A 133,558-nucleotide genomic window follows, 5' to 3' on the forward strand; every position below is an offset into this window, starting at 1 on the left:
ACACTGTAACTGGGGAAAATAAGAAGTATAACTAAGTTCAGTTGCAGGTTAGGTGGAATGGCCCAGAACACCAGAGGTTGCAAAGCTGGGGAACATGACAAAACCCAAGACGTGCTTAGAACATTTACAATAGGCGATTTCATCCAGATACTTTTCTATAATCGCTAAAAGCAGTTATTTTTATACATCTGTGCAATTACTCTATAGAACATTAAATTTAAATATACAACAGTAAAGCAATTTGTCCTGGGATGATTTCTATCTGAATCCCCTTTTAAAAAGATGAAAATAATGAGATAATAATGATCACTCATTAAATTTGAGAATAATATTTTAATAGATATCACCATAATGAATATGTAGAATGAAAAGCTCTCTAGAGACCTAGCAGAAGAAATAAAACTCATGTAGAAACAAGATGAAGTACATCTCATTTCATCATCCAGTCTGCTACTGGATTTGTACCAAAGACAGTTTCAGTGAGTCTACAGAAGATGAGCTTACATGACAATACCTTAATTCAATAACCAAGAAAAAAATCATTTTCCCACCTGTGTAACAGGTTGCTGAATATCAAACATAAAAGTTGGATAATAACTTGTCCAAGAAATGCTTCAATATGAAGTCTATCAATATAAGATGAGAATAAGAAAAATTATGATAGATGATATATATCTTTTTAAAGTTCACAAAGTATTTTGTATGCATTATCTCATTTAAGTCCCAGAAAACACTGTAATGCCAGTATTATAGTTATTATTATCCCAATTTTATAGATGAGGAAATTGAGTTAAAGTGAATTCTCCATGATCATATAACTATTTAGTGTCAGAAGTAGGATTGAACCAAGGTCTTCCTCAAATCAAGCCAACAAGAACTATGTGCCAGGTACTATGCTAAGCAGTAGGTATACAAAAAACAGTCCCCAATCTCAAGGAGCATACAGGCTACTGGTGAAGACAAAATAAAAACAACTATGTACAAACAAGAAATATATGGAACAAATTTGAGATAATTTCAGAGTAGGAGGTAAGGTTAAGGAAACTGAGAAAGCTAGATATTGTACAGTTATAATGACCATTTTTGGCTTCAGAAAAGGGATGGGAAAATGCATATCCCTCCTTTCAAGGAAGAGGGGAGGACTCTATTGGCATGAAATTTACATATGCTTTCAGAAAGGCATTTCTGAATGCTTTTGGTCAATTTTGCTGAACTTAAAAAAATCCTTGTTACAAAAGAAGGCTTACCAGATGGGGAATATTTGGAATTAAATGATATATAAAATCAAAGGACCTCAATAAAATTTTAAATACACACACACACACACACACACACACACACACACACATATATATATATATATATAGATGATCTAGAGCTAGATATATTGAATATTTCTATACCTATATCTAGCTTCAAAATTGATCTCATGATATCTATACAGGTATGAGGTTGTTGTGTAGCCTAGAAGTCTCTCACCTTTTTCATTTTTTTAAACCTAAGAGACATTTTATAATATATTTTTCCTCCTCTTCCTCTTCCTCCTCCCCCTTCTCCATGCTCAGCTTTGCTTTAATGTCACTAAGGATGAGAGTATGTGTTGATTCAGTTTGGATGGTTTTATCTAGTTCACAGAATTTCTCTATTTCTTCATCCTCTGCAACAGATGTTGGCACAAAAACTCTTTTTACAAATGCTCATCCTAAACACTGCTATGCAAGATGATCTAAAGTCTCATGAAGTGCTATGTCTTGTTGGTTGGGCATATGATAAAACCAACTCCATTAACTTGGGGTAATGAGATCATAGATGAATCATAGGATCTCAGATTTTGAGCTTGAAAGGATCATCTAAGTCCAACTTCTTCATTTTACAGACAAGAAAACTAAGACCCAGAAAATATATTACTTGCCCAATGTCACACAAATTGTCAGTGACAGAGATTGGGCTTGAATTTGGGTTCTCTGACCTTAAATCCAACACTCTTTACCTTTATTTTCCTATCCCAAGAGAAAATATGAGTTCTATTTCCATTTAGCTATAATTTCCTTCTCTTATCACAAGAAAAACTTCAATATTTAGTAAAATAGAGCAGAGGTTTGTGGAAAATAATAGCTTGTAAAACTTTCTGGGTTTATTCTTGATAACAAAGGCTGTCAGTGGCCCCTTAGCTCAGATTCTTCCCATCTGCCTTAGTGTTTGGGGACTTATATTAATATTTAGGGGAAGCTAGGTGGTGAAGTAGGTAGAGTACTGGGTCTAGAGGAAGGCTCATCTTCATAGGTTCAAATCCAACCTCAGACACTAGCTGTGTGACCTCAGGCAAGTCACTTAATGCTGTTTGCCTCAGTTCTTTATCTATAAAATGACTTGGAGAAGGAAACAGCAAAATACTCCACTATCTCTGCCAAGGAACCTCCAAAATGGACTCATGAAGAGACAGACACAACTGAAACAACTAAACAACAATGCTAGTATTCCCTCACTGCTTAATAAGAAGTCCCTGCTTCCATACTCTTCCTTGTGATCTAACTAAACTGTTATTTATTGACCAGCAGATGCAATCTCCAATATCATTTATGGGCTTTTTTCTTTTTCTTAATCTTATAGAAAGAGTTTAAATATTCTGGTTTGTATCTAGTTGGTTTTTGGCAGAAACTGAGACCTGATTCAAAGCTAAATCTGGAACCAATGAGTAGCCAGAATGAGAGTAAATCCAGGAAAGCCTCAGAGAATTCAGGATACTTGGTCACCTTAAAATGTTCTTTCTTCATTTACTTGAATATTATACTGAAAATGGAAGCTGTAGATATGGGTTTCTCCCAGTCATGGGTTCTGATTACCAAAGTAAAGCCCAAGAGTTGAGTATCAAAAGAATATGGTCACAGAATCACAAAATTATATAGTTTTTTCAACCAAAAAGGGACTCCAGAATCATCTAGTCTAATTCCCACACTTTTTCAGATAAGGAAACTGAATCTCAAAGAGGTAAAGTAACTGATTCAATTCAGCAATTATTTATTAGTTGTCTACAATGAACTAGTTTGATGCTCTTTGCATGAAGCTAGTATTTAGAAATGAAGCAGAATTTGGAATTTGACTGTCAAAAAAGGACATAGTTTACCAGTCTAATCCTTATAATGGCCAGTGATAACACTACTACCAACTCCTTCTGGCTTCTTCTAGATATTAGAGAGGAATGTCTAAAATGTCTCCATGCTCGAATAGAGTTCCTCCATCTCTGCCTCTCCAATTATATGACTTCCAATGGAGAGTAGTGGAAAACAGTTAGAAAGAAAAGATTCTTGTGTTTGATTGCCATTTGATTCTGGTTGTGTACAACTGTTTCCTCTTTCCTGAAACCCAGATAGGTTAAAGGGTCCTAAGATGTAGAGTTTAGTTAAAAAGGACTTCAGGGGGGCAGCTAGGTGGCACAGTGGGTAAAGCACCAGCCCTGGATTCAGGAATACCTGAGTTCAAATCCAGCCTCAGACACTTAACATTTACTAGCTGTGTGACCCTGGGCAAGTCACTTAAACCCCATTGCCCCGCCAAAAACAAAAACAAAAACAAAAAAGGACTTCAGGGAGCTGTCAACACTTATCCAAGCTAGGGCAACAGGCTCAGAATGGGAAGAGTATATGAATGGACACATTTGCGTGTTTCCCTGTGTGTCTCTGATTATATTACAGAGTGGAATAGAAATGATTTGGAGTTTACTGATTGAGTTGCAGAACTGTGATTTAGAGATGAATTAGATCTGAAAGATGATTTAGTTGAAATCCCTCATTTTTCAGATGAGGAAACTGAGGATTAAAGGGTAACTTGCCACAGAACATAGAGCAAGAGATAAAGACTTCAACCTACTTTTTTTTTTTTTTTTAGTGAGGCAATTAGGGTCAAGTGACTTGCCTAAGGTCACACAGCTAGTAAGTGTTAAGTGTCTGAGGCCGGATTTGAACTCAGGTACTCCTGACTCCAGGGCCAGTGCTCTATCCACTGCACCACCTAGCTGCCCCTTCAACCTACTTTTATTGCTAATACTCCAACCTCTTCTATTTGCCCGAATAACCAAAATTTGACCATGTATCAATGTGTGTCAAATTGTGTTTAATTCCTGATCCTACTGGGAAAGCTGCAAGTTTATCCCCAGGACAAATAATGTTTGCTCTTTGTTTTGGAGTGCTTAGAGCTTGGTCACACAGCCAAGTTGCCAAGGCCATCCACTTCATCCTGGGCCATTGCCAGTCATCTTGAATTTTGTCTTGTCACTGGACTTTGATGACTCAGGAAGAGAGAGTGAGGCTGACAACCTTATGCAACTCTGCCTCACTTAAATCCAATTCCCTTGCGAATGAAGACATCCCCTGTGGTGTCACTGGCCCGCTTTGAAAATGAAGGACAATCAGGGCAGCTAGATGGCGCAGTAGATAAAACACTAGCCCTGGATTCAGGAGAACCTGAGTTCAAATGTGGCCTCAGACACTTGACACATACTAGCTGTGTGGCCCTGGGCAAGTCACTTAATCCTCATTGCCCTGCAAAAAAGAAAGAAAGAAAGAAAGAAAGAAAGAAAGAAAGAAAGAAAGAAAGAAAGAAAGAAAGAAAGAAAGAAAGAAAGAAAGAAAGAAAGAAAGAAAGAAAGAAAGAAAGAAAAAAAGAAAGAAAGAAAACGAAGGACAATCAACAACATTTATTAAGTGTCTATGATAGGGCAGCTAGGTGGCACAGTAGATAGAGCACCAGCCCTGGATTCAGGAGGACCTGAATTCAAATTCGACTTCAGACACTTAACAATTACTAGCTGTGTGACCCTGGGCAAATCACTTAACCCCAATTGCCTCACCAAAAAAAAAAAAACAAAAGTGTCTATGATATATCAATCTTTGTGATAAATGTTGAAATTACAAATGAAAAAGTAACTGCCAAACAGGAGTCTACAGTCTAACATAGGAAAACAATATGGATATTTTAAAGTATAAACAAAATAGATAAAATGTAGGCAGCAGGCTGCTGCAGTTTAGAAGATCAGTAATAATGACAATAACAATCATAACTATATTTATATGGCACTTGCTATGTGCCAGGCATTGTACTTAGTACTTTACAAATATTAACCCATTTGATCTTTGCAATAACCATGGGAGGGAGGTGCCACCTAGCTGCCCAATAAGTGCACCATATTTGCTGGACTATAGTGTGTGTAAGGTCAAGTAATACAAAATAAGTCTGGAAAGAAAGGTAGGATGGGGCCAGGTCATGGAGGGCCTTAGAAGCCAACTAGAAATTTATAACTAAACCTAGAGGGAATGGGTAGTCACTGAAATAACTGAGTAGGGGGATGACCCAATCAGATCTGCACTTCAGAAAAACAACTTTGGCAGCTATGGGGAATATATATTATAGACAGGAACCCTCAGAATCATTTAGTCTAATCAGCCAATAAATATTTTTAAGTGCCTACTATGTGCCAGACACTCCCCTTACTTTATCAGATAAGGAAAGTGAAGTCCTAAGAGGCAAAATGACTTCAACAATTATTTGCGTTTTCAGCCCAAGCAAATTTTTTTTAAGGTTTTGCCTGACTGAATCCCCCATTGTAAATAAACCCCTTCACCACAATAGAGGTGATTCTAAGGAGGTCTGAGGAGATAAAAATCAACAATGTGGCAAAGTCAGAAAACGGTTACATCATCTGAGTCACAGGAAGACTCTGATTCATACCTGAAGAGAAACCACATTTTGCCCTATTAGATATATGGTCATCCAGTGTTTCCTCAAAGTTCTTCATTTGGAGGAATGCACCATCTACAGCAACTACCCATTCTACTTTGGGGCAATTCTAATCATTAAGAAGTTTGGTGGTTTTTTTGGTTTGTTTGTTTTTTCCCTAAAATCAAGCTTAAATTTGTCACTGTCACTTTTGTAGTTATTATTGGTTCTGTTCTTTGGAGAGCTGTTTCTTTGTGAAATATTCCAAGCACAGGTATGGTTTTAATTCAATACGACACCCTAAATTTGTATAATGCTATCCAATTTTCAAAGCCATCACATCTCATATAATCTTCTTTGATGATACCTTCTTTGCCTACCTCAGCTCCCACTGTTTTCTTTTATGAAAACCCAATACATTTACAATCAATCACTACCACAAAGTCAGGTACCAATAACTCCCTAACCATTCTACATGTGTTTGCTTTTTCCCACGAAAAGGATTGTAAGCTCCTTGGGGGCAGAGCCCAGATCTTAGACTTCTTCGTATCTCCCATAGTCCCCAGCACAGTAGGGGCTCAATAAATATTTGTGAACTGACTCAGCTTCCATGATGTCCCTTCCCCTTCAGGGCAGCCTATCACCCTGAATGCATGGCTGGATTTTAAGGCAACTGATGGATTTCTGCTTTTTTTGCCCATATAAAAAGCCAGATTGAGCCTTCACTCACTCACTTCAAACCCGCTCTCCTTCCATAGGCCACTGGGAAATTGTTTTTCATTGTTCATAAATTCCAAGCTTGTTTACACTGGAACACAGGAAAAGCAAAAATAGCCCGGGCGCTGGAAACCACCAGCCCTATGCTGGGACGCTGCTGTGGAGTGATAAATGATTCTCGGTCCCCCGTGGGTTAGAGGGCACCAAACTTCAAATAACTACAACATCCGATAACAAAGTTTTTCTCCATCATTTGCAATCCAAACACTAAGAACGCAACCCTCTGGACCCCTCATCCTTCATGTTCAATTGTAAATCCTGATTAAATAGCTTGCAGGTGTCAGGATTAAAGTGTATGCAGTGGGAGCCTAAACACAAGGCCAGCTGGGTTCCTCATTTGCCAGTTGTAGTTTCTGCTCTGTTTGGAAACTGTTGACAGTACAACTAAAAATGTTCCTCTGGGTACTGACTGAGTTAAATAACAAGCAGGATGAGTAAGAGAACAGCTGTAGATATTTTTCTGTGTTTAACATACCTGCCTTGTTGATTTATAGTAAGCCCCCCATATAATGTACATTCTGTAATCCAAAACATTTAACCTTTGGAGCCAAGGCTCTGATAAAGCGATCAGACACAGGAAAGGGTCTTGACAAGTTTTGTATTCCCAATGTTTTTTCCTCAAAGGAAAAGAAATATGTGGTGATACCTCACTTGGATTGTTCAAATGACTGTGGTAATACCTTATCTAATGCTAATGCCTAATCATCCCCGAGGGTGGGTAGGGAGAGCTTGAAATCTACCAATAAGGGGAATCTGCTTGTTCAAAAGCAAAGCATTTTGGGAAAATAGTCCTCTCCTGAAGCTGGATTGGTGAAGGGAGACTGTATGCAAATCACCTTTCTGACTTGGTTTGGGAGCGGAAGGAGAGGGAGAGGGTTGTTGTTTGTCCTTCATTCTCAAAGAGGACCATGACATGGGGTGATGTCATGACTTGCAGTAAATTGGATTTAAGTGAGGGAGGGCTGTGCAAGGTCACCAACCTCACTCTCTCCTCCAGAGTCATCTGGGTCCAGTGGCAAGATACACGTCAGGATGACTGGAGATGGACCCGAATGTTCAAAGCAATTGGGGTTAAGTGACTTGCCCAGGGTCACATAGCCAGTAAGTGTCTGGGGTGAAATTTTAACTCAGGTCTTCCCAACTTCAGGACCAGTGCTCTATTCACTGTCCCACCTAGCTGCCCCCAAAGAGTGGGGAAGGAAGGAGGAGGAGGAAAAACTAAAGGAAAGGAAGGAGAGGAAAGGAGAAAACATAGACAGTTGCAACAGGCTTTTTCATTGAGTCAGTATATTTGTTAATATAGTTTATACCTAGACATGCTCTTAATCTATCCATTGACTTTTAAAGACACCAGCAGGCAGTTGTCCAAAGTGTTCTCTCAATCTCTTCCCCTGGATAGTGATTATATAATAATCTTAAAAGACATTCATTCACATAGAAGATTACAAAGCACTTTAAATATATCATCTCTGTGAGCTCTCACAACAACCCTGTGATAGAAGTTCTGTAGTTATCTGCTTTTTTGCCTTTTTTTTAAAGAATAAGAAATTGTGTCTGAAAGATGTTAAGTGACTTGCCAATGGTCATACAAGGAGTAAGGGTCAGAAGTAGGCAAGATTTGAACCCAGGTTGTCCTGATGTCATACCCAGCATGCCATTCACTATACCAAATTGCCCCTACAGTAAGTGGACCAAGACCAGGGGGCTTATTCCTAATGGCCGCTTTGTTAAGTTTCCAAATTATTTTTAAGACTCATTCATTGAGGGGCAGCTAGGTGACACAGTGGATAAAGTACCAGCCCTGGATTCAGGATGTCCTGAGTTCAAATCCGGCCTCAGACACTTGACACTTACTAACTGTGTGACCCTGGGCAAGTCACTTTACCCTCATTGCCTGCCCACAAAAAAAAAAAACCCCATAAATTTTAAGACTCATTCATTGTCAATCTAGTAAAGTAAAATTCTTATCATATGCTCATCATTAGGAGTCATTTTCTCTATCCCATGTTCCCTAGCCAGGTTGTGTTCTTGTTGTTCTTGTTCTTGAACTTTTTCAGTCACAACTGACTTTTTATCAATTCATTTGGGGTTTTCTAGGCAATGATACTGGAGTAGTTTCCTATTTCCTTCTCCAACTCATATTACAGATGAGGAAACTGGGGTAAACAGCGTGAAATGACTCATCCAAGGTCACACAGCTAGTGTCTGAAGCCAGATTTGAACCCAAGAAGATGAACCTTCCTGACTACAGGTCTAGCACTCTATCTGCTGTGCCACCTAGCTGCTTCCTTCTTCTGCTTAGTCTGTCCTAAAAATTAGAGATGAAAGGGACTTTAAAGAAGACAGAAGTTAACCCTTCCTCTTGGCAGAACTGGAGTGAAGACCATGATTGTCATTAGAATTTGCAAACCTTAAAGAATTATGTCAGTGTTACCAGTGATGACCATCATCATGATGAGATTTAGGCCTGGAAGAGACCTCAGAGGCCATGTAATCCCACCACCTCCTTTAACCATTGAGAAAACTAATAAGCCAAAGAAGCTAAAGTGACTTGCCCATGGTCGCATAAATGATGATGATTGAGAAAAGTCAATAGGTATGGAAGGAAGGGTAGGACACAGAGCATGAAGCATAGAACATTAGAGCTGGCCGGGATCCTAGAGATCATAGCTTAGCAGAGCACAGATCATAGCACAGAGTTAAGAGCCGGAAGGAAACTCAGAAACCTTTATTTAATTTCCTTGTTTTACAGTTGAGGAAATTAAGACTTAAGGAGGAGAAGGGGGTTTCCCAAGGTTACCTAGGTAGTTAGTGGAAGATCCAGGATTCACTAAGAAAACAACATGTTAACATTATCTACGCTGGATTGTATTTTTATTTATTCTATTAAGCAGTTCCCAAAGACATTTTAATCTGGTTCAGATCACACTAAGCAATTTATATCTTGACCCACTGGTTCTAACACCTCTTCATTTTACTACTCTAAACAGTGATGGGAAAATCTCTAAAGGCCATGTCTTTCATGCCATCATCAGCCCTCCACTAATAGTAACAGCTTTCCTTTTATGCAGAATTTAACCATCTGTTACTTCATTTGTTCTTCATGATAACCCTGTGAGAGAAACAGAACAGGTATTTCTTTATCTCTAGTTTTCAGATAGGAACTGATGCCAGGGATAGTGAAGTGATTTGCCAAGATACATATAAGCTTGAACTAAAACCTAAATCTTCTGACTCCATAGTCCAACATCCTGCCTACTACATCATGTTATATTACATCAACTAAAGTGTATTGAATATGCCACATATAAAACTATATTATAAAGCATTAATCATCAAAACTATTTGATACTGACTAAGAAATTAAGTGGTGGATCAGTGGAATAGGTTAGATACACAAGACACCATAGGAAACGACTATAGTAATCTACTGTTTGATTAACCCAAAGACTCTAGCTTCTGAGATAAGAACTCACTATTTGACAAAGACTGCTGGGAAAACTGGAAAATAGTATGGCAGAAACTAGGCATAGACCAACATCTCACACCGTATACCAAAATAAAGTCAAAATAAGTACATGATGAAGACATAAAGGGTGATACCATAGGCAAATTACAAGAGGAAGAAATAGTTTACTTGTCAGATGTATGGAGAGGGGAAGAATTTATGACCAAACAAGAGACAGAGAATATTACAAAATACCAAATGGATCATTTTGATTACATTAAATTAAAAAGGTTTTGCACAAACAAAACCAATGTAACCAAGATTAGAAGGAAAGCAGAAAGCTGGGAAATAATTTTTACAGCCAATGTTTCTGATAAAACCTCATTTCTAAAATATAGAGAGAACTGAGTCAAATTTATAAGAATACAAGTCATTCCTCAATTGAAAATTGGTTAAAGGATAAGGACAGTTTTCAGCTGAAGTAATTAAAGCTATCTATAGTCATATGAAAAAAAATGTTGAAAATCACTTGATTAGAGAAAAGTAAATTAAAATAACTCTGACATACCTATCACACCTATCAGACTGGCACATATGACAAAAACAGAAAATGATAAATTTTGGAGAAGATGTGGGAAAATTGGAACACTAATGCATTGCTGGTGGAGTTGTGAACTGATTCAACCATTCTGGAGAACAATTTGGAAGTATACCCAAAGGGCTATAAAACTGTGTATACCCTTTGACCCAGCAATACCACTACTAGGTCTATATCTCAAAGAGATCATAAAAAAGGGAAAAGGGCCCACATGTACAAAAATATTTATAGCTGCTCTTTTTGTGGTGACAAAGAATTAGAATTTAAGGGAATGCCATCAATTGGTGAATGGCTAAACAAGTTGTGGTATATGAATGTAATGGAATACTATTGTGCTGTAGATTTCAGAAAAACGTGGAGAGACTTACATGAACTGATGCTGACTGAAGTGAGCAGAAACAGGAGACCATTGTACACAGCAACAGTAATATTGTGCAATGATCAGTTATAATAGAATTAACTCTTCTCAGCAAAACAATGATCCAAGGCAATGCCAAAGGACTCATGATGGAAAATGCTCTCCACATCTGGAGATAGAACTATGGAGTCTGAATGCAGATTGAAGCATACTAGTTTCACTTTTTTTGGCTTTTTTTCTTTCTCATGGCTTTTCCCTTTTTTCTGATTCTTCTTTCATAATATGACTAATGTGGAAATGTTTAACATGATTGTACATATATAAACTAGATCAGATTGCTTGCTTCCTTGGGGAGGGAAGGGAGAGAAGGAGGGAGAAAAATCTGAAACTCAAAATCTTACAAAAATGATTGTTGAAAACTATCTTTACATATAATTGGAAAAAATACTATTAAGGGGAAAAACAGAAGGTATTGACTGCATTTCAGGTCCATGACAATGAACCTGATACAGTACAAAAATTTTCACTTGTACAGTACTTATCTCTGCCCTGTAGAACAGCCATTCTCAAAATTTTTGGTTTCAAAATCCTTTTGCCCTCTTAAAACTATTGAGGAACCCCTAGATTTATGTGAATTATATCGATAGTAACTGTTATTAGAAATTCAAACACTTTAGTATTATTATGAAGGGTGGCAAGGTGGTGCAATGTATAGAGCGCTGAGTCTGGAGTCACGAAGCCTGAGTTCAAATGTGACCTCAAATACTTACCAGTTGTGTGACCCTGGGGAAGTCACTTAACCCTGTTTGCCTCAGTTTCCTTATCTGTAAAATGAACTGGAGAATGAAATGGCAAATCACTCTAGTATCTTGACCAAGAAAACCCTAAATGGGATCACAGAGAGTTGGAAACAACTGAACAACAACAAAATAATTACAGTTTTGACCTTGTAAACCCCCAAGGCTCCATAGACTACACTTTGAGAAATCACAGCTCTGAAAAATCGGAATGTTGGGATTGTAATCAGAAGATCTGGGTAAAAATTATAGTCCTTCCACTTGCTGCTTGTAGGACCATACAAAAACCACTTAACCTCTATGGCCCTCTTTTTCGTCATTTGAAAAAATAATGAGGTTAGACTTGATGGCCTCTGAGGTCTCTTCCAGTTCTGCATCTATAATCCTATGAGCCTATAAATAATCAAGTGGGGCAGTGCAGATGGAGGAAGTTTGTACTAATACATCCTCAGAAATATTTATGGGTCATGTAAAAATATAAGTAACTGGGGCCTGGGGGGGATGGGAGGGGAGAGAATTCCAGCTGGGTTCAGGTACCCCAATTGCCCCAGTGTGGTCATAGCCTAGAGGGGATATACTAGAGGAGGCAAAGGATCATTTCTTAAAAGTTTCACCTCTGCCCACTTTCTTAAATTAAGAACAATTGCTCTAATGTATTTGAGTTACATTTCTGGTTTTAATTCTTTAAAAAAAAAAAAAAACACTGGTTCCCTCCATGGTCTTCCATGGATGAGAAAAGAGAGTAATAACGCTGGGATCTCTTTAGTCATTTCTACGGTATCCTCTATCCTCGCACACACATTTCAGAAGGAATTTGGAAATGAAGAGCCAACAGAGAGCAGAACTTGTTTGGAGGAATTCCTAAAGTCAACATCTGCAAGGACCCATTTGGAGTCAGGATGTTGGAGCTATGCTTGGAAGTATGTTTGACAGTCCTGGCACTCAGTGGGATCTGACTGAGGATAAACTTATGACTAATGAGTCAAACGTTCGCCATACTGGCCTAGTAGATTGAACTTGACAAACATGCATTAAGCACCTGCTATGTGGGAGGCCCTGAACAAAGGCCTGACAAATACAAAGGCCAAGACAAGAGCTCTTGCCTTCAAGGAACTTATGTCCTAATAGGTGTATGTAGCACTTAACACATACTAGCTGCATGACCCTGGACAAGTCACTTAAGAAGAAGAAGAAGAATGGGGGGAGGGTGGCAGGGTGAGTTCACAGAAGGCCTCAGACAGAAGGTGTATGGTACCTGAGCTGTGCTTCCAATGAAGCTGGGAGATTGTAGTCAGTGAAGGTAAGGAGGTGATGCATTCTAAATTACTGACATGCCCCACTGGTAGTATAATGGATGGAAAATAACAATGGCATTTTTTAAAGGACATTTCTGTCCAGGAGCTTACCTTTGGCCCAGGAATATCATAGCTGTTTTCTTTTCTTTTTTTCTTTTTTCTTTTTTCTTTTTTTTTGCGGGGCAATGGGAGTTAAGTGACTTGCCCAGGGTCACACAGCTAGTAAGTATTAAGTGTCAGAGGCCGGATTTGAACTCAGGTACTCCTGAATTCAGGGCCGGTGCTTTATCCACTGCACCACCTAGTTGCCCCTCCAGGAATATCATAGCAAAGGAGAGAAAGGAATTTGTGGTACCAGCGAGGTTCTATATTGCCCTGTATTCTATCACTTCCTCCTAATCATTTATTTATTAATTTGCACATACCATTCTGCCAGGCACTATAAAATGCAAATTAAATAGTCCTAATGCTCACCTTTGAGGGTGCTAAAAATTTTTATGAGAAAAATATATAGAAGCTTGTTAAAGTCTTTAGTTCTTGATGGCTAGTGCCTAAACTAAACATTCACACCACAGCGTCATTACTAAGCTATTGACAAAAAAAAAAAAATGGTGACTTCCTTGGTCCAGAATTGGCATAGAATCAAGACCTAATCCCTCCTGACTAATAGGGGTCACCTGGCCTCCTTGACAACCTGACCCCAAATCACCCCAAAACTTCTATCCTTACATACACACACACACACAGAGGCCCTTTTTTGTGAGGTGCTAAGAACTGCAGGGGCTACAAGGAAAATTGTTAAGCTTATACTGGTGGGCAATTCAAGGATAATTTTAAAATGTTTAAAATGAGATGACCTTATCTATATACATATATCTAACATATGTAATTAATGATTACATCATTTAATTAATTATATAATAATTTATTACGTATGATAGTATTTTACCATTTAATTCAGGATGAAGCTGCCATTTCTTTTTTACTTCAAACCTGCTGAAAATTAAAGGTGTATTAGTCTACTTTTAAACAATTGGTGACGAGCTTTATTTAGCATCTACTATGACTGATGGACAGGCAACTATTGAGGACTCTCCCTGTGTGGAGCAGTGTGCTTTATAAAAGCCCAATGGCTGATACAAAGATGAGAATTAGTCCTTCCCCTCAAGAATGCAACATTCTAGTTGGGGAGATAAGATGTACAGATGAAATAACCAGAGAACAAAATTGTGTGTAATGAAGTGCTACATTCCCTGCCTTAGTAAATAGAATGTAAGGAATCCATCTGAATAACTCTTTGATGACTGAGGAAATTTGGTGCCTCGAGGTCGTGAATCTGAACACAAGTTCTTATTTTACAGGATTTTTGATGTTGAAAGTTTAGAAAAATGTGTTGAATACATCACTGCCCCTATATCCTGAAATCTCTTGTGCACTTTCTCACCTGACTTTGCATCCTATTATAATTATTTGTATATGTGTCATGTTTCCCCCTAAACTCCCTTAGGGACACGTTTTTGCCCTTCTCTCTCCTAGGAGTCAATTGCAAGAAGAAAAAAAAAATCCTATTCGAGTGTTACATTTAGCTGGATTGTGATTAAGTTAGTATTTACTACAATAGTTTATAATCATGATTAGAAAATAACATAATAGAATAAAGGCAGTTTTCTAAACTTCCAGTAAAAAAAAAAAGAAAATAACATAACACAATTCTATGTTCCTTTTAGGTACTGTTTATTTAACTTTCTGCCAAAGACCTTGGTTGATATCCAACTTAATTTTTCTTCCTTCATGATCTGGAAGAAAAATGACTCCAATTCCTTGTCCCCTTCCTAACTAGTAATTTTCATCTCTTTCTTGTACATCCTACCATTAATTTACCACTCTGCTTTTGACCACACCTTCTAGATGGAAATCTCACAATCCAGATACAATGGACCTTGACCTAGGAAATGCTGGATGTAAGCTATTCTTTTCTCCTCTAATAAGTAACCAGTAGATTTAAGCTATGTCTGGCCTGGCAGGTGGTACAGAGATAATCTGTAGCTACACTTTAACTAATATGAAGCATGATGCCCTGCTATTGAAGGTAAATCTGGGCCAACCTGGTCCATAGCCTGCCCAAACTTTCCAAGACACAATAACAAAGATGCTTCGTGGAGATGAGAGTAGTATTCCTTGTCCAGTAATCACCTGGACAAAAGGAGGGAAAAAATCCAAGTGGAAAAAAATGGAAATTAACCTTGGCCACCAAATGGGCAAACCCAGAAGGAATAAGCAAGGCAGACATTCAGGGAATAAATTCAACTTCATGAAAATAATCAGATCCTTTCAAATTCTGGAGCTCTCTGTAGACTGTACCCTACATGGCCAACTTAGAATCATAGCATCACTAATCTGTAAAGGACCGTATTCTAACCTCCCCAATTATATATACAAAAAGAGAGAGAGAGAGAGAGATGGAAAGAAATAAAAATGACTTACCTAAGGTCATGGGATAATAGTTTTAGACTGAAAAGGACCTATGAAGCCATCTAGTCCAACTCCTCTTCATTTTACAGATAAGGAAACTGAGGTTAAGTGACTTGCCCCAAAGTCACACAGGTAACAGCTGAGATTTGAACCCAGATTTGCTGAATCCAAAGCCAGTGTCACATTTCAGGCTCATGACAGAGCTAGAACCAGAATAAAGATTTCCCGGCCCTAGGCCAGTGTACTTTCTCTTATGCCTTAATTCCTGGACTTCTCTAGGTCATCTTTACAAAATCTGAAATGGAGGATAGAGCCAATTTGAATAACTTAGGCTAAAGGAAATACACTTTGCAGAGAAGGAGAATGAAACATTCACAATGAATCAACTACAGAAATGGACCCACACAAGCATGGCTATATTTACATAATCGTGGTCTTCTCCCCAACTTCAGGGATAATTCCTTAGGATTTGGAGTCTGAGAACCTGGGTTCAAATCCCTACTCTGCTATTTACTAGTTATACATACATACATACACATACATAGATATAATTAATGTTTATATTATTATAAGTTATTTTAAATCATAGTATCTTATGTTATATTATTAATATAATATTAATATATATTTACTGGTCACATACATAAACACATATATTGTATATAAACATAAATGTATATATACACACGCATAATAAACATATACACATGTAGAATATACATATATGCGTATGTATACATATACACATATATACACACATATGTGTGTGTATATATCTCTATCTAAAACCTTAAACAAGTCTAACTCTCCATTTCTTCATGTGTAAAATGGTTGGGTTGCACTAGATGTTCTTCAGGGTTTCTTTCAGCTCTAAGTCTGTGATGCTATGATTATTTGTCCTCCCGTTTCCAAATGAATCTTTGGAAATTATGGGTAACATAAGATGATGTAGACATCAGTGACTTGAATTTCGAAGACTTCAATTTCAGGTTAGAGGGAAGGAGACAGCTGCTATGGTAGGATAGGATGGCAAAGAAATTCATATAGATTGAAATTACGGGAAACTCCAGCTCAATCTTAGACAGTTCTTACAACCAACAGACATTCCCAGAATCAATTTACAGCAGGGGCCAAAGATCAAAAATTTTAGGGGAGCTTGGGGAATTATTCCTCCCTAACTCATCCATCCTTTCATCTGCACACCCACTGCAACAGAATAGCAAACAGCTCCTGGTTCCTGAGTTGTCTCTGGGAAGCCTTCACAGCAGGCAGAAGGAGCCTAGAATGGTTTCAAAAGCCCGTCCCCAGCTGTCTGCAGAGGCCCATTTGGAAGCCATCCTGTAAGAAGCTACACTCTCTCCTCTAAAGCTCCAGTCATCCACAAAAATAACAGGAACCAGCAGCCCTCGTGGGAGGCAGATCTGGAAAATGGGGTTAATAATAAATGTTTTTGCTCTCGTATGGGGTGTTGTAAGGATCAAATGGGAGAAGGGATAACAATATTGCTATATGCATGTGAGTTATTAGTATTGTAGGATGCCAGGATGCTTGTTGTTTTTTGTTTTTTGTCTTTGGGGATATCAGATTTCTAGGTCTGTGACCAAGGCTACATAGATCACAAAATCATTGATTTAAAATAGAAAGGGGACTTCAAAGCCACCTAATACAACCTCCTCGTTGGCCAATCTCTGTCTTTTACACATTTCATGACTGGAGGAGGTTGGGGGTCTACGACTAAAACTTTTCTATGGATTACATATGCACATTCAGTTCTGGCTCAGTGGCCAATCAAAAGGCTTTTCTTCACCAGGAAACAGTCATAGAATACCTGGGCATGTTTTGAGCCAGGGAGCAGGGATTGTATATTATGTGGCATCACACAGAAAAAGGTTCACCAAACTATTTATGTGGGTTGGTAGCAGGCAGAGCTCCCTGTGCATGTTCCCAGGACTGAGCATTTAATCCTCTCCCCTTTATGTACAGATGAGGAAACTCAAACTCATGAAGGTTAATTGACTGAATAGCAACACATAACTAGTAAGTATGGGAATCAGGAGTTGAGCTCAGATCTTCCAGATTGTGTTGTTGTTGTTCTTGACATTCAGTTGTGTCCAACTCTCCATGACCCCATGGACCTTGTCCATGGAGTTTTCTTGGCAAAGATACTGGAGTAGTTTGCCATTTCCTTTTCCAGTGGATTAAGGCAAACAGAGGTTAAGTGACTTGCCCTGGGTCACACAGCCAGTAAGTGTCTGGAGCTGGATTTGAATTTAGGTCTTCCTGACTCCAAGCCCTAGCTTCTTAAATGGTGGGTTGTGACCTCAGATGTGGTCACAGAACTGAATGTAGGGGTCAAGAAGAATTTCTTAACAGCAAAAGGTTGTGTATACCTATTTTATGTGCCTATATACCTGAGGTCGTGTAAACATTTCTCAGGCAAAAAGGGGTTGCGAGTGGAAAAAGTTTAAGAAGCCCTGCACTAAGCCGTCTATCTGCCTCTCCTGATGGCAAGACCAGCTCTATTCACTATACCTGGCTGCCTCTCGACATAGGCCTTGGAAAATCCACATGGAAACTCTGGTAGGGGCATGTTTTTTTCTGCCATGATCTTTTTCCTTGATCTATGGCCTGCCACCAATCCAGGTTTTCAGTCACTCTTGAAAGAAAATGAAATCTGAGCCTGAGAAAGATTTTTAATGTTTTAAAAACCAATTTCCTTGTGTCTGGCTCTTTCTGCGCTGGCAAAGTGACAGGTATTTGCAAAACTCCAGAGATTATAGCACTTCCTTGATAGGCTGAATTTTGACAAATAATCCCCTGAACCTGTGTGGAAAGCACAATGTTCTTTGGCATCCACTCTCCCTGCCACCATTTATACATTCCATCAGAATGGGAGTCAATAGCCCATTTACTCCAATGCTTTCTCTCACCACTCTGTTCACTTGATCTCCCTATTAGGAAAGTTTGCAAAGCTTGTGAGAGAAGTTGGGGTTCACCTCAAAGTAAATAGGACTCTAATGGCTTTAATAATTGTCCAGAAAACATATGGCAGCCAACCTAGTGACAGAGGCTTATGATAAAGATCATTCTTAGCTGCCCCATACCAATCTTAGCTGCCCCATACCAAAGAAAGAAAGATATTCATGACATCTGTGTCAATCCTTCAATCAAGCAAGTAAGAATTTATTAAGGTCTTGAATGGGTGCCGAGAGAATTCATCATCAGGTTTATGTTGGCCAGAAACAGGAGATCCTACCTGGTAGCTTCTTGGTCTTTTGTTAATGGTGCCAAACTATATGTTAGGAATAATTATTCACATTTATTGAATCCTCTATGGTTGATAAAGCACTACCTTTATAATAGCCCTGAGAGGTAGGTATTGTAAATAACCCTTGGCTCCTATTTGACAGATTAGGAATATGAGGCCCAGAGAGGTTAAGACGCTTCTCAATGGTCTAGCTGCTCATAACCTTGAACCCAGTTCTTCTGACTCCAGGATCAATGCTTTTCCTGTTCCCTGACTTCCTGTCAACTGTCTTTCCAACAATAGCAATACCATCTCCCCCTTTTGCACAATGCTTTACAATTTACAAAGTGTATCTGTGATATGTGATTCAATCATTTTTATTCCCATTTCACAGATGACAAAACCGAGGCTCAGAGAGGGTCAGTCACTTGCCTATGGTTATATGGCTAGCAAGCAGCAGAGCCAGGATTCAAACCCAGCTTGTGAGTGTGAATCCAATGCCCTTGCCACTACATGGTGCTTCCTCTTTTCTCTGTGGCTATCACAAAGGCAATTATATGGAATTCTATAAAATCATCTCCCCACCTCTGATTGAGCCCTGTTGTTCTTTCTACCCCTCTGCTCTGTCAAAGAGACTGCTGAAACAGCTAATATGCTGCTGCTCATACTAGGTTTTCAGGGAACTTTTGAATCTGTAAAGGTTCCCATAGCTCTATTTTATAATTGAGGAAACTGAGGCAAACAGGGCTAAGTGACTTGACCAGGGTCACACAACTAGGAAGTGTCTGAGGCCAGATTTGAACTCAGGAAGATGAGTCTTCCTGTCTTCAGGCCCAGCACTTTATCCACTGTACCACCTATCAATCTCCAGATAAAGAACTGAGATTCAGAGTGCAGCTCAAAGCATTTTTCTTTTATTTTTCTTGTCCCACACCCCCCAAAACATGGTTAAAGCAGAAATATGATTTTCAAGACTTCATATGTATAATGGGCATATTTTCTTTTGCCTTTTCAATGGGTGGGAGAAGGGATGTGGATGAGGAGAATTTGGAACTGAAAATAAAAATAAAATTTAAAATAAAAGAGAGAGAGCACAAGAAATTTGGGGAAGTAGTGACTAATCAGAAAACAGATGTAGGGGGTGACATGAGCTATTCTTTGAAGGAAGAAAGAAATTCTAAGAAGTGGCAATGAGGAGGGAGTACATGACAGAGAGGTAGGACCACCTATACAAAGGCAAAGTGGCTGGATATGGAACCTGGATTTAAATCCTAGCTCTATTACTGTGTGAACTTGGGCAAATCATTTCATCTATCTAGGCCTCAATTTTCTCAGTTGTAAAATAGGGGGTGGGGGTGGGAACTAAATAACCTTTAAGGTGTCTTCCAACTCTGAATTCTAAGCATGGTTGCATAAAATTAGAAAATATTACCTGTTTTGGCATGAGCTTTTTTTTTTTTTAATATCAAACTGCTCTAACTCCATTTCAGGCACTACATCCATATTAAATAATAAAAAAAACTACAAGTTTATAGTTCCTGAAAGAAACATTAGGGGAAATGTATGTATCTTATAACTTCTAAAATATATTGACTATATTTTTTCCATATGGGCAACAGGAATAGTTTATGGAAGGTCACGGACTCAGCTCACTCACTATGTAAACTCATTTAGCAGCTCTAGAGATACTTTCCCCAGATTCTACAGGGTAACTTCCTCCATAGTATTCATATTGGTTGGGAGCTTCAGCATAATATTTCTCTCCCACACCTGTAAACATTTCTTGAAAGTACAGTACTCACAGTCACAATTTAGGTAGTTGCGGTTGTCCTGGGATTTGGAGATGACAGAACAGGGGTGAATCCTTAACCATTAGGAGACAAATTCAGCACAGAGAGCTGTTTTTCTAGGCATTTATGTCTTTGGGTGATGTGTGACAGTCCCATATCCCTTGATCTAGCATATTACTGTCCCTGGAGATAAATAGGCATGCCACTTCTTTCTAACATAGAAGCTGGACTCAGAGGTAAGGTATCTCATCAAAAGGGGAAAATATCCCTCCCTAAGTCTAACTTTCCCCTTTCTCTTCACAAAAGCCCTGCTGGCATTCTACACAGTTGGGGGAAGAACTTCTTAGCAGTCAATCTTCAGCTCCAACATCCTTTCTCTTTTGCAGTCAAGAAATCAATAGAACAAGGGTACTTAGTTTTTTATTCATGTCATGAATCTCTTTGACTATCTGGTGAATCCAATAGTGAATCCTTTCTTGGAATAAAAGTAATTGAAGGGAATGCTATGTTTCAGTTTTCACTAAAAACAAAGATGTAATTTTTCCCCCATCCACAGAGCCCAGGTTAAGAACATATGAAACAGAGCCAGATATGAAATTCTCCAATTGGCAAAGTATAATGTATCAAACAAGACAAAATATAATGGGGGGAAACCTTAAAGTCTTACATGCAGGTTCAAAAAATCAATAGCATATGGATAAGATTGGCAAGCTAGATAGCAATTTATGCTTTAATAGGCTGCCAATTTCAATATGTTTCAAAAGTGAGATGTGGCTACCCAAAACAAAATTTAACTTGGTCTTATGCAGTATTAATAGAAATATGGTATCATATCTAGAGTAGAATAATAGAACCTTAGAATTAGAAGGAACTGCAGAGGTAATCTAGTCCAACCTTCTGCCTAAAGCAGATACTGAGTCTTTGGCAAATATGTTTTAAAAGAACATTGATTGGAGGCAGCTAGGTGGCGCAGTGGATAAAGCATTGGCCCTGGATTCAGGAGGACCTGAGTCCAAATCTAGCCTCTGACACTTAACACTTACTAGCTGTGTGACCCTGGGCAAGGCACTTAACCCTCATTGCCCCGTGCAAAAAAAATTAATAATAAATAAATAAAAGAACACTGATGAAATAGCACACCTTCATAATAGGATGGTGAAGGGACTCAAAACAAGGTCATTTTTTCAAAAAGATGACTCATGAAGGCATGAAGATGGTCCTGGGTTCTCAAAGACTATAGCAGCAGAGTATAGATTCTGGCAAATTCTACTAAGGTAGGAAGGAGTTTTGACCTGCTCAGTTTCTGACTTGGGCTGGTTAGTGGTTTCTTAGGCAAGCTGATGGCCCGCTGCTTGGAGGGGGTTAGGGAGATGGAGCAGGAAGATCATCATATTAATACAAAATATTGCAGCCAACTGTCCTGCATTGTCCACTGCATCTCAGTACCCCCAAGCTCAAAAGAAATGCCAGCCTCAAGTGCAATCCCAAGTCTAAGGCATAGATAGAGTTGCTGTTATGTAATGCTGTATACTTTAATTATTTGTCTGTGTATATAGTACCCCTACTGGATTATGGATGCCACGAGGGTACTTTTTATTCCCTCTAAAGCATAACACAGAGCTCGGCACACAGGCATTTAAAAATATTTGCGTATGAATGTAATGAATTCTTACTGTACTTTGAAAAACAATGCTGATGGATACAGAGAAATGTGAGAGACTTACATTTACTCATGCAAACTGAATAAAACTAGAAAAATATCATATGCAAAAACTATGATTGGAAAGAACAACACAAACAAAATCGTCAAACTGAATGCTGCAAAATTATAATGACCAAATATGGCCCTAAAGAAGAAATATGGGCCAAGTGTGGTGGCACACATCTATAATTCCAGTTACTGAGGAGGCTGAGGCTGACATGTGTTTTGCGCTTGGGAGCTTTCTTTGTTATAAGGGATTACTCTCTGGGCTGTGGAAAGGAAAAGATACATTAGGAAATGAAGGTAATGTAAAAATAAGAGATAAATACTAATTTATTTTTAATAAAAATATAGGAAAATAAAAATGTAAAAACTTATTGAATGAGTGAATCAATAGTAAAAGAAATCTCTCTGGAGATCTTCAAGAGAAACATGCAGGTCCATAACTAGCTGCCTTCAGGTAGATGTTTGATGAGTACTTGTGAAAAAAGGCATAAAGCAATTCCTGGGGGCAGCTAGGTAGAGCAGTGGATAAAGCACCAGCCCTGGATTCAGGAGGACCTGAGTTCAAATCTGACCTCAGACACTTGGCACTTACTAGCTGTGTGAGCCTGGGCAAGTCACTTAACCCTCATTGCCCTGAAAAAAAAAAAAAAAGCAATTCCCAACAGAGAGACTAGATGACCCCTGAGGTACCTTCTAATTCTGAGATTTTGTGATCTATGGCATATGGAGAGGGTCACCTCTAGAATCAGTGGCTATATAAAAATCTTAAGGAGTAAAGGGGCCCATGAAATAGTTGTTCAGTTGTGTCCAACTCTTCATGACCCCTTTTTGTGGGCTTTTCTTGGAAAAGATATTGGAGTGGTTTGCCATTTCCTTCTCCAGCTTATTTAACAGATGAGGACACTGAGGCAAGCAGGGTTAAGTGACTTGCTCAGAGTCACACAACTAGTAAGTTTCAAAGTCTGGATTTGAATTTAGGTCTTCCTGACTCCAGGCCAAGCACTCAATCCACTGTGCCTTTTGAAACTATATATTAGGCCAAGAAAGTCTTAGGATTTGTGTGACTACAGGAAGATGTATTGTAAAAGTATATGGTTTGTTAAAAAAAAAAAATTCTAGTCACTGTTTTGGGGAAGATTAAGTCATGTGATTAAGGCATATGATTACATTGACAAACACAGGCATTCTTTTCCTGGTGCCCTTGATTGAGAGAACCTTGAAGCTTATCCAAACATGAGATAAAATAGAAACATTTCAGGAGTAAATGTAGTAATTTTGCATTAGCAAGCTGTTCCTCTTTTGGCCACAGCTTCTATCTCTCCCTCCCTGCTCCCCAGTACACAGACAATGCCTTTCCTCAAAGTTATTATTGTTAGTATCATTCTGCATACATGAGTGAAGAGCTTCTTGGAAAATGCTCACCAGCCCCACAACTCTTCTCTGCTTCAGTCATTCACTAGAGTCAAATTTTAAGGTCTCCTATTGAGAAAGTATAATCAACCAAAATAGGGGAAAAATGTAAAGTCTTACCTACAGGCCCAAAAAACCAACAATATGTAGTGTTGGCAAGCTAGGTTACTGTTCGTGTGGGAAAGACTTATGGGTTTTGACAAGTTTAATATATTTAATGGATTTTGGCAGCATGACATAGCTACCAAAATCTAGAAGAACCAACAAATTTTATCCTAGGCAGTATGAATAGAAGTGTAGAGCCCAAATCAAAGATGGCTAATAGTCACACTCTTCTGTATACTGGCCAGATCATATCTGAGTAATTGGAATGGTGAAGGAATTGAAATCAGGTCATAGTTAACAATAGTTCACTTTTATACAGTGATTTATGATTTTAAAAAGAAATTTGCTCACAATTACCCTATGAGTTGGATAGTATGAGCATCTTTATTCCCATTTTATAGATGCGGAAATAAAGGTCAGAAAAAACAAGTGAATTTGCCATGCTTTCACAGTTACTAAAATATCAGAACCCAAATATGAACACAGGGCTTCTGATTCTAGGCCCAATGTTCTTTCTACTACAACAAAGGACCGGGTCAAGAAATTGGTGATATTTCACCCAAGAAACCATGAATGAGAGGAAAATCTCAAAATCCTCTCAAAGATCACTGTACCTAAAACTCAATCACTTTTCTATTAATCTGACTTCAGTTAAATTGGAGCTTACTCCAAAAGGTAGGGATGATAGTTTTGCCACATCCCTAAAATAGGATCTGCCATCTTTTATTCTTAGAAAATGTGATATGGTAATTGTTTCTCTTTGTGCTTTTAGAATATGTCATGGTTCCAGCCCAACTTGAGAGTGAGGCAATCCTGGGAAGTATGGCCTGATTTCTATGGAGAGTCATTTTCTATTTCAAACAGGACCTCCTCAAAGCTCATTCAGACCCTTAAGCTAGCCCCTTAATTGACTCATTCTCCCCAGAATTCTTCAGGTTAGGCCCACACTAGACATCTTGAGGCATCTTGTCTGCTGCCCTGATCCCCACCTGGAATAACACTGTCTGAACCAGAAACCATGCCTTCTACCCTGATTGGGTTAGTCCACTCAGCTTGGAACTCTGCCTTGGGAATAAGCTTGATTGGTCAGACAGTACAAATTCACCTGAAGGAATACATCAAGCTGACCCTTAACCAAGGTTCTCATCCATCCACCCTGCACATCTTGGGACATATTGCTATTTGCCATGCCATAAAACATTCCATCCCTTCCCTTACCATACATGTTGCTCTGGGAACAGTAATCAAATCAATAGTACCCTAATTTCTGGAAGAGGGGGTGATATTTGACTGCCCTAGGGTTCAATTTACTATTCTTATGACTTCTCAGACCAAAATGTCTTTTCCTTGGCAATACTCCCAAAATATCTGTTACTTCTCTCTATTTAAATGTAAGAGTTTTTGATAGAGAGAATTGTTTCACTTTTTCCTTTTATCCCCAACCCAGCATATAATAGCAGATTAATAAATGCTTTTTTCATTCATGAGGACTTACCTTCAGCTGCTGCTTCCTACCCAAACCCTTTCTTTAACCAGCTACACCCTTCACCCCCAAATAACAGCCTTAGATCTTGAGATTATATACTACCAGCCAAGAAATTATAGCTAAAAGAGGTTGTAGAGGTTTAAGATCAAGGCCACTTGGGTATATTCTGCAAGTTTGTGCCCTATCCATAAAAAATACAACCTATTGGACATTTTGTCATTCTTGCCAGATTCTGGTTCCTCCCTTCTTCTTTCTTGCCTTTCCTTGATCTCTGGGCCTCAAGATCTTTGTCAAGATATCAAGATCAAACCCTTGACATTTATCCTGTTCAGATCCCCCAATTTGATAAGCCTGGCAAAATTGCCATGTGGACCATTGAGTGCTAAACTCCAGCTCTGAACCAAAGTGGATTTTCTGGACCTGCCTCAGCTACCTATTATAAATCAAAGTTTGTAGATGAGGGTTTTTTTTGTTCTAGCCCTGGCAAAGCCATGAATTAGCTGTATAACCTTGGTCAAGTCACCCAACCTTTTGAGTCAGTTTCCTTATATCTAGATGTTTTATTACCTAACCTACCTTCCTCCTAGTGTTTTTGTGTGGATAAGATGGTATAATATTAAAATTCCATTAAGAGCATGAAATACTATATAAATATTATTATTTTTCCTATTGCTATCAATGAAAACTTACCCCCCCCTAAAAATATGCCCAAGAGTTCTAAATATCTTAACAACTCTCTTAGCTACCAGAAAAAAATACAGTATACTCTGATACTATCACAAGATGATTCAAAGACCTTCAAGTTTAGGAGACATATATGATGAAATAAAGGTAAAAGCATGAGTCATTTTCCATATCCTGTGGGAATTCTAGGTCTGCTAAGAATAATTTTTCTATCAATAGAGGTGACAGTTAAAGGATATAGGAACACAACTTACAAAGTATGGAGGGCAAAATTCAGACTATTTGATTATCCTTTCCTTAAAGCACTAGAAAGGCAAGAACTTTATAAAAAAATGCACTGAGACTGACATTGCTTTGAAATGAAAAGCTTCAGAGAGAGTACAAGAAGAGAAAATATCTAAATTTAAACCCTAGAAATTTTCCACTGTGCTTCCACATTGTATAACAGGACCTCATCTTTATGAATAACTTAATTTCATATCTCTACTAAGCTAAGCCTAATTTAGCGTTTCAAGTCCATAGGAATGAAAGAAACGTGGGAATGTTTTCTTCCCAACACACACACACACACACACACACACACACAACTCTTGCATTCCCAGTGGCTGTTCCCAAGCTCAATTATCATAGCACCCCCTCCAAGAATAAGTGAGCCTGCTTGTATATAGGGGGGAGGCTTCCTGCTGCTCCTCTGCATGCTACCTTGATGAATGACTATTTTTCTTGTTGGTGACAACCTCTGTGCTTTTCCTATTACTGTTAGTGCCATCACACAAACATGTGAAATTGCTAAGCAACATCTAAGAACCTGCCTCCCACATTCTGCCCTCTTAGCTTTGCACCTCTAGCTTGCACTTTCCTTCTGATATCTGAGCAACAGTGAGGACAGGTTAAATATCCTGTCAGTATATTCACATCAATCAAAAAGCATTTGCCCCAAATCAAAGGTTGCCTGAAATTCATTGATGCTTCCTAGAACTTCCCTGTATTATCTAAAGTTTGTTGTGCTAACTGTATTAAGGGAAGGGGAAAGTGGCTACAGAGGGGTAAACAGAACCCCTCTCTTCCCAAAGAGAGACTTAATATCTCTTAGAGAATCCAAGAGTAATGTCTTTTTAAACAGAACTAAATGCAACTCCAAGTTCCATATTGGAAATATCATGTGTTAAAAAGAACTAATTTTAAAAGTTGGGCAACATGGAAAGGGATGATCTGGAGGCTGGCCTATGAGAGCTCCCTGAATCTCTTAGCATAATAGATTGAACATAATAAGTGATCAGCAAAAGTTGGTGGATTTGGTGAATACTAAAAAAAAAATTAAGCTAAGTTTAGAATCTAAATTAAGGAGTTCAGGTCTATTCCTTTATCCATGTATGCAGGCTAAATGTGTTGCTTTTTCACAAATCAGTAGATGTGGTATTCTGCTGAAAAATCATCAACTAGTAAAATTATTTGGGGCTTCCCTTTATCTATTTTTCTTGGTAAAGGTGAATCCTGAATACTTAGCAGCTTAGCTAAGGGTTAAAGAACAGGCAACATTTATCTAATAGACACCAGTAGAGCTCAACATTTTTGACAGATGAAGCTTTTTTCCAGATCTGCCATTAAGTCCTGCTCTCAAAGGGAACAGTGGAAACCAATTTCATTTCAGGCACTAAGGGCTTCTCTATCTAGCATCCTTTGGAGAAACCACATTCTGCAGTAAGTGAAATGACAGATGCTGTCAATGAAACTGAGGAACCCTCTGGAGTATTGTTGTGGTTTGGCTAAATGATGATCAGATGAAATATTAGTTGGTTAAGCCTTACCGAAGTTGTCTTCACATTAGTTGTTTGCCCTATGCTGCTAAATGAGCACTGCCTTACTTTTTTTTTTCATAACTGTTTTTCATTTTGATATTCTATCATGAACAGATGTAAGGATAATGTTAATAGTCCCTTTTGGAAACATTAATCAAAAGGGCTTATTTATTATTTGGTGCAAGTATTTAAAAGTTTAAACATTTCCAGCACCATTACTGGTGAAAGACCCCTATCATGAAGTTAACCTACAAAATAGCATTTCCTTTTGAGAACCAAAATGAACCCTTCCTTAAGGTTTCCACTGGTTAAAGGAAAAGGCAATGAAAATGAGTTATTTTACTGGTGCTACCAATTTAGAGGTTATAGAGAGATTTGGAGAAGATAGAAACATAATACCCAAATATACAAAGATTTTGTCAGTGCAGAGGACTCACTATGTGGGAATTACCTTGGAGTATGTAGATTTTTTTGTGATAGTCAGTTGTTTGTCCATTGTTCTCTCTCTCTCTCTCTCTCTCTCTCTCTCTCTCTCTCTCTCTCTCTCTCTCTCTCTCCTTTTTTTTTTTTTTTTGGTGAGGCAATTGGGGTTAAGTGACTTGCCCAGGGTCACACAGCTAGTAAGTGTCAAGTATCTGAGGCCAGATTTGAACTCAGGTCCTTCTGAATTCAGGGCCGGTGCTCTATCCACTGTGCCACCTAGCTGCCCCTGTCCTTTGTTCTCAAAGAGGACCATGACATCAGGGGGTGATGTCATAACTTGCAGTGAATTGGATTTAAGTGAGGGAAGACTGTACAAAGTTACCAACCTCACTCTCTCCTCCATAGCCATCTGGGTGGCAAGATGTATATATAAGGACACCTGGAGATGGCCCCGGATGTTTAAGGCAATTAAGTTAAATGACTTGCCCAGAGTCACACAGCTAGTAAGTATCTGATATTGGATTTGAACTGTACCACCTAAGGTGCTGGATTTAGGCTCCAGTGTCCTTAGAGATATGGATTCGAACCCCACTATTGATGGGTTAGATACAATCGTGATGGTCTATAACTAAGAAAAGTCCCAGAGAAATTGCTCTAGTCACATAGAAATCAAATAATTTCTCCATGGCCACTTAATCCAATTCCATTCAACAAACATTTCATAAGCCTTTCCCATTAGAATGTAAACAACATGAAGAACTTGACTGTTTTTGCTTCTGCCTCTTTGCTTAGTGCTTAGCACAGTGCCAAGCATATAGTTAATCCTTTAAAAGTGCCTGTCGAGGGGGCAGCTAGGTGGCACAATGGATAAAGCACCCACCCTGGATTCAGGAGGACCTGAGTGCAAATCTGGCTTCAGACACTTGACACTTACTAGCTATATGACCCTAGGCAAGTCACTTGACCCTCATTGCCCTGCAAAAAAAAATAAATAAATAAGAAAGAAAAAGAAAAAGGAAAAAGAAAAAGAAAAAAAAGTGCTTGTTGATTGACTGCCTGCCAGAAAATGGGTTGCTCATGTGTGGAGGCCAAGGACAGTCAGAGAATTCCATTGGTATCCTCATTATGTCAGAAGGCCCTTTGTCAGAAGGGTGTGGAAGGCCATTAGAACATTGAGTGGACCCCCTTAGAGAAACTCATGGCAGGGCACAGACAAGAGTCCCATAGGTTTTTACTCTGCTCACTGACACCCAATTGAAATCTCAAGCTCATTTGAAGACTGATCTCAGGTTCTATCTCATTCAAGAGTCCTTTATTTCCCCAGTTGTTAGTGTCCTCCTCCGCCAAAGTATTGTGTCTATTTGTTTGTATGTGACAAACATATCTTTATATTGCATTTGTCCATCTGCAAACATGTTGTTCCTTTCTTCCTCCCCTATTGGGACATAAGGTCTTTTTAGGGTAGCTCCTTAGTGCTTTGAAATAGGTAAAGCCTTAGCATTTCTAAAAGAAATGTATCATCAGTAGTAAGATACACACTTTAAAGACTCAGAAAATCTAGAAGAAACTTCCCCTTCACTTTCATTTAGACATAAAATGAAATGGTTGAACCTAAACCCTGAGGGAAATATTTGGCAAAATGGCTAATTGTAAAATTAAACATTCTATTACAAAGAGAGAGAGAGAGACAGAGAGACAGAGACAGAGAAAGAAAGAGACAGAGACAGACAGAGACAGGGAGAAAGAGAGAGAGAGAGAAAAAGAAAGAGAGAAAATAGTTTGTAAAAGAACAATCTGTAAAAGGATAATTTGGATGGAGGTTTCAGGATCTTTCTGAAAGGAGTGTCTTTGGGAATGAGACCCTTGGGTGTTGAGAGGAGGTTGGGCTTTTCCCTGGAGGCCAAAATAATAAGGAAATGTAAGAAAGTTGAAGGAATTCAAAGTATGGAACTGAGGAAATTGCCTTGAGATCATCTCAAAGCAACAATAATGGATGTTCTGTTCCCTGGGTGACTAACTCTGCTTCTTAACGTTTGTGTTTGTGATTTTTTTTCTCCTTGAAGAGACAAATGGAGAGCTGTCCTTGGCAGTAGTCGCTTGTAGATGCTATTTGGCATCCCCTCAGAACCCAAAGACCTGCCTGTTTGAGCTCTCACTCATCATCTTGGCAAGAAAAGAGCCCCACTTCACAGGCTTCCATTTGGCCTTCTCTTTGTAAAACATGGCAGTGTCAGAGGTTTGTTGGGCTGAGTGTTATATGTGAGGTTGTGAACAGGGCTCCTCATCTGAAGTAAACCATTGCTCAATGGGAGTATCCATCAATTTCAAGACTAAGAACTCAAGGGAAAAACAATTTCAAGATCTGTAGTGCCAGAAGTGGAAGTCAAGGAGTACTTTAGTACCCAGTGATTGTATAGTAACAGATTTAGGGTCACTTTGATAAAGTTAGCTCCTATGGACCTAAAATATCTGGAATCTGGTGCCTGAGTGGATGACAATAAGATAATCAAGCATAATCAGAACCTGGAACACAGGTGATGAGGGAAAAAATTGCCATACTTCTTAGGTCCTGACTTGGGTAATGTGGGAGATCATTTTACCCTTTCTCTCTGTGCTCTTTTACTCAATTCAAGCATTAAGGTTTTTGTTTGTTTGTTTGTTTTTCCCCCTTTCTTTACCCCACAGCTTATTTTATATTTTAATAGTGTTCCTTTTTCTTCTTTCCCTGGGGCAAGAAAATCCCATTCAACATTGACTCCCCCTCCCCTCTGCCCCAACTTCCACGGGAGGTTGATTCCTCAGGAAACATACATGATGTCATTTGCGAGTGGCCTATCATGTCCTCTCTACTGCTGCAAGCACAAGCACAGATCAGCTGCCACTCTGGTTGCTTGCTATGTGCTCCACTCTATGTCTTTTCTTTTGATCTATCTGTCATTTCATCATAGCATCTTTTTACATGAGGTACTGTGTGACTCAGTTGCATCTATGCTCCCATAGGGACTCACTAACATGTATTATTAGGATGATAAAAGTGAACAATATAAATTGTTAGTTACTATTAGGTCAAAAGTGGTTCTAGCAGCAGCAACAATATCACAGTTTATATTCATACAGTGTTTGAGCTCTGCAAAGCATTTGACATACTTTATTTTATTTTATTTTGGTGAGGCAATTGGGGTTAAGTGACTTGCCCAGGGTCACACAGCTAGTAATTGTTAAGTGTCTGAGGTCTGATTTGAATTCAGGTCCTCCTCAATCCAAGGCTGGTGCTCTATCCACTATACCACCTACCTGCCTCTTGGCATACTTTAGATCATTTGAGGCTCACAACAACCCTATGAGGTAGGTGCTATCATTAGAGAGAGGGAGGGAGGGAAGAAGGGGAAAAGGAAGGAAAGGAAAGGGAAAGGAAAGGGAAAGGGAAAGGGAAAGGGAAAGGGAAAGGGAAAGGGAAAGGGAAAGGGAAAGGGAAAGGGAAAGGGAAAGGGAAAGGGAAAGGGAAAGGGAAAGGGAAAGGGAAAGGGAAAGGGAAAGGGAAAGGGAAGGGAAAGGGAAGGGAAAGGGAAGGGAAAGGGAAAGGGAAAGGGAAAGGGAAAGGGAAAGGGAAAGGGAAAGGGAAAGGGAAAGGGAAAGGGAAAGGGAAAGGGAAAGGGAAAGGGAAAGGGAAAGGGAAAGGGAAAGGGAAAGGGAAAGGGAAAGGGAAAGGGAAAGGGAAAGGGAAAGGGAAAGGGAAAGGGAAAGGGAAAGGGAAAGGGAAAGGGAAAGGGAAAGGGAAAGGGAAAGGGAAAGGGAAAGGGAAAGGGAAAGGGAAAGGAAAGGAAAGGAAAGGAAAGGAAAGGAAAGGAAAGGAAAGGAAAGGAAAGGAAAGGAAAGGAAAGGAAAGGAAAGGAAAGGAAAGGAAAGGAAAGGAAAGGAAAAAGTAATTATTAGAAAGAAAAGGGGGGCGGCTAGGTGGTACAGTGGATAGAGCACCAGCCCTGGAGTCAGGAGTACCTGAGTTCAAATCCGGCCTCAGACACTTAACACTTACTAGCTGTGTGACCCTGGGCAAGTCACAACCCCAATTGCCTCACTAAAAAAAAAAAAAAGAAAGAAAAAAAAGAAAGAAAAGGAAAGAAAAAAGATTAAGAGATAGAACAAGAGTAAATGATAAAATCTATGAAACCACTGAGATCCAAACGTGAACTCAAAATGTGCTCCATGGACAACAGTCACATGAACTCAACCAATAATATGTTGACAAAAAAGTATGAAACAAATGGCTAATTCATCTAGATTTGTCTATAGAAATGGGTGGGCTTATATAAGCTAGCAATTCAGGAACAAGTTACGACCATCAGAAATTATAGAATTTATCTTTAAGAAACTCATTTATTAATAAATGCAAATAATGTCAAAGAATGGTGGAAATTGTGCAATCTATCACTGAAGTTTATAAAACTTAAACATAGAAAAAGGGCACATAGAAAACGACAATATAGTGGCAAAAATTATATACCAGGAGTGTGCTATCTTTTGTAAATTGACAGACTAGAAGGCAATTAGGTGGTGCAGTGTATAGAGTGCCAGTCCTGGAGTCAGGAATACTCAGCTTCCTGAGTTCAAATCTAGCCTCAGATACTTCCTAGCTGTATGACCTTGGGCAAGTCACTTGACAGCATTTTCTTCAGTTTCCTCATCTATAAAGTAAGTTGGAGAAGGAAATGGCAAACCACTTCAGCATTTTTACCAAAAAACCCCAAAAAAACCAAAACCTAAATGCAGTCATGAAGAGTCGGATATTACTGAAATGACTAAACAACAACAACAAAATCCCCAGACTACAAATATTAACTCCCAATTTATCTTTGAGAATTAAAAAACCCACAAACTATACTAGAATCATATAGAACACTTTACAGACACAACCACCTAGACGTAAGAAGGACCCTTAAACTATTTCTTTCTTTCTTTCTTTCTTTCTTTCTTTCTTTCTTTCTTTCTTTCTTTCTTTCTTTCTTTCTTTCTTTCTTTCTTTCTTTCTTTCTTTCTTTTGTGGGGCACTGGGGGTTAAGTGACTTGCCCAGGATCACACAGCTAGTAAGTGTCAAGTGTCTGAGGCTGAATTTGAACTCAGGTCCTTCTGAATCCAGGGCTGGTGCTTTATCCACTGTGCCACCTAGCTGCCCCAGGACCCTTAAATTTTTTTTCTTTTCTTTTTTTTTTTAGTGAGGCAATTAGGGTTAAGTGACTTGCCCAGGGTCACACAGCTAGTAAGTGTTAAGTGTCTGAGGCCGGATTTGAACTCAGGTACTCCTGACTCCAGGGCCGGTGCTCTATCTACTGCGCCACCTAGCTGCCCCTAGGACCCTTAAATTTTAAGAAAAAATGTTTTTAATAAATGTCATAGTGAATACTTATAATCTCCAAACTATATAGATTGAAAAAGCTTTTGAAATTGAGATCAAGAGGAGAAAATTTAAACCATATGGAAATGAGAAAAGGTACATGTCATCCCTGTTGTCTTGATAGCTACTGAAGTGGTCCTGAAGTTGCTTTTAGTAAGTCTACAAAAGATGAACTCATATCCCAATACTTGTTTTTAGTTACAAAAAGTTGTCATTTTGTCCACCTGTGTAATAGCCCACAGAACATTCACTATAAAGGAATGACAAGATAGCCCCTTGTCCTCTGTGCTTTTCTATTTGAACCCTCTCAAGGGATCTAGGAGGAATGATTATAATAATGATTTGTTGTTGTTCAGTCATGGCCAAACTCTTTGTGACCCTATATGGAGTTTTCTTAGCAAAGATCTGGAGTGGTTTGCCCTTGCCTTCTTCAGCTCATTTTACAGATAAGGAAACTGAGGCAAACAATGTTAAGTGACTTGCCCAGGGTCACACAGCTATTAAGTGTCTGAGGTTTGATTTGAATTCAGGTCTTCCTGACTCTAGGCCCAGCGCTCTCTCCAATTGAGCCACCTAATGCTCATTGTATTATGGCTGAATCATGTAGATTTATTGATAGAAATGGAGGGGAAGTTAATGATGACAATTAAGGATCAAGTTACTGCTACCAGAAACTATAGAAGAGTTTTCTTTAGGAGCTTTTTCTTTTCTAAGTTCTCTTGTCTTAAATCTATGATCCTAAGAACATGGAATCCTACTGCAATTATACTTTATTAAGAGGCAGAATAGTATAGTGGAAAGAGTACTGGAAGCACGAAAAACTTGAGTTTGAATCCTACCCTTGATACTTAATGTGCAAACATGGAAAAGTTTGAACCTCTCTGATCCTTAGTTTCTTCATCCTTAGTATCTTAGTGATAACAAAGCCTACCTCATAGGGTTGTTATATGGTCTATGGTAGCCAAGGAGTTAAAAAAAATACTTGTAGGGGCTCCCTAAAGGAAAGAACCTTGCAGAGTAGTTGGCCTTAACCCAAGGATGGGCCTCTATCATTTTCATGGTAACCTATTAGTTTCAATGTTATCATTTAGGAATGTAGCACCTCAGTATTTTTCCCAAGCATTTTATCTCAAGAAATACAGGGAGAGACAGGACGGAGAGGCAGACCCAACAGACATCAAAGAGGGGGCCCATAAGGTTAGAGGAATATAGAATTAACAGAGTCCAGCTCAGAATTACACCACGGACAATTGAGGCAAGCTCAGTGAGAACATTACTAGAATGACAAAGGAGTTTACAAATAACTGACTGACACCCAGAGGTTTAAACTGGGAACGTGCAGGAGAACTGTGCCAATGATATTATAATGAGAGTGAAGAACAACAAGGACTGGACATCCTGGATGATTGTTTGGGAAGTATTTGAGAGGGAGGGCTAGGAAGGCAGAATCTACCATGGGAATAGGAAGGGGGAAATTAGGAACCTTAGTGATTGTAAAGTGATTTGCAAAAGAGACTGGAAAATTAAACTATAATGTAGGCTACAAGCCTGTACCCCATTGTTGTTGACTAGTGACAATGGCCAAGAAAACATTCAGGTCTCCTCTATGTTCTTCTCAACCCTGAAAAGGTGCATGTAAGGAAGGGCTGAGAGTAACAGAAGATTAAATTAGACAATGTCTATAAAACACTTTGCTAATCATAAAATGTTATGTAAATCTTAGCTCTTCTTGTGATTTCAAGAAAGCATTTGGAAAGAAAAAAAGGAAGGAAGGAAGGAAGGAAGGAGGGAGGGAAGGGAGGAAGGAAGGAGGGAGGGAGGGAAGGAAGGAAGGAAGGAAGGAAGGGAGGAAGGAAGGAAGAAGGGAGGAAGAAGGGAGGGAGGAGGGAGGAAGGAAGGAAGGAAGGAGGGAGGGAGGGAAGGAAGGAAGGAAGGATTGAAGGATGTGACTTGATAGAACAAAATACAGTCATGATTGTTCTCCAAACACTCTCATGGGGGCATAAATAGATATTTGCATAACACTTAATGTTTGCAAAATTCTTTACATACACTATCTCATTTGATCACCCAACAAACTTCTGAGGTGGGTATTGTTATTCCTACTTTAAGGGTGAGGAAACTGAGTTTCATGAAGGTAAAAGTGATTGGATTTCAATCAAAGCATAAAGCAATGAGTTATATTTTTACCCAAGATATTCACCACTGTCATGGAAGATCATAGAATCATAGCTATAGACCTAGGAAAAAACATGAAGGATATTTAGTTTAACTCCCTCATTTTATACAGGAGGACAAGAAAGGTGAAGGGAGTTACTCAAAGTCACACAGATAATAAATGGAAGAATCAAAATTAGGATCCAGGTCTTAGTTTTACTCCAAACTAACTCTATAATGGACCTGCAGAGTCCAAACAAAAGAAAGACTCCATGTTGATGGTGAAGTTCTTCAAATACCCCTATCTTTGCAGCAAATTTCTCCAATAAAAGTATCATATTCAAGATATATATATATATGTATATATATATATATATATAAAATTCAAATTTATAAGACTAAGAGCTATTCCTCAGGAGATAAATGGTCAAAGGATATGAACAGGCAGTGTTTAGAGGAGAAAATCCAAGCTATCAACAATTATATCTTTTAATACTCTAAATCACTAATAATTAAAGAAATGTACATTAAAGCAGCTCTAAGGTTTCACCTCACATCTAGCAGACTAGCAAAGATGACTGAAGAAGAAAATGACAAATGTTGGAGGGTCTTTGGGAAAACAGGTATATTAGTGTGCTCTTGGAAGAGTTACATATTGGTCTAACCTTTCTGGAGAGCAATCAGCATCTATGCCCCAAAAGTTATGCATACCCCTTGAACCAGGTATAACCATTACTGGGCCTATATACCCAAAGAAATTAAAGAAAGAGGAAAAGGATCTGTTTGTATAAAAATATTTATAATAGAGTTTTTCAAAGCAGTCTCTTCTTAAAGGCTAATCCTTGTTCTGACACTCACTAGCTATGTACGAACTCTGGATAACATTCTTAACCTCTTTGAATGTCAATTTTCTCATTTGTAAAGTGGGATCAATGATTCAGAGCTGGAAGGGACTTCAGAAGTCATTCAATCCAATCAATCATTTTACAGAGAGGGAAACAAACACAGAAAGGGTAAAATAAATGACTTGTCCAGGATCACACAGGCAGTAAGTAGAAGAGGAGGGATTTGAATCTAGGCCTTTGACTCCATTTCTATCACCCTTACAACTATACCATAATGCCTCTATAGGGTTACTGGAAAAGAAGAGGGCTATGGAAATGTCATTTTTTAATTTTATTGTTGTTCAGTCTTTTTTCAGTCATGTCCAACTCTTTGGGGTTTTCTTGGCAAAGATACTGGAGTGGCTTGCTGTTTCCTTATCCAGTTCATTTACAGATGAGGAAACTGAGGCAAATAGAGTTAAGTGACTTGCTCAGGGTTACACAGCCAGTGTCTGAGGCCATATTTAAACTCAGGAAAATGAGTCTTCCTGACTCCAAGCTGGGTACTCTATCTACTGCACCACCTAGCTGCCCTGTTTTTGAATTGCCCTAGATAAAACAATTATTCTACCCAACTTGAGTGGGGATCTATTAATTCCAAAGTCTTTCTCTAATGTACCAATCCACTCACTGTGCTAGTTCTTACTATCTGTGTAACTTTGTACAAGTTAGTTAATCTCTCTCGTTTTCGTCATCTGTAAAGTAAGGGGGGATAGTTAACTCAAAGACCTCTAAGGTCCCTTCCAACTCTAAATCTATAAGGTCAGTTGTTCAGTTGTTCTTCAGTCGTGTCTGACTCTTCATAACTCCGAATGGGTTTTTCGTGGTAAAGATGCTGGTATGTTCTGCCATTTCTTTCCCCAGCCCATTTTACAGAAGAGGAAACTGAGGCAAAAAGGGTTCAGTGACTTTCCCAGGGTCACATGGCTAGTAAGTGTCTGAGGCCATATTTGCACCTAGGAAGATGTTTTCCTGACTTCAGACCCAGAGTTTTATCCACTGCACCACCCTATTCAGTCAGACCTTTCTTCATTTCTCGCCTGGCTACATTTACGGAATTTCTGTGGCTGACTTCTCTGTCATTCCCCATGAGGTTGTACCACCTACTGCTACTTTGGCTTTTCAAATTCCTTTTGGGTATTGCCCTCCTTCATTGGATTGTAAATTCCTTGAGGTCAGGAACTGTTTTTCTTCTTTCACATTGGTATCCTTAGTGCTTAGCACAGTGCCTAGCACAGTGTTTACTGACTCTTGACCTATGATTTAGGTAAAAAAGAACAAGTCTTTGAAATGAGGCTTTAAATTTTTGATGTCTTTTGTTTTATTAATAATTAGAATTATCCCAGGAATCCTTCCCTCCCTTCCATAGAGAGATCCCATATAACAAATAGTATTTTTAAAGACAAATAAAGAAATAAAAAAGAAAGGAAAAAACAGGACAACATATTAATGCACTGAAAAAAATTCAATATAGGTACGATGTGTAAAAAAACCAACAACCTGTGAACAACTCACCTCCATGGAGGAGTGGTTTGGAGATGTCCTCTTATATCTCTTCATTCAAGTCATGCTTCGCCTTTAGAATCTGTTAAATTTGATTTCTTCTTTTAGGGTTGCTCTTTCCATTTGTATTGTTACTGGGTTCTGTTTTAGGTTTGGTCATTGTTTTTTTTTTTTTTTAGCTCTGCTTACTATACTCTCTATCAATTCAAAGATTCTTTACCATGCTTCTCTGTTTTCATCATATAGACCATTTCTTGAAGCACAGTAATATTTTATTACATTCATGTACCAAAGTGTGTTTATCCATTCTTCATTCGATGGGTATTTGCTTTGCTTTCAATTCTTTGCTATCACAAAAAATGCTGCTGTAAATATTTTGGCTCATATGGGGAGTTTCTTCTTATCAATGGCAGCTTTCTCAGGGCATAAACCCAATAATAGAATCTCTGGTTCAAAGAGTATGGACATTTTAGTCACTTTATTTGCATAATTCCAAAATGCTTTCCAAAATTATTGTACAATTTCACAGCTTCAACAATGTATTAGTGTGACAGTCATTCCACTACCCCTCCAACATTGACTATTGTCATTTTCATCATTTTTGCTAATTTATAGAATGTGAGGTGAAACCTCAAGGTTGTTTTGATTTGCATTTTTCTTATTAATGATTTGGAGCATTGTTTCACATTGCTATGAATACTTTGCAATTCTTTTGAGAACTGACCATCTATCTCATAAACTAATCTTTTAGTCTTATAGACCAAAAGACATTAGGCTTTTATTAAGCAATGGCCTTGCTGTCCCTTAAGCAATGGAAAAAAATTGTGATGATTTATATAAATGAGTAATTTTTTCCTACTCCTTAAAAAGATAATTTTACATCACAAAGATGTCAGTTCTTCCCAAAGCATTACCATTTTGACTTAATTGTGGCCCTGGCTAGTCTGTCCCTACATCAGCAACTAGGGTAGAGCAATCAAGGTTTTGTTCTAATGCACTAAAATTTAAGAAATGCTCACAATAGTTATCCTTCAGGAATGTGGAAGCAATTGATAATACTTAGAAAGACTAATGATCCATACTTAGCATATGCCAAGTAAGCATCTCTCGAATAGAACCTTTTTATGTCACTTGCCTGGGGTTATGGATGCTTGCCCCAGGCACACACACAAAAAAATGCTAGCTATGGCTCTGCACCCTGACACCAAACGGATAGGTTAGAGGCTGAAAGCAGAGCTATTAAAAAGCCTGGATCCAAGCCTGAGCGATAAGATGTATTTCTTTTCTCCTCTCTTTTGGTCTTTACTCCCATATATTATACCTTCACCTTCTTTGACTTTCTCCCTCCTAGCTCTTTCCCATTCTCTTTCTCCATCTTCCCTCTTTCTTTATCTAGGTTTTTATCACTGTCTTTCCCCAAGTTCTCTTTTCTATGGCTTACCAAGACTTTTCTCTGCTTCTCACTTGCTCTATCCCATCCTTTACTGCTTCATTTATATTTATGATTACATCCTTTGCCTGCCTCCTACCCTCATCTTGTTTTGTTTGATCCGAAATGGAGTCATTTAAGGAGGGACTCCAGAGAGCCAGAGAAGCGAGGTGATCAAGTCCAAGAATGGACCAATACACTCAAAATAGGGCTTTAGCTCTAGATTTTCTGCCAAACCCTCAGCACTATTAGTTAAGAACCTTGCTGGGTTAAATACCACTGCTCACAGTGCAAAATTTTCTTTAACTGGAAATCATTAACATTTTTTCTTTTAATAAATCATTGTCTAAATAACCAAATTATGAATCCCTCACTAAACAGCACAATCAATCTTCATAACCCATGGAAATATGTTCTGGAAAAATTGCATTTTACTGCTGTTGAAAACCTCAGTTTCATCAAATAAGGCAACAAATTGCCATTCAGGAAATTATTCTTGGGCTAAAATATGCAATCAACACTTAGCTTCCCACCTGCACAGTCCTAGCAGGCACACAGAGTAATGACATTTGACATGGTGCTTGTTACCTTCCTGACCCAAGAGAAGAGTTTTCATATTTTCAATTTGTAATGTCTGGCAAGCCTCCCAAAGTAATTTTCAATTAAAGTCCCTGGTACATGTCAAACATGAAGACTTCGCGTAACGAGATGAAATAACTTCATTACGGCCGGTGACTGCCTCACTCATTTCATCAAACATTTCCGCAGCTTGCAAATGGTCTTCACATACATACCTCTTGACTTAGTCCCAGACCTAAATGAAGAACCATTTTCCTAGTTATCACTTTGTGCTCTGCATCTCAAATGAAGTGATAGTGAGTCTTCTTGGCTAAGGCATTGGGAAAATGACTTGAGTGTTTCCTGGACATTTGTTCTCGTGTGAGTTTGTTACACATTAAGGAAGCACCATATAAACGATGCTCATTAGAGGACCTCAACAGACTCATCTGGTTTGCTTTTCGAAAGCTATTTTAAGGTGATATTTCTACCTGAATTATTTTTTAATAATTCAGGACCTATGAAGGAGGTGCCTATCAATTGGGGAATGACCAAACAAATTGTGACACCTGAATGTGATGGAATATTAATGGGCTGTAATAAGCAATGAACATGATGAATGCAGACAAGATGGAAAGAATTCTATGAACTGATACAGAATGAATAAGACAAGTGGATAGTGTGGTGAACTTAGAAACAGGAGGACCTAAACTCAAATCCTGCTTCAGACACTTACTATCTGTGTGACCCTGAGCAAGTCACTTCTCTCAAGCTTCAGTTTCTTCTTCTTTAAAATGGGGATAAAAACAGCACCTACCTTACAAGGTTATTGTAGACATATAGCACTTTGTAAACATTAAAGTGCTACAGAAGTGTTAGCTATTATACAAAATGAATACAACATTTGAATGGAAAGAATAACCACCAAACAACCAAAATAAAACATGAACTTATAGAGAATAGGTTAGTTCCCCCAAAAGATATGTGGGAAGATAACTCCCTTGCTCCTTTGAAGAGGTTAGGGTCCACAGATATGGAACATTGAATATAATGTTATGTTTTATTTTTGGTGAGCTTATCAATTTTGCTGAATGGTTTTCTCTTCTTCCTTTTGTCATTATTTTTAAAAATTCTTTGTTATGAGGGATAACTCTCTGGACCAAAGAAGGAAGAGGGATACAAGAAGAAATTCAGGCAATAAGTACAAAATTGAATTTTTAAAATTATTTTAAAAATAATAATTCTAGCCCTATTCAAAAAGAGAACCAACCCTCCTCCCCCAACACATAAATGAACACAGAAACATACCAACACATGTAATAATAGCCCTGAATATTTCCCCCTTCAATACTCACTATAATTAGTCTTAGCAAATCTTCCCCAAACTTAAATCTTCTAGAATCTTCCAGGAAGCTGTTTACTCAAAGTTGCAAGTATAATTCTCCTTAAATACTTTGGAATCTGGCAAGTACCCCCTCCCTTCTCCCCCAACACTTGGGTGAGTCTTGTTCTAACCAATGGATCTACCAAATCTCACCTTTGGCCCTGACCAACCTCTTGGTAAAAAGCCTAATCTAATTTCCCTTCCCAGGTTCCCAACACATACTCATAAAGATCAAGCTTTAATTAATACTTTTTGTTAATGGAAAGTAACATGAAATGTATTCAATTAATTTGGGAAAGGGTGGTAGAAGTGGAGACTTTAAGACAGATATCTTGAAGTCACCACTGAGGAGGGGGTTGTGAAAAATGAAACATAACTGGTCCCAATTTTAACTACTGAGAGTGGGAAGAGAATGCATAAACATGCACAATCAGGTAACTTGCTATTTTAGCAAGTTATTCTTGCTAACTAGGTGCTAAAAAATCATTTTTCAGTGTTGATTCAAGATTACAAATGATGATTGCAAGTGCCTTCTGAATTTCAGGACCTTGGAAAAAAGCCCTATTGCCCCACCCTAGCTGCACTAAATTCTACTTAGTGCACCCAACTACAAATCAGTAATGCTCCAGATACAGGAGAAAAGAGTTTGAGTAGCAAGTAACCTTTCCGTATTACCTACATACTCATGACCTAGTAACCAATATAAAAGAAGAGATTCTCTGGATGTCAAAGAGGAGTTGAAGCTAAAGAAGTGGTTTCTAAGCAAAGCCTCATTCCCACTAGAGTGTTTGAAAAATAAGCCTATGGTTTCTTGGGAACTGAATCCAGCCATACCTCTCCAAATCCCTCTCCCAATTCACAGGTTATGGGAAGATGTGAAATATTAAGTCAAAGTCTGTGTAAAAGGTGAAATTACCAGGCATGACCACATGTGTAGATAACATAGCAATACATTACCTGAATGGGTAGTCAGAAGACCCAGGTTAAATAGATAGTCCTATCTCTGCAAGTTTCTAGGTATGTGGCCTTACACAAGTCACTTCACCTCATCAGGCCTCAGTTTTCTTATCTGTAAAATGAGAAAGTTGAATTAAGTATTTTAAGGTCCCTTTCAACCCTAACAAGATGGTGGACATTATGGTATAACAGAAAGAACATTTGCCCTGGAATTGGAAGAGCTGGGTTCAAATCCTGTCTCTGATGCATATTATCTTTATGAATTAAGGTGGATCATTAACACTCCTGGGCCTCAGTTCCTCACCTGGAAAGTGCAGGGGCTGAACCTGATGGTCTCTAAGGTCTCTCCCAGATCTACATTTATGACATGTTGGCACACAGAAGGCACTTAATAAATGTTTGTTGACTGACTGACAGATTCTAAAAGCAGGAGGAGAAAAGTCAAGGATATATCTCATGGTTTGGGTATGTGACTGTTTTATATTTTAATGCTCACATATTGTTGTTCAGTTGTTTTTCAGTCATGTCTGTTTCTTTGTGACCCCATTTGGTTTGTTTTTATTTTTGGTAAAGATACTGGAGTGGTGTATCATTTTCTTCTCCAGCTCATTTTACAGATGAGGAAACTGAAGCAAACAGGGTCAAGTGACTTGCCCAGGGTCACATAGCTAGTAAGTGTCTGAGGCCAGATTTGAAATAAAGACAATGACTCCAGGATTGGAACTCTTTCCACTGCACCACCTAACTGCCCAGTGCTACCATAGTTTCCATTTTAAAAGACATTCATTTAATCAACTAATAAATATATCAGTCATTCCTCCTTGGACAATTTCCATATGGAAGGAAGTTGAATCTAATGGAAAAGAGTATAGGATCTGGAGGCAGGAGATCCAGGTTCAAATCCTTTATTAGCATTTTACTGGTTGAATTAACCTCTCTGAGCCTCAATTTCCTTATCCATAAAAGAGAGATAATAATATTTGTAGTAGGGTTGTCAAAAGCATCAACAAGGCACTTCTAAACTTTAAAGCTCACCTATTTTTATTATTCCATAGTAGTATGAGGTAAAAAAAAAATTAGAAACATAACATCAGAGGGGGCAGCTAGGTGGCGCAGTGGATAGAGCACCGGCCCTGGAGTCAGGAGTACCTGAGTTCAAATCTGGCCTCAGACACTTAACACTTACTAGCTGTATGACCCTGGGCAAGTCACTTAACCCCAATTGCCTCACTAAAAAAAAAAAAAAAAAAGAAACATAACAGCAAACAAATATACAGGAAAGCATTATATCCAGTCTCAGCTGATGAATGAAAGTGAGTGGTGGGAGTCAAGAAAGGGGTGATGGAAGTAAATCCCAGAAGAGCAAAAATTGAGAACTCTTGTGAGGTGTTTATAGGATTCCTACTTTGTCCAAGACACTTCACCTCCACAGTCCCTAGCATCCTTGTCCATAAAATGAGGAGGTAGGACTAAATAGTCCCTCCCACTTCTAGACCCACAAACCTGTGACCTCTAACAAATCTTTAATTTTCAACAAAATAATGGTAGTTGATATTTATACCTACTGTAAGATTTACAGGCAACTAGGTGGTGCCCCTAATAGAGTGCCGGTCCTGGAGTCAGGAAGACCTGAGTTCAGATCTGGCCTCAGATACTTACTAGCTGTGTCAACCTGGGCAAGTCACTTAACCCAATTTGCCTCAATTTCCTCATCTGTAAAATGAGCCAGGGAAAGAAATGGCAAAAGACTCCATTATCTTTACCAAGAGAACCCCAAATAGGGCGAGGAAGACTCAGACACAACTGAAATGACTGAATGACAAAATAAGATTTACAGTGAGAGCCAGCCTGGCACAATGGATCAAGATCTGGTCTCTGAGTCAGGAATAACTGGATTTAAGTCCTGTCTCAGACCATACCAGCTGTGTGACTTGACCTCTAATTGACTCAACTGACTTTAAGTCTTTAGGCATTGGTGGAAGGATTTTCCTCATTGGGAGTTCCCTATGTCACATATCCAGAAAAAAAAATTGATTACCAAGCAGTTTACATGCATAGGAAGGCAGTATGGTATAGTGATTGGAGAGTTGGGCATGAAGTTATGTTCAAATCTTGCCTATGAAACTTATTGTATAACCCTGGGCAACTTCTATGTCTCAAGCAACTGCATAAGACTTAAGCTAGATTCTGATTAATGTGAATAATGAGTCCCCTGAAGTGCTTGCATGTAGTCAAATTCTCACTATTTGAAGTTATAATTATGTTAAATATGATAATAGGTTCCAGCCCAAAGGAAATATGCAGTACAAATTTAAATAAAACCACCACTTCAGGGTATTCGTTATTCTCATTCATCAGGACACAGCTCTATCTACTGTAGGGATCTGTATTGGCTGAGCAAGTTGACAGAATCCATTTGTTTGTGACATATATATGTCATCTAATTTGATCTCTAAAAGATCAAATAGTAAAAGATCTAAAAGATCAAAAAGTAAGTACTACAGGTATTATTATTTTTATTGTTCCCATTTTAGATATGAAGGAACTCACTCAGACAGGTGAAGGGACTTGCCAAAGGTTACACAGGTAGTGTCAGAGATGGGATTCAAGCCCTGGTTGCTCCTAACCCTGAATACTCTTTTCCATCATTCTAGTGTCCATCAAAATAAACCAGAATATGGAAAAGTTTTTTTTTAGTTGTGTTTCAAAGAACATGATGTGAGCATGTGTGGAACAGGAGCCTCTACATAAGGTAGCCTGATGAATTGGCCTGTCTGAAAAGGAGCCTGGGAGGGTCTAATTGATGTAAAATAAACATGCGGCTCCATGCATCGGCAAGACTGGCCTTTGTCAGGCTACAGAACAAATTCAACCACATCTCACTTACCTCAGCAAAATGAACCAGCAATTGCAAAGAATGAAAAACTGTCCTGGGCTCCACCAGCAAAACAAAATGAAAAGTTGAAGCCCTTGCCCAGAGGCAACTTTGAATACAATGCAGAGACACCCAGTGAGGTGAAGTTTAACTGATTTTCTTCATCTTTAAAGTACAATAATTTATGTACTGTAATCTCTTTACTTTTAATTAATGCATTATAATATGAATATGCCAAAATCGTAGTTTCTGCAATATAAAATCAACGATGCTTTTGTTCCTTGTTTCTGAAGCATTTGGAAATTGTACTTGAATTTAATTCTTTACTCCCCTAATTCAATTCAATTCAATAAATATTCATTAAATACTTCTTTTGTGCATGCCTTGTGCTGGGACTTAGGATCCAAAGACAAAAATGAAACATTCCCTGGCCTCTAGGAATTTACATTCTCTTGGAGAGAAACAGTATTCATATATATCATAGGATCAAAGACCCAGGGAGAGCCCCCTCAGTGATATGCTACTCAATACTATAATGTTATACTATGGAATTATTATGGTAATTTATTATATAATATGCTCATTGTTATATTAACTACATATGCATATACATGTATGTATACATGTACATTTGTTTATATGTATAAACACATATATGCACATATTTGCATATATACTAATTTTAGCAGAGGGAGGAATGGAAAAAAATCAACTGGAGGGATCAAGAAAGGTGGTATATGAGAAACCTGGAAGGACTCACATGAACTGATGCTGAGTGAGAGAAGCAGAACCAGGAGAACATTGTACACAGTATCAACAACATTGTGTTTTGATCAACTGTGATAGACTTGGCTCTTCTCAGCAGTGCAATGATCCAAAACAATTTCAAAGAACTCATGATAGAAAATGTTCTCCACATCCAGAAAAAAGAACCACAGTGATTGAACCATAATTCTTCTACTTTGGGGCTGGTTTTTTTCCTTCTTTTTCGAGGTTTTTCCCTTGTGCTCTGATTCTTCTTTCACAATATGACTAATGCAGAAATATGTTTAATGTGATTGTACATATATAACTCATATCAGATTGCTTTCCATCTTGGGGAGGAGGGAGGGAAGGGAGGGTGGGAGAAAAAAATTTGGAACTAAAAATCCTGTGAAAACAAATGTTGAAAACTATCCTTACATGTAACTGCAAAATAATAAAATACTTTTATAATAATAAAAAATTAAAAATAAGAAAGGTGTTATACACCAAATTTTGTTGTCATTGTCATTGTCATTGTTGTTCAGTCATTCAGTTGTGTCCAACTCTTCATGACCCCATGGAACATATACTCCAGGCCCTTCTACCTCCACTATCTCTTGGAATCTGTCCAAGGTCATGTTCATTGTTTCCATGTGTAACAATCAGAATGACGCCACCTGCTAGAGACTTACTGTGGAAAAGCTCCAACATGAGGAGAGGACCTCTGAGGGCAGGACCATGCGGCTTTTCTTTGTCATCAGGAAGTGACGTTGAATGGTGGGAGGAAGAAGGGGGAGGCTGGTGCTTTGACTTGCTCTCTTTCCTGAGGACTCTGGTGGAGAAGGCAGCCAGAAATGGGCTCTCCCTTTAATAGTGTGATGAAATAATGGGATTTAGCAGATACTCAAAGACCCACCTGGAGATTAATCTAGACTGATTGAATCAAGTGAGAGTGATTAACTGCTGATTAGCCTACTTCAAGTTAACTGGATTGTAATCACACTGGCTAGCCCTTAAGAACGTATTGTTCTCAGAAGCTAGACTATGAACTCAACTTGAGAACACCTTCAAAACCAATGGATTTGGATGACGCCAACCAATCAGCTTGAAGCAGTGTGTAAGGACCGCCTCTGTTCCAGATCTGTAAAAAGCTTCCGGGGCAGCTAGATGGCGCAGTGGATAGAGCACCGGCCCTGGATTCAGGAGTACCTGAGTTCAAATTCGGCCTCAGACACTTAACACTTACTAGCTGTGTGACCCTGGGCAAGTCACCTAACCCCAATTGCCTCACTAAAAAAAAAAAAAAAAAAGCTTCCACAATCAGCTTGCTGGAGAGTTCCTGATTAAAACAGGCTCATGGTGGAGGACTTGAGGAAGAACCCAAACAGGCTGGAACTCTAGGTTAGATAGGCCTTTTCTTAACTTTCTGAACTCCATGTGAATACCTGTATGCTTTAATAAATGTTTAATGTCCAAAGACTGGTGCTAAAGCTTCTAATTTAAGGCAATCACACAATATAGATTTTAAACAACACAATAGATAGATGAATCTAGGCCTTTCTCTCTCTCTTTACCAAATTCTTATTCTCCTTAATAAATGCTTAAAAGTCTAACTCTTGCTAAATCTCATAATTTATTGGTGACCACTCATTAGATATTTTAGACAGTATCCCTAGAATTTTAACCCTTACACATGACACTATCTATCCATAGCATTTTCTCCTGTCTCCTTTTTGCCTTCAATCTTTCCCAGCATCAGAACTTTCTCCACTGAGTCTTCTCTTCTCATTATGTGGCCTAAGTATTTAAGCTTCAGCTTCAGTATTTGACCTTCCAGTAAATAGCCTAATTAATTTCTTTAAGATTGACTAATTTCATCTCTTTGCTGTCCAAGAGATTCCTTTTAATCCAACTATCACAGCCATACATTGCTACTGGAAAAACCATAGCTTTAATTATGTGGAGCTTTGTCAGCAAGGTGATATCTTGCTTTTTAGTATGTTGTCCAGATTTGCCACAGCTTTCCTTTCAAGGAGCAAGTGTCTTTTAATTACATGGTTACATGCAATGATCTTTAAGCCCAAGAATATAAAATTTGACACTGCTTCCATTTCTTCTCCCCCTATTTGCCAGGAAGTGATGGAACCAGTTGCCAAGATCTTCGTTTGTTTTTTTTTATGTTGAGTTTCAATGCAGTTTTTACACTTTCTTCTTTCACTCTCATCAAGAAGCTTCTTAATTCCTCTTCAGTTTCTGCCATCAGAGTGGTATCATCTACATATCTGAGATTGTTGATATTTTTCCTTAGTTCTGGCCTTTGATTCATCCAGCCTGACATTTCAGAATTATGTACTTTGCAAGTAAGTTAAATAAACAAGATGACAATATACAGACTTGTTGCACTTCTTTTCCAATCTTAAACCAATCAGTTGTTCCATGTTTGGTTCTAAGTGTTACTTCTTATCCCACATACAGGTTCCTCAGGAAACAAGTCAGATTATCTGGTGGGCAGCTAGGTGGTGCAATGGATAAAGCACTGGCCCTGAAGTTGGGAGAATCTGAGTTCAAATCTCACCTCAGACTTACTGTGTGACCTTAGACAAGTCACTTAACCCCAATTGTCTTAAAAATCCAGGGCCATCTCCAGTCATCCTGATATATATATTATATCTTGCCACTGAACCCAGATGGCTCTGGAGGGGAGAGTGCACAGATCTCCCTCACTTAAATCCAATTCACTACAAGTCATGATATCACCCAGATGTCATGGTTCTCTTTGAGAATGAAGGACAAACAACCCTAAGATGATCTGTTACTCCTATCTCTTTGACAATTTGCCACATTGTGTTGTGATCCACACATTCAAAGGCTTTAGTGTAGTCAATGAAGCAGAAGTAGATGGTTTTTTTCTGGAACTCTCTTGCTTTCTCCATAAACCAGGGGATGCTGGCAATTGGTCCCTAGTTCTTCTGCCTCTTTTAAAACCAGCCTGCTCTTTTGGTAATTCTCTGTTCACATATTGCTGAAGCCTACCTTGCAAAATCTATTTTTAGGTCTTTATTGAATTTTATTTTCCCCCCCAGGGGGCAGCTAGGTGGCGCAGTGGGCAGAGCACCGGCCCTGGATTCAGGAGGAACTGAGTTCAAATCCGGCCTCAGACACGTAACACTTACTAGCTGTGTGACTCTGGACAAGTCACTTAACCCCAATTGCCTCACACAAAAAAAATAATAAAATAAAAAATTATTTCCCCCCAATTACATGTAAAAACAATTTTAACATCCATTTTAAAAAACTGTGTTCCAAATGCTCTTCCTCCCTCCCTGCCCTCCCCATACCTTGCAAAATCTCAAACATAACCTTATTGGTGTATGAAATGAGCACAATCATTTGGTAATTTGAACATTCATCAACATTGTCCTTCTTTAGGACTGAATCAGAAACTGATCTTTTCCAATCCAGTCACCACTGTTTAGTTTTCCAAATCTGCTGGCATATTGAGTGTGGCACTTGAACAGCATCGTTTTTAGGGTTTTAAATAGCTCAGCTGGAATTCCATCACCTCCACTAACCCTCTTGTTAGCTAGGCTTCCTAAGGCCCACTTGACTTCATCCTCCAAGATGTCTGACTCTAGATCAATAACCACACCATCATAGTTTATAGGGTTATCGGTGATGTTTAGATCTTTCATATATAGTTCTTTTATATATTCTTGCCACTTCTTCTTAATCTCTTCTGCTTCTGTTAAAGTCTTACCATTTTTGTCTTTTATCATGTCCCTTTTTGCATGAAATGTTCCTTTGATATCTCTAATTTTCCTAAAGAGACCTCATCTTTCCCATTCTATTGTCTTCTATTTCTTTGCATTGATCATTTAAGAAAACCTTCTTCTCTCCTTGCTATTCTCTGGAATTCTACATTCAGTTAGGCATATCTTTCTGTTTCTTCTTTACCTTTCACTTCCTTCTTTCCTCAGGTATTTGTAAAGTTTTATCAGACATACATTTTGGTTCCTTGCTCTTCTTTTTCTTTGGAATGTTTTTTGTTGCTGCCTCCTTCATAATATTGCAAACCTCTGTCCATAGTTTTAGGTACTCTACCAGATCTAATCCCTTAAATCTTTTCATGACCTCTATGTCATATTTATAAGGGATGTTGTTTGGGTCATACCTATATGGTCTGTTGGTTTTCCCTATTCTCTTGAATTTAGGTTTGAATTTTTTAACAAGAAGCCACAGGTAGCTCCAGGTCTTGTTTTAATTGACTGTACAGAGCTTTTCTACCTTTAGCTACAAAGTATATAATCAGTCTGATTTCTACAGTGACTATCAGGTTATGTCCATGTGTAGAGTGACATTTTGGGTTGTTAAAAAAGAGTATTTGTTATGACCAGTAAGTTATCTTGACCATACATCAAATATGTGTCCTCAACTGTATTAGGAACCCTGGGGATATCAATGGGGATATCCCTTCCCAAGAGCTACTCCCCCAAATGATACTCAGAGACTATGTCCTCTAGGGGGTACCCAGGGTCAGATACTCTATGTATACATACTCCTAAAATTATAGCTGGCACTTTCTCTTAATAGTTAGCCACTTCTCCCCGTCTCGAGGGTCTTCATGCTGTTCCCCTGAGCCCAGTGTCTCTGTTGGGCAGGTCACTTAGTGGAGTTCCCTGAGCCTGTTCCTCTCTGTAACCCAAGTCCCAATGGCCAAGGTCTCCTCTTCTAAACTCACAGAAATAGTACTCCTCAAAGCTGTCTCCTGCTTTGATGACTGAGTCTGTTGTCTGTTGGGTATGTTATCTCCTCCTAGGCATGCAGCTCTCCTGTAAGACACCATGACTGATGGGGCATTGCCATTCTTCCCTTCCCTCTCCCTAAGCAAAGAATGATTACCTTTACAGGAGCTATAGATAGCTCTTTTCTTTAATGGCACAGGTTATCCTCCTAAATGTGTTTTTCTTCCTCATCTAATTTCCTAGACAGCATTTTGGCTTTTAGAGGGTCACCAGGAACACAGCCAATCCTGAAGCCAGTCAATGACCTCTAATTCCATCAAGCTTGATTGAAGAAATGTCATATCTCATAAGAGCATTTAGGTAGTACAGTGGATAGAGTGCCGGACCTGAAGTAAGACTCATGTTCCTGTGTTCAAATCTGGCCTTATTTAGTAGCAGTATGACCTTAAGTAAGTCACTTTTTGCCTCAGTTTTTCATCTGTAAAATGAGCTAAAGAAGGAAATGGCAAACCACTTCAATATCTTGGTCAAGAAAATGCCAAAAGAATTGGACGCAACTGAAATGACTAAACAACAACAATCACATCTCATAAAGAGATGAGTATAGACAATTCTTCCCTTTCTGTTTAAAGCCTTAATAACTATTCAACCCTTACCTTCTAAAATTTCATCAACTGTAGTGGGGGGAAAAAACACTGAGGGGGTAGAGTGGGTCTCCTGAACACCTCCTCCTCCTCCTTGATAACATAAGAGAAGCATAAGAAACAATCTTTGTCCTTCAGGAGCTCAAAAGAGGAGAGAAGGAATTTCACACATTAAGCAAATACCAACACAGGACTACTATTGCATAAAGAGTCATAATGAGTGATATAGATTGCTATACAAGTTCACGGTGCTGAGTGAAGCGAGCAGAATCAAAAGGATGTTGTACACAGTAACAAAAACATTGTGCAATGATCAGCTATGATAGGCTCTTCTCAGCAATCTAATGATCCGAGACAATTCCAAAAGACTTGTGATGAAAAATGCTCTCCATATCCAGAGAGAAAACTGATGGAGTCAGAATGCAGACCAAAACATCCGGCTTTCACTTTCTTTGTGGGTTTTTTTGGGGTTTTGTTTTTTAAGTATTTATTTTATTCTGAACTTAAATGAAACAAACATTTCCATAATACATTAGAATAGTATTAGAGAATAATCCCTCCCTGAGGTAGCAAACAATCGGATCTGGGCCATACATGTAAGATCATGTAAAACATCACCATACTTCTCACTTTGTACAAGCAAACCTAATCATTAAAAAAAAGTAAGAAGGTGAAAAATAGCATGCTTCAGTCTGTTCCATCAATATCAGTTATTTCTTTGGAGGTGGATAGTATGTTTTATCAATAGTCCTTTGAGATTATCTAGGATCATTGCATTGTTGAGAATAGTCAAGTCATTCACAGTTCTTCATCAAACAATATCACTATCTCTGTGTACAATGTTCTCTTGATTCTGCTCACTTCCCAAAACATCATTTCATACATGTCTTTCCAAGCTTTTCTAAAGTTATCCTGCTTGTCATTTCTTATTGCACAATAATATTCCATCACCATCATATACCAGTTTGTTTAGCCATTTTGTGTTTTTTTTCCTTTTGTTCTGTTTCTTCTTTCATAACATGACTAATGTAGAAATATGTGTTACACAATTGTACATGTATAGACTTTATCAGATTGCTTGCCATTTTGGGGATTGGGTAAGGAGGAAGGGTGGGAAAACATTTGGAATTCAAAATCTTATAAAACTGAATGTTGAAAATTGTCTTTACATGTAATTGGAACAAATAAAATATTATTTACATTTTTAAAAAGAAACCGGTTTCTATAGAAATTCAGAAGGGAGTAATCCTGGGGGCGGTGTTGACCTTTGAAGGAGAGATGGCATTTGGATAGGTGGAAATGATGAGTAAAAAACAAACCATCAGATAGAGCACCAGCTCTGGAGTCAGGAGGACCTGAGTTCAAATCCGGCCTCAGACACTTAACACTTACTAGCTGTGTGATCCTAGGCAAGTCACTTAACCCCAATTGCCTCACCAAAAAAACAAACAAAAAAACCCAAACCATCAAAAGGAAACTGCTTAGTCATCAATGGCAATACCCTGAATTCCCTTAATTTTCTTCAATTGTTTACTTCATTCTACATATGTAACTATGATCTTTTTCTGCCTGCCACCCCAAGCATGTCTCTTTCCTGGGCCTTCAAATGAGCCAGTATGAGCCTGAGGAAGAAAGGGGCAGAAGACATGCAGTAGGGACTCCGCTCAGTATATGGACTATCCAAACTGTGGAAGCCTGGGCAAGGGAGAATAGATAGACAACTTTCCTTATCCTTCACTGTAGTCCCTTTATCTTTCTGGCACAGAGTTTTTATTTCTCACTTCCCTCTGATGTGGCTGAAATGTAATTAGGAGAAGGGAACTTCCCATTGATGATGACACTAGGGTTGATAACAGCTGTGAAGCTTGCAGCTGTGTGGGTCAGCTATGGATAAAGAGGAAAGAGTTAGGAATCTCCTAAAACTTGGCCCATGTGGGCCTATATATTGCATGGGCTTGGATAAGCAATCTTGGCTGCCTACAGTACTCCAATTCACTGGAAAAATACAATGAACTCTCTCTTATGTTTTGGATACATAGATTTGAAAAGAAATTCCCTTGCGCTTAGAAGGGCTCATCACTGGGAATCGAGTGACAGTAAATTAGGGGTTTTTTTTATTTGCCCCAAAGAAAATTATATTTATCAAATCACAGAACCTTATGCAGAGGTCCTCTGAGGAAGCTCAGAGAACATCTGAGCATACACTCTTCTTTTGGGTAGCTCTGTTAGGGAGAAAAGTGTCAGCGTTACCCACTGCCATCCAGTTCTGCCCTCTGGGCCAAGCAAAACAAGCCTAATCCCTTTTCCTTCCAAATATTTGAAAAAAAATGTCTCTCTAAGTCCTCTGTTGGCAGCCAGGTGGTAAAGTGGAGAGAGGGACGGTGGAACTAGAATCAGGAAGATCTGAATTTAAATCTGACCTCAGAAACTTGCTATCTGTGTGATCCTGAGCAAATCACTTAACCTCTGTCTGCCTCAGTTTCTTCATCTGTAAAACTTGGATAATAATCGCACCTACCTCCCAGGGTTGTTGTGAGAATCAAACGAGATAAGAACTATAAAGTGTTTAGTGCTTTATTTGTGGTTATTTGTCCTTTGTTTTTGAAGAGGACCAACAACATCATCAGGAGATGTCTTGACTTGCGTGTGAATTGCATTTAAGTGAGTCAGAGCTGCATAGTCTCAGCCCATACTCTCTCAGTGTCATCAAAGTCCAGCAGCAAGACAAACGCCAAGATGACTGGTGATGGCCCAGTGTCTGACCAAACTCTAAGGGCTCCACAGCACCTGCTTCAGCTGCTTTCATGCCCATTTCACCAGAGGAAGTCTTCACATGGTCGGGGTAGACATCCCCCTGACTCACCAATAGGTTTGAGGCCTGCAGGCCAATCTCATCTTGCTTTAGCCCTTCTGCCAAAATAGTTTTACTGGGGTGTGACTGCTGCACATACTACAGCTTCTTGGAGCTACAGGTGAAAGTTGGATGAATCAGGTGGATACCAAAGGTGGATGAGCAGCCCTGAAAAGGGCTTGTCAAGCCTTCACACCAGAGGTCCTGGTCCTCCTGAACACCCTATTTACACAGCATAGTAAGAGCTATATAAAAGTTATCTATTATTATTAGCTGTTATTCTACAGGCCAAATAACCTCAGGCCCCTCAAATGATCCTTACACAGCATGATGTCAAATGCAATTGAAAAATCTATCTCAGAAGAGTTGAACCTAAGTCGCAATGTAAACCAGTCAGCTATTTTTATCTTCAGTGTCCTCTCAACTTTCTTTTTTGTGACTTTCTCCTCTCTCTCTCTCTCTCTATGTGAGAGGAAGAGAGACAAAGCAATAATAATCTCACAGGACAGGGCAGCTAGGTGGTGCAGTGGATAGAGCATCAGCCCTGGAGTCAGGAGTACCTGAGTTCAAGTCTGGCCTCAGACACTTAACACTTACTAGCTGTGTGACCCTGGGCAAGTCACTTAACCCTAATTGCCCCACTAAAAAAAAAATCTCACAGGAGTGTTTTTTTTTAATTTGCAAATATTTTCTTTATATGTATGTGTGGAAGGATAATTTAAAATACATGCAATTTATTTTTTAAATTATTGATTTTTTTTTTGTTTTGGATCACCTTCATTTCAAAATATATTTCTCACTCCTCTCTTCCACAGAATGGAAATGGATGAAGCAGAGAAATTCTGAGATGAAAGAGACACATAAAAAATCCTAAATCTAAAGCCAGAGGAATTTATTAACAAAGAATAAAAAGAGAGGAGGAAAACCAGCAATTGAGAAAATCTAACCTACATATCTGCTGGATCTGACAGTACATGCATATTTTGCCCATCTTAAACCATTGTATAAATGTGAATTATTAGTAGACTGTCAGGATTGTGAAAAAGGAAGTAAAAGATGCCAACAATCACAGTGTTCCTCAGTGGCCTATAAACATTAATTCAACTGTTGGTATTCTTAACAATATGTGCTTTGTCCAATGACCAGTGAGTTGAGATACCACTGGAGGGACTCAACCACATCCGTATTAACATTGATGAAGTCAAAGAAGATAAAGAAATGACAGTCCAATGGGAAGATGACTCACAGATTCTCTTGGAAAGGCAAATAAAGGAGTTGGTGAAGTTGATTTCTTGTGCACTCAGGGCAAAATGGATCATCATCTCTTATGATCACAGGATTTTGAGTTAGAAGGGGTTTGAGAGATATTGTTGTTGCTAAGTCATTTTTCAGTCATGTCTGACTCTCAATGACCCCAATTGGAGTTTTCTTGCCAAAGATACTAGAGTGGTATGCCGTTTCCTTCTCCAGCTCATTTTACAGATAAGGAAACTGAAGCAAACAGGGTCAAGTAACTTGTTCAGGGTCACATAGCTAGTAAATATCTGAGGCCAGATTTGAAATAAAGACAATGACTCCAGGACTGGAACTCTATCCACTGAAACACCTAGCTGCCCAGTGCTACCATAGTTTCCATTTTAAAAGACAGATCATAATCATCATCATCATTATTATTAAGAAGAATCTATTTTAGGGGCAGCTAGATGGCACAGTGGATAGAGCACCGGCCCTGGAGTCAGGAGTACCTGAGTTCAAATCCGGCCTCAGACACTTAACACTTACTAGCTGTGTGACCCTGGGCAAGTCACTTAACCCCAATTGCCTCACTAAAAAAAAAAAAGTAATCTATTTTATTGTGTGCTCAAGCAAGAAAGAATTAGAGAAATTCTAAGATGAGACTCCTAGAGATTGACAAGAGTTGACAAGAGTTTCCAAACTAAGGCAATACTTGCCCTGATTCTTGTTGACATCAATGTGAAAGGGAGCACAGAAGATGACAAAAATATGTTTTGGGATCAAGAGATGAAAGAGACCACAGGCTTGTCAATTACTCAGAAGTTTTACCCTGAACATTCTCCAGGGAGGTATTAAATATAACAAGCACTGGATGACATTTTAAAGAATGGAATTGACTATCTTAAAAGATGGGAAAATAACCAGCTGTCAGTTGAGAATCTGTGTGCAGTCAGATGTTAGGCTGCTTAGAACAAAAATCAAAATAGTCAAAAAATAAAAGAAGAGATAAATATGAAAAGACAATAATTGTGATTTTACACATCTCAAGTTATGTGCTAACTAGAGCAACTCCAAAGTGACCTATTTAAACAAGCTGTCCAGTCTGGAAAAAAGGGAAATATACAAAGATTAAGACATTGATTCTAATTCTGTGTCCTGGTGTTTAACTGATTCAAAAGTCACAATGAGAAAGGGGATGAAAGTGCCCAGAAATGGTCTCAGCCAACAAATAGAAAGTCTTGGCCAAATGAAGAAACATGGTAACCCTGGACATCTGTTTGGGTCTCTTTAGATATAAAGCTCATTTTGTAACATGATAGAGAATAATAGAGGACAATTAACAATACTACCTTTGAAAAAAGTGACAGAGAGGGAAAAGAACATAAAGAGAACAGAAAATAACAAAAGTATCTATAGATGAAATAATAATGAGGACAACAAATAAATGAGAATTGGAACAAATCTTCTAGTACTTTACAATGATCTGTTCTTTCAGAAACAAGAATAAAAGTACCAAAATTGGACTCTACCACTTCAGTATCTGATGTATGATGTGAGGAAATGGTAAAAACATCAATAACTACCTAAGTATACACCTGATTTATACCTCTATGAGACCTTTGTTAAATGGCCTAAAGCATGAATTGATGGTATCCTTGATGAAAACAAAAAAATTAAACATAGATTTTTGCAGATAATTTTCCATAGGTCCATAAAAATTATATAAACTGCATTTTTATAGTCACACATATTAGGAGATACAAAAAAAAAACATAAAATTCTGCTATGTTTACGATTTATTGACTTCAAATATGTATTGACTAAGTAAAACAAAAGACAGTCTCTGAAGCATTCCTTAAGCTTTTCCTATACATGCACTAAAATTATGTAAGATCCAATTATAAATGTAACTACAAAGCTAAATTTGTTCACTGTTTAACAATAGCGATAACAGTATTTACATTTATGTAGCACTTTAAGGTTTATAAAAGTAGAGATGGTACAAAGATATATGTTAACCTAAAGTATTTACCAGTATTATGAAAGATGTCCTAAACAAAGAATTCTACATCAATAACAAATTTTCCACAGAATCATATAAGGGAATTTCAAAAACAGTCTCTTTCTTCATGAGAATCCTCTTTATTACATGCCCAAAATGTGGTCATTCTTCCTTTGCTTAGCAGACCTCCAGTGAGAGGGGAAACACTACTACTCAAGGCAACCTATTCCACTTGGGGATAGCTCTATTGCAAAAATAGAAATTGTTAGAATAAAATAGTTAGAAAGGTTTTTTCCTTCTATCAAGCCTAGGTGGCACAATGGAAAGATTCATCTTCCTAATTTCAAATCTGGCCTCAGAGACTTATTAGCTGTGTGACCCTGGACCAGTTATTTAATCCCGTCTGCCTCAGTTTCCTCATCTGTAAAATGAGCTGGAGAAGGGGCAGCTAGGTGACGCAGTGGATAAAGCACCAGCCCTGGATTCAGGAGGACCTGAGTTCAAATCCGACCTCAGACACTTGATGCTTACAAGCTGTGTGACCCTGAGCAAGTCACTTAACCCCAAATTGCCTCACCAAACGACTCCAGTATTTTTGCAATAGGTCACGGAGAGTCTAACATGACTGAAAAACAACTGACCAGATATGCCTTTTTGCAAACTGCCCTATTACAGCATAGACTCATGGAGCTTGAAGTCCAATAAAGGCCCAGATCTTTTTTTTTTTTTTTGGAGATGAACTGATATCTAACTATGCCTCCAACTATGCCTACTAATTATGAAGTTGTATTGGGTGGAGTTTTTTTGTTAACCCACCTGTAAGATTTAACATTAACTCTGTTAAATTTCATCTTATTCAATTTGGTCCAATATTTCAGCTAGTCAAGATCTTTTTGAATTCTAAATCTGTTACCCAGTATGTTTGTCATATATGCCTTCCAACTTCATTTCATCTGAACTTATAATAAGCATACCATCTAGTTGTTATTGTTCAGTTGTTTCAGTTGTGTCTGACTCTTAACGACTCCATTTGGGATTATCTTGGCAGAGATACTAGTTTGCTATTTCCTTCTCCAACTCATCTTACAGATGAGGAAACTGAGGTAAATAGGCTTAAATGACTTTCCTGGGGTCACACAGCTAATAAGTGCCTGGGGATGGATTTGAATTCAAGTCTTCCTAACTTCAGGCCTGTAACTCTATCCACTGTGCCACCTGGCTGCCCTATACCATATAGGCCTTTATCTAAGTCATTGATTAAAAATATTTAAACAGGGGCAGCTAGGTGGCGCAGTTGATAAAGCACCAGCCCTGGATTCAGGAGGACCTGAGTTCAAATTCGACCTCAGACACTTGATGCTTACTAGCTGTGTGACCCTGGACAAGTCAATTAACCCCAATCGCCTCACCAAATAACTCCAGTATTTTTGCAATAGGTCACGGAGAGTCTGACATGACTGAAAAACAACTGACCAGATATGCCTTTTTGCAAACTGCTCTATTACAGCATAGACTCATGGAGGACTCATAGATTCAGGAGGACCTGAGTTCAAATCTGGCCTCAGACACTTGACACTTACTAGCTGTATGACTCTGGGCAAGTCACTTAACCCTCATTGCCCTGAAAAAAAAAATATATATATATATATAAACAGCACAAGGCCTCCCTCATACAGATCATCCCTGCTGGAACACTCAACCAGAGAGTGTCTACAAAACTGACATTAACCCATAGATGAAAATTTTATGGTTGTGGCCATTCCATCAGTTACATACCCACTAAATTGTACTGTTTTCTATTCTCCACAAGGAGAGCATGGGAGAATCTGTCAAATACTTTGCCAAAATCTTGGTAGACTTTATCAATAGCATTCACCTGATCTATAGATCAGTCTAGTAAGCCTGTTTAAAAAAAAAGGGAAATGAGTTTAGTCTCGCCTGATTTGTTCTTGATGAAAGCATGCAGGCTTTTTTTTTTTTACATCGGTGCTTCATACAGGTGTCAGAATAGGACCTAGAGTCAGAAAGAAATTAGATGAAGAGCAAATTATTGTCAGTCAACAAGCTTAAGGTGATAGGGATAAAAAGTCAATAATGTTCCTGTACTCAAAGAGTTTATTTACTACAGGGAGAGAATGAAAACATGTATAAATATTCACAAGATATATACAAGCTAATTTTTTTCAGGAAGACACTAAATTGTACTTATCTTCAACTTGGAGATCTTACTACAGGGATTATAACTCAAGAAGGTTATTAGAAAAAAAAGAAGGTTATTGGAGCAAGGAAAGATATATGTAGATATAGATACAGATATGGACATGGAAATAGACATAGTCATAGACAAAGATATAGATATATAGATTTACATACATATATACACATATAGATATACAAATATGTAAAATGTATATGTGTATAAGTATACATAATAAACTTATTTATGATATGTTTAATGGAAATAAAATGTGGCCAATGATTTAAGCAGTGAGCAAAATGTGACACATGGACAGAAATGGAATATAACAACACCATGAACAATGATAAATTCAAATAAATATAAAAATGTATTACTAGTGATGCAGAGCAAAGAAAGCAGGAAGAATAATAAGCACAATAGTTGTAGCAATTTGAAGACAGTGCTGAGCTAATAAATCTGAAGTCAAATTCAGTGAGCAATGTTGGCACCATAGCATCAGAGTTAAATTACTTTCCTTTACACTAACAATCTATAAACTTAACATTGGAAAAGGGTATGTACTAAAAGTGCTGCACTATGTAGTTTTACTTAACTGTTTTTGAAAAATATGCTTTGTATAGTAGTTTGTTGAGGGGAGGGTGTGATTTAGTGTCTATTATGTCAAAACTCCATGTATCAGTTTAAAAAAAAAAGGTTTTGGGGATATTATCAAATGCTGAATAAGGAAATGGCAAACCATTCCAGTAACTTTGCCAAGAAAAAACCCATGTGGGGTCACAAAGAGTAGGACCTGACTAAACCACAAAAATCAAAGGCTTATATGCTCAAAAAACGGGGGAGACAGGCTAGAAAAAAGGTAGAATCAGAATAAACAGAAGAACAGTTCAGGTATTATATGTGAACTTTCAAGATAGAAAAAAAGATGTATGCAATGGGCATTTTATGAAGAATTTATAGCAAGACATAGACCAGTACCACATCAGATGAAAAGGCATAGAGAAATTGTGATATGACCAGTGAAACCATTGGTATTCCAAAATACTAAAATGAGAATTACAAGGAACCTTAAAGGTCTGTCTTTTTTTTTTTTTTTTGATGCAATGGGGGTTAAGTAATTTGTACAGGGTCACAAAGCTAGTAAGTGTCTAAGGCCAGATTTGAACTCAGGAAGAAGAGTCTTGCTGACTCCAGGTCTGACACTCCATCTACTACACCACCTATCTGCCCCCCTTGATGGGCTTTTAATCCAACCTCCAAACCATTCTCAATGTATGGGTTCCTGAAAACCCTTGTGTGTAGCAAACTTTTTTTTTGTTTTTTGTTTTTTGTTTTTTTGTTTTTTAGTGAGGCAGTTGGGGTTAAGTGACTTGCCCAGGGTCACACAGCTAGTAAGTGTTATATGTCTGAGGCCGGATCCGAACCCAGGTACTCCTAACTCCAGGGCCGGTGCTCTATCCACTGCGCCATCTAGCTGCCCCGTGTGTAGCAAACTTATGTAACTCTTGTCCCAAAGACTCTTTCCTTATTGATGGAGATGAATGTTTTGCTCCATGTGAAAGTTCGTGAGAGGTGAGAGAGCTCACCAATCCCTGGTGGGGACTCTCCAAGTGAGACTCTTCATCAAAGGAAGAATTGACTTCCAGGTCCAAGAGAGAAGATGAAACAGGCCAAGCTCTTCAGATTGCTGAAGGAAAAGACTCCAGAAAGATATGAGAGGGGCAGCTAGGTGGCGCAGTGGATAGAGCACCAGCCCTGGAGTCAGGAGGACCTGAGTTCAAATCCAGACTCAGTCACTTGACACTTACTAGCTGTGTGACCCTGGGCAAGTCACTTAACCCCAATTGCCTCACCAAAAAAAGAAAGGAAGGAAGGAAGGAAGGAAGGAAGGAAGGAAGGAAGGAAGGAAGGAAGGAAGGAAGGAAGGAAGGAAGGAAGGAAGGAAGGAAGGAAGGAAGGAAGGAAGGAAGGAAGGAAGGAAGGAAGGAAGGAAGGAAGAAGGAAGGAAGGAAGGAAGGAAGAAGGAAGGAAGGAAGGAAGGAAAGAAAGAAAGAAAGAAAGAAAGAAAGAAAGAAAGAAAGAAAGAAAGAAAGAAAGAAAGAAAGAAAGAAAGAAAGAAAGAAAGAAAGAAAGAAAGAAAGATATGAGAAGAGTGGGTAGTCTTCATCATTGCTCTATCTCTAACTTGCTGCTCCAGAGATTTCAGGGAGTTTCCCTCTTGGTTGAGCTAAGTTACCTAACTGCCCACTCTCTATTGTCTTATATATATTCTCCTATGTATACCTTCTCTTATTTCAGTTTTGCAATGATTTGGATAAATGGACTTCTTTGCTATTTGCTATGTGTTCATCATGGAACTGGTATTAGGTAGAAAAAAGGTCAAGCCTTGGATATAGAGCGTGGGGTTCTCCTTTGCCCTCAAATGACAAAGCAGTCAGAAGTTAGAGTGAGCTCAATCATATCCCCCAGACTCACAGTATTTAAGGGAGCAGAGATATACCTCTAGGCCAATACCCTCTCTCTCTGAGGAAAGCAGAGTAGCCTCTGGCCCCCATCTCTTGCCTCACTTCCTGGCAGGAACAAAAATCTCCCTTGGAGAAGGGTGGAGAGGGAAGAGGCTAGAATGCCTATTCTGTCTCCCTTCAAGTTACTTGATGACAGATCTTTCCTTACATTTATATAAAGAATCATCTTTCTCTCATTTATTTCCACTATAATTTCCAAAATTCATTTCCACAGAAAAATAATTTTGATCCAAATTCATAATAAAAATCACATTTAAGGCACTTCCTTTCTCAATGTACAGTCTATGCCTGGTTAATTTCTTCTTGAACTCCTACAAAGCAATTATGATTCATGCAGGTAATGAAAAGCATGCATATATTTTAAAAACACAACACAATTAATTATTATCTCACAGAATTCCCCAAAGGGCTTAAATGGTCATGCAATCACAATACCACTGTTCCAGTCCTTTCACCAAACTTGTAAACAGTAAAAATAATATAGCAATATCTTTTCTACTACAACTCATACACGTCTCACTGTTACATGAAGTCACTAGTAATATATGTCCAGACACACCATATTTTATACACTGTAAATACACAATAAGTGTTAGTAGCTGTTGACTTGTAATCAGTGTACCATCAGCATAAGTATCAATACCAGCCCTCAAATTGTGGTACAAATTCTAGAAGTCTTGGAAAGGTTTGGGGTTTTTAATAAAAAAATTTATTATTTTTCTTCCCAACTTCACCAGGCAAGGAATCCCAATTCCTGCAGTTCCTTAGCCACTTAGAAAGAATTATAAAGTGTTAGGGAGGAAAGGAACCTTAGGCAACATGTAGACTAACTCTCTGTTTCCATAGGCCAGAAAGGCTAAGAGAAGGTGATGGTAGTTAGTGGAGGATCCGGGAGTAGAAAGAACATGGGTCCCCTGACTCCAGGTGCATGACTCTTTCTACTTGCAAAGCCAGATTTCCTGAAGTTTTATATCTCCCTTCAGAAGACAAAGCAACACTCATGATGAATTCATCGTGCCTATGTTGAAAGACATTGAAGTAGATTGAGCAAATGGGTGAAACTGAAAATGTGCTCTGTGTGCCTGATCTAGTACAATAGCCTACTGGTTGGCCTCCCTGCCTCAAGCCTCTCCCCACTCCAGTCCATCATCCATTCAGCTGTCCAAGTGATTTTCCTAAAGCACAGCTATGAGTAAGTCATCCCCCTCCCATCCTACTTAATAAACTTTAATACCTCCCTATTGCCAAAATATAAAATCCTCTGTTCATCATTCAAAGCCCTTCATCTCCTGCCCACTCTCCTGCTTTCCAGTCTTCTTACATCTTTCACCCCATCATGTTCCCTATGATCCAGTGACTCTAGCCTCCTTTGCTGTTCCTCGAACAAGACATGGTGGGGTCTCCCTCCTGCCTCCTCTGGCTTCTTTCAAATCCCAGATAAAACCCCTCCTTCAATAGGAAGCCTTTCCCAATGTCCTTTATGCCAGTGTCTTCTTCTGTTGATTATTTCCAATTTATCCTGTGTGTAGCTTGTTTGTACGTTTGCAGGTTGTCACCCTCATCAGACTGTGAGTTCTTGGATATCAGGGCCTATCTTTCATGTTTTCTTTTTATCCATAGCACTTTGCACAGTGCCTGGGTGCATAGTAGTCACTTAATAAATGTTTACTTACTGGGTATAACATGGATGAACTCTTCTGGATAGTGTGAATTATCAGGAATATCAGGCACAGCTGAAGCCCATCATTCCTGTGTAGATAAGGCAGGTTGAAAAAAGAAATGGGTGCCAGTAATCCTTTGCCTCTCTGCAAATCCTCTGGTGGGTTTCCGGTGGTTCCTTGGACCTAGCTTGGTATAGGTCTAACCGAGCTGCTGGTATGATTCCTTAAGCAAACATTGGTATTTTTCTTCCCAAGCTTCAGACTGAATCCCAACAAATTCTCAGGGAGAAGCAGTATGACATAATGGAAAGAGCAGTGGCTCTTGAGACAAAACCCAAAAACCTGATGTCAGATTCCAGCTCTCTTCCCCCGTGACCTCAGACGAGTTACTTCACCATTGCGGGACTCAGTTTCCTCATCTGTAAAATGAGAACGTTGTTCTAGGTGGCCTCTAAGATTCCTTTTTATTTTTTAAGTGACTTGCCTAGGGTCACACAGCTAGTAAATGTCAAGTGTCTGAGGCCAGATTTGAACTCAGGTCTTCCTGAATCCAGGGATGGTGTTTTATCCACTGTGCCACCTAGCTGCCCCTCTAAGATTCCTTTTAGCTCTAGCTCTGTGATCCTAGTGTGTCAGGATCTCCCTTTGTAACTTCTCATTTGAATTCCCTATCCTATTCCCCACATCTGGCTAACTTCCTGGACTCCCCTAGCCAAGGCCCAAGCAGCTTTGATGGACCATGACATGAATTCCAAAAGGACATAGAAGACATGATCCCTATGCTTAAGAAGCTTGCGATCTATTGAGTGTGACGAAGGGAAATGCAAGAAGAGACGTACAAATGCCCACGACAGAAACAGAACTACACATAATGAAGCACAGCTGGACAGAAATTTACATTCTGGAACGGTAGAAGATGGGAAAGGTGAAGGATCTGAGGGTTATTATAAAGGTTACCACTAGGGGGTGCTAGTGTTGAAGGCCTTTTTTGAAGAGGGTAAATTTCGTGAAGAGGTTCCAAAATATAAATGAACTGATCTCCAAGCATAGATCAACCTCTGAGAAAAGCCTTAGAGGGAGCAAACTTTGTGAGGGGAAAACAAGCACTTTTGTTTGGTGGAAACAAGAGAATAGGAGGACCCTTCCCAAGGGATACAGTCTAGAGGAAGGTAGAAACAAGGGTGGAAAGTGATTGACCCCTTCCCCTACCGACAGATCTTTTCCCTTCCCAGGTCACCTTAAGGGCTCCAGGTCCCCTCTATAATGCTTCCCAGACCTAAGAGAGCAAATAGAAAGTGGGGGGAAGAGCCTGAGATCTTGTTTGAGGCCCCTACCCAGATTTATCTTCCAGGTAGGTCAGGGACAGCAAAAGCCTTTCCCAATTATTGGTGTTTCATTTTACAAGTCTAGAGATGCCTTGCTTTTCTACCAAAGTGAAAGCCCTAGTAAGATTCATACCTTCTTTAATATGGTAACTGACACTTATGTGGCCTTTAAAGTTGGCAGAGTGCATTTTATGAATTATTTTATTTGATTCAATTCCATTCAACACATTTTTTAAAAGTTCTTACATAGTCCCTAGGCAGTTGGGACACAAAGATTAAACACCTTTCCGTCTCTCAAAGAGATTCCATTATGATGCTCACAACAACCCTGTGAGGTGAATACTTGCTGGTATTAACTGATTTTTATAATACTGTGAGGAAAGCTCACACACAGCTTAGTGTCTGGCCCCAAGTTCAATACCATATCTACTGTGATTCATAGACTTGCATTTAAAGGATGCCTATTCAGGAAATTAAGAAAGTATAGGATCATTGATCTAGAATTCAAAGGCGCTTCAAGTTCCTCATTTTACAGATGAGAGAACGGAGATCTAGGGAGACTAAGTAATTTTTCCAAAGTCCTATAACTAAAGCAGAATTTGAACCCAGGCCCTATGATTCCAGAACCAAGGCTCTTTCCACTGTACCACCATATCAACTTCAGCATTTTCTGCATAGGGAATGCAAAGCAATAACATGCTTTGAAGAGAACCCGCATTCCCACATTCTGGCACTACAATTTCCCTTGGTCTGTGAAGAATAATCGGGGAGACAAAGGCAGGTTCTGGAGGCCATTTCAAGCATCCTGGGAGTGTTTTTTAAATAAACAAAGGGAAGAAATCAGACTCAGACTCAAGTGGCGCCTCAGACCCACAGATTATTAAACTTCTCTGTAGGAACTGCCCGTATCAGGATATAGAATATGCCACTTGGGCCCTCATTAGCTGCAGAAGGGAGACTCTTGTGAAACAGAATCCATGCCCCCCATTTGGGGGAATATGTGATGCAGAGAAAATCTGCCCTGCCCAACCCTGCTGTCATTTAGAGAGCTCTCGTTTTCTGCAATTTTCAGGGCAATTTACACTCTTTGGGATTTAGAAAAATAAACCCCCAAATTCCCGCATTAACCCACACGCTATAATAATCCTCAAGGTTCCAAAGAGTCAATGTTTCCCTCTCCTTTGCTGGGGAGGCCAATCAAGAAAATGAAACCACTTCTCATGGTAAGTGTGAGAACAAAACCGGGACCTTGGCTGTCGTATTGCTGAGATCTGGAAAGTATAAAGCTACCAGCAGACCTAGGGCTGAGGGCTGGGAGAGACCTCAAGGCTCATCTGGGCCAACCCGTTCATTTTAAAGGTGCAGATGTGGACCCTAGAAGTAAAGTGGATGCCAAAGTCACCCAGGGAATAAGTGGCAGAGCTAAGACTCAAACCCTACATCTTCTGGCCCTAAATCCTCTTTTGCATTCTGCCAGAGAGGCCACCCCTTAGTGCATAGACTGGAAGTTACTGAAAAGGAGAGAATATGCTCATTTTAAAGTAGTTGTTTGTTTCTGAGCATTATCTGCTCTTTCTCTGGCTCCCAAATCTCTGGTTTACTCTTGATTTAAAACAAAACAAACAAACAAAAAAAAACCCAGTAACTTGCTAGCTATTAAAAAAAAAAAAACATTTACCCAGCCTCAGACACTTGACATGCACTAGCTGTGTGACCCTGGGCAAGTCACTTAACCCTCATTGCCCCCCCCAAAAAAAATACATTTACATAATGATAGCATAGAAAGGATATTCAGCAAAAATACACCATTGACTACTACTACGTGCCATGCATTTGCTAGGCATTGGGCAGACTGAATATGTGATATGCTCATGAGCCACTCTAGAGGAGTGTATGAGAGAAGAAGTGTTAAGATGTCACCCTTCATGTCAGGAAATGGCAGTGGGAAAAGACTGGGAGTGAGTAGATGGGGGATAGCCTTTTTGAGGTAGCCTTAGGCAGTTCCATTAGTAATTTTTGCTAATTTATTGTTCAGTCATCTCAATCATGTCCAACTCTTTATTACCTCATTTGGGGTTTTCTTGGCAAAGAAACTGGAGTGGTTTGCCATTTCCTTCTCCATCTCATTTTACAGATGAGGAAACTGAGGCAAACAGGGTTAAGTGACTTGCCCACAGTCACATAGCCAATGTCCGAAGCCAGATTTGAACTCAGGTCTTTCTGACTCTAGGCCCAGTGCTCTATCTACCTAGCTGCCCATAGAAACATGACTGTGATATTAAAAAATAAAGACATCAATTAATGTATGTGCATTTAAATATAATCCTTAAATCCTACCTAACCTCAGAATTATACAAAATGCAGCTGCGATCTCAGGTAGAGTTCGTATGCAAATGAATGGAGTTATATAAGGTAATGTGGCATAGTGTTCAGAGACCTGGGTTTGAGTCTCACTTCTGACATATGCTGGGTTTGGAACCCTGGGCAAATACATTTAACCTCCGAATGCCCCAAGCAATTCTCTAAGACTCAGAGTTTCAGAGATGGTGCTGATCTAGGTGGGTCAGGCATTGCGCTAAGCACTTTACAACTGATAGAGGGAATTCCTCTCTCAGAGTTCTCTGCACCAATTAAATTACAGATTTGTTTTTTAAAATGTCATCATCAATGATTTGTGTCACTTTCTTATCAACCACTTTACTTCCTGCACCCTTCTTGTAGATTTAGTCCTCTAACCTCTGCAGCTCCCAACCAGGGGTCCTAAGCTGTCCTGATTGGAAGGTATGTCATATTGCCCACTCCATTTACCCAATCTGTCATGCCCCACACTCTCCCCCATTGTTTTCCTTACATTTGCTTTGCCTTCCAATACCTCCTCCTCCAGAACACTAGACCTTGCCACCCTTTTGCCACCAACTTTGTTCCCTCTTCACTTCCCTGCTTTCCAAGTCTGACAACGTAATCAAATTGATGATATTACTGCTGTAACGAAGAATCTGTCAACCAGTCTCCCTAGGCTTCCACTAAGCATTCTTGTGACTTTCCAAACCAAAACCACTCTCTTGGAACACCACTCATTTCTGTGCATTGCCTCCCTGAGTTAGAAGGTAAACTCCATGAGGGGAAGGACCATCTCACTTTTGTATTTGTACCCTCAGCACTTAACACAGTGCTCAGAGTAAACACTTGATAAATGCCTTTTATTCATCCATTCATTCATGGAAGCATTAAAGTAATTTGCATCTCAAAATTAATTAATAAAATTATATAATAACAGCTAACATTTATATAGTGTTTACTATGTGCCAGGCACTATGCTAAGCACTTTACAATTATTATCTCATTTGATCCTCACCATAACCCTGGGAGGTCAGTGCTTATCTTACAGATAAGGAAACTGAGATAGAGGTTAGGTGACTTGCCCAGAATTAAACAGCTTAGTAAGAGGCTGAGTTCATATTTGAATTGAGGTCTTTCCTGACTGCAGATCCAGTGTTCTTTCCACTGTGATGCCTAGCTACTCTTCAATACTTAAACACTTCATTATTCAGTTATAATATAGTACATTTAAACCTCTAACTCAGGTTAGAGTTCATCCAAAAGGCATGAAAATTCCTTTTCCTTCATTCTCTCATAGAAGCATCAAAGTAATTTGCATCTCAAAATTAATGAATAATATACTTCACCACTTCATGATTCAGATATTATGTAGTATTCTAAAAATTCTTACTCCAACTCTAACACGGATATAAAAATCTTAAAACCAAATTTAAGAATCAATTATACAAAGAATTTATGGATTTTTGAAGGCATATATGACTAATATCCAGAAAATAATGTTGAGAACAAATCTGTGAATTTAATTTCTCTGGAGGTCTGTTTTCTCCTCAATAAAATGGTGAGAAATAAAATAATCAATAAATTAAATGCTTTAATTCCAGAATTTTAACCAAAAATAACAACTCACACTGATATGGCACTAAAAGGTATGCAAAACACTTTCTTCACAACAACAGTAGCTAGGCAGTGTAAACAGTATCACCATTTCACAGGTTAAGAAACTGAGTCTTTGAGAGGTTAAGTCAAATGTCCATGGTCACACAACTAATAAGCCTTTGAGGTGAGCTGATGAACCCAGACTTCTTTTCCTTAAAAACAGATGTTTACTTAATATTTTATTTTTCCCCACTTACATGTAAAAATAATTTTTAACATTCATTCAAAATTTTTTTGATTTCCAAATTTTTCCCTCCCTAACCCCCCATTGAAAAAGCAAGCAATTTGATATATGTACATTTATACATGAGAAGTCTTGCAAAATATATTTCTATGTTAGTCATGTTGTGAAAAAAACTGAAATGAAAAAACAACAACAAAACAACAAAAAAAATAAAGTGGTTTTTTTTTTTTAAAGCTTCAATCTGCATTCAGACTTCATCAGTTCTTTCTCTAGGGATAGCATTTTTCATCATAAGTCCTTCAGAGTTATCTTGGATCATCAGATTGCTGAGAACAGCTATCATTCTAAGTCGATCATTGTGCAATATTGCTATTACTGTGTACAATGTTTTCCTGGTTCTACTCAGTTACATCAGTTCATTTCAGTCTTTTCAGGTTTTTCTGAGAGCATCCTGCTCATCATTTTTTATAGCACAATAGTATTCCATCACAATTATGTACCACAACTTGTTAAATCATTCCCCCAATTGTTGGGCATCCTCTCAACTTCCAATCCTTTGCCACCACTAAAAGGACTGCTATAAATATTTTTGTACATATAGGTCCTTTTCCTTTTTGTTTTTTCTCTTTTTTGGATATAGACCTACTAGTGGCATTGCTGGGTTAAAGTGTATGCATGGATTTATAACACTTCGGACATTGCTCCCAATAGTTCTCCAGAATGGTTGAATCAATTCACACCCAAGGTTTCTTAAATCCAAGTTCAGAACTCTTTCCAACACAGCACACTTGACAACCGTAAATGATTATATTATAGAGTTAAAACAAAGCCAGCCAGGGGGCAGCTAGGTGGTGCAGTAGATAAAGTACTGGCCCTGGATTCAGGAGAACTTGAGTTCAAATCCGGCCCCAGACACTTGACACTCACTAGCTGTGTGACCCTGGGCAAGTCACTTAACCCTCATTGACCCTCAAGAAAACAAAGAAACCACAAAGCCACCTAGGGTATAAAAGTTTAAATGGTCCTACATTTGCATTTTTTTATTGTTTTACATTCTTCAGCTCTGCAGAAGCAGATCAGAAGCTCTTCTGTGTCTTTAGAACAGCCCCTAGCTGAACTCTGTAATAGAGGTCTCTTCAACAAGAGAACCAGGATCACAGACTTAAAGATGGAGGACACTTGGGGTAGCTAGGTGGCGCATGGATTGAGCACTAGCCCTGGAGTCAGGAGGACCTGAGTTCAAATTCTGCCTCAGACACTTAACCCTTACTAGCTGTGTGACCCTGGGCAAGTCACTTAACCCCAATTGCCTCACTTTTAAAAAAAAAAAAGGGTGGAGGACACTTTATGGGTTAGCCAGTTCACTCCTCTCATTTTGTGAATGAGGAACTGAGACCCCAGATAGGTTAAAGGGTTACACAGGTAGTAAGTATCAGAGGCAGGATTTGAAAACAGCTCAATGTTCTTTCTCCCTATTCCATACAAATGAAAGCCTGGAGCAAATAAAAAGACCCATTTTAAGATCTAGTATCCTGTATTCTTGATGGGGCCAAACTAACCTACTGGAAAGAATGCCTCAATCAGCTTTGTTTATGGGAACTAGATTGATACATGAGAGGAACGCTGAAGATATGCATAGCCTGGTAGCAGAAAAGCATTTGAATGAGTTTTTCACAATTTTCTTGGAAAAAAAGTGGAGAAAAGTCAGCTGGCTGATAGTATACTTAACTAAATCCATACTTTGCTAAACCCTCTGAATACAGAGAATACTAATTAATAGAGTAGCATCAACTTTAAATAGACTTTAGTGGTGTACCACAAGCCCCAGTCCTCAGCCTCAGCATTTTTATCAATGACTTAGCTAAAGACCCAGGGGACATGATGTTTACATTTGTATGTGTTAGGATAAATCAACTTAGATTCAGAACTTTTAGACCTAGGAGAGACTTCATTTTACACATAAGGATGCTGAGGTTCCAAGAAGTATTCAAGGTCACAGATGGCTAATTAGTGGTCAAGTTAAGTAACAAATTTAAAGTTCTCTTTTTTTATTTAAAAATTAAATTGTACAAGGTCAAGATGGAATCATATACAGAAGTTTTTAAACAGTGCATGCTCTTTGACCTGGCTATACCAGTTAGGACTATACCCCAAAGAGATCAAAGAAAGAGGAAAAGGTCCTATAGGTACAAAAACATTTATAGCAGCTCTTTCTGTCATGGCAAAAAACCCTAGAAACTAGTGGATGGTCATCATTTGAAGAATGGTTGAACAAATCATGGCAAATGAATATAATGGAATATTACTGTGCTGTAAGAAACAAGAAAGAGGATGATTTCAAAGAGACATGGGAAGACTTATGAACTTCTAGAGATTGAAGTGAGTATAACCAGAAAAACAATTTATATAATATTAATACTATAAAAATGAACAATTTTTAAGAGTTAAATGAACTGATTGATAAATGAGCAGAAACAGGAGAACAAGTTATCCAGTAGCAACACAGTAAAACAAAACAAAACAAAACAAAAAAACAACTTAGAAAACTTTGATCAAGAAGAACTGTGGGGGCAGCTAGGTGGCGCAGTGGATAGAGCACTGGCCCTGGATTCTGGAGGACCTGAGTTCAAATTTGGCCTCAGACACTTAACACTTTCTAGCTGTGTGACCCTGGGCAAGTCACTTAACCCCAATTGCATCACCAAAAAAAAAAGAAGAAGAAGAAGAACTGTGAAGGACTTGACCATTCACAATACAAGGATCCAAGACAATCCCAAAGGACTATTGATGAAACACACTATCCACCTCCAAAGAAAGAACTGATAGTGATGGAACACAGACTGAAGCATGCTATTTTTCACTTTCTTTCATTTTTTTCTTTTAATCAAGTTTCCTTGTACAAAATGACAAATATGGTAATGTTTTGCATAATCATATATGTATAACCCCTATCTGATTGTTTGCTGCCTCAGGGAGGGCTGAGGGGAGTAAGGGAAAGAGGGATAAAAATTGGAACCCCAAACTATAAATTAAAATGTTTATTATTTTTTTAAAAAAACTCTGATCAAAAAAATAACCACCCATGGTTTATTTCAGAGAGACAATGGACTCTGGGTACAGAGTGAGACAAATATGGTTTGCACAAGGCCAATGGAGAGGAATTGTTTTGTTTTACTATGTGTACATCTTTTGATTGTCACAAAAACCCTGTGAGGGAAGTACTGCAGATATCATTACCCCCATTTTACAAGGGACAAACCTGAAGTTTCAGGCAAGAATTTGCCCATGAAAGAATTCTGCAAGGATGGAGAGTTGCCTAATCCTAGAGCACTGGATAATTAAGAGATTTGCCCCAGGTTTGAGCTCAGGTCTTAAGGCTCTAAGACCACTTCTTTATCCATTATAACACAGTTGCCTTTCTGGTATTTATCAGCATCAAACATCCCCAAGTATAGTTAGCTCTACTGTAACTTGACAAGTACATTCCCGAAAAGCATCACACCGTGCAAAATTGCACAATGAAAACCAGCGTTTAGGGGAGAAATGGAGTTAGCGGCACAATGCTCAAAAGCTTCATCAGTGACATGCAAAAAAAAGATAGGAGCCTAACAAAAGTAGTAGTGCAGTTTTATACATGTTAAATGGTTAGGAAATGCATAAATATTACAATCAATTAATAGGTGTGGTTTCTGCGACCTTAGAGTCATACTGCCCATCTGCCCTGCTTCCCACAGCCTTGGCTGGCAAAGTCCATGGCCAATGAGACTTTTTTTTTTTGAGAGAGGGCAGCTGGGATGCAGTGAGAAAAAAGGGTGCAGCTTCAGGACATTGGTACCCAGACCAATGCCACTGAGAAAATTGGGGGTAGAGGTGAGGCATGAGGAGTGGATGAGTGAAAAACAGTCCTTTCCTGCTCACAGCTCTTAATGTCACCAAATATAATAAATATGGCACTTTACCTTGAAAAAGATCTGAAGTTTTCTTGTGAGCTTGGGAAGGATTTCAGCTTGTGCGTTACTATTATGTTGCCCAGGTTTTTGCACCTTGTGTAAGGAAACCAAAATCCCCCTTATACTCAAATTGTTTCCTAATATGTTCTCCCTTCTCATCTCTACCTCCTATATTCTCTGGCTTCCTTCAAGTACCAGCTAAAATCCCATCTATTACAGGAAGACTTTACCACCCCCTAATAATTCTAGAGCCTTCCCTCTATATATTCTTTCCTGCTTGTCCGGTATATAGCTTGCTTGCAGATATTTGTTTGCTTGGTTCCCTGCCCCCATGCCCACCTTACCCCCATTAGATTGTGAGCTCCTAGAAGGGACTGTCTTTTGCCTCTTTTTGTATCCCTATCACTTAGCACAGTGCCTGGCATATAGTAGGTACTTAATAAATGCTGACTAACTAAATGTATTCATTGTATTGGAACAAATTCAAGTTTTCCAAACATTATAGCAAAACTGACTGAATATACATGATTAAAAGAAAAGATAGCCCTATAAGAAAAGTCATTTTGGTGGCAAAATTATAAGCACAATGAACGAAAAGCACATGAATTTAAAAGATTATCAATCTATCCTGACGAAAATATTGAATAGACATAGATGAACTATAAAAAAATATTTCTCTAGAACACAGAGATTTATTAAATTGACACATATTATGATCAATTGATAAATTCTTAAGATGGATCACTCTTTAAATACCATTAATAACATGTTATCATTTTATCTTCAAGGTTCTTCCCATGTGCAGATTATCACAATCTTTTAGCTCAAAAACATTTTGGTTTTGAAAGAGGGCATATGGTTTCAGGCTCTCTTCCCTGAAGAAAGACTCTGGGAAGAAGCTAACATGTAGGGGAGCATAAGCCACAAGGGCACTGTGATGTTTAAAATCTAATGTGTGTCCTTACCTGCCCCACCCCCAGTTTGGGCAGGGGGACTAGCTAAGATTTACTGACAAATTCAGCAACAGTTTAGGCTTTTAAGCATTTATTAAAGTATATTAGGGGTTAGCAAAGAGAGAGAGAAAGCCATCTTCACCTAGCTATCCAAGAGAGAACACATGAATTTTCAGAAAGTTAGGAAACCTGTCTACCCTGGCCTGTTTCTTTTGCCACCACAAGCTTGTTCCCCAACAAAAGAGACCGATCCTGAGTCTCCTCAATTGGAAGCTCTCTGTGGAACCGGAAGAGGGGCAGCCCCCACACACAGCTCCAAGCTAATTGACTGGTCGCATTCAAGTCCATTGATTAACATGACCTAAAGGTGGTCTATGAATAGAGGTAACTTCAGGACACCAATCTGACCTTCAAAATCTCAGAAAGGTCACCTCATGCTTTCTCGGTTCTCACAGCATCCCTATTTCCAGATGATCATATGACTGGGGACCTTGAGGACTTTTCCCTTTGGGGATGGGGATTAAGGATTTTATCTCTTGTTTGAGCTGAGATATCTCACTCCTGTGAGATTTTCCCCATCCCTGAGATACAAGTGATTTAACAGTAGTACTAAGCAGTTTATAGACTACAAACTATGATTTTCTTTAATAGCTTAAGAAAATGATAATGAAGTAAGATAAATATTGAAAGGAGCTAATGCAAATTCTAACTTGTCTACTCTACAAGTTTAACCAAAGATTCAACTATCTGACTTCCAATTGTGGTTAGGTATAGCCACCAATCAGCTTAAATCAGATACCTAAAATAGTAGCTTTTGAGCTATAAGGGACCAATCAGAGCTCATGAGAAGTTGGAAAGCCAAGCTTAGCCAATACGGTGGAAATTCTTGATAGCTGAGAAACAACTCAGAGAAATAGAGGCCAGAGAGGCTGTATCCAAGATGGCAAAGATGCAATCCAGTAAATGGCTTCTTTTGTTATGAGCCTGTTACTTAGTAGTAACAGGGCTATTTTAATTAGGATATATAGAATGCCAAGTGACTGCTAGCATCTGACTGATGGTTTCTTTCTTCCTATTCCATACTTATTGTATCTGTATCCCTTGGGTTATGTTAAATTATGGAAGGAGTATCAATATCTGAGGATCCTGAGGCTCAGGATCTTTGGATCCTAGACCTGATGCTAGCTTTATTATGAGACAGGATCCCTTTCTCAGTAAACCTATTTTCTTTTGGCTTTGGAGACTTTGATTTTGTCATTATCTAACACTGTGCCTTAGAAATTTTCATAACACTCCCATTGGAAGAATTCATTGAGTCTGTGTATCATCTGGGATATTCTTTTTATTTATTTTTTTTTTTTGCAGGGCAATGAGGGTTAAGTGACTTGCCCAGGGTCACACAGCTAGTAAGTGTCAAGTGTCAGAGGCTGGATTTGAACTTGGGTACTCCTGAATCCAAGGCCAGTGCTTTATCCACTGCGCCACCTAGCTGCCCCCCATCTGGGATATTCTAATCTGTATAACTTCTCTGATTTCTGTTTGCTATCTATATGGATAAATGGGTTTGCTTGCTAACCAATCATATGTGATGATCCTTGTTGTGACCAGCCTTTGGTGGGGAGGGAGTCAGGCCCTTGGATCAAGATTAAGTCACTGTTTTCAATTAAGGTATAATGTCCAAGAAAAGTTGCTTGAATCTAATAATTATTTTCCTTTGACAAACAATAGTTAGGGGGACAAATAGATATAATTCTAGTCTCACACCCCCTTTCTGAGGAGAACAGAAAAGCCAGTCTCATGGCCCTATTCTCCTGCTTTCTTCCTTGGAAAGGGGTAGCAGAATTTCCAGAGAAACTCCTGTTTAAACAAACCAATGTGAACACACACATAACTGACATGGGTAAAACACCACACACACACACACACACACACACACACACACACTCCTTATATAATCTTCAAGTACAATTTAAATAACAGCTGCTATTAGTATTAAACATTTCATTAGTTTTTCCTTTTTTGTCTTTTAGATATGGGTGCAGGAATTGTTGTTGGCTGAGCTCTCAGGAGTTTTCTAACCCTAAAATATCATGATATTCTTAGACAGCTAAGGGTGCATAAGTACAGTGGATATCATGTTGGAATTGGAGTTGAGAAGACCTGAATTTGAATCCTGTAGACACTTATTAACTATGTGATCCTAGACAAGTCACTTAATCTCTTTCAGCCTGTTTCCTCACTGGAAAAAAAAAAAGTGTAGTAATAAAATTATCTGCCTCATAGAATTGTTGTGAAGATCAAATAAAATAATGTGTAAGAAGCTTTGTAAATTCTAAAGTGATATATAAAATGCTAACTATTCTAATTATGGGAGAGGAAGAGATGAAAAGGAACCAAGAAGTGGGCAGGAGTTCTGAGTAAGGGAAATGAATTAGTCTAGGGTATATCAGATTTTTCAAATCTTGAAGCATTGTTTAAATACTTGACATTGTTATTCTTAAAGATAAAATAGGCCAGAAAGGCTTAAGAAGCTGTAGAAAGAGATGATGATAGAGCTGTGGAAGAAGCCTGGAAGCCTTGTCTCTCAGGGAAGATTTAGAGAGGAAGGAAGAATTGTTAAGGGAAAGTGATATGACATCTGTAGACACAGCTGTTTCTTTCCTCCCCCGTCCTTAAAGATTGCCTTCTTTCCTTGGCCACCAACCCTGTTGCTGTTGATCAAGTCTTTCTCAACACTGAGAATAACATGATCCAGAGAATGGATTGTTTCTCTGAAGGAGAAATGTGAGTTTCTTCAGTCGGCCTCATTTCTCCCAGTATCATGACAACTAAATCTCCTTTTCCAGCCAGGCCTTGTAGCACTTTCCATGAAGTACAGTCATTTGCAACCATCTATGAATTAGTAGATAAATCATAGAGAGTTGCTTGAGGCACTGAAGAATTTAAAAATCATATCTGAGTTCACACATCTAGTAAGTTGGAGGGCAAACTTTACTTCAGGCCTTCCTGACTCCAACCTCAATACATCACCCCACTGTGTCTCTTTGCCTACCAATAAAAAAAGGTTATTGAAAAAAAAAATCTGCTGTTAACCAGCTGTGTGGTCTTGGGCATATAACCTCTCTGGACCTCACCTGTTAAACTAAGGGATTAGATTCAGTGGTCTCTAAGACCTCTTCGTGCTCTAAAGTTTTATGATTCTAATGTTCAACCAAAGTTCTGGGGAATTTTGGGACTTTGCTATGAGGGTGGGCTTTAGGACCCCTGGGCCTTGCCACCTGTCCTACAGCTATACCCTTCTGTATCCTTGTTATTTCTAGGCTTTTCCATCTGAACTGAAGCTGAATTTTCTTTTATGTGTTGTCTCTCCCAATTAGAGTGTCAGCTCCTGGAGGGCAGAGATTGTATCAGTTTTCCTAATTTTTTCTTTTTTGGAATCCTTCCCCACCCCGCGCCGCACCACACTTAGCACAGTGCTTGATACATAGTAAGTGCTTTTTTTCATTTATTAGTTCATTAGTTATCCCCTTTGACCCAGTAATATAATTACTAGGTCTGTATCCCAAGGAGATCTTTAAAAAAGACAGAGGGGAAAAAACCCTATATATACACAAATAATATTTATAGCAGCTCTTTTTTGTAGTAGCAAAGAAATGGAAATTGAATGTATGCCTATGAATTGGGGAAAATGGCTTAACAAGTTGTAGTGCATTATTGTGATGGAATGCTATTTTGCTATATGAAATGACAAGCAGGATGCTCTCAGAAAAACCTGGAAAGACATAAATGAACTGATACAAAGTGAAATGAGCAGAACAAGGAGAACATTGTACAGAGTAACAGCAATATTGTACAATGATCAATTGTGAATGACTTAGCTATTCTCAGAAATACAATGATCCATGACAATTCTGAAGAACAAACATGAAAAATGCTAACCAATTCCAGAGAAAGAATGATGGAGTCTGAATGCAGATCGAAGCATACTTTATAAAAAAAACAAAAACAAAAAACAACTTTCCATTTCTTGGGTTTTTTTGGTCTGTGTTTTCTGTCACAACATGACTGATATGAAAATATGTTTGTATGACTGCCCATGTATAGCCTAACCTATATCAAATTATGTGCCTTCTCAGTGAGGGGGGAGGGGAAGGAAGGAGAAAATTTGAAACTCAAAAAAATCTTTAAATAAATGTTTAAAATTGTTTTTACATGTAATTGGGAAAATATTAAATAAAGTTCATGGAGAAGGGGAAAAATAAGTAATAAAATAAGTAAAGGCATCTCTAGTATCTCTCAGAGCGTTCCTTTGGTATTCTGTCATCTTCCCTAGTGTCATCTCACCTCCTCAGACTCCTGTTTATCTACTCTTGTTTCCTCAGAACCTTGTCCTGGACACCCATGCTTAAGTGTTTTGTTCAAAGGCCTCCTTCTCAGGACATTTCTCTTACTTTAGACTTCTCTAGACTCTTATCTCTTTAAGACCATCTATGCCATTCCTCCTGAGTTTTCTTTTAATTAGTTAACAAGTATTAATGAATTAGAAAGCATTTTAATCTAAATGGATCCTTAACTGAGGTTCAGTAGAAAGGACTCTGTTTCTTATTACCTAAATGATCTTGGGGGGGGGGGGTCACTTCACCTCAGGGCAAATTTCCTAACTGTTCTGATTTCCTTATCTATAAATTAAGGGGTTGGATTCAATGACCTCTACAATCCCTTCCCAGGTCTAGAACCTTGATCTTATGATCCTAATGGACTAATAGCTAGCTACCCTTGCTAGGACTTAACTCATTTAAAATCCCCATATTCCCAGAAGATCTTTGATTAGTAATTCTAATGGTGAGAATTTTGGGCAGTGTACCAAACCAATGAGGGAAAATATAATGCAGGTTTTCTATTCTGTGTAATAAGCTACTTAGATGCATTTTGAAAGCTTTATTGATGCATCATTTAAAAGAGGGAGGCATGCCCATGCTTTTTAGTGTATTTAAATAGAAAACCCTAAGGTAAATATTTTAGAACATTGGCCTAGGATTACCTTCTGGGTTCTCCAAACCCCTAAGCAAAAATGCCCAGAAAATGCCCCTAACCCTTAGTAAAATTAAACCCTTAGTAAAATTAAAGAGCTATCTAGTTTCCCTGAAATGTAAAAACATAACAAGAAAAACGTAATAATGAATTAAGTTTAATCAAGATAATACAGACATTAGAGGTTTACTCACAAATTAAATGTGGTAAGGTGGCCCATGACAACAGCTGAACCACTGGGCCATACTCTGATTATCTGTGCATCTAAAGAGTAGTTGTAGCATATATGGGAGAGTAACATGAAATAAATAGGGGAAGGATTATATTGATGGATGGTGAGAAGCAGCTGAAGAGTAAATACTCCTTTTGATGTCATTTTTGTATATCATATTATATTTTCTCCGAAGCTTCTTCACTGAAATCTCTTCTGCATTACCAGAGCCATAACTAAAAATTTTGGAACCTATGACATAGCTAACATGATGAAAGAGCCAGCAGCATTAAACATTTTCAAATCAATTTTTTAAGACAAATTCAGTTTGGAGGGAGGGGGTAGACTACCTGGGGATGGTGATTCCAGACACTGCTCTGTAGGAGGGAGTTAGAGACCCCCAAATACTGCAAAGTCATTACTAAGGAGGCAGTAGGTAGAAGAAAATATAGAATTCATCTGAGGTGCTTCAGTCAGAAGAGAAAGTAGTTAAGTAGATTTAGATTTTAACTAATTATTCTTTCTAATTAGGTCTTGATGTCAACTGTTTCTGTGCTGTTGGTACCCTGGGACAAAGCCTCACCCAACCCACCCCAGTTATAGCTCTCAACCCTGCCAACTTAGAGAGGGGAAGAAGTTGGTAAAGAAGGCAGAATTTCCGACTGTGAAGTCTAACAATTCCTAAAACTGTTTCCATAGCTGCCTGCTGAGTAAGCCTTTTCCTCTGCTTTTTGGAACTGGCTTCACTGGCCATAGGCTCCAGGGAGTACAGCTGATGCAAACAGAGTTGCATAATTGTCCAATGCTGTATAATATAAATCCTCCCTCCATCTCTCTTTCCCTCTCTCCCAAACTTTTTTTTTTTAATGCTGTGCGCCTTCCATCGAACTAGCAAAACCAAGGTTCTGTTTTTGCTTAATTTTAATCCTGGCAATTTGAGGACACACTTAGATCTTGGTATTGAACCAAAAAGACCGCAGGAGTTGCAGTTAGATGAAACCTCACAAGTCACCTAGCATTTCCTTAACGTGGTAATTAAAACAGTTTGTGCCTGCTCTGGTCTGGTTTCTTCTCTGAGCTTCAGACAGGTTTTAAACCCCTCTTCTCCAGCTCCGGTTACACAGCTCTGTGCAATGCCACCAACACATTCTGTTTTTCACTCGATATTGCCCTATTCCCACATAATTCTGCCTTCCTACTGAATAAAATGAAATTAGAAGCCAATCTCTTTGCCAGAATCAGTTGATCCTCCCAAGAAGTTCTGGTTCCAGCAAAATCTGACAAGGTTTCCCAGGCTTCTCAATTGAATTCGACTGATGCTTATTAATCACTTAGAGTCTAAGGATACAAAGACACAAATGAGCCACCCCTTGCCCTCAAGAAGCTTACATTCTACGGGGGGGGGGGGGAGGGGGGCCAGGGTAGACATAACATTAATCAGTCACCCAATGTCAGCAAGACTTTATTAAAACGCTTTGCATGGACTTAAGGTGGTATGGTATAGTACACAAAGAGCTGGCTCTGAAACCGAGCAGGACCTTCTAATACATAAGGGCTGTGTGACCCTGGGCAAGTCATTTTCTAAGTAGGGTTTTAAGCAACTCTGTAAAACTGTACATTGTACAAAGAAGGTGTCAATCAGCATTAGTGGAAAGAGTTTTCTCATCTGAGATCCCTATACCAAGGAAATCACAGATCCTCATCGCTATCTCTCTCTTAGTATGTGATAAGCACCATCCTAAGTGCTGGGGATATAAAGACAAAAGTTGTTGTTTAGTCATTTTTCAGTCTTGTCTGACTCTTCATGACCCCATTTGGAGTTTTCTTGGCTAAGATACTGGAATGGTTTACCATTTCATTTTCCAAATGAGAAAACTTCAGAAAACACGGTTAAGTGACTTGCCCAGGAAGTGTCTGAGGTTGGATTTGAACTCAGGAAGATGAATCTTCTTAATTCTAAGCCTGGTGCTCTATCCCCTACACCACCTAGCTGCCTAAAGATGAAAGTAATGTGGGCATGTTAAAACAAATACAAAGTATAGCAAAAAGTAACTAATACAAGAAGAAAGAACTAATAACTAGGGAAACTGGGAAAGGCTTCATGTAGGAGTTAGCACCTTAGCTGAGTTTTGGAGGAAGCTCGGTGATAAGGGGTGGAGGCTGTGCATTGCAGAAATGGTTCCTAGTTGCACGAAAGCAGGAAAGTGGGAAGTGAAATATCATATATGGGGAAAACTAGCAGGCCCATTTGATTGAAACAGAGAGCATATAGCATGGAAATACGCTTTCCATGCCTACACATGTATAATCTATATATCAAATTGCTTGCCTTCTCAAGGAGTGAAGAGGGAAGGGAGAAAAGAAGAGAATTCGGAACTCAAAAAAATTTTTTTAAAGAATGGGAAAAATTATTTTACTTATAATTGGAAAACTATTTTTTTAAATGACCTATTTTTTTTTAAAAGAAAAGAAACAGAGAACATATACAGGGGAGTAACATAAAATAAGACTGGGACTGTAGGTGGGAGCTAGTTTGTTAGAATCTTTACACGCCAAGCTAACAAATGTGTATTTTTTCCCTAGAGGCAATAGGGAGCTATTGAAGTTTTTTGATTGGGGGAAATGTAACATGATCAAATTTGGGTTTTAAACAAGAAAGATTGGCTAGTTTGGTCAGGAACCATACTACATACCATTGAGATGATGTTTTCATTGACTTGGATGTTCTCTCCCCACAACCTAATTAGGAGAATGGTGGGTATATGATCATAGACATAAGATCTAGATGGAAGCTTAGCCATCATCTAGAGATCAACCCACTCATTTTACAGATGAGGAAACCAGAAAGGTTAAGTAACTTGCCCAGGGTTGCACAAGTAGGGAGTAGCAAAGCAGGATTTGAATCCAGATCCTCTGACTCCATCGCCCATATAATTTCCATTGTACCATGCTGCACTTCCAGGATAGGAAGAGCATCATATTGGGTAAGTAATGGGTAGAACAAGATAGCAGTAGGAGTTAAAGAAACTTTGGATCTGAAATTTCTATTTTCATTTTTACATCCCTTACATTGGAAAGAGAAGAGTGAATCTAGGATAAAGGCTATCTTTAATCAAATGAGAAAACATGTAAAGTGTGTTGCAGACTTTAAAGCACACTGTATATACGAGATATTATTGTTATTATTGAATGACAACAGCGAATAGCTAATATTAAAAGCCAAAACATTTGTCCCCAAGTTACTGTGCACCCATGGGCAAAGAGGGCTATTGGCTACTCAGTACACCAAAATTCAGGAGATTTTGAATATCAGCCTTGCCACAGGTTTGAGTTTGAGCCTTTAAAATGACCAATTCCACATAACTCAGTTTCTCCATCTGAGAAACACTTGACAACATTATCAACCTATCCCACAGGATACCTAAGGTCTAAACCTACATGGAAGGGACGTAGGTGGGAGGATGTCAAACTAATATGATAAAGGGGATTATAGAGTGATTATCAGGCCAGAAACCACAACCATACTGCTTTGCTAGCAGGAAAAAATCAGTCTTTTCTCTTGACCATGTTGCCTCTTTTGGGGGTAGTAGTCAGAGGGTTAATTGGCTGTAATAGAGGATATATTCTAGGAGACAGCACTAAGTCAAATTATAGAAAAACATTCCCACGGTTTTCATTTACTTCACAAGAAGCAAAAATATTCAGCATCTTACATTGCTTTACTTTTGCCTGAAGGGCAAATGAGAGATTAACTTGTAGAAAATTCTAAAAATGTAGTAATAAGCCCCCATCATTTCTAGGTTGATGTTTTTTGTTATTGAGGATACAGAAACATCTTTTTTCAAAAATGAAATGTTGTCCTTTCTAATCCTCTTGAGGATCTGCTCAGATGTCAAGATATTCCACTATTTTTTTCCTGTGGTTCCAGAAGACTCTAAAAGAGAACATTCATTATCAAAATGGAAGGAGTTGGGGTGGGGGGATGTTTTAGAGTAAACCTCAGTTTCCACTCCTGGATCAGAGATGTTTGCTGTACTGCTGACATCTACTGAGGAAATGTGAAATAGCATTGTATGGAGGAGAGAACATGAGGGAATGACGTTCTGAGAAAGATATCGTTACACAAAGACATCTGCAGCATAGTAGAAACAGATGAATATATGAAATGTGGGAAAATTGGGACAGGAGCCAATTTCCACCTAAAAGGTCCATCGAAGAAACCATCTAGAACAATGTCCTCAGTTTACAAATGAGGAACATGGGCTAAAGGAACTTATGGATAGGAAGTAACAGAATCAGGATTTGAATCCAGGCCCTTTGACTGCAAATCCACTATCCTATGCATGGTACCATCCTAGGATATTTAACTGTGACTGCATTTTAAAGAGGTCAGCTTTGGAGGCTCTAAGATTTGTCTTTGTCACAAAGATTAGATAGTGATTGGAGAAAAACAAACAGGGTTATCTGTACTTGTTATCTCCACAAAGACAAGGAATAATGCCTTCATTCCAGAGCATCCCTTTCCTCCTTTTCTCCCACCCTCCAAAAAAATCATGCTTAGGACATCTCTTTGGCTTCCTTATTTTCCTTGTCTTGATGCTTTCTTCTAGCCTTCACTAAAATCCACCAGTGCTTCAGTGTGATATGACAATGAGCTGGGTTTTCCAAGGAAAGTGTACATTCTGCCAAGTCTGACCAAGTAGGAAAAGATTTGAGCGGCTCCCATGTTTCCCACCCCATTCTTGACAACTCATAAAGACTAAGGCATAGAGATACCACAATTACTTTGGCAAAAGGGTGTCCCGCAACAAGGAGACCATGGACCTTTGGGAGTCAGAAAAAGAGTGAAAAGAAGCCTGGATTTTGAGAATGTGGTTTTGAATCCTGGTTCAGATACCTGTTGGACCTCAGGCAGGACCTCTTTGACCTTTCAGTTTCATCATAGACATAGGACCGAAAGGGACCTTTGAGACCATGTCATGGAACTGCTTCATTTTAGGCCAAAAGAGGTTAAGGCTTGTCCAAGATTACACAGGTAATAAGAAGCATGGTGGGGATGCAAAAGCAGGTCCTTACCCTGACTTGAAATCCAGTGCTTTCTCATCTATAAAATGGAGGAGTTGAACTGAATGGCATCAATGGTTACACCTGGCTTTAAATCTGTGGTAGAGTTGGTCACTGTAAATAAATGGTTGGTTATGCATCTTAAGTCACATTGATTGGGGATGGGGGGATGGAGGAAGAAGCTCAATGAGCTTCAGATCTAAATAGAAATTATTCAAACACTTTTTAAAAAATCAATTGTCTTTGCCACTAGAAAAGCTGATATATGATAAACTCTGAGACTTAATAAGATATTTGGCAATTATATTTCTTAAAAGATATAGGGTCTGGGGGCAGATAAGTGGTGCAGTGGATAAAGCACCGGCCCTGGATTCAGGAGAACGTGAGTTCAAATCCGGCCTCAGATACTTGACACTTACTAGCTGTGTGACCCTGGGCAAATCACTTAACCTTCATTGCCCTGCCCCACCCCAAAAGATATAGGGTCCAAAAGATGCTCTCCAGAACAAAGAGGGGATGAATTTAGGGTATCATGTATAGTTTTGTTTCCAGCCATTGAGGGAATTTGTTTTCCTTGACAAAGCATTTTTTTTTCTTTTATAATAAACAAATTTAAACTTTTGAATTCCAAATTCTATCTCTCGGGGCAGCTAGGTGGCACAGTGGATAAAGCACCGGCCCTGGATTCAAGAGTACCTGAGTTCAAATCCGGCCTCAGACACTTGATACTTTCTAGCTGTGTGACCCTGGGCAAGTCACTTAACCCCCATTGCCCCGCAAAAAACAAAACAAAACAAACCAAATTCTATCTCTCCCTTTCTCCCTCCCTCCCCCTCCCTGAGGCAGTAAGCAATCAGATATAGGTTATACATGTGCAATTATGTAAAACATTATCATATTAGTCATTTTATATAAGAAAACTCAAATAAAAGAAAAGAATGAAAGTGAAAAAACAGCATGCCTCAGTCTGTATTCAATCAATATCAGTTATTTCTTTGGAAGTGGATGGTATGCTTCATCATTAGTCCTTTGGGATAGACTTGGATCATTGTATTGCTGAGAATAGTTAAGTCATTTATAGTTCTTCATCAAACAATATTTCTGTCACTGTGCACAATATTCTCCTGGTTCTGCTTGCTTCACCATACATCAGTTAATATGTCTTTCCAGGCCTTTCTGAAATCATCCTGCTTGTCATTTTTTTATAGCACACTTATATTACATTACAATCATATACCACCACTTTTTCAGCCATTCCCCAATTGATGGGCATTCCTTTGATTTCCAATTCTTAGCCACCACAAAAAGAACTGCTATAAATATTTTTGTACAAATAGGTCATTTTTTCTTTCTGGGGATGTCTTTGGGATATAAACCTAGCAGTGGTGTTGCTGGATCAAAGGGTATGCACAGTTTTATAACCCTTTGGGCATAGTTCTAAATTGCTCTTCAGAATGGTTGGATCAATTCACAACTCCACCAACAGTGGATTAGCGTCCCAGTTTTCCCACAGTCAATGCATTTCTTTTTACAAATGTGCTTTTCTTTTATTTTTTCCCAATGGGTGTGGTGTGAAAGGAAGAGAAAATAGACTTCCGTCAGCGGGAAGAAAAATTGAGGGATAGAAGGAGTTGCTATAGATGTAAAACGTTGTCTGTATCTTCAGCTGAAGTTACTATATAATAAGTTTCATTTAGATGGTTTACTTTTTTACAAGAGACCCCTCATGAAGTGGGAGTGTGTGTAACATGAAAGTGTTTGTAATGTAAAAACAAAATGAAAAATAAGTAAAATTTAAAAATAGAAAAATATATAGGGTCAGATTACATATAATTTTCATTTTTGTTATAGTGAAAGCACGTGGGTCCTTAGGATTCCTCTGTAAAGAATTACATTCTCAGGGGCAGCTAGATGGCACAGTGGATAGAGCACTGGCCCTGGATTCCGGAGTACCTGAGTTCAAATCCAACCTCAGATACTTAACACTTACTAGCTGTGTGACCCTGGGCAAGTCACTTAACTCCAATTGCCTCATCAAAAAAAAAAAAAAGAATTACACTCTTGTGCACATCCTTGTTAGGAATAAAAGAACAGGTTTATTGGATACAAGAGAAACTGGCTGGGAGGAAAGTTTAAAACTCCTTCCTCCTCGACTAGACTGGGGAGCGTCCTTTTATAGGGCCAAGATGGCACGACCACCCAAGTAAGGGTGAAATGTCCCTTATTGGGTGGTGGGTTGGAAGTAGTCTGGTGGTGGGCGGTTCCTCTGTCCCCTCCTGGTGGAGCCACACCTAACAGGATTACCTCTTTGGTGACAGAAACTAGAATGAAGGGTGGTGGTCCTAGAATTATCTCAGTCCAGATCCTGTGCCGCTTAGCTCTCTAGGTGTGTCTGTCCTTTGACTTAGTTTCAAGGTCCTTGATCTCTAGGGAAAACTCCTGGAGTTTCAAGGAAAAAGTTCCTTGACCTCTCCAGACAACTTCTGGGGTAACCAGGGCCCATAATATTCCCATAATATTTTCTTATTTGAAATGACGTTATTAGACAATAATTTTCATTTACTTCATTATTCTCCATGTGCATAGACCCTACTCTTTGTGAGTGTTACAAATCTGTGTGACCTTAGGCAAGTCACTGAGCCTCTCCCTGGGTCTCAGTTTCCTCATCTGTAAAATGGGAGTGGTGGTGAACTATGATCCCATCTAGGTCTAAACCTGTGATCTTATGATCTCATGACACACTCTGTGTCTGTGTCTCCTTCTCAGACAAGCTTGCCTGTCTTCCAAAAGTCCCCACCTGTGAGATTTAAAATTGGATATTAGATCATAAATCTCCCCTACTTAACCTTTCCCTTAATTTATCTCCCAGAGTAGTAAATGGAAGAAGCTTTTGGTTTTCTAGATAGACCTTTTATTGTTATGGTAGTCACAAGGTGATGTTGATTAGAAGGATAGGAAAGTAGAAACACAATACAAATCGTCTTAAGTCTAAGCTTAGTCTATATTCCTTATAAAAACTCACCAAAACCGAAGGCCACCTTTGGAGAGAGAGAGACCGTCTGTGCAGCGCAGTCAGGAGATCAGCAGACACCTAAATGCAAAGAAAAATCTCCTTGCCACCCCATGGTAATGCTTAAGTGAAAATTGGGAGAAGAAACTAGGCCAAAAGTAGACCAGTCCCAACCATCTCCCTGGCATTCTGTCAGCAGTTTTACTGAATCAAGATGGGGTTGCTTTAAAAAAATAATAAATGTTTGCTTACTTATGTAAAACTTGCGAGGTTTTCAAACTTTTATTAAAGTTTGGTATTTCAGGATTTAATTTACTTGGAAGTGGGTGGAAAGGGGTGGGGAGAGAAGGAATGGGAACTAGCTCCTGTTTTGGATGTTGTACTTTCTTTGACTAGGTTAGAATGAGGCAACATTTCTAAAAAGGGATGGAGGGGACTGGAGGAAAAGAAGAAGCATATGGAAGATGGCTCCATAACACTTGTTGAATTGAATTGTTGCACATTAGGAAGCATACCTGGAAGGGGCCTGGAGTGGGTCAGGGCTGGATGCCCTATAACCCTAAAAGTCTATGATTGTCAGTTTGAATCAGGATTATGGTCAATTTGATTTTCTTTTCCATTTCACTTTCAGGACACCCTGACCTTTGGTCAAGAAAACTATGTTGTTATTTTTTTTTAAATTCCATCCATATGATTCTAATTTAGTCTGTGCCTTATTAGAGTCTCTGATGAATTTATATTACATTTAACATATATAGACACATATATGTAATTTTTTAAGTGAACCTAAAAAGATGATAACTCATGGAGCATTAAGGGGATCTTGAACTGGGTCTACAGAATCCATCAGTCTCCTTTCAGACTGCCAACGTATGTTATAAAAGAAGGGTGGCATCAGGGATATCTGTGTTCAAGTCTTTTCTCAGATATTTACTAGTTGTGTGACCTTGGGTAACTCACCTTCTCTTTGCTTAAGTTTCTTCAATTAAAAAATGAGGGGAGTGACCTCTAAAGTCCCTTCTAGCTCCAAATTAGTGAACCCTTTGATCAAATAAATATGTAATTAGATTAGCAAGTCTTTCTGAGAAATAATCCATTCAATTCAACTAATATCTATAAAATGAAGGTGGACTAAAATAATCTCTAAATTGTCTTCCATCTCTAGATTTTATGGTTCTATTGATATCTATAGGACACTGTGCAAGGTTCTGAAAATATAAAATACGAATATAACTCAGTCCTATCCTCATAGTATTTATAGTAGAGTAAGTATAGTGCAAGATGATAAATAATCACATTAGAGAGATACAAAATGCTTCTGAAAGAAAGTCCAAAGGGGGAAGAGATATTATCAAATTGTGGTGGGTATGGAGCATCAAGAGGAAGGTGGTCTCAAAGGAGGCTTCAGGAGGAAGGTGGCATCAATGGAAACTTCAAGACAAAGGTGACATTTGGGGAAACTTCCAAGGATGGAGATTAGACCACATTCCAGGACCGGGAAAAAGTGTGAGCAAAGGCAGAAGGTGGCAAAGGGAAGGGCATGTTCAAGAGATGGCAAGCAGTTCAATCTGGCTGGAACACAAAATAATGGGGTAAAAGTAGAATGGGACAAGGCCAGAAAGATAAGGCAGTGCCAGGTTGCAAAGGAACTCAAATGCCAGACGGTGGAGTTGGAAGTGTCATTAGTGGGCAATAAATAAGTCAGAAGATTTCTGAGTAAAAGTTGAAATAATCCAATTTATATATGTAGAAGACAGATCTTCATAGTGCCGTGATTAAAGGGTGGTGAGTCGAGATAGAAAGTCGTTCAGTAGAAATAGTGCTAAATATAGAGGTACAATACTGGGCTTCCAATCCTGCTTCTTCTACTTATTACCTGTATGACTTTGGACAAGTCATTTACACTCTCTTGGTCTCAGTTTATTCATCTGTAAAATAAGGGAGTTGGACTAGATGGCCTCCAAATTGATGCTTCTGTGATCTATTTGGAGGTTGTTGCAATAGTCCATACAGGTGCTCATAAGGGTCTAAATTGGAACAGTGGCCACAGGAATAGAGAAGAAAAATGATTGCAAACAGAGGTGTTGTGAGGTTCAAATGAGATAAGTGATATAAAGCACTTTGCAAACCTTAAAATGACATTTAGATGCCAGGTACTATTATTATTGTTGTTGTTGTTGTTGTTGTTGTTATTATTATCCCATAGTTACCAATCCTCCAGTCTGGTGATGATTTCATTCTCTGAGCTTTCTATTCTACTGCACTTCTGCTGAGCTCAAGCAGTATTTAGAGAGCAATACAAGGAAGGGTGTGCTGGGAAATATTTAACAACTGGGTTGGAAGTAGGAGGGGATAAGAATTTATGAATATACATTTAAAATTTAATCTGTATTATTAGCATTTCTTAAGTCTACATAATCAACAAAACAATAAATTAAACCCTGATTTGTAGCGATTGATGATTTCGAAGGGATAAATGTTTACACTGAAAATTTAACAATCAGCTCTTCCAGTTAATTACAGCGCATTCCTGGTTTATAAGGGAGGTTATTAAATTGACAAATCTTGGAACTTTTTGACTATGAGAGGTGGGAGGTGGGGAAAGAATCAAAAATAGCATCCATTATATCAAACATGGGACACTGGGTAAATGGCAGTGTCTCTAAACAATAATTAAGTCAGAAGGAGGAACAGATTTGGGACAAGTTGAGTTTGAGAAGCCAGAGAGACATCCAGTTGGAGCTAGAAGCTATTGGAGAAATAAAGATTTCTATTATAGTACCAATAGATGAGTGCTAAAAAACCTAGAACAAGCTTAAAAATTCGGGGCAGCTAGGTGGCACAGTGGATAGAGCACCGGCCTTGGAGTTCGGAGTACCTGAGTTCAAATACAGCCTCAGATACTTAACACTTACTAGCTGTGTGACTCTAGGCAAGTCACTTAACCCCAAATTGCCTCACTTAAAAAAAAATAAAAAATAAAAAAAAATCCAAGGTCACCTCCTCCTTCCATCTTTGCAAGGGTGGCAAACTAAGAGTATGGAACATAGCACATAATGACATACTTTTTCAATATTGTTGGTCAATTTTGATGGACTTTTGATGTTTTCTCTTTTTTATTATAGGAGATAGCTCTCTGGGAGGCAGAGGGGTGGGATGAGGATATTTTGGCAAACTGGATTTGTTGTTGCTATTGTTGTTTGTCCTTTGTTGTCAAAGAGGAAAATGACAGATGTCATGACTTGCAATGAACTGGATTTAAGTGAGGCAGGGCTATGCAAAGTCACCAGCCTCCCTCTCTCCTCAAGAGCCATCTGGGTCCAGTAGCAAGATATACATCAGGACAACTGGAGATGGCCCCCTGACCTGCTTCATAAACATTCAGTGCCTGATTAGTCTCTCCCCACTCATTACAGGGATATCCAGGTGAATAAGTTCTATCTAACATATTAGATTACCTGAAAAAAATGGATGTTAAATATAGGGCTTTCTCCACCTAACATCCAGCACAGTGTCTATCACATTGTTGTTCAATTATTTCAGTCATGTCTGACTCTTTGTAACCCCATTTTGGGGTTTTCTTGGCAAAGATACTGGAGTGGTTTGCCATTTCCTTCTCTAGCTCATTTTATAGATGAGGAAACTGAAGCAGAGCTAAGTGACTTGCCCAGGGTCATACAGCTAATAAGTATTCTGAATTGATTTCAATTGAATTAAATTATGTTAAAAACCTATCTTATCTTCAAGTTGCTACAGAAGATACTGGGTATTATCGACATACCCTGCAGAAAGTTGCCCTGACATTGTTTTAATTCAATACTACCCAACAGCTGGACATCACCATTATAATACTGTATGTCAGTGTTTCCAACATTTATAATATTGTTTCTATGGAATTAATGTACCTTGCAATATTACTGCAATATTATTTTGCCTAACAAGTTTTCACAGAAACAGTTAAGGATGTTAGTCAGAAGACACCTAAAGTTTACCTTTGATCATATCTTTTCTGTCCATTTGTTAATGTAGGAATGGTCAACTAGATAGAAAAGAGACTTGTTTTCTCCTGTAGGAAGCTAGGTGGCACAGTGGATAGAGAGCTGGGCCTGGGAGTTAAGAATAAATGAATTCAAATCCAGCCTCAATTAATAGCTATGTGATCCTGGGCAAGTTACTTAACCTCTGTCTGTCTTATCTGTAAAATGAAGATAATGGTAGCACCTACTTCACAGAGCTGTATGGATCAAATGAGATAATATTTGTAAAATGTTTAGTGCAAAGTCTGGCAGATAGTAGGTGCTTAATTAATAGAATTTGTTCAAACCCTCTCTCTTCATTTCCTTCAGCCTATTGCAAAGAGGCACTTCTGATACATGAGAACCATAGTATTTATATACATTTAGATTATCCACAGATTTCATATACTTCTACTCATCAGATTTAGTGGACAATCCTAATCACGCAGGAGTGCCCTAGGTCCAAGTTGGACCTAAATCCTGGACTCTGTCCTTTTAACCTGAAAAAGCATTCCTAACATAGCAGAAAGCAATATTCAGCTCAGAGAACATCAAGGGGAGAAGTAAGGATGCTTAGGGGTCTTTGTTTTTTATTCTAGTCCCAAACACAAAGGATTTCCATAATCCCCTTTTAAAACAAAGTCAAACAACCTTTAAAGGATGTCAAAACATCTTGCCTGTTCCCAAGAATTCTCTCCCAAAGATGTACTCTCAGATCATTTCATTCTGTATCTGTGCTTATTGAAGACTGAGTCCACTCAGATTAATATCAACATTTCATAGATTCTAATAACAAAATATGGCCACAAAAATGTTGTCTATTGGAAAAAAAAGTGTATGGAAGAAAGAGTTTTTAGAATATTAAGAACAGATGTCACTGATATGAGAGAGAGCTTTTACTTTCTACATAGCCAGAGAGATCTATGAAAACATATGAAATATCAAATTAATATCGCTTTTATTAGATTCTTTCCACATATTGACCAGTTACAAAGCAATTTCTGCTTAAAGATATAATAATAAAAAAGAGGTTTCTATAGTTTCCTGGCAGCTGACTCTACTAAGGCCAAGCAGTAATAGCTCAATAAATAAACACAGTTACCTTTCATTGTCCAGTATCCAAAACAGTCAGGTTCTGGTGGAGGGCAAATACATCACCATCCATCAAGCTTCCACTGATTTCAATTCTAATTACTCCCATCCTGAGAACCAGGAAGATTGTTGTGTCTCTCTAGGGAAAATCCATGAGAGAGACCTCTCAGACTCATTTGAAGGAAGAATACATAGGGAATATGCTACTGATAGATTTAGGCAGGAAGAGACCTGAGAAGTCACCTAGTCTAGTCCCCTCATTTTACAGATGAAGAAATAGAGTTTAGAGAGGATGCTTCTTAGGTATGGACTGCTTTTGTTTTTCTTTGTATTCCTAATACTTAGAACAGTGCCTGCCACATAATAAGCCCTTAATAAATGCTTACTGGTCCATTGAAATGACTTGTGCCTGCATGAGAAAATGTCCCAAATTGCTAATAAGTAGAGAAATGCAAATTAAGCTACTATGAGGTTCTGTCACACACCCATCAGACTAGCAAATGTAACAAAAAAGGAAAATGCCAAGTGCTGGAGGGACTTCAGGAAAACAGGCATATTAATGAACTATGAAACTGAATTGACCATTCTGGAAAGCAATTTGGAAACCTAAACTCCAAAGAGTTACTAAGCTGTGCATACCTTTTGTCCCGGTGATATCACTATTCCCCAAGGAAATCCAAGAAGGAGGAAAAGGATCTATATTATACAAAAATATTAATAGCTGCTGTTTATGTTATAGCAAAGAACTGGAAACTAAGGAATAGGTCAAGGCATTCACTCAGGAATGGATAGATAAATGTTGGTATTTGAATATTATAGAATATGATTGTGTTGTGAAAAACAATAAAAAGAATAGCTTTGGAGAAACCTGGGAAGATTTGTATGAACTGATGCAGAGTGAACTAAGTGAAACTAGAACAACAATTTATGCAATAACAACATTTGTAATGACAAACTTTGAAGATTAAAAAACTCTAATGAATACAATAGCTAACCATGATTCCAGAGGAGGAATGATGAAGCATATTACCTTACCCGCTTCCTGACAGAGATATAATATAATCAAGCTGAAATATTTTTTAGACATGGCCAAGAAGGGTATTTGTTTTCCTTAGATATGCATATTTGTTACAAGAGCTTTGGGGTGTTGTTGTTTTGCTTCTTTTTTCCACAATAGAGGGAGAAAAAAGAAAAAAGAAAGATTTGTTCATTGAAAAAATAATTTTATGTGGAAGTATGTTTAACACTATGTCACATTCCTTGTCATCTGAGGGAGGGAGGAGGGAAGGGAGGGAGAAAAATTTGGACTTCAAAATCTTATAAAAATCGAATGTTGAAAACTATCTTTACATATAATTGGAAAAAATAAAATTTGATTTAAAAAAAGAAAAATAATAATTTTAATGAAATGACTTGCCTAAAGCCACACTAGTAATAAATGACAAAGCTAGAATTTTAACTTATATCTTCTGACTCCAAATCCAGCACACTTTCCTTTGTTTGCTGTTCAGTTATTTTTCTGTCATGTCTGACTCTTTGTGACCCCATTTTTTTTTGCAGGGCAATGAGGGTTAAGTGACTTGCCCAGGGTCACACAGCTAGTTAAGTGTCAAGTGTCTGAGGTCAGATTTGAACTCAGGGAGTTCTGAATCCAGGCCTTCGCCACCTAGCTGCCCCCTGAGGTTTTCTTAACAGAGATACTAGAGTAGTTTTCCACTTCCTTCTCCAGTTCACTGGGACTAACAGGGTTAAGTGACTTGCCCAGGATCACACACACACACACACACACACAGCTAGTAAATGTCTGAGGTCAGATTTGTACTCAGGAAGATGAGTCTTCCCAACTTAAGGCCTGGCACCCTATTCACTGGGACAGCTAGCTATCCCTACTTTCCTCTGTACCACACTGAAATAAAAGATATTGTACTGAACAAATCTAGCACCCAGAGAAGTCATTTCCCCATTTGCACCTTAAGTGAACCCAGAGGTGGGGGAAGAGGCCCAGGCACTGAGGATATTCCTCCATGACAAAGTAAGCGGCTCCCAAAAAAGCTAAATTTCCTTCCCATAGTCAGGGTTTTGATGCATTTGTGAGAAATTCCCACAAGTTTGAAAGCAAAGCTAAAGCTCTACTTCCCCAAAAACAAGCGACTGAAGAAAGAAAGTCAAGGGTAGAAAAGATCTCACCAGAGGAACTGAGGGTCTCATACTATACTTAGGTTCAAATTTCCTGGTTTTTGTCATTTTGTCTGGCAAAATTCATATTATCTGTACTTAAGAGGCTTTTAATTTCCTTTTTTAATAATAGAAACCTGTCATGGGTGGTTATAAAATGTATATTTATTTACCTTTGGGACTAGAACTGAAGAGAAGGGAGCGTGGGGGGTTGGGAGAGGAAGGAGAACTTTCTTCGCCATTGCCAGAGAGTAATGGGGGCTACAGAGAAGGAAAGGGACAACAAGAGCCTCTGGTTTTCTTTCCTTAACATAGCTCAGCCCCTTGGGCCCCATCCTTGCCCCCTCTGGCTGATCTCAAGAACAGAGCTTTCAAACAGGAGTGTATTACTCACCTCCGGAACCTGACTAGTGTTCATTCAACCAGGGATCCATATCCATACTGGAAATTTGAAGAATCTAGTGGAGCATTCTCAATGGAATTTGCCCATCTGGTTGCCCTAAGGGTACAGATGCTTGGTTGGTGTTATGAAAGTTTGGGCAAATCCTGGGCAGGTTATTGAACTTATGTTTGTCTCAGTTTCCTTAACTGTGAAATGGGGATAATAATAGCATCCACCTTTACAGGGTTGTTGTGAAGATCAAATAAGATAATGTTTGTAAAAAACTTAAACTAGTGCCCTGGAAAGCACTATATAAATGCTTATTCCCCTTCCTGTGGGTATTGATGTACCTTCAAAAGAAGTATAAGATCCAATGCCTGCCCTAAGAGAGCTTACAACTGAAGTAGAGATATGATTAATACACATTTAGAAGAGCACAGTATATACATGAATGCTAAAATGTATGGTGTAGATTTTAAATAAAAAGAGTGGCTGGGTATGGCAAAGATAAATCTGAATAATGGTCATAAAATCATTTAAAAAGGAGTTAAAGGGCAGGAGAACCAGGAAGCTAATGAAAAGGAGGGGCAATAGCTAGGGGAGAAGGGGTCATAGAGAGCAAATATCAACAGTCCAGAGGAGGAATATATAAATGGGGACTGAAGCAGTCTTGGAGGACCACAGATTTAATTTAGTCCTTAAAGGATGGGTAAGATCTAGATGAAGGAAGCTTGGGAGAGTATTCTTAAGTAGCAAGATTCAGATCAGCATTAAGAACAACCAGGAGGGAACAGTGGATAAAGCACTGGCCCTGGATTCAGGAGGACCTGAGTTCAAATCTGACCTCAGACACTTGACACTTACTAGTTTGTGTGACCCTAGGCAAGTCACTTAACCTTCATTGCCCTGCCCACAAACAAACAAACAAACAAAAAATAACCAGGAACAATCCTGGTTGGCATGGGAAACCTCAGAGATCTGCCCAGTGTGAGACTAAAGGTCCAAATAAGGAAGAAGTAGAAAGTAAGGTTGGCTGCCTGAGGCAGACCAGATTATGGAGCACCTCCAAAGCCAAAGTATGGGTAATGAAGAGTTATTGCATGCTCTATGCAAGAGAGAGTCAAGTGAGGGAAGTGGAAGTACAGGAATTTGCATCTTGGCAATAATATACAGGATGGATTGGTGGGGAGAAAGATGAAGTAGGGGTCTCATGGCAATCTATATATAAGAGAATGAGGAAGGAGTGAGAATAGGAAGTAAGGGAAGGAGAATTAAGGGGATTTTTCAATAAAGAATAGTCAGAATTTAGAGTTAGATTAACATCGTTATCAAAATGCATCTACCATGTGGAGGAAAAAGAATAGTGCTGGATACAGCTTGACTATAAAGATGAAAAATACCTTTGCTTCTATTTGTCCACATTGTAGTTGAAAGTAAATTGGGTTGACTTTTGGCAAAATTGTGAAATTGAAAAAGCATCTTCTTTCTATGACCCCCCCTCCCCTAGATGTTGGCCCCTCCTCCCCTTTGGGTGCCTGGTGTTCCCCTACCCTTCAGCCCCTTCCCCACCTCCCTCCACAAAATGGGAAAGGATTTTACAATCATTATTCATACTCATCTTTGGCATCCCCAACCTCCCTTTTTTCTTTTGCATTCTTTACTACTCAGTGACCACTCCTTTTCTCCTGTCAGAGTTGAAGAATGTGGGCAGAGAGGGAACAACTTTGCCCCCACAGTGTTGGCTGCTGTCTGCATCTGTTAGTTATAACTTATTCCTGATGCTGGAGTTAGAGGCATCTTGGTGGAAACCAGCCCCTAGGTCAAATAAGAAAAACTATGGATGAAGGAACAGCATTATAGAGGGTTATCCAATATATGGGAGAAAGAGCAAAAATGTCAGGGAGTGTCTGGAAGCTTGAAGTCCCACTGGTTTTGTGAGAGAGTCAGAAGCAGAATGGGTTGGGATAATTGAGTAGATGAGGAGCTGGGATGAACATGGTCAATCCAATTTTTTTTTTAAGTGAGGCAATTGGGGTTAAGTGACTTGCCCAGGGTCACACAGCTAGTAAGTGTTAAGAGTCTGAGGCTGGATTTGAACTCAGGTCCTCCTGACTCCAGGGCTGGTGCTCTATCCACTGTGCCACCTAACTGGCCCGCCAATCCAATTCTATATTGGAACTGCAAGTTTCTGAGCTGTCTCTAGGCTCTGAAAAGGAAAGGAGTGCAACTAGCAGGATTGGGGAAGAACTATGCAACCTAGAGCGTAGCACATTAATGAACTCAATGTGGCTTTAAGCAAAATGTCCTGAACACTATCTTGGGGAAACAGAATGATGATAGAGCAGAAAGAATTTTAGACATGGAGTCAAGATGCCTAACTCCAAGGTTCCAGATTCTGGACGTGGTGCTTAATTGTGCAAGGCATAATCTCTTTGAGCCTGGGTTATCTCATTTGCAACAGAGAGAATAGTACTTGTGTTCCCTATGTTAGTAGGCTATTGCAAGTAAAACACTTTATAAAACCTTAAAGTGCCATATAAATGTGAATCATTATTGTACAAATATGAACTATTCAAACAATTTCAACAAAAAATTTTTGTTGTTGTTTCAGTCATGTCTGATTCTTTGTGACCCCATTTGGTGTCTTCTTGGTGAAGATACTGGAGTGGTTTGCCATTTCCTTCTTCAGCTCACTTAACAGATGAGGAAACTGAGGCAAACAGTATTAAGTGGCTTGCCCAGGTCACACAGCTAGTAAGTATCTGAGGCTAGATTTGAACTCATGAAGATGAGACTTCCTGATTCCAAGCCCAGTGCTCTTTCTACTGTGTCACCTAGCTGCCCATTCAACAAATATTTATTAGAATCTATTTTGGTAGAGTGCATCTCCATACCAAAGCACCTAAGATGACAAGGTGAGGGAAGAGAATGCCTTGTGAGACTTGAGGAGACAGAAGGTTTGAAATAGCCCCTGGGGAGAGGAGAATAGCAAGTTAATAAAGGAAGAGTAGAATAATTGCTTCCTTCAATGAGGGCCCAGTTGAGATTATATAGTATAAATTTGCAGAGGACCCCAGTCAACACAGTTTCATGATTTTCTTCAACCAATATGGTCTTCTCAGAGCCCTAAATAACTATTCTTACAGAGGACGTGCAATATGCATTGGCAGAGGAAGCTTCTCACTGCAAACCTCCTGCACCAATGAAATCACAAGTCCAGTCTATACAGAAATGAATATAAACTATATATACAATATACATTTTATATATATATATATATACACATATATACATACACATGTATGTGCATAGTTAACTTAGTAGATATACTACATATATGCATATCATAAATATTATATATGTATAGGTATACATATGTATATGTGTGTAAAAAGAGGTGGAAATAGAGGAGAGGCAGAGTGCTAGAACAAATAACAATAGCTAACATTTATTTATATAGCACTTTACCTACATTGTTTCATTCAATCCTCTCACCAACTCTGTGAAGCTGGTGCTATTATCCCCTTTTTATAACCGTGAAACTGTGGCAGAGAGAGAGGTTGAGTGACTTGCTCAGGATAACACAGCTAATAAGTGTCTGAGGCCAGGTTTGAACTCAGGTCTTTCTGATTGCAAGTCCAACACTACCCGCTGCACCACCTTGCTGTCTAAAACAAAGAGACCCTAATTGAGACAGGAAAACACACAAGGAGACAAATTCATGCTTAACATCTCTACTTTGTGGCTCTTAAGGACATTGCTTCAGAAGTTTTTTAAAGCCTGTATCATTTTCCCAACTCTAGGCTGAGAGATGAATGTCACCTTTTTTTTTTTTGAGGGGCAATGAGGGTTAAGTGACTTGCCCGGGGTCATACACCTAGTAAGTGTCAAATGTCTGAGGCTGGATTTGAACTCAGGTCCTCCTGAATCCAGGGCTGATGCTTTATCCACTGTGCCACCTAGCTGCCCCAAATGTCACTTCTTTGTATTAATACAACTAAGATCTTAAGATCATATGTTTAGAAAGAACCTTGTTGGTCTGCTAGTCTATATCTTTCATTAAGGATTAGATAGGAACTGAGACCTAGAAAATCTTAGATTTAGACCTAGAAGGTACTCTGGAAGTCATTGAGTCCAGTCCCTTCATTTTACAGTTGAGGAACTGAGGCACAGAGAGGTAATATGACTTTCCAAGGGTCACACAGCTAGTTCACTGTTTGAAGCCAACATTGAAATCAGGTCTTCCTGACTCCAGGCATAGCACTCTATTTATTTCACTACCTACCTGCTATATCTAAAGGGGCATTAAGTGACTTGCCCACAGTCACATATGGCCAATGTCAAAGACAGACTATCTTATTCCAAGCCTAGTGTTCTTTCTGACCTGCTCTGCTATACTAATTTCACAGGCCAGATCCAATGCTTCACATCCCAGGTTAAAACCTTGAATGTTCTCTGAGAGTATCAATACAAAAGATCAAGATGAGGCAGCTAGGTGGTTGCAGTGGATAAAACACCAGCCCTGGATTCAGGAGGACCTGAGTTCAAATCTGACCTCAGACATTTAACACTTACTAGCTGTGTGACCTTGGGCAAGTCACTTAAACCCTCATTGCCCCGCCCTTCCAAAAAAGATCAGAGATGGAAAAGACAGAAAAAGAAAACTGAGGCCCAGAAAAGTGGGTTGTCCAGGATCACACAGGTAGTGACAGAGGTGAGATTTCAACCCACATCCTCATATCCTCTAACCCTAAATCCAGTGCTTTTTTTTCACCATACTATCACATTTTATCAGATCAGCCCAAGGAAATAGAAAGAATGGGGACCATAAGGTAGAGGAGAACCAGAGGAAGGCATTCATGAAAAATCCAGAGCAGCCAAGGTAAGGGAGACCCCTGTGAAGTCCAGCTGTGGAGGATAAGGGACTGCAGGAAGGTGCCAGGTCTTTGCGCAAAGGGAGTAGAAAGAAGGGAGCACTAAAAGAAAATTGAAAGGGCCCAGAAAGACAAACTTTCCCTACTTCAGAATTTTGCCTTCTGATCACCCTGGGAAGAGAAATAGTACCAAAGGGCCTTCTCCCCTGCCAAAGAGGGAAGGATCTCTGAAGAACTACTTCCAGGCTAGATTCCCCAGTGTTAAATGCACTCAGACGTCTAGATTCCAACGTTTGTGAAGCACAAGGACATTTTGCAAAGCCTTAGGTCAGCTTTTTGGCAACAGCATACAAGGATTAAGAAAGGTACTTACCGAAAGAATGTACTCAATCCAAAACAGATCCGGGATCAGCCAGGTCAGAGTTGACAAGCACTACCAATTTTCAATGATTCTCATAAACTATTGCCTGGGTTATAGAGACCCCTGGGGTCCTCCTTTTCCCTCCTCCCTTCTAGTATCCCACTGTTCACTGCTGCCTTCGGCCTAGTCCATCCTGCTCCCTGTCAGCCACTCGGATAAAAGGTTTTCAGTGGGGGAGGTTTTGGACTGCCAGGATTGTAAATGTCCTTGTTCTTTCTGTCACTTGTTAATGTAGACAATTAAAAGGGACTGTATGAAAATGAGAACCTGGAAAAGTGATCTGCTATTAGGGAAAGTTAACTTGAAGATCATGTGTGGAATGCACACCCTCCTCACCTGTGCCTGTCTGCCTGAATACCTAGCTTCCTTCAATGCCGCCTCCCACACAGCCCTCTGCTCATCCCCCCAGTTACTGTTCATTCCCTCTTGAAATTACTTGGCAAGTACTTTGTATTTATTCGTCTGTGGTCATGTTGTATCTCCCCACTAAAACATAAGCACTTTGACCAGAGACTGGCATGTTTGCCTTTGTATGGCCAACATCTAGCACAATGCTTTTTTATGATTAGATGGTTAATGGTTTTATTGAACTGAAAATTCAAAACCAAGTTTCTTCTCAGGACTATGCAGCAAAGTATTGGGTCTTAAGCAAAGGGGGCAGAAAGGAGGGGAGTTTGGAAAGAAAAATGGAAGGGCCCAGAAAGACAAACTCTATCTATGAATTGGTATAGGTAGAAAAATGGTTCTACTGTGATTTGTGTCTGTCAACCTATTTAACAGTCTTCTTTTCTAGATAAGCAGATATTATTTTAGGCCTCACCTGACGCCCAAACTAGAAAACTCGTTCCTAAATATTCTTTGGGCTTTCTTCTTCAAGTCAGATTCCTTCTGCCTACCCATAACATGTAAGCCTAGGTATGTCTATAAGGTAGACACTGAAGTAAACAAACATATGTTTTCAATATGCCATTAATCCTTATCACATTTGGGTAACATTTAGCAATAATAACAATGAAAAAAATGGGAGCCTTGAATCCAGGAACGATTTAAATTGTGGGATTGTGGCAAACTCAGTTTCTTACTAAGCTACAGACCCACAAAGCATCAACAAACTGACCTTCAAAATAGTGTTTAGGGGTTTGTAGGTCAGAAAGAGAGGTCAAGGCAACCAATTTGAGCATTTTTCACCTATACACAAAGGAAACATTAAAAAGACATGTAGGCATGTAAATTACCTCTGTTACAAAGAGACTGAAGTTGCCTTTCACCTACTGCTTTCCATCAGCATCCTTTGCTTAGGAATTGGTCCTGGGAAATTGGACTGACAAAAAAAAGAAAAGAAAATTCCCTTTCTACACTGGGTTATCCATTGAGAAAACCGTGGCTTAAAATGAACTGGGTCTTGCAAATGAGGATTTTTAAACAGTGCAGAGAAAGTCAGGCATTTCCCCCCATTAGTTTGTACCCCCCTGAAATCTTATTCTGCAGGCTGGGCAGAAGATTCTTCACTGATATGAGGAGGAAAGAGAGACAAAGACAGAAAACAGAAAGGGACAGAGCTAGAGAACCAGAGTCAGAAATAAAATACATTTAATTGAATTGGCTATTGTTTTGACAGATGTTTTATACTGTGCTTCATCTGCTAGGAACAAGATGTTCTAATAAATATTGGATAATAGTGAGAGAAAATTTACTACAAAGCTATAAATCAATTGACAAGAGGTCATAAACTGCAAGACTGGTGCTCAAAGCATTTATTAGATTATCAGAATTTAAGATTGATCTGTAGCTTTATCTAGCCTCTCCTATCCATCATTTTTATAGGACATGGAAAAGAGTTATAAAGGACAAATTGCATTTTAAAAAATTAAAATGGTGGATTTAGACAAAGAAGCATACCAGAATATAGGACTAGATTTAAAAAGTGATAACTCAAGAAATAGATACAAAGCAGAAATATTTTTATCCCTCTCTAGGAAGTATGTGAATATCATTTGAGGAGAAAAAAAAAACAGCAGAAAATAATAGAATGATAGAATTTAGACTGGGAGGGTCTTAAAAACCATCTAATTTAGTCCCTTCCCACCCTTTTTCTTTCTTTCAAATGAGGAAACTGAGGCCTAGAGAGATTAATTAACTCAATTAATTTACCCAAGGGCATGCATCTTGTAACAGAAAAAGTGGGATTTTCTTCCTAAATAGAGTCTAGAAGTTGTATTTTTTGTTGTTGTCGTCATTGTTTGGAGGTTTTTTGTTGCGTTTTTTTTTTTTTTAAGAACACAATCAAATTTTGGCTCAATAGACTTATTGGATTATAAGCTCCTTGAAGGCAAGAACTAAGTCAATCTTTATTATATATTCCCAAGTTCTTAGTAAAATGATAGTTTAAAAAATATTTGCTGACTGACTTCAGAAAGGATGCTAAGGACTCACAGGCTCTAGGTAATTCATTTCAATTCCCTAAGATTCTGTTTCCTTGGCTAGTAAAATGAGAATGAGGGGATTAGACTTGACAACTTTTAGGACCCTTCCAGCTTTAACAAGCTAAGATCCTCTGACTCTTTGCCCATTAGGAGTTTCCTTTTCACATGTTCCTCGTCACACAGAGCAAAGACAAGTACCGGCCATTCTGTAAGTAAGATCCCCACTGGAAGCCACACTCCCAAGCACATTGGGTCTCACACATAGCAGCCATTTTCAAGGTCCACTGTAAGATGGTTTCACACTTTTGATACTTTAACTCATGAGTCCCTTCCATTCTTCTTTAATAGTTAGCCAGAGGTCACAATTAGCTCAAAACAAAAGTATTTACTGAAATGTCATGGTATAAACAATAGAGAAAAAAATATCTCTCCCCCTCTTTATTGCTGTTGAGTCATTCATTTTTTCAGTTGTGTCCAACACTTTGTGACCCCATTTGGGGTTTGCTTGTAAAAGATACCAGAGTGGTTTGCATTTTCTTCTCCAGCTCATTTTATAGATGAGAAACTGAAGCAAACAGGGTTGAGTGACTTGCCCAGGGTCACAAAGTCAGTGTCTGAAGTTGGATTTGAACTCAGGTTTTCCTGAGTCCAGGCCCAGATCTTTGTCCACTGTATAACATAGCTTCCCTCCCCTACCTTAAATCTGAGGTGGCCTCTCTCACAACTATACATATCATCAGTGGGAAGAGTGGGCATGTACTTATACTCATAGAGAGATACCAACACAGGGAACACTTGAGGCACAGGCAACTCACACCCCAAGCACTGTAGGACCCTAATGTCCTTTCCCTTATTTTGGTTTCCTCATTTTACTCCCTCTTTTCTGGGAAAGTTGCTCAACTGCTCGCCCTAAGCCTGTTTCTCTTCATGTCTCAACTACTGACATCCCAGGTTGGTTCTCTAATTGACTCATAGAACTCATGGTCCTCAGAACAGTCTCTTGCCTTGATTAAATCCCTAAAGAACATATTTTGCTTTTCTGAAGTGTGTGTGTGTGTGTGTGTGTGTGTGTGTGTGTGTATACACACACACACACACACATACCAGTATATAAGTATATAAGGGTGTATATATGGGTGATACTTTGAGCAGCGTATGGCCAGCTTCCTTAAAATTCCACTGAGCTTAACTGATATAATTCTGGTTCCTACTAGAGTTAAAAATGTACAGACACATATTTACATAGAAGCATGACGGATGGAATACAAGGGATGGAACACTGGGGTCAGGAAGACCTGAGTTCAAATTCAGCCTTAAACACATTATAGCTGTGTGATCTTGGGCGAGTCACTTAACCTCTGTTTGCCTCAGTTTCCTCAACTGTAAAATGGGGATAACACCTTCCAGAGTCTTGAGGATCAAATTTAAAGCACTTAGCACAGTCCCTGGAGAGCATAGTAGGTACTATATAAATTCTTCTCCTTCTCCTTCTCTTCCTCCTCCTCTTCCTCCTCCTCCTCATCACTTCAAAACCACAATCCTTCATTGTCTGTTATCTGCCCCTTATATTCTAGAATTTTATAAACTAGGCTAATGAGAACTCAATTAATCAAGGGGTCTCCTGATCCACTCCCCAGTTCCCACATCTATACCCCAACTATGTATCAAATATGCCAGTGGTCTGGGGACAGAATCATTTGACTTGGTATTGGTACTAAAATGTTAGGTTTGGGTCAAGAAAGGCAGAAAAACAAATTTCTGATCCAGGACACCAAGTTATCATAAAACTCACAAGGAACAAAGCCACTGCAATTCTGCTTATTCAAGTTCTCTGCACATCTTTGACCAGGCTATAGCACAATGGATATGCCTAGGGATGCTTTCTCAAGAGGCATCTGGGAATTTAGGAGAAATTAAACATCTGAAAGGTATATGAAAAGAAGACTTGGAAATGCAGGGTTCCAACCAAGAAACCCCCAGTGAGGGCCAAACAGGGGCAGGTAAATTTAGCTCTAAGCTGCCTCCTATTCCTTCCTGCCACTACACAGAGACATCTCATAAAAAATACATACAAACTCAAGTCTACCTTATCCTCAAAATGTCAGTATCTCCCACCCACTTTCTATCTAGTCACCAAGCTCCACCATGGAAATGGACATCCTTTGCAAAGACAGGTCGGACGATGTGTTGGACATCTCCAAACACAGTGGCAATCATTTTTTGTAAAGGGAGGGCTTTGGAATCACTTGAGAGGAAAGGTTTTTTACAAAAGAAAACATATAGGACTGAGCATTTGTGCTACAAATAGTAAGGTAGGATTCCTGGTGGTGAGAAATAGGACAAAGGGGAGAAGTGGAAGCCTTGAGTTATGAAATGTAAGGAGTCTATGGGGCTTTACAAAGTATCACATTACCATACTCCAGCAGAGTAATTCTCACCATGTTTTTTATGGTAGAATCATAGAATCATAGAATTTTATAGCTGGAAGGGACCTTAGAGATCATTTAGTCCAGCCCCTTCAGATAGACACTCAATCATCTCTGTGGTTTAGAAATAGGAAAATGGACACAAAAATTAAAAACTAGAGCCACAAAACAAGTGTCAAAGCCAGAACTAGAATCTTACTTGTTTAAGATTATCTTGGACAGTCATAGAGTCTGAGATCTAGAGCTGAAAGGCATTCTAGAGTCTTTCATGTCCATCTCCCTCATTTTACAGATGAAGAAACTGAGGCCCAGGGAGGTTAAGTGACTTGCCCTAAACCACACAGATAGGATTGGGAGCAGATTTTGAACCCGGGTCTTCAGACAGTTCTCAATTCAAGCCCCTAGCAATTTTTATGCCTATATGTGTCACAAGGGTTGGCAAGTGTCACTTTTAAATGATGATGCCAGGGGGCAGCTAGGTGGTAGTAGATAATGTACCAGCTCTGGATTCGGAAGGACCTGAGTTCAAATCCAGCCTCAGACACTTGACACTAGCTGTGTGACCCATGGCAAATTATTTAACCTTCATTGCCCCCCAAAAATAAACAAATAAATAAATAGATAGATAGGTAGATAAAAATAAAAAATAAATGACGACTCCCATTTCTTTAGATAGTTCTCTTTCCCCAAAGTAGCAAAGTAGCAAAGACCTCATGGAAACTAAGAGGCAATCTGCATCTAGTAGATGTTGTAAAACTGGAATCTGGAAGACCTGGGTTCAAAGCCCAGTTCAGGTACTTCCTAACAATGTGACCCCAGGCAAACTTCTCTGAATCTTATCCGTAAAATAAGGGGGCTGGTCCCAGAGTTTGTATCACATTATTTTTTTAAGGTCCCTTCTAAATCTAAATATATGATCTCCTGATCCCACCTTTCTCTGAGTCTATGAATTGTAATTCTGTTGATGTTTTGTTGTTTAGTTGTGTCTGACTCTTCATGGCCTTATTTAGTTGTTTGTTGTGGGGTTATTTTTTTTTGGGGGGGGGAGCAGCAAAGATACTGTAATAATGATTTGCCACTTCCTTCTCCAATGAGGAAACTGAGGCAAACTGGGTTAAATGACTTGCCCAGGGTCACACAGTGACTGACACTAGATCTGAACTCAGTAGATGAATCTTCCTGACTCCAGGCCCAGCACTCTATCCACTGCACCACCTAGCTGCCCAAACTGTAATTTATCTTCTTGTTTTTATTTTGAATGTCCACAGCAAAGCCCATATTGGTACTGTGATATCAGCAAATCAGCTTATATCCTGATCTCAAATGGGAAGGCTGATTATGTAAACTTTGTGCGATCTCAAAGCTCTTCTTGCTATTTTGTGTACCTGTTAATTTCTTCATAAGACAAGACCCCCTCTAACATCTACCACTCACTTCAACTCTTCACGTGTTCCCATGTCCAACAGCAACCCTACCCCAAAACCAGCAATAGAGAGTGCATTATGGAAAAGGGAATGGGAAGTCAGTCTTCCCATTTTAACAACCACCAAGTTCTTCTGGTCCTAGACATCTTCAAGAACCATCTGAACAGCCACTTTCTTGGTGTGTTATAGTGGAAATTCTTTTTCAAGTCTGGTTTGGAGGAGATGACTGTTAAGGACCCTTCTATCTCTGAAATTCTGCCGTTCTGTGATCTTTAATTGGGTCTGGCCTTTTGTTATTGAACTAGTTGATGGGATTACAATGCTATGGGTTGTAAAAGGGGTCTTTCCTAAAAATAAAATACTAAAACATAAAGCTCAGCTGGATCCTGATTTAATAGTATCTGGCAAGGCAACTATATTGTTTTTGTACACACAGAAGTAGATCTGATATGAATAATAAAAAATGAAGTTTAACATGGAGAGAGGAAATTTAGAATTCTCCTCATCTTCAAAAGAAATTCTATACTTGAATAATTAACTATGCCATATTTATAAAACTAGAATAATTGAAACCAGGATTTTCAGTTGATTCATATAGTCTCTGAAATATTTATTATTGCAAGTCCAAAAGATCTGTCTGGGTTTTGTCACTGGAAATGTCTAAACTCGGTGTCCAGATGTTTATTTAAGTTGCTCCCACAGAGTTCTAATGTCAATACCAGGGGTTATCAGAGAGCATCACTGTGTATCTTCCTTGACTAATATTCTCATTTATTCTGCATCTTTGATGTTTTCTTTCATTAAAATTCCTGGCCTACATCCACCAAAAAAAAAAAATCTTCTGGGCTTACATAAAAAATTAGTCCGTGGAGTTGACATGATGATGCCCCATGTCTCTACAAAGATAATATTTATCAGCAACTATCACTTGGGCATTACTACTAGTAGTGCAAGTTCCATTTAAGAGAGAAAAAAATAAAAGAATACAAAGTCCAAGTATATGAAAATGCAACTGGTAGGGCCATTCTGACTTTCTACATAGACTTTTTCTCTTAAAAGTGTAGTATGATAAGGCTAAGTGGTTCAGATACAAATTTCCACACTTTCTTTTTTTCTCCTCTCTTCCTCTGTCATACACATATTCTCATACTCGCCCTCTGCTTTTCAGAACTGCAAGAGAAGTAATGTATAGCAGAAAGAAAAAAAAAAGCCAAGGTTTAAAATAAAGGAAATTAGGAAGCCTGTCAGTATTCAGTGTCCAAAGTTTCAGTGAAATAAATCACCTGGCAGAAAATTGAAAAGATATACGCCCTGACTCCTTTTCTTTCATTTGAGGATGACAGATGACATAATGACATGCCATGGAGCTGATAAGATCGAGATAACAGGATTATTTTTGTTAGCCAACTAAGCAAGAAAAGGGGATTCCACAAGGTTCTCCCTCTCTAAAGTTGATTGAATTTTACCCAGCTTTTTTTTTTTAAGTAGTAGGTCATCTCCTATAACAGGAGAAAGAAAGAAAGCAGAGTATAAAAATCAGTGTCAGGCAATATCATTCAAAAAACCAGAGGGTCAACAGCACATTGAATATGAATCTAATCCTCTAGTGTCCCCTTGGATGACAAATTAGAAGCCCATTGAGTTGGGTCCTTTTGTATAACTGCTCTAAAGATAACTTGAAATCAATTTAATTTGCTTTGCTCTCCAAGATAACATAAATAATGTCACAAAAAATGTGGAGGTGATTGGAAAAGTACTAATAATACTAGGTAATGGACACTAAAACAAAACCCAGTCAGCCTTAGATAATCTTGGAGTAGCTACACATATTTCTTTTTATCTACTGGCAAATCTGTCAAAGTTATTGCCTGTTAGCACCTACTCTACTTAATTGCTTGCTCTGTTGACATCTCATCAGTCTGTTTATTCTTCGTCTATGCTGCCTTTAGCACCGTATTTGAATTTCTTTTAAACCGAACACCTGGGGCACTGTAGTCCTGTCTAGGTTGGTGCTTGCATCAGTTCAACACAAGGTAATGACTTTTCTAGCTAGGAGGAGTAGGTGGGAGGATCAAGGGAAAGGAAAGAGTTGGTGAAGAGGGAGAATGATATAAGTGCAATGGCCTGGCAAGATTTGGCCTAGAGTGACTTAAAAAGAACAAATATGGGCTGAGTGTGGTAGCATGTCTGTGATCCCTGCTATTGGAGGACATAAGGCTGGTAGATCTCTTGGGCTCAGGAGTTCTGAGTTGTAGTAGGGCTTATTGCTGGTCCTTTCTTTGGAAGGCGATCATTCATTGCGTGATATCTTGACTTGCAGCACATGAATTGTATTTAAGTGAGGCATAGTTTTATAAAGTCATCAGCCTCACTCTCTCTTTGTGAGTCATTGCAGTTCAGTGGTAAGACAAAAGTCAAGAAAGATGACTGGTAATGTCCTGGAATGCAATGGATGGCCTTGGCATCTTCGCTGTCTGACCAAGTTCTAAGCAGTGCCTGCTTCAGCTGCCTTTATCACTGTTGAAACAAATTATAGCAAGGCTAAAGTCATTTGGAGAGGTAGGTGGTGCAGAACTGGGCCTGGAGTCAGGAAGACCTGAGTTCAAATCTGGATTCAGACCATTACTAGCTATGTGACCCTGGGCAAGTCACTTAACCCTGTTTGCCTCAGTTTCCTCATCTGTAAAACAAGCTGTAGAAGAAAATGGCAAACCACTCCAGTACCTATGCCAATAAAACCCCAAATGGGATCACACAACTGAAATGACACACAGAAAGGTACCAATAGGTACCTAAGCAGAGGTGATGTGGCCCAGATCAGAAATAGAGCAGGTCAAAGTTATCAGTCTAATCAACATTAGGATCAATGGAATGGTGTGCTAGAAAATTTAACAAGTAGTTTTGGAGGTGAGGGTAGCATGACACTTTTAAATTTAATCTGCATTAGATTTTCTCCATCACTTTCTTAAGTCTAGACAATTATCAAAACAATAAATCAAGCCCTAATTTATAGAATTTTCCAATTTCCAAAATGTAAATGCTCACAATGAAAATTTAATCATCAGACACCTAGAGCTGGTGCCAACACACCCTAGATTGGGATGCTGTATTCCTGGCTGGGCCACATAGAGAGATACAGTCTAAAAAAATAGAAATAAAAAGAGGAAAGCAAGAATCCTAGCTCTATCTATGCATTGAAGAAATAGTAAATCTGTGCCTATGCAATAACACTGGATAACCTGGGGAGGAAATTAGCAGTTGTATAAGAGGCATCCAGAAGTGAAACTATATTCAAGCTTTACTTGCAGTTGCTTAATTACTCCTTATATCTATATAGGGTTTACAGAAACCTTTTTATGCTTTATCATTTGGGTCTAAAAAATGCTTTCTCCTCAATTCTTCAAAATGAAACAGTTGCATTTAGTGATAAGTTTAATTATACTCTATCTTGAACAGTGGGAAATTGCGCCCCCTGGTGGTGTGGAAAGAACTTTTTACAACATCCCTCTCAAAGCCTCTTCTGGTTACAAAGACTTGCACAGAAGGAAAGTTTAAAATGGCCAAGTTCAATCCTCCATTTTGCAGATAAGAGAACAGAGGCCTAGAGAGATGAAATGACTTGCCCAAGGTGATGCAGCATGCCCACATGAGTATGGAAGGCAGAGCTGAGCTTCTTTTTGATACCTCATCCAGTGCTCCTGCCACAGCATCACTGATGCCTAGAAAACCTCTATTTCTAAGATTGGGTCAAAGATTGTGTTCAGGGGCTATGAGATTGCAGAATGGAGCAAAGAGAATGGAGCATAATGGAGCAGCCTGGGCTTCAGGACAATACCCTCTAGTCCCCATCCTGCTGTTATATTAGGTGTGCCTCCATTGCCTCATCTGTAAAACAAAGGGGTTGAATTAGATTTGCACCTGCCAAATACATATGGCTATGGAACACTTTTGAGATGGGAATACAATGGCAAAACTTGTAAATGTGGGATTGAAAGTTCTGGTGGCATGGAATGTCCAAGGAATAAAGGAGCATTGGGAAAATGCTGGACCAAAATACAGGAAGCTTTCTATATTTAAAGAATACTCTATGTCATTAGCATTTCTAATACATAAATAATTTCACATTTAATCTTTTAGAAGAGCAGTTCTTAATGGTGGGTCCAGGAACTCCATTCACCACCCCCCCAGGTCTGGATTAATTGTATTTCAATAAAATTGATTTTCTCTTGTACTTTATGTTTAGTTAAATGCATTATTCTAAAACACAGTTCATAGGTTTCTTTAGAATTCCAAAAAGGTCTATGACATAAAACAAAAGGTCCCTTCTAACATCAAAATGTGAAAATGGGTTTCTTTTTCAGTTTAATTACTTCTATGGTACTTAAAGTCAGGAGAAAACTGTCACAAACATTCTATACATTGGTCTCTGAACATGAGTTGCTCCAGAAAATAAGGAAATTGGCTAATAGTTTTAGGATTCAGAGCTTCTGACATTTGAGAATAAACTGTCACAAGGACAGTTATATCCAAAGATATTTGAACAAAATCTCAAATTAAGCAGCCGTGTGTGTGTGTGTGTGTGTGTGTGTGTGTGTGTGTGTGTGAGAGAGAGAGAGAGAGAGAGAGAGAGAGAAAGAGAGAGAGAGAGAGAGAGAGAGAGAGAGAGAGAGAGAATATGCTGTCTGAGAAACGTGAAGACAACAGTTTCAAAGTTACTTGCATTGATTTAAGTACAGGTAAAACAAAGTGTGTGCTCCTTAGATCCAGGAAATAGGGAGTCAAAAGGAATGCTGTATGATCTGTGGCTTAAAACAGATCTGGGAGAACAGAAATCTGGATTCAATTCCTGTCTCTGTCTCTAACTCACCACATAATTAAGAGGGCAAATCAGTTAATCTCCCTGTCCCTCATTCCACCACCACCACCACCACCACCACCATTCTCAGCACCACCACCCCCACTTCAAAATGATAAAATCTGGTCCCTCCCTGCTTCTCAGGAATGTCATGACAGGATACAATATGATATGGATGCCGGTGAAGGCCAGTTAACTTTGGACAGAGAACTATTTCATAAGTGATCTAAACTTACTCATGACTTTGGTCAAGAGGGAGTCTTGGGTGAGAAGGAAGAGAAAGGAAGGGATTGGTCAAGAAAGGCAGGGGAAGAAGTAAGAGCAGGGGAGGGAAGGGGTGGACAGAGACGGGAAGGGAAGTACAAGGAAGGGAAAGGAAGAGGCCTCAGTCTCCTCATCTGTAAAATGAGCTAGAGAAGGAAATGGCCTAGTATCTTTGCCAAGAAAACCCCAAATACGGTCACGAAAAGTCAGACGTGACTGAACAACAACAACAAATCTATCATCTATTCATCCATCCGTCATTTTGGTATGCATGTTTCTGTATATACCTATCTATTGATCTATCATTTAGGTATACAAGTATTTGTCTATGTATCTATCTATCTATTCACCCATTTATTTATCCATCCATCCATTCATCCATCTATCATCTATTTATCTATCTGGCTGCCCATCACATACATGTGCACACACACTAATGAACTGTCACTGCCTCCCTATAAATTCTATGGCAAATAAAAGTTTCTCTGTACCAACATCTCTCCAAGGGGCGTATAATGTAGTTGAAACAGTGCTGATCTTGATGTCCATAGAGGTCTGGGTTCAAATCCCAGATCTGACACTGATGAATTACACGATTTTAGAGAAGTCACTTCCACTCAATAAGTATCACTTGTAAACTGTTGGGAGTAATATTTTTTTCTCATAGGATTGTGGTAAAGAGTATTTTATAACTTTTAAAGTATCAGTTCTAAGACTTACATGAACTGATGTATGGTGAAGTGAAGAGAACTAGAACATCATACACAGTAACAACAATACTGTTTGATGAAGAATGGAGAATGACTTAACTATTCTCAGCAATGCAATGAGCCAAGACAATACTAAAGGACTAATGATGAAACGTACAATCTGCCTCCAGAGAAAGAACTGATATTGATTGAAAAGATTGAAACATGCTATTTTCACTTTCATTTTTTTCTTTGTCTTCTCATACAAAATGACTAATATGGTACTGTTTTTACATATTGCACACGAATAACCTATATCTGCTTACTGCCTCAGGGAGGAGGAAGGGAAGGAGAAAGGAAAGGATAGAATTTGGAACTCAAAACTTTAAATAAAATATTTTTAAAAAATAAAGTCGGTTCTTCCCTCCATTATTATTCATCATAGGTATAAATTCATAGAATGTTAGAGTTTGGAGAGACCAAAGTTAGAATCCTCTAATTTCTTCATTCTCCAAAAAAACCCAAAAAACAAAATAAAAAAGAACAACAACAGCAACAAAACCCCTGAGGAACAGAAAGGTAAAGAAACCTAGTCCAAGGTCACACAGCTTGTAAAATGTAAAAGGTTAGGATCAAGATCAAGATTTCCTGACCCCCAGCCTATGATAGGAGGCAATGTGGGGAAATCTGATTTTGGATTCAGGAGAGTCCTGGGTGTAAATCTTTGTCTTTGAACACTTACTTGTTAGGTGTTTTTTTTTTAATTTATGGAATAAAGCAAGTACTTCCATAGCATAGTACAATAAAAAAGATAATTGTATATGAAACCACAAAACTATCAACAACTTGCTATTCCTTTCAAATATACAACAAAATTGCCTTGTAATTTTTTTTTCTTCCCTCCCATCATCCTGCCCTAGAGATGGCTACACACACACACATATACATATACACATATGTGTGTGTGTAAAATTATTCAGTACATACACCTATTTATCAGTTCTTTGTCTGGATGCAGATAGTGTTGTTTTTTATATGTCCTTTATAGTTAATTTGGGTATTCATAATAGACAAAATAACTTATTAACTTAAAGTTGTTCCTAAAACAATATCACCGTTACTGTATACATTGTTCTCTTGGTTCTGCTCATTTTGCTCTTCTTTATTTAGTGTACATTTTTCCATGTTTTTCTAAAATCACTGAGTTGAACAGTTGCATTCCACTAATTCTATGAACATGGGTAACTTAACCTCTCTAGGCCTCAGTTTCTACATCTGCAAAATGAGGATACTTCTACCTATAGTCTCTATCCTACAAAGTCTGTTGGGGATTAAATGAAATTATGTATATAAAATACTTTGCAAACCTTAAAGCACCTATAAACAGACAAAAACAAATAAATATATAAGTGAATGAATGAATGAATGAATGAATGAATAAACACATAAAAATTGCAAAGAAAAGTGTTGTCTTATATTGGTAGAGGAAGTTCTGTACCAAGATCTCTTTACACTGATGGAATAACAGATCTGTATTTTTTTTTTTGGCGGGGGGGGGGTGGGGTTAAGTCATAAACTAGTAAAGGTAAAGGAAAGTACTCTAATAAAATCTGAGGTAGGAGAGAACACTTTCAACTGGAGGGAGAGATCAGGGAAGTCTTCAGTGAGGAAGTGGCACATGAAACAAGAAAAGGGTTTCTATAGCTAAAATAAGGGATTGTGTTTGCAGATGAAATAGATGAAAAGCTTAGAATCCAGTTTTAGGCTAACCTCTGGCAATAAAAGAACTGACTGACTATGGATGCAAGAGAAAATCAGACCTAACCATTGAATCAAGCTATGGAGAAAAGTAAACCTAGGAGATCCAGCTGAGAGACATGACCAACAGAAGTGCTGATCCCAGGAGGAAGAAAAAACATCAGGATCCTTGCAGTATTAGATGCATTATTTGTCTTGGCTATATATGTTCCTATATCTATACCACACTACCAAATCATTCTAAATATGTATCCACTCTTGACACTGTGTGTTTATGAAAGAGCATACCCTTGGGTTTATTGTATAGTTATTGTTCTTACCATGCTAACTTTGCAAAAGCCTTATTTTGGGGGGGGGGGTGAGGCAATTGGGGTTAAGTGACTTGCCCAGGGTCACACAGCTAGCAAGTGTCAAGTGTCTGAGGCTGGATTTGAACTCAGGTCCTCCTGAATCCAGGGCTGGTGCTTTATCTACTGTGCCACCCAGCTGCCCCCATAAATGCCTTATTTTTAAGCTAATTTTGTCTACTGGTTACTTCCTAAAAGTAAGCACATTGGTGGGAGTTCACGAACTATAATTTTAGAAGGACAGACCCATGGAATACCATTAAACTGAAGTAGCAGCCACCTCCCAGGGAGCACAACCTGAAAAACTATGAGCACTAAATTGAGAAGATATACCAGAGTTTTAAAATAATCAATAGTTCCTATGAAATAATATTTTGGCAACTTTTGAGGAAGTAATAGAAAAAATAGAGTCTAGAATCAGGGAATGAGAAAATATACTGTATAGATTGAAGAGTCAAAAAATTTGCTTTGAAAATACATCTGAAAGAAAAAATTTTTTTAATACATCTGAGGGGCAGCTAGGTGGCATAGTGGATAAAGCACCGGTTCAGGATTCAGGAGGACCTGAGTTCAAATCCAGCCTCAGACACTTTGACACGTTCCAGCTGTGTGACCCTGGGCAAGTCACTTAACCCTCATTGTCCTACCCCCCCAAAAAAAAAATACATTTGACAATTGGAGGAACTGCAGGAAGGCAAGCAAAATAATGTACTGTTGGTAGCATGATGAACTGACCCAACTATTCTGGAAAGTAATATGAAATTATGCTTTAAAAGTCTCACACGCACACTAATATAAAAGATCCCATTGCTAGGCATATACCCTAAGAAGGTTAAAAAATAGGGAGAAAAATTTCCCATGCAACAAAAATATTCATAGCAGTACTTTTTAATGTTAGCAAAACAAAAAACAAAGTAAGATGAAAACCCATCTGTTTGGGCCTGGCTAAACAAATTGTGGTACACAATTGTAATAGGATATTATAGCAATGTAAGAAATGAAAAATGTGAAGAATTAAAAGAATTGGAAGACATATATGAACTGATGCATAATGAAATAAGCAGACCCAAAAAAGTAATATATATAATGACCATAACAGTAGAAATGGAAAATTTTTAAAAAGAAATTGAATACAGTGTGATTACAATAACGAAAAATAAGAGTTGAGGAAATGCACACACACACCTCTTTGCAGAGGTGACTGTCAGAAAAAACCTGACATGCTGATTAGTCTTACATAATTTCTTTATTTCCTTTGTACTCTTTCTTTTTTATTCTTTGTTGCATGGGATGGTTTTCTGGGTAGAAAAGAGAGAATGATTTTTTTAGAATTGAAGGTGATATAAAAACAAGAGATATCAATTTTGAAAGATCAAAACTACATCTGATTTGCATATATGACCATCCTTTCAATCACATTGTCTGGCAACCTTTGCTTCAGTAGCCACAGCAGAAATATCCAATACTAAAGACTCTGCTGATTTCATCAGTGCTTCATATGATCTTCTTATTTAGGGAATCTGTTAGCATATTTTCCTTATTAGTGATTAAGTAATTTATGGATACCTACTCAACGTGGCTTTTGTTTTGTTTTGTTTTTTGTTTTTGCTGGGCAATGAGGGTTAAGTGACTTTTCAGGGTCAAACAGCTAGTGAGTGTCAAGTGTCTGAGGCTGGATTTGAACTCAGGTCCTCCTTGAATCCAGGACCTCTGCTTTATCCACTTCACCACCTAGCTGCCCCAAGCAACTTGGCTTATAAAGGAACAGTAGCATCATAACTATTAAAAACCAGTCAGAAAGGGGCGGCTAGGTGGCGCAGTGGATAAAGCACCGGCTCTGGAGTCAGGAGTATCTGAGTTCAAATCCGGCCTCAGACACTTGACATTTACTAGCTGTGTGACCCTGGGCAAGTCACTTAACCCCCATTGCCCCACAAAAAAAAAAAAAAAACAGTCAGAGAAGGCTTAAACTAACTCAGCTACCTGAAAAGGCATCTACTTATGTTTCTTCTAACCCAGAGAGTTCTGCTGAATATCTGGAGAAATAGAATGAACAGAATGACTGTTTATATCAAATAGTGTCAGTGCAAGTAGCCCATGACATAGGAATTAACTCTTTTTTGTGATTCAATTCCATTGAACAAGTGTGTGCCTAATGTGTGCAATAAATGCTTGCTGAATTAATAAATTCAAAATGTATTTGGGGCTTGGGATACAAAGACAAAACTAAAGTCCTGACCATTAGGAACTTATATTCTATTGGTGGGGGGAGAAAGGGGTTGAGAGATGTTTGACATGCACTCTGAGAAGGAAATATAGTAGGAAAGGGAGGGCAGAGCAGTAATCACTAAGGCAGAAGTTCTTCAGCTGGGGTTCATGAGCCCCTAAGTGGTCTGCAAATACATTTCTAGACATTTGTAAACCTGGATGCAAAAGGAAAAAAAACTTGCATCTTTAATTTCACTAACCTGTAACTGAAATCTAACATTTCTTTCTAGTATGAATTTTAAAACAAACAAACAAAAAAAACCCAACTATTCTGAGGCGTCCACAGACTCTCAAAGGAGTTTGTGACACACACAACAATAGTTAAGAATCCTTGAAATAGGGAGATCTGAGAAAGGCACATGAGCTGAACTTTGAAGAATGGTAAAGCTTCTAAGAGGTGAATGCTAACGGGCAATGTTTTCCAGGCATACCAGAGAGCCTATACAAAAGCAGAGAGGCAAAAAAATGAAATGCCCAGTTTAGGAAAGAACAAGAAGCCCAGTTTGGCTGGAATATAGAGTACATAAAAGGAAGTGAAAAGAAATAAATGTAGAAAGGTAGACTGGAGCCAAACCTATTCTATTCAATTCACCAAATATTTGTTAAGCATCTAAAATGTGTAAGGCACTATGGTAGGCACTAAGAATTGAAAGACAAAAAAATTAAATAGCTACTGTCCTCAAGGAGAATACTTTCTATTGGGGGAAAACATATACCAAGAAATTTAAATATAAAATATAAATGAAGTAGAGTCCCTCCTCTTGGCTCATTCTCCCAAATCCCACTGTCAGGTAGGATTCCCAGAGAGAGCTGCTACTACTTTCAGGTTTCTAGCAGCAGGGAAGATGGCAGAGAAGGTCAGAAAATCCCATGCTCTCCAGATTTCCCCCAGAACAAAACAAAAAAGTACCTCAGGGTGAATGTAGAGCAGGCAAAAATAAATAAGAGTTGGGGTAGACCAGTGGTTCTCCTTTGACAACTGAAGAAGACCCCCGGAAAGACCTCAGGGAGGGAGGTTTGTCCAAGTGAAGTGCAAACACCTCCAGGCAGCCTTTTCTGAAGCAACAAACAACAAGCCCTGGGGCCAGCTGGGTTGGGAGGTAGACTCAGTCTCAGCCACAGGAATTCTCACCCCATAGACAGGAGCCTGAGGGAGACAGGCATGTGAGCAGGGGAAGAATAATGGACCCTCTGCTGCAGAGGGATGCCAAGCCGAGCTGTGCTGTCAAGATGTGGTATTTCCTCTGGCTGAAGGTGAGAAGACACTAGTACATGCCTGGTAAGTGCAGAAGTAGTGGCACAGGGATGCTGCTGGCTGTGGGTACTAACAGGAAAGCTGAATTCCTGGTTTCAGCTGCAGGCCAGAGGGGATAACTGAAGGTTATAGGTATTGGAGGGTCCTCGGGGAGCGAGCATTTCCAGCATAGTGTGGCTGGGGGCCCTAGTGGTGGCTTAGAGGGAGAGAGGAGTGACAAGGTTGGGGCCTGAACAAAGCTCAGAAAATAACAGTAGAAGGATCTGAGGCCAAAGGCACTACTCCCACACCCTAGCACTAGAGGTGGTTATAATAAAAAGATGCTAATCATATTGAGGAGAAGGAGGAGGAGGAAGAGGAAGAGAAAGAGGAGTAAGCAAAGGAGAAAAACCCAACCATAGACAGCTACTATGGGATAGAGAAGACCTGGGTTTGTATTCAGAGGATACTGAAGTTAAAAAAAGTCTTTCCTACCCCAAAGAGCAACATCAAATGGTCATGTACCCAAAAAGAGTTCTAGGAAGAACTTTAAAAGAACTTTCAGACCTATTTGTACAAAAATATTTATAGCACGTCTTTTTGTGGTGGCTAAGAATTGGAAATCAAAGGAATGCCCATCAATTGGGGAATGGCTAAACAAGTTGTGGTACATGATGGTGATGGAATATTATTGTGCTATAAGAAATGACAAGCAAGATGATTTTAGAAAGTCCTGGAAAGACTTGTATAAACTGATGTATAGTGAAGTGAGCAGAACCAAGAGAACATTGTACACAGAGATAGCAATATCGTTTGATGAAGAATTGTGAATAACTTAACTATTCTCAACAATATAATGATCCAAGAAAATCCCAAAGGACTATAGATGAAACATACTATCCACCTCCAAAGAAAGAACTGATATTGATGGAACACAGACTGAAGCATGCTATTTTTCAATTTCTTTCTTTTTTTTTCTTTTATTCAAATTTACTTGTACAAAATGATTAATATGGTAATGTTTTACATAATTGTACATGTATAACCTTTATCTGATTTCTTACTCCCTCAGGGAGACAGAAGGGGGGGAATGATAAAAATTGGAACTCAAAACTATAAATAAAAATGCTTGTTACTTTAAGAAAAAGAAAAAAGAAAAAAATTACTTTCAAAATCAAATAAAAGAGTCTGAGGAAAAATTAGAAAAAATAAGAACAATCAAAGAAAACTAAGAAAATTATGAAAAGAAAGTCAAACAACTGGAAAACGAGATCCAGAATCTCAAGAAAGAAAACAACTCCTTGAAAACTAGAAGTGGGCAAAAGGAAGTTAATGATGTTATAAATACCAAGAAGTAATAAAACAAAATCAAAAGAATGAAAACAATAGAAGAGAACATGAAATGTCTCATAAGAAAAACAACTGATCTGGACAACAGATCAAAAAGAGAAAATATAAGAATTATTGGACTACCTAAAAGCTACAACCAAAAAAAGTAACGATGCAATATTACAAGAAATAATTAAAGAAAATTGCCCTGAAGTAACAAGAGGGGAGAGTAGAAATAGAAAAAATCCACTGATTACCACCTAAGAGATCCCAGGATGAAAACCTAGAAGAATATCATATCCAAGTTTCAAAACCCCCAGGTTAAGGAGAAAATATTATGAGCAACAAGAAAAAAATAATTCAGATACTGCAGAACCATAATCAGAATGTCTCAAGACCTAGCAGCTACTATTCTAAAAGACTGCAGGTCTTAGAACATGATATAACAAAGAGCAAAGAAACTGGGCTTATAGTTAAAAATAACTTACCTGACAAAGTTAATTATAATCCTGAAGGGGAAAAAATGACATTCAATGAATTGACAGAATTTCAGGTTTTTGTTGCAAAAAGACCAGAACTTAATGAAAAATTTGACATATAAGATCCAGGAGAAATATAGGGTAAACATCAAAGACCAATTACAAGGGACCCAATAGGATCAAAGTGTTTACTTTTTATATGATGAAGTGTTATCAGTAATTTTAAGAGTGGTCATTAGTACTTGGGCATTTTGAAAGAAAGGTTGGGGCTGAGCTGAGTATGACAATGAGTCTAAAAAGCAAAATTGTGTAGGAAAAGCTAAAAAAAAAGTAGCAATTATCTCTTACAAATAAGTCAGGGAGGAAGAATTGATACAGAGGAAACAACTAGGGGTGGAGAGCTGGTAATGCTGGAACCCTATTCTCATCAGATCTGGGTTAAAGAGGGAACAATATATACATCTAGAAGGGTGTTAAGTGTTCTAAATTTATAAAGAAATAAGAGGGTGAGGGAACAGGATGGGCAGTGGTTTATAGAAGGATGTATAGATTAAGATTTAGGAGGGTGGGAGGGGAAGAAAAGGGAAGGACCCTTAGAGGAGTGCGTAGAAAAAAATTGGAGGTTAGGAGAGAGAATAAGGGAGAGATTCTTCAAAATGGCATGGATTAGGGAAGTAGTGGTTAGAATTAAACTAGAGGAGGGATAGGATAAAAAGAGAAGCTAAAGAGGGCAATAGCGAGGGAAAATAGGATGGAGAGAAATACATATATAGTAATTATAACTTTGAATGTGTGAGATGAATTCGCCCACAAAATAGAAATTAATAGAAGAATGGATTAAAAATCAGAATCTGACAATATGCTGCTTACAAGAAACACATTTCAAAATGAGAGATATATACAGAGTTAAAATAAAGGGCTGGAGTAAAATGTGTTATGCCTCAGCTGACACAAAAATAGCAGGGATAGCTATTGTGATATCAGACAAAGTCAAAGCTAAAATAGATTAATTAAAAGAGGTAAAGAGGGAACATTACCCAATTCAATGTACCACAGTTAATGAAGCAATATCAATACTAAACTTATATGCACCAAATACCATAGCATCTAAATTTTTAAAAGAAAAGTTAAATGTATTGCAGGCAGAAAAAGATAGTAATACTATAATAAGGGAGACTTTAATCTTTCCCTCTCAGAACTAGATAAATCTAACAAAAAAAGAAAGAAAGAAGTTTAAAAAGCAAATAGAATTTTAGATAAGCTATATATGATAGATATCTGTAGAGAATTGAATGGAAATAGAAATGAATACTCTTTTTTCTCAGTGGTACATGGTATCTTTACAAAGATTGAACATATATTAGGGCACAAAAATTTTATAGCTAAAAGCAGAATCAGAAATATTAAATACTCCCTTCACAGACCAGAATGCAATAAAAATTATACATAATAAGGGACCATGGACACATAGAAAAAAAACTATTTGGAGACTATACAACCTATTCTTAAAGAATGTGTGCATTAAAGTATAATTAGTAATTTCATTAAAGAAAATGGCAATGATGAAACATCACATCAAAACCTATGGAATATAGCAAAAGCAGTAATCATTATATCTTTAAGTAGTTATGTGAATAAAAAGAGAAAGAGTAGACCAATAAATTGGGTATGCAATTTTTAAAAAACTAGAAAAAGAATAAATTAAAAATCCCCAATTAAACACTAAATTGGAAATCCTAAAAATTAAAGGTGAAATTAATAAAATTGAGAGAAGAGAACTATTGAATTAATAAATAAACCTAGGAGCAAAAAAGTGAATACAATAAAAATAGTAAATCATTGATTAATATGATTTTTTTTAAAAGAAAGAAGAAAACTGAATTACTAGTTTCAAAAGCAATAAGGGTGAATATATCACTAAAGAAGATTAAATTCAAGCAAGTATAAGTTGTTTTGCCCAATTATGTGCCAATACATTTAACAACTTAAGTGAAATGGAAGAATATTTACAAAATTACAAACTGCCTACCTTATCAGAATAGGAAATAGAATATCTAAATAGACCTTTTTTAAAAAAAGAAATTGAACAAGCCATTAAATGAGCTTCTTAAGAAAAAAGCACCAGGACAAGATGGATTTACAAGTGAATTCTATCAAATATTTAAAGACCAATGAATTATAATATTAAATTAATTATTTAGAATAATAGGCAAAGAAAAGGTCCTACCAAACTCCTTTTATGAAACAATTATGATATTGACACCTAAAAAAGGAAGAGTAAAAATACGAAAGAAGGGGGCAGCTAGGTAGCACAGTGGATAAAGCACCGGCCCTGGATTTAGGAGGACTGAGTTCAAATTCGGCCTCAGACACTTGACACTTACTAGCTGTGTGACCTTGGGCAAGTGACTTAACCCTCATTGCCCAGCCCCCCCACCCCCCAAAAAAAAGCAGAGAAAGAAAGTTATAGACTTAATGAATATGGATGCAAAAGTCCTAAATAAAATACTACCTAAAAGTCTATAATAATATACTATAAATACTATACATTATGATCAAGTGGGATTTACACCAAAAATGCAGCAATGGTTTAACATAAGGAAAACTGTTAACATAATTGATTATATCAATAATAAAAGTAACACAAATCATATCATATCAATAGATGCAGAAAAAGCATTTGATAAAGATACTCATTTCTATTAAAAAACACTTGCAAGTATAGGCATAAATGGGCTTTTCCTTAAATTGGTAAGAAGCATTAACCTAAAACCATCAACAAGCATTATTTGTAATGAAGATAAGCCTTCTTTGTAAGAAGAGGTGTGAAACAAGGATGGAAACTGTCACCAATATTATTCAATATTGTATTGGAAATCCTAACAATAGCAAAAAGAAATAGAAGGAATCAGAATAGGGAATAATGTAATAAAACTATTTCTTTTTATAGATGATATGATGTGATACTTGGAAAATACCAAAGACTCAAACAAAAAGTTAATTGAAATAATAATTTCAGCAAAGTAGCCAGATATAAAGTAAACCTACATAAATCATCAGCATTCTAAATCACTATTGATTAGAGATATGCAAATTAAAACAACTCTGAGGTACCACCTCACACCTATCAGATTAGCTAATATGACAAAAGAGGAAAACAATAAATGTTGGAGAAGCTGTGGAAAAATTGGAACACTAATGCATTGTTGGTGGAGCTGTGAACTGATCCAACCAATCTGGAGAGCAATTTGGAACTATGCCCAAAGGGCTATAAAGCAGTGTATACCCTCTGGCCCAGCAATACCACTATTAGGTCTTTTTTCCAAAACATCATAAAAAAGGGAAAAGGATCCAAATGTACAAAAATATTTATAGCTGCTCTTTTTGTGGTGGCAAGGAATTGGAAATTGAGGGGAAGCCCATCAACTGGGGAATGGCTGAACAAGTTGTGGTATATGAATGTAATGGAATACTATTGTGTGGTAAGAAATGAGCAGACAGATTTCAGAGAAACTTGGAAGGACTTACATGAACCGATGCTGAGTGAGATGAGCAGAACCAAGAGAACATTGTACACAGTATCAACAACACTGTGTGTTGATCAACTGTGATAGACTTGATTCTTCTCAACAATACAATGGTCCAAGATAGTTCCAAAAGACTCATGATGGTAAATGCTCTCTACATCCAGAAAAAAAGAACTATGGAATCTAGATGCAGATTGAACCATACTATATCTACTTTTTTTGTTTTTGTTTTTTGAGGGTTTTTCCTTTTGTTCTGATTGTTCTTTCGTAGCATAACTAATGCAAAAATATGTTTAATGTGATTGTACATATATATGTATGTGTGTGTGTGTGTGTGTGTGTGTGTATATATATATATATATATATATAACCTATATCAGATTGTTTGCTTTCAGGGAGGGGAAGGAGGGAGGAAAATTTGGAACTAGAAATCTTATAAAAACAAATGTTGAAAACTATCTCTATATGTAACTGGATAAAAATAGATAAATAAATAAATAAAAGTCATAAGCATTTCTATACATCACCAACAGGACCCTGCAGGAAGAGATAGCTAGAAATATCCCCATTTAAAATAATTCTAGGCAGTATAAAATGCCTGGGAATACACCTACCAAAACAAACCCAGGATCTATATGAACAAAATAATAAAAAACTTTGTACACAAATAAATCAGATTTAAATAAATGGAGAAATATTCATTGTTCATGGGTTGGCAGGACTGATATAATAAAAATGACAATTTTAACAAAATTAATCTATATGTTCAATACCATCCCAATTAAATTACCAAAAAATTATTCTGCTTAAGTAAAAAAAGAACAAAATTCATTTGGAATGTTAGAGGGGATCTGGAAAAATTGGGACCTTAATTCATTGTCGGTATATCTATGTGCTGATCCAACCATTTTGGGCAGAGATTTTGGAGAGAGATTTGGAATTATGCCCAAAGAGTTATTAAACTGCCTATACCCTTTGATCTAGTAATACCACTATTAGGTCTGTTTCCCAAGATGATTAGGAAAAAGGAAAAGAACCTATGTTCTAAAATATTTATAGCAGCTCTCTTTGAGGTGGCAAAGAACTGGAAATTGCAGGGATACCCATCAATTGAGGAATGGCTAAACAAATTGTGGCATATGTTCATAATGGAATATTACTTTGCTATAAGAAATTATGAGGTCAGTGATTTTAGAAAAGCATAGAGATAATTGCACATGTATAACCTGATTGCTTACAGTCTCAGGAATGGAAATGGGGAGAGGTAGGGAAGGAGGGATAAAATTTGGAACTCAAAACTACAAATAAAAATATTTATTATTTAAAAAAAGAGAAAAGCATGAAGACACTTACATGAAGTAATGAAGAGTGAAATGAGCAGAACCAAGGGAATACTGTATCCAGTAATAGCAGTATTGTTTTAAGAAAAACTGTGAGCAACACTCATTCTATTTTAGATACCTAAATTAACCACAAAGATCCTATGAAAATGCTGTTTGCTTCTAGAAAAAGAACACACACACAGGGAGAGGGAGAGAGAGAGATTGATTTGTGTCTAATGGTAGCCATCTCAAAGTTTGGGAAGGGGGAGGAAAAAAATGTTACATGATAATATACCTTTTGTAAAGAATTGATTGTTATTTGAGGTTTTTATGGCCCCATCTTTTGGCTAGAGTTTGAGGAGACCTTGGTGCGCACACTGGCCTGGGGGCTCCACAGGTGGCACAGTGCTCCACCCACTGGTTGTAGCCATTGCCATGGCGCTGGCACCTCACGTCATTACCACCCACCGACATCTACATGGGCCTGGCAAAATTATGATTGGAAGCTCAGTGAGGGCAGTCATGTGACTGTCAAAGCAGCCAGCCAATGGGCTAGGGGCTGTATGTGTGGTCAGCCTGAGGTCTGCCGGGAAGAAGGGAGGTTTTTTGCCATTCTAGCTTGAAGCTGGAAGGCTATAGGACGCTCCTGTGTGTTCTCAGCTGATTCCTGAGCGGTGGTGTTGTTGAGGTTGTATAATTTCCCTTTTCCCCATTTTATTTCTTTTCCCTTGATCCTACTGATCCTGTTTGTGTTTTTTTAAGTTCTTTCTTGTTAAATAAATCCTGCTCTGTTTTGAGGGAGGCTGCTGGTCTCCTTCCTTGCCCCAATATTGCGGCGAGCCGCCTAGCTAACAGTCCCCAATTAAAAATTGGTCCCTACACCTTCAAATATACACAAAATTAAGTTGTACATAATGGATGGATCTGCAATTTCAGGTGCAATACTGTTTTTCTATTCTACTTTGTTATGAAAATACTTGTTTTATTTCTTAAGTTTAGAATAAAATAAATAATTTTTTTTAAAGTTTCTAGCAGCAATCCAGTAATTGGCCATTGTCCTAACCCTGTAGCTCATGAGCCCCTACAAGCATGGGGTCTTTTTAACAATCAGCCAGTAGCCTCAAATGACATATCAAGAATTATTACAAGACATTTCTCTTGAAAACCTGGGGCATATGTTCCCATAAATACACACAAAGTTAATAGCAGGAAGAACAAGCACAAACTTACAAGTCCAATTGTAGTGGCATACATTTGTAGGGCACCACATATGGCCAAGGCCAAGCTTACATTCTGGACTTACTGGGCTTTGTTGGCTCATATAGGCTTAGAGCTAAAAGGGACCTTAGAAGTCATTTAAGCCCAACCATCTCATTTTGAAGACAATAAAACCAAGGCCCACATAAAATGAATTGTCCAAGGTTACAAAGCTGATAGGTATCTAGCAGTCCCAGTCAGTAAATTTCCTCCACTAGGTGGTGCCAAGGGGAGCATGTCTTTACTCTCCATAGGAAGATAATATAATCGATACCTCAAAAGGATTACCACCTTAAGAGCTTAAGTTGATCAGAGAACTTCCTTGACCGTGTGTGTGTGTGTGTGTGTGTGTGTGTATGTGTATTTCAATATCAGATGGCAATACTTTCTATGAATTCTGGGACTTGCAGCTGCCTCCCCACTGATTACAAGAACTAGAAGGCAGGATCTGGAATTCCATATCTTGAGATCCTGATTGTTGTTTTCTACAATACATCCTAAGCCAAGGTTCATGGTATTAGGCAGGTCACTACCCAAATGATGGCAGATCAGCATTTCAGTTTTCATATGAGAGTAAACAGCAATAAATTTAGAGAAGAAAATAAATTGTACCCCTGAGCAACAAAACTTTTTTTTTTCACCAATTAAGAAGATAAATACAAGGTACAATCTAAGAATTTATCTACAAGAGGACATATGAATTTTAGCTTGACAGGATAGACCAAGAGTATTTAGAATGAAAATAATTCTCATCCCAGTTAAGACAAGAAAACATAGGATAATCCAGATTCTTATCTCTTCAGGTTATTGTATGTACTTACAGAACCTGGGAGCATGAGATAGTGTGGCAGCCAGGAATCAATTGTCAGTCACAGAAAATGAAATCCACTGAAAGAATTCAAAGAGATTGAGAAAATAGAGCTCATCATTCAACAAAATCTGTCCATTCTATTACACTGCTTCCTACTGACATATGTCCTAAAGAGAGACAATCTGGGAGTGAGAAGCTGTAAAAGGTAAGGGAGGGATCAGATCTGTCATTTCATTGCTAAAGAACGAGGATGTCAAATTCAAATAAAAAGAGGATCCCTGAAGTGGCATGTTAACTTAGAAAAGCACCAATAACTTCATATTGTATTACATTTTTATTTGTTTTGTTAAACATTTCTCAATTATATTTTAATTTGGTTGGGCTGCATTGGAATTTCGCAGGCCACTTTGGACACATATATACATAGCTATATACACACATATATATATATAAACTCATACATGTGTATGTAAGCGCATACTATACTTATTTCCACTCATCATCTTTGTCTGAAGGTGGATAGCATCTTCTTTCACAAAGTCCAAGTCTTTCCATGCCCTTCCAAGTCAACCAGCTCATCACACAACTTGTTTGAAAAATTATCAACAAAAAAAGGGGAAAAGACCTATTTGTACAAAAAAATATTTATTTATAGTAGTTCTTTTTTATGGTGGCTAAGAACTGGAAATTGAGGAGATGCCCATGAGTTGGGGAATGGCTGAATAGGTTGTGGTATATGAGTTTATATATGAGTGTATGTATGTGTGTGTGTGTGTGTATATAGCTATGTATATATGTGTATATATATATATACATACATATACATACATACATACATATATACTCACACTTAATTGCAGCCTTCTTTGGGGGGGGAGAGGAGAAAAATAATACAGTGAAAAGTACAAAGCAAAGAACAAAACAAAACCAACTAGGAAACAAAGAAAAGCTGGGCAAATTTGAAAACAGTATGTAGTATTTATTATGTAGGTTTTCTTAAAATTGAAATTTATTGTTTTATATTGAATCCTCTCCTATGTTCTGCTGTGTATATGGGAACTTTTTTCTCCTTTTAATCACTTTGTATTTAAATTTTAAAATAAAAAAAATTGGGGGCAGCTAGGTGTCACAGTGGATAAAGCACCAGCCCTGGAGTCAGGACCCGAGTTCAAATCCAGCCTCAGACACTTAACACTTACTAGCTGTGTGACCCTGGGGAAGTCACTTAACCCCAATTGCCTCACGAAAGAAAGAAAGGGAAAAAGAAAAAAAAAGAAAGGAATTTGAAATAAAAATTTTTTTTTAAAAAAAAGGATTAATCAGTAAGTGGCCAACTCATTGGTGATGAGCCTCTTTCTACTTAGTTAGACTGCTACAAAGAAAGCAGAGACAACCTACTGCCAAAACTGTATTCAAAACCTTCACTGGCAAAGCTTTGGAGAACTCAATCACCTCTATGACATGATGAGTCTTCAGAGTAGGACTGGAAGCAAGTAGCACAGTGAGTGCTGCTTTTCAAAAAGAGCCTTGTTGTAGAGAAAAGGTAAAAGTAGCAAACCATTCTGTTAGGATGATTTATTTAAGTGATTAAGCTTTAAATGAGCAAAGCATTTGATTTATAATTGTGATTCTTTCACAATGTTGGTCAAGTCTATCTAAGACATTTTTCCAAAGAAGCTGGACCTTGTCATAGCTTAATTTTCAGGCTTCCCACAGTCATAATTCAAAATGACTTTTTAGAGACTTACTCTGTTGAACATGTAATCCAAATTAAAATAATTTAAAGCTATATATGCTGATAATTTAAAAAACATAAATCTTTATGCTTTAAAAAATCACCTCAAAGTATAATGAACAGAATACTGAGTCTGGAGCCCAGATGACTTTGAGTCAATGTTGTACTCTTCCATACAGTAGCAATGCAACTTAGAAAGTGATACTCAGGTTAGTTGTTCTTTCATCTGCAAAAATGGAAATAATACTTGCTTAACCTAACTTACAGGGACATTGTGAAGAACAAATGAGATGTATGTGACAGCACTGGTAAGGTATAGGGTATTGTTATTATTGATAATAGTATTATGAATATGGAAGATAAAGATTGGATGTGTAATTTTATTACCTAGAACACTAAGTTAAGTGACTTGCCCAAGGTCACACAGCCATTGTGTCAGAGGTAGGACTCAAACTCTTATATTATGCTGCTACCAGTTACTGTTTCTCTTCCTCCTTCATCTTCTCCTTCTCTTCCTTAATGTCATTGCTGTTGTTCATCCTTCCTCCTGGAAGAGGACTGACTTGAGTGATTTGGTTTTAAGTAAGACAGAGCTGCACAACGTCATCAACCTCACTATTTTCTCCAGTCATTTAAGTAGAGTGGCAAGACAGAGTGTCTTAGAGAAACAAGGGGAAGTTAGGTGGTGTAGTGGATAAAGCTTGGGGCCTGGAATCAGGAGGGCCTGAATTCAAATCCAGTTTCAGGCACTGACTGTGCGACACTGGGCAAGCCACTTAACTACGGTTTGCCTCAGTTTCCTCATCTCTAAAATAGGGATAACAGCAACCACCTCCCAGGGATGTTGTGAGGATCAAACAAAATAATAACTGTCTGACACATAGAACTATATAAAAGCTAGCTGTTATCATCATCATCATCATTATTATTTATTCTAAAAACACAACTGATCTATACACCAGAAATTAGTAATGAAGCAAAGGCTTATGTCCTTTCCATGATCATGTTACCAGCCCTCTCTTTTTCTGTTCCAAGTTTTCTAAAAATCACCTGGCAATTTATCACACATAATTGCACAGCATTTTACACTATGCCATTAGGATCACTTCTGATTTGTGGTCTGGCTCTGTTTCAATATCACCTGACATTAGGATTTCACCTGCATATCAAACCATCCTCACTTTAGCCAGAAATGCAAACGGTAGCTTTGAGTTACTTGGCACTATGAAGGGAAGACATCTAATCACAGACTTTGCCCAAAAATACTCCCTTTTACAAATGTATTTTTACTATAAAATCTAGACCACAAACTCCCTTGGCTAGGATCATCTTCCTAGTTGGCTTCTTATCATTTATATACTGAATGAATGTATCTGATTTGTGTGTGTGTGTGGCAATTGGGGTTAAGTGACTTGCCCAGGGTCACACAGCTAGTGAGTGTCAAGTGTCTGAGGCCGGATTTGAACTCAGGTCCTCCTGAATCCAGGGCCGGTGTTCTATCCATTGTGCCATCTAGCTGCCCAAATGTATCTGATTTGAAGCAAACATGTCCTTCAGTTTTACTGAAGAGACAAGATTCCAGAAGGTTTTCCCGCAGTATTCCGTACCCACACTCCAACATTGCAAAGAAGGTAGCAAAATGCATTTTCTCATCCCTTCTTTGGGTACAAGCTTAGTCATTATGATCACACAGCATTCAGTTTTGTTTCCATTGGCACTGTGGTTATTGTGTATATCAATTTCTTGGTTGGGCTTTGTTTTGCATTGGTTGATGCAAATCTTCTCATGCATGCTTCTCTTCCTTTCCCTCCTTCTTTACAGCAAAACAGTATTTCCTTACATCTATGCACCATAATTTGTTTGGCCATTTTCCCATCAATCTGCTTTATTTCTATCTAGTTTTTTGCTATTACAACAAAAATGCTATGAATATATGGGTGTTTGTGAGACCTTTCTTTCAAAAATAACAAGTATTTATTAAGTGTTTATAACAAGCCAGGCACTGTGCTAAGCACTGTAAAAACAAATACAAGCAAAAACAGTCCCTGCCTGCACAGAGCTGACACTCTAATGGGGGAAAAACAAGACATAAAAGGAAGTTTAAGGAGTCAGGGAGATGATGAAAGTGCCCAGCTCAGGGATATAATAGAAGAGTCTGGAGTATATTCTAGTGAGAAATGAAGACAAGGCTAACCTGAGCAGCCTCCTTAAATGGAGGTTGTGGGAGGAGCCATCCAATCAGAAGGTAGTTCCAAGATGTGAATTCCATGACTGGACTGATCTTCCAGGATGAAGAGGTTTCTAACTTTGACTTCTTTGGGGGTAAACACTTAGCAGTGGCAAGATCCCAGAATGATGAAATTTGGTTCCTCTTTAGCCCTTTTTTTATGTATTGACTTGATGTAGAGAAAAGGCTCAACTATCATACATTCAGTCATTTCCATTCATACTTCAACAGCTAAATATTTTTTCAGGACCCGTGAACAACAATAACTGACTTTAAAAGGAAACCCATGAGGTAGCTACGATTAGTTTTACGGTATTTTCATACAAACATTGGGTGATTATATGTGTGTCTGTGTGTAAGTATATATAATCAGCAAAATAAAACCGGAAGTTCCTTTGTAGTACTTTAGTATATCATATGGTAACATCATGAATACCGATAAAGCAACTGGAATGACTGCATAAGGCTCAGCAATCTTAATTAGTAATATTTATGTGCAAAGCAAAGCAGTCTAATGCATGAAAGTCTGAGTGCCTGGTTCTGTTCTCCACTCTACCTCTGAATGACCTTGTACAAATTACTTCACATCCCAGTTAAAGGAAGCAGGTATAATCCCATGCGTCCATTACTTTACGCATTCTCATTAATCCTCATAGCTCTCCTGGGAATGAAATGTGAACTATTCAGGGACAGGTGTTATTAAAATACAAGGTAATATTATTCCTCCATATCTACATAGAGTGCCTATAAAGTAATGAGACTGATTACCTTAAAGCACACAACACTGAATAATCTTCATTCATCACCTTTTCCAATGTTTAAATTCACTCCTCAACTGGAATGCTCATTTCACTAACCATGCTGAAAGCATTTCATTTTCCTGGCCCGTTTATTTGAAAGATGTGAGGAGTGTTTTCAGATTCAATTATCCAGCCTGCAAATTCACTTCATTTCCTGTTGTAACACTATTTTTTTTTAAGCAGCTATGTGGGTTTGTTGTCCTCTACTCTCAACAATTACAGAATCTTCAAGAATCTTCAACAATCACAGGCTTCAAGTTAGAAATGACCTCTTTTTATAGATGAGGAAACGGAGGTCCCCAGAAGTTTACTGTGACTAAAATCACACAGATATTGTGTGGCAAAGTTGCAAGTTAAATTCAGGTCTCTTGAATCCGAAGCCGAGGATTTCTCTTGATCCACAGGCTTTACGCTTTTATTCCTTTATTATATGTCCCTCATGATGGAACACCTTCTCAAGTACTAGGTTAGAGCTCCTTCTATCCGGTTTCCATACAGTTGTCATCGTAGTTCTTACCCAATCCTCCCTATTTCCTGCTGTGCCTTATTCTTAGAAATACAAGTTCAAGAAGGAAACAGTGTTAGATGGAAGCAGCATAGTGTGATGGGAGACACTCTGAGTTCTAGGTCAGGAGGACCCGTACAATTCTCTGGTCTCCCTCTGCTTAATCTCCATTCCTAAGGCTGTCATCCCATCTCTGGTTCTAGGATCCTCCTTTCACCTTGGCTGCCGACTGCCTTTGGGTACTCATAGAACCTCTCTCCTGGAATGAAATACTGGCCAAAGAGTACAACCCCTTCCCAGAGAAGGTGGCCTCCAAATGTTCAGATTCCCTTCAGACAGGACAGTCTAGGGCTCTTTCCACTAGAATATCTCAACTCCACATGATTTTTCTTCAGATGATACACATCCCATGTTAAGAACAGTCTAAATTGTCCAGTCAAACCATGGTTGCAAACAAGGCACATCCTACCTATAACATTTCCAAAAGTAGGCTATCCTTAGGTACACAGAAATAAGATTAATACCTCACTGGGTTCATTGGATTTAAATGACCAATAGTGGTGTAGTCTTAGAGAACCTGTTAAAGCATCTATCAGATTAATTCTGAGAGAAACCAATGACTACTCCAAGATTTGAAATTTAAAAGTAAAGAGGATATTTAAAAACTATGTGTCATACATTTGACTTAGGATTGATCATTGGGAACAAAAATTACCCAAAAAAGTATAGACCTTGAGACCTTCTTGCACTCATATACAATAATTCCTCAAAAACAAATGTTAAAAAGACCTAGACAGGTGTCTCAATGTCTTACCAACATTAGCAAGCTGGGGCAGGGGGAGAGGAAGAGAGAGGGAGAGAAACTAACTCAATTAGGCACCACCCATATCAAAATCTCAACGTTAATATTTTTTAGTTACTCAAACCAATATTTCACTCTTCTTCCTAACATCATTTAAAACGTAACAAAATTAGAAAATAGTATATCATATAGGCTGTGGGTAAACAGCTCTCTTAAAAACAAGTATCGGGGCGGCTAGGTGGCACAGTGATTAAAGCACCGGCCCTGAATTCAGGAGTACCCGAGTTCAAATCCGGCCTCAGACACTTGACACTTACTAGCTGTGTGACCCTGGGCAAGTCACTTAACCCCCATTGCCCTGCAAAAAAAAACCAAGTATCTGTTTACAGATGACCTGAAAACTTGTATCCTATATTAATAGCTCCATTTTTTTAATGGTTTGCTGACCAATCAGCAAAATTCAATGGCGCATGATTCTTTTTTTTTTTAATTAAAAAAAATATATTTTTTAATTTTGTTGAGGCAATTGGGGTTAAGTGACTTG

General features: G+C 38.4%; 1 pseudogene; it reads right to left on the reverse strand.

The window, feature by feature from the left end:
* Positions 1-16,716: 16,716 nt before the first annotated feature.
* LOC122738432 lies at positions 16,717-95,273 on the reverse strand (annotated as a pseudogene).
* Positions 95,274-133,558: the final 38,285 nt, after the last annotated feature.

The sequence above is a fragment of the Dromiciops gliroides genome, chromosome 2, assembly GCF_019393635.1.
Source record: "Dromiciops gliroides isolate mDroGli1 chromosome 2, mDroGli1.pri, whole genome shotgun sequence".
Classification (NCBI taxonomy): Eukaryota; Metazoa; Chordata; class Mammalia; order Microbiotheria; family Microbiotheriidae; genus Dromiciops; species Dromiciops gliroides.